Source organism: Telmatherina bonti (assembly GCF_933228915.1).
Source record: "Telmatherina bonti genome assembly, chromosome: 11".
NCBI classification, from domain to species: domain Eukaryota; kingdom Metazoa; phylum Chordata; class Actinopteri; order Atheriniformes; family Telmatherinidae; genus Telmatherina; species Telmatherina bonti.
Window position 1 is genome coordinate 13210153 of NC_136629.1, and position 144179 is coordinate 13354331.

At 42.4% G+C, this 144179-nt stretch overlaps 6 protein-coding genes across 6 annotated transcripts; 5 read left to right on the top strand and 1 right to left on the bottom strand.

The window, feature by feature from the left end:
- Positions 1-471: 471 nt before the first annotated feature.
- qkib (QKI, KH domain containing, RNA binding b) lies at positions 472-18280 on the bottom strand. Its single transcript, XM_079249242.1, has 6 exons — positions 18028-18280; positions 17300-17436; positions 10998-11114; positions 6813-6956; positions 2236-2323; positions 472-2114 (listed from the first exon to the last, which is right to left on the bottom strand). Exons 1-6 carry the CDS (start codon positions 18167-18169, stop codon positions 1717-1719), a joined length of 1026 nt encoding a protein of 341 aa, XP_079105368.1. The 5' UTR covers positions 18170-18280; the 3' UTR covers positions 472-1716.
- Positions 18281-21361: 3081 nt separating this feature from the next.
- On the top strand, positions 21362-25835 carry prkn (parkin RBR E3 ubiquitin protein ligase). Its single transcript, XM_079249214.1, has 11 exons — positions 21362-21413; positions 21755-21918; positions 21987-22218; positions 22387-22502; positions 22731-22814; positions 23054-23169; positions 23262-23398; positions 24240-24301; positions 24390-24620; positions 24692-24809; positions 24918-25835. Exons 1-11 carry the CDS (start codon positions 21407-21409, stop codon positions 25019-25021), a joined length of 1371 nt encoding a protein of 456 aa, XP_079105340.1. The 5' UTR covers positions 21362-21406; the 3' UTR covers positions 25022-25835.
- A 20623-nt stretch (positions 25836-46458) lies between these two features.
- On the top strand, positions 46459-82916 carry ubr2 (ubiquitin protein ligase E3 component n-recognin 2). Its single transcript, XM_079249069.1, has 45 exons — positions 46459-46549; positions 52881-53155; positions 53844-53922; positions 58452-58565; positions 58915-59045; positions 59859-59997; positions 60101-60163; positions 60260-60380; positions 60474-60581; positions 60652-60740; positions 63058-63156; positions 64357-64520; positions 64600-64699; positions 64776-64904; positions 65195-65378; positions 65454-65515; positions 65740-65850; positions 65929-65994; positions 69179-69295; positions 69388-69448; positions 69559-69683; positions 70511-70563; positions 71379-71481; positions 71563-71611; positions 71697-71851; positions 72830-72932; positions 73005-73114; positions 73300-73383; positions 73461-73639; positions 73757-73965; positions 74362-74455; positions 74592-74753; positions 74880-74968; positions 75060-75111; positions 75194-75342; positions 75421-75476; positions 75697-75793; positions 79204-79271; positions 79349-79578; positions 79740-79870; positions 80435-80543; positions 80772-80906; positions 81094-81264; positions 81633-81734; positions 81928-82916. The coding sequence occupies exons 1-45, from the start codon at positions 46466-46468 to the stop codon at positions 82067-82069; spliced, it is 5253 nt and encodes a 1750-aa protein (XP_079105195.1). The 5' UTR covers positions 46459-46465; the 3' UTR covers positions 82070-82916.
- Positions 82917-87980: 5064 nt separating this feature from the next.
- prph2b (peripherin 2b (retinal degeneration, slow)) lies at positions 87981-101444 on the top strand (the record flags this gene model as incomplete). The annotated part of the gene is made up of 3 exons (XM_079248718.1): positions 87981-88561; positions 92384-92630; positions 101241-101444. The coding sequence occupies 3 exons, from the start codon at positions 87981-87983 to the stop codon at positions 101442-101444; spliced, it is 1032 nt and encodes a 343-aa protein (XP_079104844.1).
- A 7787-nt stretch (positions 101445-109231) lies between these two features.
- On the top strand, positions 109232-119235 carry LOC306761992 (voltage-gated potassium channel regulatory subunit KCNG3-like; the record flags this gene model as incomplete). Its single annotated transcript, XM_079248336.1, has 2 exons — positions 109232-109806; positions 118590-119235. 2 exons carry the CDS (start codon positions 109232-109234, stop codon positions 119233-119235), a joined length of 1221 nt encoding a protein of 406 aa, XP_079104462.1.
- Positions 119236-123744: 4509 nt separating this feature from the next.
- LOC306762414 (cytochrome c oxidase subunit 7A2-like, mitochondrial) lies at positions 123745-129488 on the top strand. Its single transcript, XM_079248857.1, has 3 exons — positions 123745-123919; positions 128777-128911; positions 129020-129488. Exons 1-3 carry the CDS (start codon positions 123851-123853, stop codon positions 129158-129160), a joined length of 345 nt encoding a protein of 114 aa, XP_079104983.1. The 5' UTR covers positions 123745-123850; the 3' UTR covers positions 129161-129488.
- The last annotated feature ends 14691 nt before the right edge of the window (positions 129489-144179 follow it).

Genomic DNA, 144179 nt, shown 5'->3' on the forward strand with positions numbered 1-144179 from the left:
ATACTTCAACACCAGAAGAAACTGGTTTGACACAAAACAATAACACATGACATGAAACATGTGGAAAACAGCTACACACCAGCCAACACTACAGTTTATTGGTTACACCTGAAGGCATTGTGTGACCATGTTACATGTTGTATGAGTCAAGTTAACAGCAGGTGTGTGTTTCCAATGAAGTTACACTGTGGTTACTGGTTTCTTCTTCATTTTCATTGGGAATTCTGGTGCACATTCAGAGCACCGACATCTCCCCGCCTTGTATTTCCAGAGGCAGAAACGTCTGGGCCAAACAACCAACCACCATCAATACATGGGTCATTTTAGAACCAGTCAACTCCTTCCTTAGAGGAGACGGGAGCTCAGCATCACACCACACTGCAGCTCCCAGACCAGCTCCATGTTTACATGCAGAATGGAAAATGTTGACTTTATTCTGTCAGTAGCTTTACTCGCATCGTTAATGCGATTAGTTTTTCATTTTACTGATATGAATGTTTAAGTCTTTTGACCAGAAAGAGTCCTGTGTGTCAGAGAGATTAAAGGGTTTATTTTCAGTCTGTCTCCTTTTACTGCTCAATTTATCAAGAAAATAAAACTGTTAGTGGAGAAAAACCATGTTTAATGCTGATAAATATTAAAAACATTTTTAAAAGTTTAAAACTTCCAGTTTGCATCTCCTGATACGTCAGATCACGTCAGATTATTAACTATTTCATCTTTAGTATACAATAGTTAAATAGCAAAACTCCGGAAACTCTTTAGAATTAGCTTAGCTTAGCATTGAGCATAGAGATCAAATTTATTTAGCTGGATGGCTTTTTCAACTTCAAAACTGACTTAAAATAATTTTTTATACATAAACTGAAATATTTATTTGATAGAGAAAATATTTTTTTCTCTTTACTATAATAAAAATAAAGATTGAAATGAAAAAGCTTAGCTTCAGCTAGCCAGGTGCAACATGCTAAGCTAAGCTAACTCTTTAAAGCAGCGTTTCTCAATCCGGTCCTCAGGCCCCCCGGCCCTGCTCCAAAGCACCTGAGTCAGATTTTTTTAACTTCCTCATCAAGTTCTTCGCAGCCTGTTAACGATCCCTTGATTTCATTCAGGTGTGTTAAAGTAGGGTTGCCTATAAAACTTGCAGGACAGGGAGGGCTGAGGACCGGAAATGAGAAACACTACCTTAAAGAGACCTGGAGGATTAATTAATCTGAAGTATTAAAATGCTAATTTCCTTCTGGAGTCTAATATTTCCCATCAACATCTTGTTGGATCCAAAATAACACAGCAGGTAACACACCTGTTCTGTTACCTCACTGCAGGTGAAGTGATTCTGGTTCAGGTTTTCAGACTCATTGACTCAGACAACCGAGGGAAACAGATATCATGTTAAGTCTGAAGACCTGGAGTTCAGATGGACACTTGTCCACATGGCAGGTAAATTATGACATCACAGCCACACCTGTCCAACATCATTCGACGAGTACGTCATGACATCACAGCCACACAAAGATCATTAGAAACATGTTAAGGTGGGAAACCGGTTCTGGTTCAGGTGAGAAGTGATGCCACCATGCTGAGCTTCATTACCAGCAGCAAGATTGGCTTTAGCCAACCAGATGTGAACACCTGGGTCACATCTGACAGCAGGGCCCCCCTGTGGACAAGTTGTAAATTACCTCGATTTCTGTGTTTGTTTGTTAGCTTCCTGTTTCAGGAGGCGTGTCTGAGCAGCAGCGTGGGGGCTGGGCTCCACTGGCCATGTGGATGGTGGTGGGGAGTGGGGGAGCAGTCACAAGAGCAGGGTGGAACAGGCTTACCTAACGCCCCACCTGAATCCAGAGGGTATTCCAAGATGGACGCTGGCGCTGTCAAGGAATACTGGTAATCATATGGCGCTGCATAGATTAAACCAGTCTCAGGCCCTCCCACTGGCATCAGAGTTGGTGTTCCACTGGGCAGCACTGTCTGGACCTGACGAATCAGAGGCAAGAAGGCGGGGCCTGTAGGGGCAGGAGTTCGCAGGACAGTGGTGGGGGCTATGATGGGCGCAGAGCCAGAGACAACACAAGGCATCTGACTGGATGCTGCAAGAGAGAAAGAAAGGGAGTCTGGGGTAGAGGACACAAAATTTAATATGATTGTTTGGTGTCTGATTGATCAATATCTGATATTGGATTGATCAGTGTCTGCCTGAGAAGCATCTGATGGGCGGGATTGCTGGTCTCTTACAGGGTTTCATGTTGGAGTCTCTATAGGTCCCGTTCAGGATGGCTAATTCCATTAGCTGGATCTTCTTCAGACTGTCCTCTCCCTCTGCCTGGAAGACACCACAACTGTCACGATGTTGATTAAATTACCCCATCACCTCTTCAACCTCCATCACTTAAATTAACCCCATCATTTCCATCACCTCCACCACCATTATTACATAAATCACCTCACTTGTTTTCACCACCTCCATCACCTCCTGCATCACTTGAATTACCTTCATCACTACCAGCAGCTCCATCACCAAAAGCACCTCCACCATTTTCACTGTCATCCACACCCCAATCTCCCACCAACTCAACCTGGAATAAAACTGATCACCAAACAGACATCTCTGTCATGGAGGTTCACAGTCCTGCAGGCTTTCTATATAGACCACGCCTTTTCAGATCAGATAGTTTACACCTAAATCAAACAGGTTCCCATCTTCTAGCCTTGAACATTGATCTCACCCTCCACTCCTGTAAAGCTTTTTCATATTGACGGTCCAACCACTACACATCTGCTCAAGTCAAAACACCCTCTCTGACACATCATATACCAGCACATATTACCAGCAGAAATGACAAAGATTTCCATCCATATGTACATACCCTTGCTGTCAGATGTCTCAGATGCCCACACACATAACCCCTAGTACAAGACACATACCTTTAAACTCACGATCAAACATTCCTGCGAGACTGAACATGGCTCTTTTAAATGTCAGATCACTTTCAAACAAATCTTTTCTCATTAATGATCTGATTTTAGATAACATTGACTGTCTCTTTTTAACTGAAACCTGGCTTGGTGCAGATGCACAAATTGTTCCCACTGAAGCGTCACCCCCCAATTTAAATTTTTTATTTTCTACCAGAGGAGGTAAAAAAGGTGGTGGAACAGCCTCAATTATGCAACAGTCATAAGCAGCACAGATATTATCCCTGCAAAGCTATTCTTCATTTGAACAACACTCGTTTGTTGTCAATAATCCACCTGTTTTTATCTGCACTATTTATAGGCCACCAAATCCTCCTTCTTGTTTTATTAAAGAATTTTCTGATTTCATATCAACCATACATCTTAAATATAATATGATTTTAATAACTGGTGATTTTAACCTTCACATTGATAACAGTGGTGATCCTTATGCCAGAGAGTTTTTAAACATTTTAAACAGTATGGGTTTTAAACAGCATGTTACACAGCCTACCCACAACAGAGGACACACGTTGGACTTGGTCATAACTTATGGCCTGACCACTGGTGTGTCCTCTGTTGTTGACCTGGCTGTGTCAGACCACTACTGTGTGTTTTTTAACATCACCAGCTCTGTAAAACAGGACGCTTCAGTGAGGACTGTGAGGAAGCGATATATTACTTCTGAAGTGGCTGCAAATTTTATTAATATTTTATCTGGAACTCCTGTTCAGATTTTTCCTGCATCATGTGATTTTATCGTTGACCATTTTAACAACAAATTAAAGTCGGCAATTAACTCAGCAGCTCCAGTTAAAACAAAAATATTAAGAACTAAATTCAGAACACCACACTGGATCTTAGTGCCGCATTCGATACAGTAGATCATCAGATTTTATTAAACAGACTCAGAAGTCTGGTGGGCCTCTCAGGGATTGCTCTTAAGTGGTTTCATTCCTACCTCTCGGATCGACAATGTTTTGTAAGTATGGATACATGCTCCTCACGAACCTATGAAATAAAACGTGGGATTCCCCAAGGATCAATTTTAGGCCCGTTACTTTTTAATCTGTATATGTTACCACTTGGGGACATCATCAGGAGACACAGCGTTGATTTTCACAGCTATGCCGATGATACACAGCTTTACATCGCCGTGTCCCCTGATGACTTAGAGCCACTTAATGTTCTTTAAAATTGTATTTCAGATATAAAGTCATGGATGGCAGCAAACTTTTTACAGCTCAACCAGGACAAAACTGAAGTTTTAATTATCGGTCCTGTAGGCAAGAGAGAGATCCTTTTATCAAAATTACAACATTTTAATCCCTCCCAGTGTGTGAGAAATTTGGTTGTTCTTCTATTCCACACATTAAAAAAAATGTAACAAAAACAGGTTTTCATCATCTAAAAAATATTGCCAGAGTCCGCCCATTTCTCTCTCTTGCCAGCACAGAGGTGCTGATGCATGCTTTTATTTCCAGTAGATTAGATTACTGTAACGCCCTGCTCTCTGGTCTTCCTGAAAAGTCTCTTTCCAGCCTACAATTACTACAGAATTCAGCGGCACAAGTTCTGACGAAGACCAGAGGGCAGGAACACATTACACCAGTTTTAAAATCGCTGCATTGGCTTCCTGTGCGCTTCAGGATTGATTTTAAGATTCTTTTACTTTTTTATAAATGTCTTAATGGTCTTGGGCCTTCTTATTTACCAAACCTTCTTTTTAATTATGAGCCTTCGCGGACCCTGAGGTCCTCTGGTACTGGCCTTTTAGTGGTTCCTAAAGTCAGAACTAAGACATACGGTGAGACCTCTTTCCATTGTTATGGTCCTTGACTGTGGAACAGCCTGCCAGAGAGCCTCAGGGCCGCGGAGACTGTTGATGTTTTTAAGAAGAGGCTCAAGACACACCTTTTTAGCTTAGCATTTAACTGAATTTTATTTTACTTTATTTACTTATCTTAATTTACTTCATTTAATAATTTATTTATTTTTAAATTATTTTATTAGCTTTCTTATTTTTAATACATTGTTGTGAAGTCCTTCTATGTATATATGTATATTTTCTTTTATTGTTGCTCTTATTTCTTACTGCTTCTTAAGGTTATTCATCTTCTGGTTTTAACTCCAGTGTTTTCCTTATGGGGATCCAGCACGCTGGGTGCCCACTCTGTTTGGTCTGGGGGGTATTGTCATGATGACTGGCTCCTGGTGTGGATGGATCCCTAGGTATTGTTTCCTCACATCAGCACCAAGTCAGAATTTTTATCACTTACTTAATGTTTTTAGTTGTTTTATTAACCAGAATTCAGTTAAAGAGACAGTATTCAGGGAATGATGTTTTTCGGGGAATGTGGGTGGGTGTGTGTGGGTGGGTGTGGGGGGGTTCTTTGCTCTATGTCCTTGTGTGTGTGTGTATGAGTTTGTGGAAAGAGCTTGTGTCTATTATTTTTAAATGCCTTTTTATCCACTGTTTGTTTTAATCCTTATGACTTGATTTTATCCTGTAAAGCACTTTGTGTTCCCCGTGGCATGAAAAGTGCTCAAGAAATAAAGTTTGATTTGATTTGATTTGATATGTTTATCTGCATCCATCAACCAATGAAGTTCTGCACTAAAACTCATTAATGTGAGTTAGGTGTGTTGGAGCAGGGAAGCAATGAAAACTTTCAGGATTGTGGCCCTCATAGACCACAACTGGACACCCGTGTGGTGGTGGATCTCATCCACTCTGAAGCTACTAAACCAATCTGAAGCTGACTGGTTCAAATCACCAAACCATTATAGCAGTCTTGTCGATCATTTCTTAGTCTGGAGAGATTTTTCTCACCTTTGGTTTTCTGACACTTTTTAACAGTTGTTACAATCAAAGAGTTGCAGGTAAACTCAGACTGCATTCACATCAGGCTAGTCTGCAAAACTTGGTCTTACTGGGGACTGCATCATTATTCTTGAGTGAAACTGCGTGTGTGCTGTACTTCTTAAATTAATTGGTTAAAAAGGTGTTTCACTCTTAACCAGAAAACTGCATCAGATCCACCTGTCTGGGTTGATAGGATCTGATGCAGGTAAACCCAGGTAGGCTTAGGTAAACCCAGGTGCACTCAGGTAAACCCGGATGGGCTCAGGTAAACCTAGGTAAACTCAGGTAAACCCAAGTAGACTCAAGTAAACCCAGGCAGACTCAGGTAAACCCAGCTAGGCTCAGGTAAACCCAAATGGAGTCAGGTAAACCCAGGCAGGCTCAGGTAAACCCAGGTAGACTCAGGTAAACACAGGTAGACTTGAGTAAACCCAGACTCAGGTAAACCCAGCTAGGCTCAGGTAAACCAAAATGGAGTCAGGTAAACCCAAATAGAGTCAGGTAAACCCAAGTAAGCTGAGATAAACCCATGTAGACTCAGGTAAACCCAGGTAGACTTAGGTAAACCCAAATGGAGTCAGGTAAACCCAGGCAGGCTGAGGTAAACCCAGGTAGACTCAGGTAAACCCAGGTAGACTCAAGTAAACCCAGCTAGGCTCAGGTAAACCCAAATGGAGTCAGGTAAACCCAAATAGAGTCAGGTAAACCCAAGTAGGCTCAAGTAAACACAGGTAGAGTCAGGTAAACCCAAGTAGGCTCAAGTAAACACAGGTAGAGTCAGGTAAACCCAAATGGAGTCAGGTAAACCCAGGTAGACTCAGGTAAACCCAGGTAGACTCAAGTAAACCCAGCTAGGCTCAGGTAAACCCAAATGTTGTCAGGTAAACCCAACTAGGCTCAGGTAAACCAAAATGGAGTCAGGTAAACCCAAGCAGACTCAAGTAAACCCAGGTAGGTTCAGGTAAACTCATGTAAAATCAGGTAGACTCACGGCAGGAACTAGCAGTTTAGTGACTTCGTCCACGGCTCGTTTCAGTTTGACATCTGCACGGTTCTGCGCGTCCTCTACCGTGATGAGGACATGAAGGTCCTCACTGAGGTGCTCCCAGTTTGGCTTTCCCCGGTTTTGGTCCTCCTGTTCAAATGGATGGAGACAGACAGGTGGACACACGTGCACATTGGTCATAGAAAAAAAAAACTGAAAACTACCAGATGGTGTCTCTTCTAGTTTCTGTCATCTACAGGGTCTGGACCTGGAGCACAATCCAGCCCATAAAAACCAACCATCCTGTCAAACTTCACCTCAGTCCACCGTCCTGATGCTGCAGGCCACAGTTCAGATCCAGTTTCTAAAACCAGTTCTCGGTACAGACATAGAACTGGTTCTAGATTAGGACCAATGTGGTCTATGTGCAGAACCATAGACTTATGGTCTACATATAGAGTCATAGATAGACTCGTAGTCTACATGTAAAACTACAGACTAGTGGTCCACATGTAAAACTGTAGACTCATGGTCTGCATGTAGAGCCTTAGACTTGTGGTTTAAATGTAGAACTACAGACTTGTGGTCTACTTATAGAACCACAAGTCTACATGTAAAACTATAGACTCATGATCTACATATTAAACTATAGACTTGTGGTCTACATTTTAAACTATAGACTCGTGGACTACATGTAGAGTCATAGATAGGCTCGTGATTTAAATGTAGAACTATAGACTTGTGGTCTACATGTAAACCATAGACTTGTGGTCTATGTCTAGAACCGATTCCATCTGGGAGAGGAGTTTAGCAGACCACCATATTAATACCAGATGAGTGAAAAATGAGAAGTGAACTTAAACGTGTGTGTGAAGTCAGAGCTGCAACACACAGATGATCTACAATATTAAGTCAGTGATGTTCCAGCAGGATGTCGGCACAGAAACAACAAACCCAGCAGAACCTCCTATTCCTCTTTGTAGGTTGTGTTGGAGTCCTGCTGTCTTTTGTCTCATGTGTGTCTGTTAGTGTAGCAGTTGGCTAACCACATTAGCATGGCCCTCAGAAACAAAAACACTCGAGTGTTTTTGCAGCAGTTTGACCTGAAATGTCTAAAATTCTTCCTCTTCAGCTTCTTCCCTGGTTTCATTTTTACACATGACAACAGCAGAGTCAGTTGATTAAATCCATTTTCATCCACTGAATTAATCTTTACAGACATATGTCCTTGACTCATAGACTCATTTACCGGATCATCTCTGATTGATTTTTTAAAATTTTTTTATTATTAATATATATTTTTTATGGCTGCACGGTGGCATGGTGGTTAGCACCGTGGCCTCCCACCAAGAAAGTCGCAGGTTCAGTCCTTGGCTGGGGTGGGGTTTGGACAGTGGCCTTTCTGTGTGGAGTTTGCATATTCTCCCCGTGTATGCGTAGCCTCTCTCTGGGTACTCTGGCCTCCTCCCACTGTCCAAAGACATGCATGTTAGGTTAACTGGTTAAATTAGCTAAATTGCCCATAGGAGTGAGTGTGAGTGGTTGTGTGGCCCTGTCCAGGGTGTATCCTGCCTTTTGCCCAAAGACTGCTGGGATAGGCTCCAGCTTCCCCGTGACCCTGAATTGGATGAAGTGGTTAGGAGAATGAATGATATATTTTTTATTGAAGCATTTTTGTTTAACAAACAACAAAATAAAAAGAAAAGAAACAAAAACAGAATGCACCACCGACAAAAGAACCAAAGAAAACAAAATAAAAAAACAATCATCTCTGATTTATAAACAAATTTTATTTGACTTTGTCTGAAGGAAGGGGTCCATTTTTTCCAAAGGATTTCACATTTTTCTTATTGTGTCTTAGTGTCTGAGGGAGTAAGTTATTCGCTCCATAACATTGATTCTGTGTATTATATCCTTCCATTCCGAGATTGTTGGAGGTTCTTCTTGTAACCATTTCCATGTGATGGCCTTCTTACAGGGTGCTTGTAGTATTTGAAGTAGATATCGGTCTTGTTTCTTCAGTGCAGTTGGTATATTACCCAAGTAAAAATACGCTAAAACTTTTTTCCAGTTGTCCCATAATCAGTTGAATAGTCTTAACAACATCTGACCAATAAGAGGGATTTTAGGGCATTCCCAGAAGATATGAAGATAATCTGCAGAGGTATACCCACATTTCCTCCAGCATTTACCATGTTCAATGTTTTTGCTTTGACGTGCTGAAGTAGTAATAAGTAAAGTAATAAAGAAACACATTGTTTTCTTCCAGCTGAACTCCACCAATCAAAGCTAGAAGTAGTTGCCATGATTTTACAAATATTTACCCCATCTTCTTCAGTTAATTCTATTTTAGCATCTTTCTCCCATCTGAGTTTAATTGTAGACTTTTTCTTCTCCATCTGCAGTGTCATATAGGTCCTAGAGATTTGTTTTCTGTTTAGTTTCTCTTTGCATGCATCTTTAAAAATATTGACTAAGGAGGGTTTGTCATTGTTTTTATTAATAATATTTGCATTAAAATAATGTCTTAACTGGAGATACCTGAAGAAGTCATTTTTTCAAGGTTTTTACAATCTGACAGCTGTTGGAAAGTATCTATTCCCTTTTCAGATGATATCTGCCAATATGCAGTCATACCCCTATTACACCAGAATTTAAACCGGTTATTAATTTTTGCTGGAATAAGTTCTGAATCGTATGCTGGTCAGCACAAGATTTTAGCCTCATATTCGGTTATGTTATTTTTATGTTGTTTAAGCCATATGCTGAGTGGTACCTTCAGCCAATTAAACACCTTATTAAAAAGCATTTTTACAAGTGGTCTATCCCCTAGAATAGAGGGAAGAGCTGTGGGGGTTTCAGCGTGGTTTATTTATTTCCACCTGGCATCACATGCTGAGTCACACCATGCTATCAGAACTCTGAGTTGAGCTGCCTTATAGTAAAGATTCTAAACATGGGACGGCCATTCCTCCTTTGCTTCTAGGTAATTGCAGTATTTCATACTTTAGTCTTGGTCTCTGTTTTCCACAGATAAAATTTGAAAACATTGTTCCATTCTATAAATTGTTTAGCAGGTACTTCCACCGGAAGCGCTAGAAATAAGTAGAGTAGTTTGGGCAATACAATCATTTTTATCAATTTGATTCTGTTCAATTCTCAAATGAATGTTTTGAGATTGATTAGAGCAACTAAAAGAAAATTGTATTCATTTTGTTTCTTTTAAGTAGCAAATAACTGTCCTTGCTAAGGATCTCCGGACCAGGATCAGGACTAGGACCAGGGCACTACATAAATGATCTGCAGAAATGTTAGCTTCAACCCTTACTTAATGTTGGTGGAACACTTATAAAACTTTCATAATACACATCCAGATGATGTACACTGAACTTTGCAGCTAATGTTGTTACTATTGCCATTGCTATAGCTGATGTTTCTACAGCTAAAAAAGCTAAAAGCTAAAGCCAACCCAGCTAACATCACCCCTGCTGACGTTTATGGAACATTTGGAGAATATTTCTTGAAGGTTGGGTGAGATCGTTGATATATATTTATAAATCTTTCCCAGCTGACATCCAGAAACAACACTTACTGAGCATTACAGCTAATGTTATTATTGCAACCACTGATTGAAAGTTGCAGGAATCTTCTGTGAAAGCAAAGTGTAACCTTTAGTGTATGTTCACGGAAGGTTTAACATTCAGTGTCAAGGCGGCATTGCTACAGCTAATGTTGCTATAGCTAACGCTGCTCCAGCTAACATTGCTACAGCTAAACCTTCAGTCAACAGTTTTTTTGCTGGAAATGTTGTTTATTCTCCATCTTTGTGTCAGTCTACATTTTTTCTTTGTTCTTTCCATTACTTTGATCTGTGAATAAACAGTTGCCATGATTTCTGAACACTGGATGCAAAAGACCAGAAACCGCTCTGGTTAGAGTGTGAAGTTTATCAGTTGATTACTTCCTGTTGTGTGTATGAGGAGTTGGACAGCTATGATAAATACGTAAAAATGTATTTCAGAGAGTAAAGAAGACTTTCTATGAACAGCTGAGAAATAGGCTTAGAAAGGCTCTCTGGTTCTGTCTGGTTCTGTGTGTGTGTGTGTGTGTGTGTGTGTGTGTGTGTGTGTGTGTGTGTGTGTGTGTGTGTGTGTGTGTGTGTGTGTGTGTGTTTTTCTGTGTGAGTGTTACCTTCTTCCTGTCTCTCATGGAGCCCCGCCCCCTCACCATGATCTTACATCCAGTTTCAGCCTCCAGCTGTTTGGCTGTCAGACCGCGAGGACCCAGAATCCTCCCCACAAAGTTAAACTGAGACACAGAGAAACCTGTTACCATGGCAACCAGACACCAATTGGTAGTGCAGGTGACATTTAAGGTTAGAACAGATGGGAAGATGTAGAATGAGGTTGATTGGTTGATTGTAGAGACATCTTAGCAGCTAAACAACTAGACTATATGGATCTTTAGAACTAGAACCTTGTTGCATATGAACCAGGAAATGGAGGTCCAGCTGATTTTGTTCAAGCTTTTACAATAACATATTGGTAAATCAGACCCAATAAGAAAAGATAAAGAGCTCATCCTGGTTTCCATGGTTTACTGCGGCTCGAAGCTTCAACAGATGTTATAATTTAATGTGTTAAGTATTTAATCCAGCATAAATTACGTCAGATGGATGATTGGATGTTAAAAGTTTGTTTGTTTTTTGCTTTCTGTTTGTTTCAGGCCCTGTGATGGACTGGTGGCCCATAATTGGACTAAGAGGTATAAAAGAATGAATATTTCATTTCCAGACGTCTGATAACATTTAAATGTGGTTTCACTCCAGTGATTCTCTCATCAGAATCAGAACCAGACAAATGATGGAGAATGTTTACTCTGAAAATCTAAACACAAACTACTATAGAGCAAGTAAGGAGTTCAACATCAGTTACTATGGTGACAAATACATTGTCAGTTACCATAGTCATCAATTCAGCATTAGGTACCATGCGATAAGTTAACATCATTTACCATGGTGATGATTTGTCAATCTCTCTGATGATGTTCCGCACCAGTTACCATGGTAATAGGTTTATCAACAGTTACATTTGTGACAAGGTGATCACTAGTTACCAGGTTAACAGCTTCATCAACCATTACTATGTTGATGAGGTCATCGACTGTTCATAATGGTAATAACTTAATAAGCACCGACCACTGTGGCAAATTGATTTCCAGTTACCATGGTAATCTAACAGGTTAAATCAAACTCCTTTTGTATGCAGACCTGCAGGTGTTCACACACATTTGGTCACTCAGTCTCCCAGATGTGTGATTCTATCCTTGATAAGACGCCAACAGTAATAACACATACACTGGTTGTAATTTGAAAAGTAACACACTGAGACATACATAATGATGTAACACACTGAGACGTACGTCAGGACGTAACACACTGAGACGTACATCAGGACGTAACACACTGAGACGTACGTCAGGACGTAACACACTGAGAGGTACATCAGGACGTAACACACTGAGACATACATAATGATGTAACACACTGGGACGTACATCACGAGGCAACGCACTGAGACGTACATCAGGACGTAACACACTGAGACGTACATCAGGACGTAACACACTGAGACGTACGTCAGGACGTAACACACTGAGACGTACATCAGGACGTAACACACTGAGATGTAGATCAGGACGTAACACACTGAGACATACATAATGATGTAACACACTGGGACGTACATCAGGAGGCAACGCACTGAGATGTAGATCAGGACGTAACACACTGAGACATACATAATGATGTAACACACTGGGACGTACATCAGGAGGCAACACACTGAGATGTACATCAGGACGTTACGCACTGAGATGTAGATCAGGACGTAAAACACTGAGACGTACGTCAGGACGTAACACACTGAGACGTACATCAGGACGTTACACACTGAGATGTAGATCAGGACATAACACACTGAGACGTACATCAGGACGTAACACACTGAGACGTACATCAGGATGTAACACACTGAGACGTACACCAGGACGTAACACACTGAGACGTACACCAGGACGTAACACACTGAGACGTACACCAGGACGTAACACACTGGGACGTACATCAGGACGTAACACACTGAGACATACATAATGATGTAACACACTGGGACGTACATCAGGAGGCAACACACTGAGATGTAGATCAGGACGTAACACACTGAGACGTACATCAGGACGTAACACACTGAGACGTACATCAGGACGTAACACACAGAGATGTAGATCAGGACGTAACACACTGAGACGTACATCAGGACGTAACACACTGAGACATACATAATGATGTAACACACTGGGACGTACATCAGGAGGCAACACACTGAGATGTAGATCAGGACGTAACACACTGAGACGTACATCAGGACGTAACACACTGAGACGTACATCAGGACGTAACACACAGAGATGTAGATCAGGACGTAACACACTGAGACGTACATCAGGACGTAACACACAGAGATGTAGATCAGGACGTAACACACTGAGACGTACGTCAGGACGTAACACACTGAGACGTACATCAGGACGTAACACACTGAGACGTACATCAGGACGTAACACACTGAGACGTACATCAGGACGTAACACACTGAGACATACATAATGATGTAACACACTGAGACGTACATCAGGACGTAACACACTGAGACGTACATCAGGACGTAACACACTGAGATGTACATCAGGACGTAACACACTGAGACATACATCAGGACGTAACACACTGAGACGTACATCAGGACGTAACACACTGAGATGTACATCAGGACGTAACACACTGAGACGTACATCAGGACGTAACACACTGAGACGTACATCAGGATGTAACACACTGAGACGTACATCAGGACGTTACACACTGAGATGTACATCAGGACGTAACACACTGAGACGTACATCAGGATGTAACACACTGAGACGTACATCAGGACGTTACACACTGAGACGTACATCAGGACGTAACACACAGACGTACATCAGGACGTTACACACTGAGACGTACGTCAGGACGTAACACACTGAGACGTACATCAGGACGTAACACACTGACACGTACATCAGGATGTTACACACTGTGACGTACGTCAAGACGTAACACACTGAGACGTACGTCAGGACGTAACACACTGAGACGTACATCAGGACGTAACACACTGAGACGTACATCAGGACGTAACACACTGTGACGTACATCAGGACGTAACACACTGTGACGTACGTCAGGACGTAACACACTGAGACGTACGTCAGGACGTAACACACTGAGATGTACATCAGGACGTAACACACTGAGACGTACATCAGGACGTAACACACTGAGACGTACATCAGGACGTAACACACTGAGATGTACATCAGGACGTAACACACTGAGACGTACATCAGGACGTAACGCACTGAGACGTACATCAGGATGTAACACACTGAGACGTACATCAGGACGTTACACACTGAGACGTACATCAGGATGTAACACACTGAGACGTACATCAGGACGTTACACACTGAGACGTACATCAGGACGTAACACACTGAGACGTACATCAGGACGTTACACACTGAGACGTACGTCAGGACGTAACACACTGAGACGTACATCAGGACGTGACACACTGACACGTACATCAGGACGTAACACACTGAGACGTACATCAGGACATAACACACTGTGACGTACGTCAAGACGTAATACACTGAGACGTACGTCAGGACGTAACACACTGAGACGTACATCAGGACGTAACACACTGAGACGTACATCAGGACGTAACACACTGAGATGTACGTCAGGACGTAACACACTGAGACGTACATCAGGGTGTAACACACTGAGATGTACGTCAGGATGTAACACACAGAGATGTAGATCAGGACGTAACACACTGGGACGTACATCAAGACGTAACACACTGAGACGTACGTCAGGACGTAACACACTGAGACGTACATCAGGACGTAACACACTGAGATGTAGATCAGGACGTAACACACTGAGACATACATAATGATGTAACACACTGGGACGTACATCAGGAGGCAACGCACTGAGATGTAGATCAGGACGTAACACACTGAGACATACATAATGATGTAACACACTGGGACGTACATCAGGAGGCAACACACTGAGATGTACATCAGGACGTTACGCACTGAGATGTAGATCAGGACGTAAAACACTGAGACGTACGTCAGGACGTAACACACTGAGACGTACATCAGGACGTTACACACTGAGATGTAGATCAGGACATAACACACTGAGACGTACATCAGGACGTAACACACTGAGACGTACATCAGGATGTAACACACTGAGACGTACACCAGGACGTAACACACTGAGACGTACACCAGGACGTAACACACTGAGACGTACACCAGGACGTAACACACTGGGACGTACATCAGGACGTAACACACTGAGACATACATAATGATGTAACACACTGGGACGTACATCAGGAGGCAACACACTGAGATGTAGATCAGGACGTAACACACTGAGACGTACATCAGGACGTAACACACTGAGACGTACATCAGGACGTAACACACAGAGATGTAGATCAGGACGTAACACACTGAGACGTACATCAGGACGTAACACACTGAGACATACATAATGATGTAACACACTGGGACGTACATCAGGAGGCAACACACTGAGATGTAGATCAGGACGTAACACACTGAGACGTACATCAGGACGTAACACACTGAGACGTACATCAGGACGTAACACACAGAGATGTAGATCAGGACGTAACACACTGAGACGTACATCAGGACGTAACACACAGAGATGTAGATCAGGACGTAACACACTGAGACGTACGTCAGGACGTAACACACTGAGACGTACATCAGGACGTAACACACTGAGACGTACATCAGGACGTAACACACTGAGACGTACATCAGGACGTAACACACTGAGACATACATAATGATGTAACACACTGAGACGTACATCAGGACGTAACACACTGAGACGTACATCAGGACGTAACACACTGAGATGTACATCAGGACGTAACACACTGAGACATACATCAGGACGTAACACACTGAGACGTACATCAGGACGTAACACACTGAGATGTACATCAGGACGTAACACACTGAGACGTACATCAGGACGTAACACACTGAGACGTACATCAGGATGTAACACACTGAGACGTACATCAGGACGTTACACACTGAGATGTACATCAGGACGTAACACACTGAGACGTACATCAGGATGTAACACACTGAGACGTACATCAGGACGTTACACACTGAGACGTACATCAGGACGTAACACACAGACGTACATCAGGACGTTACACACTGAGACGTACGTCAGGACGTAACACACTGAGACGTACATCAGGACGTAACACACTGACACGTACATCAGGATGTTACACACTGTGACGTACGTCAAGACGTAACACACTGAGACGTACGTCAGGACGTAACACACTGAGACGTACATCAGGACGTAACACACTGAGACGTACATCAGGACGTAACACACTGTGACGTACATCAGGACGTAACACACTGTGACGTACGTCAGGACGTAACACACTGAGACGTACGTCAGGACGTAACACACTGAGATGTACATCAGGACGTAACACACTGAGACGTACATCAGGACGTAACACACTGAGACGTACATCAGGACGTAACACACTGAGATGTACATCAGGACGTAACACACTGAGACGTACATCAGGACGTAACGCACTGAGACGTACATCAGGATGTAACACACTGAGACGTACATCAGGACGTTACACACTGAGACGTACATCAGGATGTAACACACTGAGACGTACATCAGGACGTTACACACTGAGACGTACATCAGGACGTAACACACTGAGACGTACATCAGGACGTTACACACTGAGACGTACGTCAGGACGTAACACACTGAGACGTACATCAGGACGTGACACACTGACACGTACATCAGGACGTAACACACTGAGACGTACATCAGGACATAACACACTGTGACGTACGTCAAGACGTAATACACTGAGACGTACGTCAGGACGTAACACACTGAGACGTACATCAGGACGTAACACACTGAGACGTACATCAGGACGTAACACACTGAGATGTACGTCAGGACGTAACACACTGAGACGTACATCAGGGTGTAACACACTGAGATGTACGTCAGGATGTAACACACAGAGATGTAGATCAGGACGTAACACACTGGGACGTACATCAAGACGTAACACACTGAGACGTACGTCAGGACGTAACACACAGAGACGTACATCAGGACGTAACACACTGAGACGTATGTCAGGACGTAACACACTGAGATGTACATCAGGATGTAACACACAGAGATGTAGATCAGGAAGTAGCACACAGAGATGTAGATCAGGACGTAGCACACTGAGACGTACATCAGGATGTTCCTTCACAGGAACGTAGAGTTTCTCCTGCAGCTGAATAATTGGACCGACGGCATCCGGCAGCTTGCTGCTCCTCTCTGACACGTTTAGTGTATCAAAGTACATGTCCTTTCTCACCCGGCTGATCTCTGAAACACACACAAATATGTTTATGAAATGGTCCATCATGATGTGATCTCATATCAGAACCACATTTGCCTTCAAAAGCAGATGCACCGTCAGAAGCTACTCCACCATCAGAACCAGCTGCTGTCAGTATGTCTCAGAGCAGAAAGTGTCTCAGTCTGTGTTGGTTTAGTAGATCTCCCAGTGACTGTCCAGTTTGGGTTCCCGGAGTTTTCTTGTTGTCTGTGTGCTCCTTCAGTCTTTCTGTTTTCCTTGGCTGTCAGGGTTCCACCTGGTCCAAGCTAACTGTGTTCAGACTGTGATGCAATTATGTGAACCACTACATAATCAACAGACCACCAAGAACCACAAGTTCTGGTTCTGATCTGATCTCCAACTCCTCCTCTTCCTCCTACAGATTCTTAAACAGTTATTTATTAATAAATAGATTATTATTGTTATTAAAAAATCTTCAGCGTGATTGATAACTGATCATATTAGTTCAGTACATTTGAATAGCCTTTTTTAAAAAAAAAAAAAAAAAATCCGATCCGGGATCCAGAACTTTCTGTTAAGTCAACAGAAAAGGACCTTGAGGTGGTCCGAAGACTCACCCTGGTCGAGAAGTCTTTCCAGATGCTGGAAGATCCCGCACAAGTTCGGCAGGCTGCTCATCAGCTTCTTCTCATTGACGAGCTGGATCAGATAGTCCGGACCGGGTCTGGGTTTGTCTTTCCCGTCCATGTCAACCACCATCACCTACCAAACACCACCAACAGTGACGACAAAGATGACCTGAACGCAAATCCAGACCCGGCCCCGCAGCTTCGAGCGATCCGGATCAGAGGAAGAACGGATTTCTGCTCCCAAACCTCCCGACACCTCAGTGCGCTGCTCCGTCTCTCCGCGTTCACACATTCTCGTGCACGCCCCTGCGCAAATAAGACACGAACCTTCAAAACTAATACAGCAGAATCTTTCCAGAACCAGAACACAGATTCCGGTCTCAGTCTGCAACATAATGTCTTGTTGGACTGATGGAACTGAGACTTTATGTCTACAGGTATCCTAGGACACGCGCGCGCGCACACATACGGCTTGCGTGGTATATTGGTTTTCTGCTGCTCTTTGACGAGCAGGGCATGACTGTGGTTCTGATGAGTCAGCAAAACCCGTCCATAAAGCCCACATGCGGTCCAACTAGCCAACACAGTCTGTTTAGTACATTCTATTCTATTCTATTCTTATAGTCATTTAGCGGACGCTTCTCTTCAAAGTGACTTACTGAGAGTGGAACAACACAAAAAGGGGACATCATGTGGTAGTCAAACTGATGTGAGTCCAGTTGGACCGAGGTGCTGGTGAGTGCTAGAGTCAGTGCTACTGGACCACATACAGTCCAACTAACCCATACACAGTCTGACTTGTCCACATACAGTCTGACAAGTCCACATACAGTCCGACCAGTCCACATACAGTCCAACAAGTCCACATACAGTCCGACCAGTCCACATACAGTCAGGCGAGTCAACATACAGTCAAACTAGTCCACATACAGTCAGATCAGTCCTCATACAGTCTGACTAGTCCACATACAGTCCAACAAGTCCAAATACAGTCTGACAAGTCCAGTCAGATCAGTCCTCATACATTACAAAGAGTCAGAATAATCTGAAATAGTCCAGAAACACAAGCCCAGTCCAGCTGGAAGCAGCTAAAGACAAAAACATGGAAAAGGGACAGATTAGACACCATAGTAACTGTTGACAACAGGCAGTTGGACAGCTATTTTATTTTAATCTGACGTTGCAGTATGTAAACATCCAATCCCTGCAGAACTGGAATCAGAGATTCCTGGACTACAGTCAGTCTCTGGACAAGGCCAGGACCCAGAGTCCAGAATCTGGTGGTTCCGTCGGTGGTTTCTGAATGAGCTCAAACCAAAGAAAAACCTGAAACAGGTGCAGTGGACAGGTGTGTTTTACCTGACAGACAAGACTGAGGACAAAAGAACACAATTCTGTCAGTGGACAGGATCATGTGACCAGAGACCAGACTGACTGTTACCAGGAAAACAATGAGTTCTGTGTGTGTGGGTGTGTGTGTGTGTGTGTGTCTTTTCCTAACTAATCAATCAACATGAACGCATCCACACATCCAAAGCTGGAAGAGAACCAGACCATCAGGAGGTTTACCAGGACCAGGAGGGTCCTTAGTGGTCCTGGAGGTCCGTTTGTGTTAGTGAAGGAATTTCTGGAACTATCACAATCTGTGGATCTCTTCCTACTCTGCCTTCTGATTGGTGGGAACAAATGGCAGAACTGTTCCCCGGGTCATGTGATTCAGGCTCAGAAGGTCACATTAACATTCAGCAGCAGCTGATCTCAGATCAGGAGTCTCTTTTATAAAGCTTCCGCACGCACAAAATCTGGCATAAGCCAAATATAGTCAACTTATTTGGGTTTATAAAAAACATGACTTGGTGCTACAATGTCCCTACCTCCATGCCAACTCTGACCCTGGTGGGAAACGGCAACATCAACTGCAGAAAAATAAAAACCAAAGAAATGGTGTGAAATTTGAGACATTTCTGCAAAATCAAACATAAATGTTCACACAAAATGTTGTACATTAACATTAGGAAAAATTAAGAAAATGCATATTTGATATTGATCCTCTGCCTTAATAAAAAAAAAAAAATCTGAATCAGAAATGTTAATAAGAACGTCAACCACTAAAATATGTTCTAAAAGGAAGCAGTTCTACGTGTTAGGAAAGCTAGTTCACACAGCTAATGAGCCGTACAGAAGCTGCCATACTAATAAAATTCCAAACGAATAATTACAATTACAATTACAAGTTTGCCGTGCAAAATCGTCCATCAATTGGCTGATCAGGGTGTTTCCTCCACGTGCAGATTTACAGAACTTGAAGTAATGGTTGGATATAAAATGCACCCGTAAATGCGCACAGTGGCTTATTGTATATATTGTGTCTCAATGTGGTCTGACGTGGTTTTATTAAACCATTTTTATTAAACCAGTTTTATGAAAGGACCATCCTACTAAAAGTGTCCCGTTTGAGGGAGCCCATGTCGTCCTGAATCAGGATTCTGTCTATTGAAGTGTCAGACTTTCTCCCACAGTCCCATCTTTCAGGGGTTCTGGATCAGCTCTGGGTGTTTTGGGTCGAGTCCAGCGGGCATGTTTTGTGAAAGAGTAGGTCAGTCTGCTCCCCCGCCTCCTTGAGGTGTCTTTGTCTCTGTCCTCAGAGCGTCTTTCAGGAGGAAGAATGGGAGATTGTCTTCATTAAGGAGGACAGCTTGTCTCAGGAAGTCCAGTGAGGGGAAGCCAGCAGAATGTCAAAGCAAGGGAAGCTTTCATGCGGATGTTTTTCACCCACCAGCGACTGATTCATATTCAAATGGAGCTACTGGATCGAAACAAACACTGAAACCACAAGTTAACCCTCACAGTTGGTAACATCATCGATCACGTGACGGACATCATGTAAACATGACAAGAAGTGTTTTCCATCTAAATCCCAGATGTCTTTCTATCTGCCTGCCTGTCTCTGCCTGTTGGTCAGTTTGTCTGTCTCTCTGTGCGCTCATCTTCCAGTCTGTCTGATTTTCCCTACCTGTGTGTCTATTTTTGTCTGTCTGTGTGAGTGGTGTTTGTTTTGTTTTGTTTGTTTTTTTTTAAAATCATTTATCTATTTAATTGATCAATGAAATAGATAAATTTATATATGTATTTATTGTTTAGTTTTTGTTTTCCGTTGTTTTGACAGTTGAAGTAAAAAAGAAAAGAAAAAAAACCCCAAACAACTAACCGGCTGCATGTACGTTTTCGGGATTTCTCTGTGACGTCATTACGCACTGTAGTTCGGCCGGCCAATGACTGAAACGTACGGAGCGCGTAGCGGGACTACAGCTCCCAGAGTGCATCGCGGCCGGCAGATTGTAAACACACATGAAGGACGAGGAGACCGATGAAAGGTGAGTTCTGGGCCGGATTATTTCTGTCCGAACTGTGAGCTGAGATACAAAATGATCAATAAATCTGTGATTATTTGTTCTGGTCGGTCACGTTGGTTATGTGTAATCCGGTCCAAATCAAACGTCTTTTAAATCCAGAAAAGTTGTCAGGACCCTATGGTCAGGACGCTGTATGCTAATAAAGCTAATTATTCCATCTTTGAGTCCAACTAAATCCAGAAGTCCTGTCTGTGTGTTTAAGGTTTCAGAGTTCTGATTTATGTCGTCATTATGTTGTAATCATACTTATCGATTAGATCATGACAAATCAATAAAACTGTAGCAACTCTGTGCGTCCTCAGTGTTTGTACGGTACAACCTGGGTCCCGGTGTGGCCGTGGACCTGCGGGATGAGGCCAGCGTGGCTGAGCTGAAGGAGATGGTGGGGAGTCAGCAGGGGGTCCGTCCAGAGCAGCTGCGCGTTCTGTTTGCTGGGAGGGAGCTGCAGAACTCCTCCTCTCTGCAGGTCAGCTCTTCACAGGTAACACTCACCTGGTGTTGGTGTCGTCCTCTCACGCCTCCTCCTCCTCTTAGGGATGTGACCTCCCGGAGCAGAGCACCGTCCACGTAGTCCTCCCTCCTCCAGGGTCTGCCTCCTCCCAGCTCCTTCTCCTGCAGGAGCGTCTGATTTTGGGCAGAGACGAGGAGCAGGACAGTCTGACCAGGTTGGACCTCAGCTCCTCCCGCCTGCTCAGCACCTCCTCTGGACTGGCTGTGATCCTGGATGGAGGAGGAGGAGTAGAGCAGGATGCTGCGCCTGGCAATGGTCAGTATTTCTCCTCATTTCTTCATTATGTTCAGGTTCCTGGTTTCTGTCTGGTCTGATTTGAACCAGTTTAGAGACAAAGACGTGTGAACAGGATCATGACATTAAATTGAAGTACTGTGTGTATTATGTAGTGTACCTTCAGTGTATCAGTACTGTGTATTGCAGGTGTGCGTACCTGCAGTACTTTCTTTGTGTACTGTAAGAGCTGCAGGTCCATCCAACATGGAAAACTACGCGTTCGCTGTCGAAGCTGCAAACAGACGACACTGACGCTCAGCAGGGTGAGAGTACTACTTCATGTGTTCTTTATATGAACTTTTTATATGCTCTACATGTACTTTATATTTACTTCATCTATACTCCATGTGTACTCCATCTATACTCCATACTTCATGTGCATTACAGTGTATACTACAGTGCTGCAGTGTACTACAGGGTATTTGATGATGTCATGACTGTGTCCTGCCATTGGCTCATGACGCTGGAGTGAAGTCTTCTCTGTCTTTCAGGGTCCGTCCTGCTGGGACGACGTCCTTCGGCCTGGGCGTATCCATGGAATCTGTCAATCTGACGGTTGCCACGGCAACGAAGCGGTAAGTAGATGGCCCTTTCAGGCAGGTGCTTATTAACCAATCAGAGGAAAGAGTGATATGACATCGCAGTAAACTCCAAGGGCTTCTTGTTTCCTGTTGTTTTGGTTTTTATTGATCAAGTCATTTCGCCAATAATCATAGTAATAACTGATTACCAGAACAATCCTGATGAATTGTGAGGCCTGATGTGTGTGTGTGTGTGTGTGTGTGTGTGCGTGCATGCGTGTGTGTGTGTGCAGGAGTTCTATATGAAGTGTGCGTCTCATCTGACATCAGATGATGATGTCTCTGTGGCTCTCGACCTTATCATGACCAACAGCAGAGACGTGCCCTGCATCGCCTGCACCGACATCATGTAACACACACACACACACACACACACACACACACATAAAGAAGGTGATGTCACAGCCAAGTGTAGCAAGGTATTCTGTCTCCCATCTTCAGGGATGTCGTCCTGGTCTTCCAGTGTTCGGAGCGTCATGTGATCTGTCTGGACTGTTTCCGTCGTTACTGCCAAACTCGCCTGAACGAGCGGCAGTTTGTTCATCATCCCGTGTTTGGCTACACGCTACCGTGTGCAGGTGAGAGGTCAGACACACGCACGCTGCCTTACGGACTGACTTTCATTTTCTGATGATGTCATAGTATCAGTGACCAGTGACAAGGTCTAAACGTGATGAGACGTCTCATCATGTCCAGCAGTTTGATGATGCCATCATGTTTTGTCATGTCACAGTAATCTATGACATCATCTGAATTTAAAATGACATCAGATTGGTCGAACATCATGAACTTCATATACGGTGTTTGAGTGTCAAAAGTTTAAACTCGACAACATTTAAAGATGACGACATTTGGACTTGATGACATTTGACCTTCATGATGTTTGAACTTCGCAGCATTTGAACTCAGCAATATTTGAACTCCACGACATTTGAACACGACATTTGAACTCCAAAATGTTTGAACTCTACAGTGTACATTTTTTGGTGACAAAAGACAATTTTTTTGCACATAATTGACTTACAAAAGCAGTTAAAGAATAAGAGATTGCAGAAGGGGAAACTTTTCATAGAAACTTTACTTTTGGACTCCATTTGAACTTTATGACATTTTAAATTCACATCAAGACGTCACAATATGTGAACGTTGTATTGTGTAAACGATGCAGAGTTCAAGCTTCGTGTTGTTTTCATATCAAGTTACTGAATGTTAAAATATTTGAATTTCATGTCTGAACTGGATGAAGTCTGAACGTCAGCGTTTAAGCATCACGTTTGAACGTCATGATGTTGGAATATAACGACGTTTGAACGTAACAATGTCCTGATAATTTAAACATCGGGATCTTTGAACGTATTATAACGAGTGTGTTTGTGTAATTGTATGTGTGTATAATGATGTGTTTCTGTGTGTCTGCAGCCGGCTGTGAAGACTCTTTGATCCACGAGTTGCATCACTTCAGGATTCTGGGAGACGATCAGGTGACTTCACTTCATAGTTTTTATATTTCTGTTCAAGACTACACAGATTACCCATAATGCCCCTGTGTTTCCTGTCTTCCTGTCCCAGTATGGGCGGTACCAGCAATACGGGGCAGAGGAGTGTCTGATGACCATTGGAGGACTAATATGTCCGTCACCTGACTGTGGGGCGGGGCTTGTCCCGGTGGACGACAGCAGGAAGGTGGAGTGTGACCGCCAGCTGGGCTGTGGTTTTGTTTTCTGTAGGGACTGCCGGAGCGCCTACCACCAGGGTGCATGTGAGGCAGTGCAGGCTCCACCCCCTGAAGACGCCTCGCAGGTGAGTGTTTGCAGTGTGTGTGTGTGTGGCGTTTTATCACAGGTTTTTACCGGTTAAACTCTCCTCCTCAGGGTTTTGTGGTGGGGCAGGAGGCATCTCTGCGGGGGAGGTGGGATCAGGCGTCTCTGCAACTCATCCAGGAGTCGACCAAACGCTGCCCTCAGTGTTCGGTTCCGGTGGAGAGAAACGGTAAGCATCACATGCACGCACGCACGCACGCACGCACACACACACACACACACACACACACACACACACACGCATTCATGCAAACTGCGCTGCTTTCGCCCCCTGCAGGTGGATGCATGCACATGCAGTGTTCCTTGTGCAAAGCAGAGTGGTGCTGGCTCTGCAGAGTCCCCTGGAACAGAGACTGTATGGGAAACCACTGGTTCGGATAAACAGACCTGGAAGACATGATCACGTGACCCACACCTGGAAGACATGATCACATGACCCACACCTGGAAGACATGACCACATGACCCACAACTGGAAGAGTCACATGACCCACACCTGGAAGACATGATCACATGACCCACACCTGGAAGACATGACCACATGACCCACAACTGGAAGAGTCACATGACCCACACCTGGAAGACATGATCACATGACCCACACCTGGAAGACATGATCACATGACCCACACCTGGAAGAGGCACATGACCCACACCTGGAAGAATCACATGACCCACACCTGGAAGAGGCACATGACCCACACCTGGAAGAGGCACATGACCCACACCTGGAAGAATCACATGACCCACACCTGGAAGAGGCACATGACCCACACCTGGAAGAGGCACATGACCCACACCTGGAAGAATCACATGACCCACACCTGGAAGAGGCACATGACCCACACCTGGAAGACATGATCACATGACCCACACCTGGAAGACATGATCACATGACCCACACCTGGAAGACATGATGACATGAGGCCACATGGGATGCGAGTAGCATCATGTGACCAGACAAGACGATAACAACATGCAATCAAAACTGAAATTTGACTATTTGCACATGTAAATATTATTTATGATTGAAGCATGTAAAATGTGGACCTGAACTCAAGGCTTCTGTCTGTCTGGAGGTGTGGTGGGACGAGCAGAAGCTCCAGCTGATGTCTGATGATTGTAGAAGTTTTAGATTTACAGTTTCTGATGCTTCATGGTCTTTGAGAGTCCTGACAATAAAGAAGTCCCTCATTCAGATTCCTCCTGTTTGGTTGTTTCTGTCATAAACTGGAGCCAGACCCTGGACCTGAACCTGGAGCTGGACTGTCCCACCTCCACCCACTGATAAGACACATCGTAAACCTTTGAGCAGTCATCAGGCAGATAAACGTTGGGTTTGTTTTTACTAAAGTTGCACAGATCTGGATCAACACGGTCCTGAACGGGACTCAGATCGTCCTTCAGGTTGGACAGTCCGACGGGTAATGAGACCTTGTACAGATGTCATGTGATGTTCATGGGATCTGCAGTTTGTTTAGAGTTCTAGCAGAGTTCTACAGGTTCCAGCAGGTCCAGAAGTCCAACAGTGTTCAGTTCTGTTCCGGTGGACAGAGACCCAGTAGGACAAGGATGAACAAGGAGATTCAGGTAAACCGGACTGGTTTCCTGAACCCTGGACTAGACCTGGAGATGACAGAAAGAAGCAGCAGGATACAGGTGAGTCTGGCAGTTTGTTGATGAGGGTGGACACCTTTGTAAAGTCAGCTCTGTATGAAAACCGGTTTCTGTCCATGTTGGACAAGTTCAGTCCTCAGATGGACAGGCTACTCTTATAGTGGCACTGACTGCTAAAATAGGCTCTGCCTACTTAAACCCATAACAGGATGAAAATATGGTTGAATCCATGAACAGATGATGGACATTAATGAACTTTACTGGTCCGTAGACAGGAGGACAGAAACTCCGCCCCCTGCTGTTTCAGCAGGTTAAAAAAAACAAACAAATCAATTTTATAAACTCATCAAAGGACCTAAAACATTTGTTACGAGGCTTTCATCAGGTCTCAGTGTGTCCTCAGGATTCTGTTTGTCCTCAGGTCTCAGTGTGTCCTCAGGTCTCTGTGTGTCTTCAGGTCTCAATGTGTCCCCAGGTCTCAGCAAGTCCTAAGGTCTCCTTGAGTCCTAAAAAGTCCAAGTCTTCTGCATCTGCAGCTCGGTGGACTTCGTACTCCAGAAGCCGCTGGAAGCGAAGACGTAGAAAACTGGTCGGTAAGTTCAGGTGGTTTTTGACAGTTGTCTCTGAGAATCTGGATATGTCCTTCCTTTAAGTTGTTTACTCCTCTTTAGGAGTTCAGCTGGACCAGGAGTACAAAGGTCTGGCTGAGGACGAAGACGGGGACGAAACTGACACCAAAAACCAGAATCTGAATAAAAAACTTCTCAACCACTTCAGACAGTTGGCTGCAACTAACCAGGACACTGACCAGGTAAGACAGACAGGACAGAGACCAGGTTATAGACCAGGTAGGACAGACCAGGACAGAGACCAGGTTATAGACCAGGTAGGACAGACCAGGACAGAGACCAGGTTATAGACCAGGAAAGAGACCAGGATATAGACCAGGTAGGACAGACCAGGACAGAGACCAAGGTTTAGACCATGTAGGACAGACCAGGACAGAGACCAGGTAAGACAGACCAGGACTGAGACTAGGATATAGACCAGGTGGGACAAACCAGGACAGGATATAGACCAAGTAAGACAGACCAAGACTGTGACCAGGATATGTACCAGTTAGGACAGACCAGCAAAGAGACCAGGTAAGACAGACCAGGACATAGACCAGGATATAGACCAGGTAGGACAGAACAGGACAAAGACCAGGATAGAGACCAGGTAAGACAGACCAGGACAGAGAACAAGACATAGACCATGTAGGACATATAGGACATAGACCAGGACGTGAATCTAGTAAGACAGACCAGGACACAGAGAAGGTAGGAGAAACCAGGACACAGACCAGGTGAGACAGACCAGGGTTTCTTATAAACCCAGGCCATAAAAACGTTATACAGGTTAGTTTCCATATTGAAAAGACAAGACAAGACTTCCCAGGAAGGACAGAGGTAGGTTACGATTCCTGAACTCAGGATCTGATGAGGACCTGATGAGGATCTGGTCTGCATGTTTTTCAGGGTTAGACCTGTAACCATGTTCATGTAAACATGCGTGTGTGTTCAGGTGGACCTTGAATTCCTGGACAAGGTGATGTCAGATGGAGCTGATCCAAACAGCTCAGACAGATATGGACAAACCGTCCTGCACGAGGTCACATGATTTCACTTCTGTTCTGCTGGTTTTCCTGCAATCATTCTGTTCTTCAGTGTATGTTCTAACAAGTCACATGACTAACAGGTCACATGACGTACAAGTCACATGACTAACAGGTCACATTACTTACAGGTCACATGACGTACAACTCACATGACTAACAGGTCACGTGACCTACAAGTCACATGACTAACAGGTCACATGACTAACAGGTCACATGACTTACAGATCACATGACTAACAGGTCACATGACTTACAGGTCACATGATGTACAAGTCACATGACTAATAGGTCACGTGACCTACAAGTCACATGACTAACAGGTCACATGACTTACAGGTCACATGATGTACAAGTCACATGACTAATAGGTCACGTGACCTACAAGTCACATGACTAACAGGTCACATGACTTACAGGTCACATGACGTACAAGTCACATGACTAACAGGTCACTTGACCTACAAGTCACATGACTAACAGGTCATATGACTTACAAGTCATATGACTAACAGGTCATATGACTTACAAGTCACATGACTAACAGATCACATGACTAACGGGTCACATGACTAACAAGTCACATGACTTACAGATCACATGACTAACAGGTCACATGACTTACAGGTCACATGATGTACAAGTCACATGACTAATAGGTCACGTGACCTACAAGTCACATGACTTACAAGTCACATGACTAACGGGTCACGTTATTTACAGGTCACATGACTAACAGGTTATAGCAGGGTAATGGCAGATTTTCCTCCATATTTAGAGACAAGCTGAATGAAAACACAGAAGTTTTGTGTGTAAGTAAAGTCTGACAGAACCAGCTGTTTATAGGTGTGTGTCTGCGTGTCCAGATTTCCCGGTCATGGAGTGTGGATGTTATGCGGTTCTTTCTGGACCGGGGCTCGGACCTCCTGCGCTCAGATGATTTTGGAGTCACTGCGCTGCATGTGGCCTCGGCACTGGACTACCAGGACATGGTCCAGTTCTTGCTGGAGCGCAATGGTGTGTATAGTTGGCCACAGATAAAACAGATAAAACACAGAACAGATGCTGGGTGTGTGATGTCAGAAGCTCCAGGCTCAGGTGTTTTTGTGTCTGTCAGCTGATCCAGGTGCTTGCACTCATCAGGACCAGCAGACTCCTCTTCACTATGCTGCCAAGAACGATGCTGTGGGCTCCATCAGGCTGCTGCTGCAGGCTGGAGCCGCCATCAGCTGCACCGACTACAAACAGCGGACACCACTGCAGCTCGCTGCAAACATGGGTACTGATGACATCATCACCAGTCAGACCACAACTCTTGTTTTTGTCGATTTGTCATAAAGTTCAAACAAACATGACAGACATGTTTATTTTCACACTTATTTAATTAAAAACCAACTTCTAACTTTTGAACGTAAATGCGGCTTCTTGCTAATGTCATCGGTGACATAATCAGTGACATCATCAGTGACATTATTAATGACATCACTTGTTTCAGAACGGAGTGAAGCAGCTCGCCTCCTCTTGGAGTATGGGGCAGAAGCAGGAGTGAAAGACTCTGACGGACAGCTCTGTATAACTGCGCTGATTGGTCGGATGAGTCCTGTGGTAACAAAGCCCCGCCTACTGACAGATAACAGTGCTGTAATTGGTTCAGACATGTTGTTATGGTAGCATGTGGTTGTGTGTTGTTCTCAGGCCCAGATAGCTCTGAGTCAGTTCCAAGTGACAGACAGGATGACCAGGCAGCAGTATTTCTACCTGAACCTGCTGGAACCAGATCCACACTCACCTGAGGGCAACCTGCAAGGTAACTCGGCTAGTTCAGGTACAGGTTTACTGCTGCTGGGCTCTGATTGGACAACCTATCAGGATACCACATCATCTGTCTGCCCTTGTGTTGCAGGAACAGTGGAGCCCACATCTCCAGTAAGTGGAAACTATAATGTCCTACACATTACAGAAAAGAGATTACAGATTACAGAGAGAATGTTACAGATAACATAGGAGATACAGATTATAGATTCCAGATAATAAATGGAAGATTTCAAAATATAGATTATAGATTTAAGATATGAGAGGGCAGATTCCAGATTATATATGACAGATAACAGAGGCTAGAATATAGATTTCAGATAACATGGAGCAGATTACAGATCATAGGTGACAGATAACAGAGGGAAGATTACAGATTATAGATTATAGATAACATGGGCCAAATTACAGATTATAGATTACAGATATCAGAAGGCAGGTTCAAGATTAAATATGATGGATAATGGAGGACAGATTATATTTTAAAGATAACATAGGCATATTACATATTATAATTTACAGATAACAGATGGTAAATTCTAGATTATATATTATAGATAACAGAGACTAGATCATAGATTACAGGCAACATGGGACATTTTACAGATTAGATATTACAGATATCAGATTACAGATTACATATCAGATAACACAGACTAGATTATATTACAGGCAACATGGGACAGATTACAGATTATAAATTAGAGAGCTAGATTACAGACGACATTGGCCAACCACGGGTTCTGTTCATCAGCTGCAGGTTGTTGTTCAGAAGGGGAAATTGGACCTCATAATGAATCCAGTCTTTCTCAAACTGATTCAAGTGAAATGGAAACTCTATGGAAGGTAAATTTTCTCTGATTGGCTGGTTTGTTTGACATAATCATTGTTGTACTTTACCGACTGTCTGTCCTTCGCTGCCTCTCACAGGTTGGGGGCGTGGCTCCTTCTGATCCTTAACTTGCTGTTCAACATTTCTTGGACAACCGTCGCCATCTCTGCTTCTGTTCACCGAGACTCACCTGATCGCTACGTCCTTCCACAGGTGTTGTTTTTTTATCTTCCTTGTATACGCCTTGCCTGTCTGTCTCTTCTGTCTTTGCATATACTGTATGTGACACCTGTCTCACCTGCCGGTATATTTTCTCTATGTATCTTTGTGTCACTTGTCTGTGTCTTACCTGTCCACCTCCTTCTGAACCTCTGTTTAAGGACTGGTGGCGTGTCCTTCTGGTGGTTCTGGCACTCCTCATTACACTGGAGGAGGTTTTGAGGGAGGTGCAGGACATCCTGCGTTCGCGGAAAAAGCTCCACCTGTGGCAGCAGTGGACAGAGCAACGTCTCCAAGATGACCTGCGCTACTCTCATCCCATGTGGCCTCAAGTAAGAAATATAGTGACATCATCAATGTACAACAGGTACAGAATATCAGTGATTGTACAAGGTAGTGTTTATTAAGAGACTCTACATGGTAAATCCACAATAATCCATGATAACACCATTATTTATCACATTTTTACCAAGAGACCTCTATTTCCTCCTGGAGATGATGATAAAGTCACTTCCTGTCAAACTTTCCACCAATCAGAGAGCTTAAGCTGACAGTAATGTCTAGTCAGGAGCAGTCAGAGATCAACAAGTGATCAGAAAAGCAGAAAATAATGGTTCTCTATGGCTGGAATAAAGCCAAGATGACATTTCTGATGCTGCTGAGGTGGAGGAGGTTTAGTGATGATAACAGGTAAATAGTAGCAGAAATAAGTGGAAATGAGGGAAAAGTGTAAAACTGTAAATAGTTCCTGTTTTGTTTTGGTTTCAGCACCAAAAGGATTCATGTTTGGGTTTTAGAGGCGTCCCACAGGGATCTGTACTCGGCCCACATATCTTTCTTTAATATAAATAAATCCCTGGTTTTATGATGCTGCAGTGTGTATTAACATAAACCTGTCTGCAGAATCAAGTCTCACATTTAGCAGAAACTGTCAACCTTCTGGCAAACCCCAACCTGGCAAGCCAAGATGTGAGAGGATAATGTGCAGATGAGAAAAGGCTTGATCTCTGTTGATCTGTGTGTTTCTTTGACAAAGTTCTGTCAGTAGTAAACTGTTTTCTTCTTCTGGTTGCTCTGTATCAGTAGATATGTTGGTATGTATCTACTGAAACGTTCATTTTACATTATTTTAGCCTCATAATCTGACAGTTGAGGCTGAAAACATCATGTCTGCATGGAAACATCACATCTACGTGGAAACATCATGTCTGCATGCTGACTGAGATTTTCAGACTGGTTTAGATTTTAAAATGCACATAAACAAAAATATCAGTAAAAGTCTTGGGGTTTTAAGGGTTAATATGTTTGTTTCTGTACAGGAGAGACGCTTCCTTCTGGATCAGATCACACAGATCCACAGGATCAGAGGAAGCTACACCCAGGACCTGTGGTACGAACACATATAAGTAGCAGCCAGACTTATAAACCAGCTGCATTTCCATTAGTTTTTTTCAAAATAAAAGTGACATTTCCTCAAATCACAATTGTGATTTGCAGGGGTTTCCATTGGAGAGTGTTAGCTTATAAGCCGTAATTCTGGTTAAATCTCATCCTGAAACAGATACGAAGGAGATATAAAACATTTTGCATTTTGGAGCAGATATTTTGGTTCAACTATTGCTGTTGTCCTCATCAGAGGAGGAAAGATGTCACCAAGAAGCATTGTCACTTGAAATGAAATGCAAATGCAAAAAAAAAGTGTTTTGATTCCACTTTCACAATAAGGCAAACAGGTATTTGAACACCTTGTGAATTTGCAATTTTGTCCCACTGAGAAATCATGGAGGGGTCTGAAATTTTTATCTTAGCTGCATGTCCACTGTGAGAGACATAATCTACTAAATAAATCTGGAAATCACATTATATTATTTTTTAAATGATTTATTTGTATGTTACTGGTGTAAAAAAGCATCTGAACACCTGTCTATCAGCTATAATTATGATGCTCAAAGACCTGCCAGTCTGCCTTTAAAAAGTCCACCTCCACTCTACTTATTATCCTAAATTAGAAGCACCTGTTTGAGGATAAAATGCACACTTTTTCAGAATATTTGTGATGCTATATTAAATGGATGTCTAATATTGGTCTGCAAATTAAATCCTGGTTGAATAAATAAATATGTATGTGATGCATTTTGATATTACCCTTGTGGCTGTAGACACAGCCATCACAGGCTCCCTGCAAGATTTCACCTTGCGGGGTCTCAATGATCCTAACAAAGGTGAGGAATAGCCCAGAACCACACGGGCGGAGCTGGTCAATGACCTGAAAAGAGCTGGGACCACCATTTCCAGGGTTACTGTTGGTAATACACTCAGACGTCGTGGTTTAAAATCATGCATGGCATGGAAGATTCCCCTGCTTAAACCAGCTTATGTCCAGACCCGTCTTAAGTTTGCCAGTGACCATAATCCAGAGTCATAGGAGAAAGTCATGTGGTCAGATGAGACCAATATAGAACTGTATGGTCTTAATTCCACTCGACGTGTTTGGAGGAAGAAGAATGATGAGTATCATCAAAGAAACCTATCCCTACTGTGAAGCAGGGGCTTGGTAGCATCATGCTTTGGGGGTGTTTTTCTGCACATGGGACAGGATGACTGCACAATATTAAGAAGAGGATGACCGGGGTCATGTATTGCAAGATTTTGGGGAACAACCTCCTTCCTTCAGTTCGAGCATTGACGATGGGTCGTGGCTGGGTCTTCCAACATGAGAATGACCCGAAGCGCACAGCCAGGATAACCAAGGAGTGGCTCCCTGAGAAGCATATCAAGGTTCTGGAGTGGCCTAGCTAGTCTCCAGACCTAAACCCAAAAGAAAATCTTTGGAGGGAGCTCAAACTCAGCCTATCTCAGCAACAACCCAGAAACCTGACTGATCTAGAGATGATTGTGTGGAAGAGTGGGCCAAAGTCCCTCCTGCAGTGTGCAAACCTGGTGAAAAACTACAAGAACTTTTGACCTCTGTAACTGCAAACAAAGGCTACTGTACCGAATATTAACACTGATTTTCTCAGGTTTTCAAATACTTGTTTGCAGCAGTAACATACAAATAAATGATAAAAAAAAACTCATGCAATGTCATTTCCAGTTTTTTCTTTTTTTTAGATTATGTGTCTCACAGTGGACGTGCACATAAAATGAAAATTTCAGACCCCTCCATGATTTCTAAGTGGGAGGAATTGCAAAATCACAGGGGGTTCAAATACTTATTTGCCTCACTGTATAAAGACACATCTGAAAAACCACCTCATGAGAGCATAAGAGCTTTTTACTGATATTTGAGAGTTTTTATTTATTTAGACTGTTCCATTACCAGTTTGAGTATTGCTATACTTGCGTCTGGTCTTACATTAGGTTGGTTATTTAGTGAAACCCAGTAATCTTATTATAAGAAGTCTCATCCAGGACTCCAACATTAGACCTGACATTTACTTAAGTCATACTTTTTCAATTCCAGATATGAGCATAGATAACCCTACATATTTCTGTCACACTCCAGTTTGTGTCAGTCATTTTCCTTTCTCCAAATATTTCAGAAGTTTTAAAATGACCTCCCCACCTTTCTTTGTCAAAAACAAAGACAAAGAAAAGAGTAAATACAAAATAACTCCACAACATTTGAATGTATCCCTTTAAAGCTTCACTCATAAAAATTCTGAAAAAATGATGTCTTTATTTGATTTGATGTTTTTATTTGGCCCTTTAAACAAATGTAAAAAAAAATAGGCGATTTAAAAATAATTGTAGTGCAAAAACTGCCCACCAGGGTGCAGAAAACAAGCAGACTGTGTAAAACAGGCTTTCTTTTTACCAACAAATAATGCAAAATTTCTCAGAAACAGTGATGAAATCTGTCCTGGCTCAACTGCTCTTTTTCAAGCTTTTAAAATGTGCATTTTATTTTATACCTATTTAACTTGTACACTTTTTTTTTTTTTAACTTTGTTTCCATAATTTTACTCTGATATGCAGCCTCACAGCAAAAAGGTTGCTGGTTCGAGTCTTGGCTGGAGGAGGCTCGAATGGTGGCCTTTCTCTGTGCAGTTTGCATGTTCTCACCGTCCAAAGATATGCATGTTAGGTTACTGGTTACTCTAAATTGTCATCAGGACTGAGTGGTTGTTTATCTCTCTTTGTGGCCCTGTGATGGACTGGTGACCTGTCCAGGGTGTACCTGGCTCTCACCCAGTGATTGCTGGGATATCTCCAACTTCCTGCAACCCTGAATTGGATTAAGCAGTTCAGAAAATGACTGACTGACTACTCGATATTAAAAGTTTTAAAGTTTCTGTACTTATATAAGAAATTTCTCTCTGAAATCACTTAAATCACCCCCCCGCTTCTATTTCTTTATTTTATTGGTAGTGAATTATTTCTTTCTGAATATTATTTGTACCCATTTCAGTTGAACCATATCTGGAAGATTTTGTACCTCTCTTCACAGTAACCCATGTATAGTAAAATTAATGTGAAATATACACTATACTGCATTAATTTAATCTATTTTTTATATAAATTTTTTTATCAGTGATTAATTTTTTACATTTGTTTCAGTTATTTATCTCTGCATTTGCTGTTAACACTCTTCCATGACAGCTGCGTGTTTAGTGCCTGATGTTTACAAACTACCAGCTGATCAGCTGGTAGTTGGATCACAGTAGTTGGATCACAAGCAAACTGCACCTATAAATCTGGGATCAATTCCAGACCAGTCTCATTGATCCAGATCCTAGCTGGTCTACGTGCCCCAGCATCTCTTGTCATCCTGTTTCTGGTGTCTCCATGTATCATCAGGAACGTCTTTGATTGGCTGGCTTACTGTCTGCTGACGGCGTCCTTCAGCGTTCACATGGCTGACGTCTTCCTACCATCTTCCTCTCTTCAAACCATCAGTCTGCGACTCTTCTCCATCACCGTCATCTTCCTGTGGCTGCGCCTCATGAAACATGTCAGAGCCTTCAGGTACAAAACACGTGATTATAAGTTACAGCAGATTCCAGATTTTTTACTTCTGGTTGACAAACAAATAAAAAAGTTTGTTGTGGCCCTGAAGTGCAAATTCCGACTACAAATTAAAAGACAATGACACTAACCTACTGGTTCCAGTGAGCAGAATGAGAAATGGCAAACTGAACGACATCCTGTTGTGTTTGTTTAATTTGTAGCTGCGGTTTGAACTTCAGGGCCACCATAAATAAATAAGAGTATCCTGATTGGCTGCTTATCAGGTAATCACTTTTTTTTTTTTAACATTAATTTTAATTTTATTTTATTGATAACTTCAATTCTTTTACAGAATTTACAACAATCTACAAAAAGAAAAAAAAAGACAATTGTAGGTAATGGGAGATAAGACATTAATGGAAAGAGAAAATTACTTAATAAAAGAAATAAATAAAAACTTTAAAATAAAAATTTTAAATTAAATAAAATAAAGAGTAAATGCGAGTTACAGAAATAAGATGCATTTTACAAATATCCTTTGTTTTTGTTTTTTTGCCTTTTTGTTGTTTCAGTTTGAGATTGCATCCAGATACATTTTTACATCCACTATAAAGGGATTAAAAAGTGGTTTTCTATGCATCACTTTACCTTTGTGAAAGTGGAACTTTGCGAGAAACAGGATCAGGTTGATAGGAAATATGGCAGGGGAATATTTCTTCTTAAAGTCCGTGATACCAAACAAAACATTTTCAAAAAGGAAACCTGGTTTGATGTTATTGGAGATCAGCGCAACAACGTCCTTCCAAAAGTTCAGTGAGCGCATACATTTCCAAAAAGGTGAGTTGAAGTCTCTGGTTGAAGTTTACAAAAGGAACAAGAAACATCACTGGTTTGTGTTTCAGGTTAATGGGGCCGTTTATCGTCATGCTTGGCAGCATCATTGGAGATGTGATGCGTTTCCTGTTCCTGTACGCAGAGATCTTCTTCCCCTATGCCTGCAGCTTCTGGATCATGTTTGGAGGTCGAAATGAACATATTCGTTGTTTGGCTGTTATTGTGACATCACTGATGATGTCACTGATGACATTATTTATATCTTCCCAGGTTCATCTTCTGTTCCCAGCATGCAGTCTGTTTCTGGGCTTCTCTACAGCCTGTACAGGATCACATTGGTGGACGAGTATGAGTACGCTGCCATGGTAACGGTGGACGACGTCATGGCGCCTCTGCTGTGTGGGACGTTTCTTGCTGCGTCCTCCGTCCTCTGTGTCAACCTGCTGATCGCCCTGCTTACAGACACCTTCCAGAGGTCAGAGGTGGACCCGGACCCCGACCTGGACCTGGAATTGGACGTGGACCTAGACCAAGACCCGGATTCGGATCTGGACCTGGACCTGGAACTAGACTCGGACATAGACCCTGACCTAGTCCCTGACCTGGAAATGGAGCTGGAGTTGTATCAAGACCCAGATCCTGACCCAGACCTGAACCCAAACCTGGACTGACTTGGACCTAGATCCACATGAAGAGGTAGACCTAGACACAGACCTAGACTAAGACTAGATCCAGACTAGATCCAAACCCAGACCTAGGATAATCCAAATTCCAGAGCTATATCAAGGCCAAGTCCTTAATTAACCTGCACCCAGATACAGACCTGGACCAACACCTTGACCCAGATTTGAACCCAGACTAGACCCAGACCCACATTCAGACTCAGTCCTTGACTAACATCTGTACCCAAAGCTACATCCAGACCCAAGTCCAAACCCAGATCTGCAACAATCCTAGAACCAGAATCATATTAAGATCAAGTCTTGGACTAACCTGGACCCAGACCTAGATCCAGACTCACATCCAGATATAGAACTGGACGCACATCTGGACTCAGAACTGGGCTCAGGCCTAGATCCAGACACAGACCTGGACTGACCTGTTCATTTAAGTATCCAAACATTTTACTGATTCTGTTATATTCAGTAAATAATTATATATGTGTGTGTGTGTGTGCGTGCGTGTGTGTGTGTGTGTTAGGGTGCATGATAACTCACAGGCTAACGCTGTGATGCAGCAGGCAGCCGTCATCCTGCAGGTGGAGGAGTCCATGCCCCTGCTTCGCCGGTTCTATGACAACCAGTACCTGTCCAAACACTGCTCCCCTCTCGCAGACCCCTGCAGTGACATCACACCAAACTCCGCCTTCCATCAGCAGAGTGGACGATTCACAGAGCAAATCAGAGTGCGTGTCATCAGAACGGACCATTTTCCCCTGAAGTCTCATTGATCAGAACGTATTGTTGTCCTTGTGTCCCTCAGGAGACCCTGGACCAGTTCCTGGACCTACAGAAGGACATGGAGACCTTCAGAGGTTCCAGGTGAGACTCCTGAGACACAAAGAACAGGTTTGTCCCAAAGCTGGTCTAACATTGACCCTCTCCACCAGAGTACAGGAACCACAGAAACAGAGGGCTCAGAACCAAAACCAGGAGAACCCGGAGCATCAGATCCAGGACCAGCAGAACCAGAGGACTCAGAACCAAGACCAAGGGAACCAAAAGATTCAGAACCAAGACCAACAGAACCAGGAGCTCCAGGCCATACGAGCAGAGCTGAAGGAACTTCGTGTTCTGGTCCAGCAGCTAGTTCAGAACAGGACTGATGTTTTTTGACAGGATTCAGAACTTGGTTCAGGTATAAACGTGAATATGGATGATGACCTGCTGTGAACAGCAGCGCCGCCTGCTGGTGGTTTTTATTATGTAGGCCACTAAATGTGCCAATATGTAATCAATATTACATTGCACACAGAGCGACTCAGACACAACTTTGCTGTGGCACACTTCTTCTGTGCTACCTTTTATTTTTATATAACAGAACCTTCACTGATACCCTCTAGTGGTATAACATGGTACAACATGTCTATGCAAATATATAACATCTCCTTCCCGCCAAGATATGTTGTCATTAACATTTCCTTTAACTTAACTGAAAAATTACCATTATGTCTATCATCGTTATTTTAGGTTTAGAACAAACATTGGCTTAATAGCAACTACCAAGTATTTTACTCATCACGGTAGCGTACTGGTGGTTTAGTAATCCTAACTGGATAACGTCTCACAGTCTCTGCTACCTCTGTAGGTTCTTTGCGTGGCGTTTCCGGAGGTGGTGTTTTAGTTGGCACAGTGGTCTCAGGAACTTGATTAGTGTCCTCTTTGTGGTAGGATGTATTAGTTGTAACAGAAGTGGAACTATCACTCTGAGGAACCCATGGAGGACTCACAGGAATGTTCACAATGGTCTCTTGGGGCACTGACTCGGGGCGGGTCAGCATCTGGTCCACATGGCGTTTCCACAGTCCTTGAGTTCCAACATTTACTTTGTATGACACTGGTCCAGTCTTCTCCATAACAACACCTTGTGTCCACTTATCCTCCCCCTTCCTATGATCACGCACAAGGACCGGCTCTCCAACATCAAACTGTCTGTCCTTGGAGTGTTGTTGACGTCGTCGCTGTTGAGCATTTTGGGACTGATGTACTGCTCCAGCAACACTGGGTTTTAGAAAATCCAACCGAGAGCGCAGCTTGCGTCCCATGAACAGCATAGCTGGTGGTTCTTTTGTTGTTGCGTGGGGAGTATTGCGGTATGATAACAGAAACGTATCAAGTCGCTGCTGCACTGGCGATGTTCCTCTTGAAGACTTTAAGGCGTGCTTGAACGTCTGCACGAAACGCTCCGCCAGGCCATTAGTGGCAGGATGGTACGGCGCGGAGCGGATGTGTTTGACACCATTGGACTTCAGGAATGTGTTAAACTCTTCAGAACAAAACTGTGGTCCATTGTCGCTAACAAGAATGTGTGGGATACCATAGCGACTAAAGAGTCCCCTTAGCACTTGAATGGTTTTACTGGCTGTGGTGCTGTCCATGACGTGCACCTCAGGCCATTTGGAATGTGCATCTACAACAACCAGATACATATGTCCTTCAAATGGACCTGCAAAGTCCACATGTATCCTTTCCCACGGACTGGATGGCCACATCCATGGATGTAATGGTGCGAGAGCAGGGTCTTTTTGTACACGTTGACATGAGTGGCAGGACTTTGCTTTGAGTTCAACTTGAGAGTCTATGCCGGGCCACCACACATAACTGCGAGCTAAGCTCTTCATCCTCACCACACCTGGATGTGCAGAGTGTAGCTCTTCCAGAACATGTGGGCGTAGCTTGGGTGGCACAATAACTCTCACACCCCACATGAGGCATCCTTGTTGAACTGTGAGCTCAAGGCGACGCAGAATATAGGGTGACAGCTCTTCCTCTGCGTCCTTAGCAGCTGGAAAACGACCAGTAGTGACCATTTCCATGACACGTGACAAAGTGGGGTCAGCCAAGGTGTCACGTCTGATCTTGGTGTGACTGAATGGCAAAGTGTCCAACTGCGATGTGTAAAATACTTCCACTGCTCCTGGTTTCTCAATAGAAGCATGCGGAAGCGGTAACCTCGAAAGTCCATCCGCATTGGCGTGTAATGCACCCTTCCTGTATTGAATGGTGTAGTTGTGTGCTGATAGGAGGAGCGCCCAACGCTGCATCCGAGCTGCAGCCATGGATGGTGTGCTTTTCACTGGACTCAGGATCGTGGTTAGCGGGCGATGGTCAGTGAGTAGAGTGAACTTGTTACCATACAGGTACTGATGAAACTTATGAACTCCAAATACTATCGCCAATGCCTCCTTCTCAATCTGGGCGTAGTTTCTTTCTGCCTTACTGAGAGTTCGGGATGCATAGGCGATCGGCTTTTCTTCACCATCAGGCATCACATGGGAGAGCACAGCGCCTACCCCATATGGTGAAGCATCACACGCCAGTCGGAGAGGCAGATCAGGATTGTAGTGGGTGAGTACCTCCTGAGATACTAGGAGTGCTTTAGCTTTCTGAAATGCTGACTCACAGGATGTTGTCCACTGCCATTTCTTCTCTTTATTAAGCAGTTCATTCAGTGGTTTTAAGACAGTGGCTAGATCAGGAATGAAACGTCCATAATAGTTCAGCATCCCTAGGAAGGAACGTAGTTGATTGACATCACACGGCGCAGGTGCTTCCACAATAGCACGTACCTTCTCCGGTGACTTGTGGAGCCCAGCTGCGTCAATAATATGGCCCAAGTATTCCACAGACTCCTGGAAAAATGAGCATTTCTCCTTCTTGAGGTGCAGGCCGTATTCCTCTAGCCTGCCCAGGACAGCATCCAGGGTTTTGAGGTGCGTCTGTTTGTTAGGACCGCTCACTAGAATGTCATCCAGATAGCAATGAGTGTGTGGCAGTCCGACAAGCACTTGGTCCATAGCCTTTTGGAATAAAGCGGGAGATGACGCTACGCCGAAAGGTAAGCGATTGAACAGGAATAGTCCTTTTTGTGTAGATATTGTCAGCAGCTTTTTAGAGCTCTCTTCAACTTCCATTTGTAGATAAGCATTTGACAAATCTAGCTTGCTGAAGTGTTGCCCTCCTGCGAGAGAAGCAAATAAATCTTCAATGCGTGGGATTGGGTATTTATCCACGCAAAGTGCAGGGTTGAGGGTGACTTTGAAATCGCCGCAAAGTCTCACTGTGTCATCCTTTTTGCTGACAGGCACCACAGGCGTAGCCCAGTCACTATGCGCCACAGGTGAGATTACCCCAAGCTCTGTCAGACGTTCCAGCTCAGCCTCCACTCGTGGTCGAAGAGCATAGGGCACGTTACGTGGTGGGCAAAACTTGGGAACACTGTTAGGTTTTAGGGTCAATCTGGCTTTAATACCTTTCATGGTGCCTAACCTTTTAGAGAAAACAGCTGAGTGTCGCTTTAACACAGTCTCTAGATTGTCAGCTTGTCCATGCTCAATGGCATATACAGTTTTTAAATCTCTCCAGTTCAGTTTAATAACTCTCAGCCACTCTCTACCAAACAATGGAGGAGCATCAACTTTCACCACGTACCAGGGCAAAACAGCACGCTGCTGATTTAACTCTACTTGGACTTTAATGACTCCTTCTGGTGCCAGTGGCTCACCAGTGTATGTCTTTAACATGATATCCGTGGGTTGCAGTGGAATCTGGCTCCAGTCTCTTTTATACTGTTCATAAGGAACCAAAGACACAGCAGCGCCTGTGTCTAATTCCATCTCTGTTTTCTTTCCATTGACTACAGGCATTACAGATATGCGTGAATATTTCCCTTTTTGAGACAACACATATAGTCCCAAATCACCATCTGTGTCTGATTTAGTGTCTTCACTTTCATATTCATTTGCCTCAACTTGATGAATCTTTTTCATTTTGTATTTGACATTGTGTTTTGTTTTGACATTACCTTTCAGTTCAGTTTTTCCCTCTTTAGGTTTCCTGTCTTGGCCGCTTTTGCCTTTATTTCTGCACATTTGTTTTGTGTGGCCTTTCCTCCCACACAGGTAACAATCTCGGTCTTTGTACCAGCACTCATCAGCAGTATGATTAGTTATACCGCAACGGCGGCATCTCTCTCCTCTTTGCGCCAGCACCGCGTTCACTTTTAGCGAGCTGCTTAACTGCTGTACATCGCGTGCTGCCGTCTCTGCCGATACAGCAATATCAGTTGCTTTCTGAAAGGTGAGGTCTTTCTCTGTCAAGAGGCGCTTCTGCACCGTTTCGCATTTTAATCCACACACAAAACGATCTCGTAGTGCGTCTTCCAAGTAAGCACCAAAGTCACAATGCTCCGAAAGTCTTTTTAGCACCGCAACATACTGTGCCACCGTTTCTCCCTCTCCTTGATTTCGCTTGTGAAACCGGAATCTTTAAGCTATAACAAGCGGCTTTGGGGCGAAATGGGCTTGCAGCGCAGCAACAATAGCATCATAGTTCATCGTCCCAGGCTTGGTGGGAGCCACCAAATTTCGGAGTAGACCGTACGTTTTAGGACCCATAACACTGAACAGCACGGGCACCTTCTTAGCAGCCTGTATGTCATTGGCGGACACGTCGTGCTCAAAACGTTCAATGTACGTTGCCCACTGTTCACCAGCCTCTTCAAATGGATCCATATGACCGATCACTCCAGCCATGATGCGCCTGCCTTCGTTTACATTTACAGCAGCATCAGCGTTGTCAGCGGCAGGGTTGCTCATAGTTGTTAGCTCATTAGCTTAACTTCCCTCTGCAACGCGGGTGTTCGTCTTTGTCCAAACTTGACTCACAGCGGCATTCCTTGCACCACCGATGACTTTGGACCACACACCTCGTCGCCAATTTATATTATGTAGGCCACTAAATGTGCCAATATGTAATCAATATTACATTGCACACAGAGCGACTCAGACACAACTTTGCTGTGGCACACTTCTTCTGTGCTACCTTTTATTTTTATATAACAGAACCTTCACTGATACCCTCTAGTGGTATAACATGGTACAACATGTCTATGCAAATATATAACAGTTTTGTCCCATGTGAGGCGATTAGGTCTTTAACAGCAGCCTAAACCAAGACGCCAAGATCCACAAACAGCATTGGATGATCCTGTAGCTGCCGTATTTCCAGACGGATTCCCCCGTTTTGTCACTGGCAAGCAGCTGCTGTAAAACAGTCAGCGCCCCTGTCCAACAACAACCTCCACCCCAAACTGGTTTACCATGGTTGACTGGTCACATCAGAGCCACCACCCCCTGTTGGCACTAACAATTTTGTTTACAGCAAAGAAACAGTAGTTTTAAAAGGATTTATCCACATTGTCAAGTGTGAAAATGAACAATGTATTTGGTAAAAAGAATACTGGTGACCTTTTGCAACAGTCTGTTAATTCTGTGGCAACATGGTAATATAACAAAGCTTGCCGTTGCAAAAGTTTTTTTTAGCTCTAGCATCTTAGCCTACACAGAGTGATAATCAATTTGCAAATGAATGATAGATGAAAATGGAATTTAGCTCTGGAGAAACGGCAGCTACCACAACAGCATCGGCCAATGCCATTTGTTGTTATTGGATCTCAGCGCCGCTGCCAAAACCTTCATCACTTTCCTGGATTGGAGAGCATGTTATTGACTAAAATGTTTTATTTACCAGTAAATTTTATTAAAGGTTCATTTATTAATTTCTTTTTATTCTTTAAAAAAATAAAAACATTTTCGTCAGTCTGATTTATTCAAAAGGGCTTTTACTTTTCTGTTTGATGTGAAACCATCTTAAAGCTGCATTTCACAAACCAGGCAGCAGGAGGCGACAGCAGCGACAAGACATCAGCAGTGGTGTAGTCAAGGGTATACGCGGGTATAGGAGTAGCTATATCCACTTCTTTTTTAGTCAGCATTGGGTATATCCACTTTTAAACACCCTGTGATGCTGCTTTTACAGGTGCAAACATCCCTCCAAATGTACCTACGTCACCCAGCAGCTCAACTAAGGTTATCTATGCTACAGCTGTATTAACTTTAGCCTGAACAGAGACATAATAAAGATATATTTATACATTCTATGGTATGAGCTTGTTTCTCACTGGTCTGTGTGCCAGTTGTTTAGTCATTTCATAACTCTTCCTCCCAGAAACCGAAGAGCAGAAATTATGTGACAATAAGCAAATATAGTAATGGATTTTTAGGGTAAACTAAACAGAGTGGCAGCTGGGATAGGCTCCAGCTTCCCCATGACCCTGAATTGGACTGAGCGGTTTAGACAATGAATGAATGAATGATAAACAGTGGTCTTACATGTAACTTTTTCTGAAACAGCATTTTTCTGGGCGGCTACTTTTTTTTTTTTTTTTAAGGACGGAAAATTGAGAGTATACCCACTTCTTAGGACCACCACACCCTTGCTTATCAGAATAAATCCTGCTTTTCATCATTTGTTCACTTTTCATTTGTTTGTTTTAAAAATTCAAACCAAACCTCACTAATACCCATTGAAATGTGTGTATTTGATGCTCAGTTTTTAAGTTTCCTTTTCCCTTAATAATGCTGTTTTAACTCAAAACTTCCCAATTTTTTTTCCCAAATGTTCTTTTAATCCAAAATGTTTTTAAATAATTTCAGCTATAATGTAGTTTTTTCCTTAAAGAATTAAAAAATAATCTTGTGTTTATTTGAAAACATTACAAACATTCTCAGTTTTACTGTTGTGTATACATAAAAACATTAAAAAAAAATCTATATATATATGTATATATATATATATATATATATATATATATATATATATATATATATATATGTATATTTATATATATATATATATATATATATATACATTTTTTTTTTATTTATTGATGTTGTACCTTAAAACTACTATAATGTCCTTTAATGTTTCCATGAAACATTATGTGTGACTTGAAAATCTGAAAACGGTCATTTAAAAGTTCCATTTTGAAAGTTGTGTTTATGTAGCTTAAAAAAATTTTCTTGAGGTGCTTTTACTTGAAAATATTTTTAATAATTAATATTTTAATGTTGTTTTTTTTTCTTTATAACTCCTAAAAGTCACATTTTTATTGTTGTGCTTGCTGAAAACATTAAAAGAACTAATCTTTTATGGTTGTTTTTTCTCTCAAAACTTCCAGGTTTTTAAAAAAAATTTTAATCTTGTGTAAAACCCTGAGAACATTTTTAAAGAATGTATGTATATAGCCTGAAAACTTTCTTATAAAATTATATATTTCATTTTGGTTGTATTTACCTGTTAATATTTAAAAATGTCCTTTTTCATGTTGTATTTTGCTTCAAAATTTAAAAAAATGCCCTGTGCACACGTTATTTCACATGAAAATATGGGAACCAAGCATATTAATGTACATTGTCAAGTAAATATGCAAGATTATACCCAATGACATGTTTCCATTTCTGGACCCATGACAGGTGGACCCAGGTCGACTTCAGACTATAAAAAAATGACATAACACAGAGACAATAAGACAACAGATTTACTTCAAAACATTGCATACCTGACATCTAGTCAGGAATTTATCTTACAATTTTAAATATTTGTAAAAACAACCATCAGTGTTATACGTGGATGGCACATTGTTGTGTTTAAGATTGATTTTAAATTATATATTGTTTTAAATATCTCTGACAATTACAGGTAGTTTGTTGTAGAAATGTGTAGCACTAAAGGAAGTGACCATTTCACAAAATAATTTTTTTGAAGCGTATGTGAAAATAATTTAAAAAATGTCACAGTGTTTTGTTTAATCTTAAACCATGTTTAGATGTATTGTCGTGTTTAGTTTATCAAAAATAATATTTAAATATTTTTCTTTTTTTAAATTATTGATTGAAGTCAAATACAAACAATCTGACAACACTTTTTTTTTTTTTTTTTTTTTAAAGAAAACCATTTTCAGGAGCAGGAGCATGTACTGAAGCAAAGAAAAAGAAAATCATTAGAGAATGCTGAACTAGTACATATCGACATACTTACATGTACAAAAATTTAAAATAATTTAAAAAAAAAACAAAAAAAACCCCAAAACAATTTGTTAGGGCTTAAATTGCAAATCTTACATTGTAAATAACTTTACAAGTTGTATAGCGTATTTACTTTTCAATAAGTTCAAGGCTTTGATATGGGAAAGGAGCTCATTTTGAAATATGTTTTTTATCAGAAATAATTAAGAGTTCCTATTTAATCACCACGCCCCCTTTTCCACAGGCCCCGCCCACATGATAATCATTTCCGGTTCCGGGATCTTTTTGTTCCAGCAGCTCGAGCGCAGAGGGAGGAAAGATGGCGGCGGCCCAGTCTGACAGAGATCCACCGTCCGCTATTTGTTCTGAATTCCTGAATTTTTCCGCCAAAGACACCGCGTCGGTAAGCATCTCTCCGATTCGCGGTCCTCCCTGGACTTGTTGTCCGGAGTCCGGCCTCGGTTGGAGCTCTCCCCGCTGTTTGGGGAGCCTAATCTGTTCGCGGCTCGGCTTGTTGTTGTTTTTTTATTTATTTATTAAAGCTAATGCTAAAGCTCACCTCGCTGCTACTGTTGAACAGGTGTGAAACACCTGGACGATAAAACCCCCCTGCTGTTAGGTTGTCAGCGCCAGGTGTGAACAAACACACCACCTGTAGCTTTAAGTAAACACCTTCAGCCGCTGAAACGGTGATTTACCGTCTTTTTGGGTCAGTAAAGCCTCAGTGGGGTCACCTGAAGTCCTGCGCGAGGATGTTCTCCCACTGGTCTCAGGTCAGGTGTCACACCTATAATAACACGTGACTAGTGATGGAATATGTATTCATGACCCAGGAGAGCTGACACATGACCCCGACAGGTGACCGTTACCATGACAACGCGGTTAAACAGGTCAGGATCTTGGAACACTTGTCAGGTTCATTCAGGTGAGTTCTTGATTAAATTAAAACCTCTTGAATTGGAGACTTGATATAAATGGTTTCATCTGGATCTGTTGACACCAACACCTTGATGGCCAGGTGAAACATCTGGACCTACACCTGGGTGTTCAGGTGTACATTTGTGCTCATATTTAATTGAACCCTTTCATTAAAGAAGGAAAAAAACAGCTGCCTGTAAAATAAGCTGAAATTTACTAAAGTAATAAGAATTTTATGAAAATGACATTTTCTAATTCTGGTTCAATGGAAATATTTTTTTAAAAAAGCAAACAAATAAGATAATTTATTACATATTACATCAGTCATAAAGTAGTATTTAGTTGAACAATCCTTTAATGTTTCCGATACAGTCAGGTGTTTTCTGTTCCTCTCAGTCAGACTTCTGCACCTGTTGACAGGTATTTTGTCCCACTGTTCAACAGAAAAGTGCTCTAATTTGTCCAGGACCAATTTATTTGTTCTTTTTTTTTTTTTTTTTTTTCCTTTCTTCAACTCAATTAAATGGAAAAAACGGTGTATTATATTACTAAATTATATTTTTGCAAATTTTTAGTTATTGTTCCTTTTTAAAGTCTCCAGTTATGAGTGACTTGTAAATTCAGCCTTTTCTTTAATGAAAGGGGATGAATACATATGAGCACAACTGTAGCTCTGCATGCATGTGTTGTAAGCAGCTGGAGGACGTGGAGCTGCTGGATATCAGGTGTCAGCTTTGGACCTGTGATGGACAGCAGGAAGATGTAGAGGTGAGACACCTGGCTGGTGACAGGAAGCTGTGATGTAATAAGTCTGGCAGAGACCGGTTTGGGGAACAGAACTGTCCCCAATAACTAGGACCTGGATGACGTAACTTGCGTGGACGGTTACCTGTGTGGACAGTTTGTCGGCTGTATCCAGGTCAGTGTGTCACTGTGTGAGCAGGTTATGGTGCCGGTCTGAGCTGATTATTGACGACCTGCTCTACTGATCGCCGGCCGGTTTCTATGGCAACCACTTGCATTTGTGTCACCGGTTCATCTAGTTTTATAATGTGGATCCACCTGCAAAACAAATGGAGCCGAACCCAAATATTTCAGTGGTCCAGATTGTAATTAACTCCGTTTAGATCCCAAAACACGTATGATGATGATGGTGTCGTGAGGAAGAAGGAGGGTTCAGGGAGATGTTGATTAGGAGGAGTAAAAACAAGCAAATGAAACTAAACCTGCAGCTTTTGTTTCCTGTTCACCTCCATGGCACCTTTATTCACCTTTATTCTCTGCTTAAAGCTGCACATTGCACTAATGCCGCTTCTTCATAATTGCTGAAATTGTTGGACATACTAGACATTCTGTTGGCGTTTTAGTCTCTGTTGAATGTCTGGACGAGACTTTGAAGACGTATTGATTTGTAGGGATTTGACGAAATGCATTTGTCCCGATTTGATTCCGATTTTTTGGATGCCGATTTGTTTTAAATTGCGATTCTCACAATTCTTCGATATTACTTATTACTTATTTTACATATTATTTATATGTATTATTATTATTTATATATATATATGATTTATTTTTCATTAATTTGTGTATAGATAGATGGATATAAATAAATTTATTACATACTAATAGGGTTGGAATGATATGCTGTCCCGATTCGATTCTGATTTATTTGGTTGCCGATTTAATTTAAATTGCGATTCTCACGATTCTTTGATATGGATCACAAGATTGATTACGATGTGATATAACGATTTTAATGGGTAGGGATGTGATGTCATATCTCAAATTCAGTCATATTTCGATTTGACTCGATATAATATTACCGATCCGTTCAACATGAACTGTTGTTATTCCTGAGCTCAGGCATGTCAGTAATAAATTGAAATGAAAAATTTGTTCATAACGAAGACAAGCTGGTAATAAATTGAAAGCAATATGAAAACTAAAAATGCAGCCGTTTTCCAAGTAAAATTGTGTTTTATAAATGGCTATTGTGGTGATTTTTTTTTTTTTTTTAACAATTTTTGTGTTTTAAATCAATGTCATTGGTTCATTGACTGCATGATGACGTATCAACTGTTGGTACACCCCGACTAATCGCCAGTGTCTAGCTTGACAATTTCACAGCTGTAGCTTCACTGCAGCCTCCTACTCGGATTGCTGTCCTTCAACTCTACCGTCACATTGACAGATGGACAATAGTTGTCTTCAGAAACATCAGACGGCTAAACAGAGATAAAATGAGCTGCATACCAGGACATTGGCTTCTGGTTCTTAGGAATCCAAGTTAGGGCTGCTTGAGTATGACAAAAATGATAATTACGATTATTTTGACTGAAATTCAGATCTCGATTATTTAACACAATTATCCAGTATTTTTTAACAACGCTGCGCGTCGTGGTGTTCTAGACTCCGTTTCACGCATTATAACCATCTAATGCACGGTTCAAAGTTGTTTAATCCGCTTTTACCGCTTATATAGGAACTATTTTATGTTGGCCTCGAGGTTTTGTGCCAAACAACCGCTGTCAGGCTACTGCACGTTTTTCTCATTCACCTGTTAAGACAGCTGCTCTGAACCAGCTGATTAATGCGTTGCTATGGTAACGCCCCGTAACAGAGGGATATTACAGTGTTTAACTCGCCTAACTATGTATAGGAAAATAATGCAGCCAGTTGTCACTGACAATGGTATAAACTATGTTTTGGTGAACTTCCACAACCTACTGCAGTTCTTCTACATTGACCTGCAGCCGGAGCCGACTGAGACTGGCCGCCTTGGAGTGCTTTAGGATGGGAGAGGCTCCCGCTTCTCCTTCGTTACAGTAACTGTAGAACAATATGTGCCTTCAAGTCAGTCGCCAAAACACCAGAAAAGTCTCTAATCCCTCCAGTAAAAACTGCTAGATTTGTCGCTAGTCACTTATAACAATAAAAGTCACCAGATTTAGCGAGACACTCGCCAAATTGGCAACAGTGTCTGAATGAAACCAAAGCGGATGTGGGAGGAGTTTACAGCACAGCGCTCCAATGGCAGAGATGCTCGATTAGCAGCTGAAGACAGCAGGAGAGGAAACTGCAAAGAGAAAAATAATCGCACCCTTTTATTTTCTTGATGTTAAAAACCCAGATCGTAATTGAGATTAAAATCCAATTAATCGCCCAGCCCTACTCCTATTTGCTCACTGGTGCCTTCGCTCCTCTTTGACTTAACAGTCAAACATGCAACAATGCTAAGGACAACTCTCTATGGACATTTAAATTAGAAAATCATCTGTTATCATATTTTAGCAGAGTAGCTGCTGTTCGATGAATAAATTTGGAACAGTGGAAATAAAGAAACAACCTTTATTTAGGAGCCAGATCTGTTTTACACTGTCGCCGGAGTGTTTAATTTATTTCATTCCAGCACATCGGTGTGAAAACATCCACATGAACAAACGCAACTGAGTACTGAACGTACTCTGTTCTTTATCGTTGAAATGAAATCTGCGGCGAGTTGTTTTGTTTGTGGCTAAACTAGCATGAAGCGATACTTTGCGTACAAGGATCATGTCTGTTAAGAGGGTTGAAGCAGCATCTGGTGTGCTGACGGCAACATTTCTGTTGCTAGTTTCTGTAATTTTATACACGATGTGTTGTTTTTCAGGACGCACTCATCATGGCTTTACTGCTTCCTTCAGATTTTGATGTGTCGTGGACGCAGGACGCGTATCTAGCTACATCACTGATAAATCGCTTTTTATTGGATTCTCCTATGGGAACCTTTATTGGATTATTTATTCCTCTTCTCCTTCTGAGATGCTGCCAGATTCAGATATTTGACGCAAGGACAAATTTTGTGTTAATTTTATTTTGTGTGTGTGATGCATGAACATAATGCCACAGATTCATCTCTTTGTATGAGCTAGTTGTGTAAGCAAATATTAATATAACTAAATATCGCAATATTTTGTGTGACAATATTGATGTTCAACAGGACTGTATTGATTTTATCAAACTATCTTTACTGATGAGGCAGATTTTAATTTCTTTGTCTTGTACACAAAGATCAGTGTTTTATTTTATTCTGCATTTAAATGTAGATCCTCTTATTCAGTAGGTTGATGTAAAACATACAACAGCGTTCAGTGTTTACTGCTAGTAAAGAAAAATATGTTGTCTTGCTTATAGTATCCTGATAGATTGCAGTATATCATATCGGTGGCCCGTATTGTGATACATATTGCTAGATTCTTGCCAATATATATGAAAATGTTCATTTTAATATCCCTCGGTGTCACCGACGTGTGTAAATGTTGTGTAACTTTGTTGTCAGTGTGTGGATGCGTTGCCTTCATTGGTTTCTTCTTTGTTGGTGGCTGCGGCGGTGGATGTCCAGCAGCTGAAATCATGAACAGTGGGCCGATTCACTTTTTAATTCATTTATCATGATTCAGCGCGCCTTTCCCTTAAATTGACTCGGTCATGTCGGTTTTATTTTTAGCGTCATGCTAAAATGCTGAGAATTGAACCATTTCATTTGGACGACATCAATATTTTTTTAACTGAACCTGCAGCGGTGCCTCCAGAAGCTCAGGTGTGGCTGTCCAGCTTCTGCTCTGCACCTGAACGCAGCGTGCAGGGGAGAGGGCGGGGCCTAATTAAAGTTTTATTTAAACTAAGCCCATAAACTTCCAGAACACCCAACAAGCTTCTGTGTGGAGAGGAAATGTTTCTGCTGATCAGCTGCTTTAGATTTTACATGATCAGACATTCCAATAAAGAGATTGGTGATGAACTTTAAGTAAGGTTACCGTATGCTAATGACCATTACACTGGTTACCTTAAAACCGCAGTACCAGCTGTATTTGTTATTGGTATGTGACTGCACCACCCACTGCCCATGTCGTTGTTTGGCGTCCATGTTATGGATCGGACATCAGCCGTCCACATTTGAAGGATGGTTCGTCCCTGTAAAGTGTCCGGGTTGCAAACGGAAAAGAGATAGCAGGAGCCTAGCAGCTAGCCTTACAGCTACAGTTAATTAGATATTCTCATTGGGTTTGAAGGCTCACGTTTATTAACATTTTGTTTTTATGGACATGAGGACAGGCAAGACCTGGACAAGACTTAGTCCATATGTAAGTGTTTTACTATTATAAAATAGTAATTCTACAAACATGTGTTCCCAATTCAGGTTCAAGGTCATTGTTTCTAATTACTGATAACACATTATTCCTGCAGATTAAAATGTTTCAAGACTGTTGGATTTATTTGTGGCACAACATAAATATAAGATAGTGGAGATAAATGTGTTGTAATGGAGCCTGAATGGGGAATAAATTATTATGGAGGAGCCTCAGAGAGAGGAAAAAATACTCAATGGTGAAAAAAGATGAATGAAAAATCTTGATAATCGTCTAATTATCAAATAGTAGCACCTGAATGTTATCCTAATCAAATCGTGATGTCCTTGTCTTATAACAGACCATCTACAACTCAGCTTCTGTTTGAATCTTTTTGTCTTACTGTTGCAGTTTCCTCCTTGACTTTGCATAGCTGGATTTTCTTTCTGAACTTTATTTAAACATGAGTAATAGAACATTTTGCATCCAGCCTCTGCCTGCTGAAGACGTCGTGATTGATGATGTTTTTGGAGAGAAACTGATGAGAATTGACTTGTCTTTTCTTTTAACATCCTGACCGGTTAGAAATTTGTTTCACAGGGAAGGTGGTTCAGCTTTACAGTTCATAAAGTTGAATGATAAGCATCGATACACCATAGCACCTGTAAATCAATTAACATGATCTTCCTCCTCCCTCATCTTCCTCAGCGGTGGATGGCGGCAGTTGATCTCCAGCAGGAGATATACCATCACCTCTCCGTGTACGTACCCAGAATCTTCTGCCTTGGGCCGAGCGGGGGTGGTGGGAGCAGGGAGGAGCAGAGGGAGGAGTTGGCCACTCAGCTGCTTCTCCTCGCTCCTCTGGAGTGGCTCCTGCTGGGGGAGGAGCCGGCTGCTGGCCTGGCCCTCCTGCAGGAGAACAACCAGCCGTCTCCACTGTGCGGTCACGTCTTCAAGGTTGGAGAGCCCACCTACTCCTGCAGGTAACTGAGACGCACCTGTCCACGTAATGCACTTACACACCTGTCCACATATCGCACAAACACACCTGTCCACGTATCGCACAAACACACCTGTCCACGTAACGCACCTACGCACCTGTCCGCCTATCGCACCTGTCCACCTATCGCACCTGTCCGCCTATCGCACCTACGCACCTGTCCACGTATCGCACAAACACACCTGTCCATGTAACGCACCTACGCACCTGTCCGCCTATCGCACCTGTCCGCCTATCGCACCTGTCCGCCTATCGCACCTACGCACCTGTCCGCCTATCGCACCTGCGCACCTGTCCGCGTATCGCACTTGCGCACCTGTCCGCGTATCGCACTTGCGCACCTGTCCGCGTATCGCACTTGCGCACCTGTCCGCGTATCGCACTTGCGCACCTGTCCGCGTATCGCACCTGCGCACCTGTCCGCGTATCGCACCTGCGCACCTGTCCGCGTATCGCACCTGCGCACCTGTCCGCCTATCGCACCTGCGCACCTGTCCGCCTATCGCACCTGCGCACCTGTCCGCCTATCGCACCTGCGCGCCTGTTCGCGTATCGCACCTACGCAACTGCCCGCGTATCGCACCTGCCCACTTATCGAAACTGCCCAGGTGACAAAACCCCGTTCCTGTGCAGGACGTTTCTCTGATGGATACTCTTTATCGTGTGTTCAGGGAGTGTGCAGCTGATGCCACCTGTGTTCTGTGCATGCAGTGTTTCCTGGGAAGTGTTCACAAAGATCATCGATACAGAGTGAGTACAAACACACACACACACACACACACAGAGTAATGTCACATTCACATCAGCCTTTTTGATCCGAATCCGTTTCCTCAGAAAGTTGCTTCTTTTGGGGAAATGTAAAAGTGCCAATCAAATTCTACTTCGGATCAAAGAAGCAGACTCGGTCCGCCTACAAACGCCGGTCTCGGTCCGTTTCAAGCGGATCAAATACAGGAAGCGGACTACAATAAAGTCACTTCCTGCCTCTTGCGTAGCATTGTGGGTAAATAGAAAGCAGCAGAAAGCTCTGGCTCCACAGTTGTTCACACTGCACCCATTGTTGCAGTCTATTTCTGCAGTATACTTACATCCCCCAATGCGATCTCAATCTCCATGGATACACCCCCCTACAACTGAGCCGGGACCTAAATCGACCAGAGTGTAGTGGACTATGTTGATGTGAATGCACCCTAAAACAACAGAACTGGTAATCAGCAGCAGAACCTGACAGAACTGAGTGTGTGGATGTTTATATTTAGACAAAGAAAATCTTACCGTAGCTGCGTTTAAGTGGACTAATATTTTATTTTTCTTGCAGAAATTGGTCAGATCAGAGATTCAAGGGGTTGTGTTTATATGGATGCTGGATAAACTAACCTGATCAGACGTGTGTAGGGCTGGGACAATGAAAATTGTGGTTTCTCAGTATTGCCGATATTTAGTTATCTTTTTTTAAACACCAGACCAGGTGAAAAAGTTGCATGATGACCAAGTTTACAGACTGTATCATGAGCCAGATTTTCCAAATTAAAAGAAATCTTGTCAATTTTAAAGCTTTATTCAGCAGCAATATATCTGAACCAGCTTCAAAAGAATGAACTGCATATAAACGTGTTGGTTTGAGTGTCTGTTGGCTTGCTGCTGCTGTGCTACGTTTGGCTATTAGCTCTGCATTTACCTCAGGATGGCGTCTTGCTAGGTGAGCAGTAATGTTAGTGTTGTTATTCTGATCCTGTGACCAGAAGCAGAAGAAAAGGGGAAAGACACCAACAGAGGAGGAATAAAACCAAAGAAATGGTGTGAAATTTGATACATTTGTGCAAAATCAAAGAAAATTTCACATAAAATGAAAATATTTGCAAAATTCACGAAAAATATATATTATTTATTTATTTATTTTTTTTAACCTGTCCTGTCCAGCATCTCAGCATACAGAACAGCAATCTCAAGCCATTGTTTGCCAGACAGATTTGCTCTGTCAAGGGAGACGTCTCATGTATATAGCTGCCTTTGATAATCTGAATATTTTTATTATTATAATTATTTAATTTAATTTATTTATTTTCCTTTTATCATTTTGCAATCATCGTCAGTCTTGATATGGCCGAGCTGGACCTGGCAGGGAAAGAGGAAAAAAAAGAGGAAATGAAAGGAGGAAAAAGAGAGACAGAAAAGAAAGGCGTGTCTAAGCTGCTAAAGTTACAGTATTTGCAAAACAATATAAAGTACTGAAAAAATACAACAAGACATAAGTAGGATTGTGACAATATTCAAAAACAGACACAAAAAAAGAAAAATAAAAGTAAAAAAAGTAAATGAATTAATAAAATAACAATTACAATACCAACCGTTATTAAACATACCAGAGAGTCATCAGCAACATTTAGGAAGCAGATGGGAAGATGAGCACTTTGTGGGCGTGCACTTGTGAGTGTTCAACCTGTGATCATGCAACCGAAGATCAGCTGAGTGCTTGTAGGGGAGCACGACCATGACCCGAGGTGTAGGGGAGGAAGCCAAGGCCCCCAGGGCCCGGCAAGCCCACCGCGCACAGAGCCCGGGCAGGCAAAGCAGAGAGAGCCTCCGTCCCCTGAGCCCAGAGCAGTGGAAGCCTCCAAGCAGGCGCCACCCGGCGCCACGAGGCAGGAGCACCGGGTAGCACAGGGCAACGGCAAGCCGGCCCAGCAGGCGCCGGGTGCTGAAGCGCGGGCCGCACAGAGAGCCAGCAGCCCACAGGCCCCAGGACCATCCGCGGGCCCCGCCCACCCAGAGCAAAACCATCGCAGGCCGGCGCCACCACGATACCAGGGGCGGGATCCCCAAGGACAAGGACACGTCCATAGACCATCCCCACAACCCTCCCGCTGCTTCCTATCCCCCCTCACCAGCACCCTCCCCATCCCTCTCCCTCCCAAGCCCTACTGTCCCCAACACTCCCACCCTCAATTTTTTGAGATGAGGAAATCAGTAGAGCATTCTTCTACTTAAATGTCTTACTTTTATATTATATCACTGTAGCATGAACATATTGCATTTTCCATAAATTTCACCTGAAAGCCAAATATCCCTAACTTTTTGTGAGTAGTGTATGTGTTCAAACAGGAGATTTTTGTGGTGATTAATACTTAGACTTCTTTTGGACTTCCAGTTTAATAGGATAGTTTTTTTTGCTATACATAGGGCCACAAGGATAGTGTGTGTGTGTGTTGTTGGGGTCCATGTTGATGTCACTAAGGTCTCCCAGTAAGCAAAGCTTGGGGCATGCAGGAATGCTGCATCTGAGCCATGTTGATAATTCCCCACAAACCTTATTCCAAAAATTTTGAACAGGTGCACAGAGCCATAGAGCATGTAAATAATTATCTACTGCTTTACATGTGCACTGTGTGCAGATCTCTGAGTGATTTAGACCCATCTTGAACATTCTTTGTCCTGTGTAATGTGTTCTATGAAGAATTTTGTATTGGATGAGTTGTAGATTTGAACTGTCTGTCATATTAAAAGCATTTAGACATATTTGCAGCCAAGAAGGTTGACTGAGACTGATAGATAGGTCTGCCTCCCATTTGGAAGTTGGCAAGGAATTTGAATCATCTATTTTTGACATCGACCTGTATATTTTTGAAAGTAACTTTGGGCTACGAAGTTCCATAAATTCTGCTACTGTGGGAGGAAGTTCCAAGTCCATTTGATGAAGGGGGAATTTCGTAAGTATAATGGATTTGAGTTGCTGATATTCTAGAAATCTGCTACTATTAATTCCATATTGTGATGATAGTGTCAAAAGATAAAATTCTTCTGTTATGGATAATATGCTCTAAATAATTAATTCCTTTATTAATCCATTGTTTAAAGTTGATCATATTTTTGTTTAAAAGAATGTCAGGGTTGTTCCAGATAGGTGTGAGTTTACATGGGATTATTGATGAATTGTTTTTTTAAGAAATTCCCACCAAGCTGTCAGAGAGGTGCTAATGTTGACGCTTTTGAAGCACTTTAACTTTTTTACACTGAAGTTGAGGAATGGAAGATTAGAGATTTCCACATTGTCACAGAATGTTTGTTCTAAGTCTATCCATGGTTCATCTAATGGACTCGGTTTAAGCCATTTTAAGATGTATTGCAGCCTATTTGCTAAGAAATAATGTTGAAAGTTAGGCAAGTCTAAGCCTCCCCGATCTTTAGGTTTTTGTAATGTTTTTAAACTAATCCGGGGTGGTTTATTCTTCCAGAGAAATTGGGAAGTGTATGATTCTAGTGATTTGAACCAGGTGGAGGGAGGTTTCATAGGAATCATGGAGAACAGGTAGTTGATTTTGGGTAGAACCATCATTTTTATCGTAGCAACTCTCCCCATAAGTGAAATGGGGAGTGACTTCCAGCGAGTGAGATCATCTTCTATTGTCTTAAGAAGGTTAGTGTAATTACATTTTATCAGTTCTGAGAGCCTGGGGGGAATATTTATGCCTAAGTATCTAATGTGACCTGATTGTAAATTAGTGTTGGATGGATTTCGAAACCTACAGTTAATTGGTAGGACTGTGCTCTTAGACCAATTAATAGTCAGATAGTGATGAGAATTTATTAATTAGTGAGATTGTTTCAGATAATGATGTTTGTGAGTTTTGGAGGAATAGTAAAATATCATCGGCATAAAGGCTTATTTTATGAATTATATTTTTGGACTGGATGCCCTTTATAATTTGATTCTGTCGAATTGCAGCAGCTAGTGGTTCAATAAATACAGCAAAAAGTGAGGGAGAGAGTGGACTGGTGCCCCTTTGAAGATTAAAACTTGGAGAGGTTTGATCATTCGTCCTGACTCTCGCATTAGGGGAGCTGCATAAGATTTTGATCCAGTCAAGAAAGGAAGGTCCAAAGCCAAATCTATTTAAAGTAGCTAATAAGAATTTCCAATTCACTCTATCAAAAGCCTTCTCTGCATCCAGAGAAACTATAGTTGTTTCCAGGTTATTGATGGTAGAGTAATCTATTATATTGATTAGCCTGCGCATGTTAACAGAGGAATATCTGCCTTTTATAAAGCCTGTTTGAAAAATGTATATTTGACACCACCCTCCCAACCTGACCTGTAGTAGCAGCAAAAAAATGGGTGAATGATTTTAACAATTGCTGGCTTTGTGTTTTTGTAGCATGAAAATGTGTTGCTGCTTGGGTTCATGCAAGCATTTTGTTTTTAACACGTGAAGCACTTTGTGATGCATCGACTGTATAAAAAGGCGTGTATAAATAAAGTTTGGTTGATCGTTTACTTGCAGATGACCACATCGGGAGGTGGAGGTTTCTGTGACTGTGGAGATGCTGAAGCCTGGAAGGAAGGTCCGTACTGTGAGAAACACACTCCTGCAGACAGCAGTAGGGACTCTGAGGAGGTGAGGCGCCCGTCTGTCTGTCATGTGATGGTTTGAGGAAATGTGACCTGGATCTGAGGTTTTCACAGATCTGGTCCTGGAGGAGTCACGGTGTGTCAGTGTGTGTTGGGACTGATGCGTGTGTGATGCGACTCTGCTCCAGATGTTTTGGTGTGGGATTATTTTGTGTTGTTGAGGCAATCTTCATTCAGGTGTTCATCAGGTAAATCTGAGGCGCCCCCTGCTGGCTGATGAGAAATACTGCAGCGTTCAGACTGCAGATGAAAACTGTGTTGACTCCACTGATTCTGCTGCTGCGGTGTCGGATGCACACGTGTTTCCTTACATGTGTGAAAACTCTGTTTTCCAGGATCCTGTAGCTCAGCTGCCAGCTGACATGGTTGCCAGGGGTTACAGCATCTTCTCCATCGTCCTGAAGTACGCCGTCGACATGTTGACCTGGGAACAGGAAGACCAGCTGCCTGCAGGACTGGAGCCACAGTATGATGTCACACACACACACACACACACACACACACACACACACACACACACACACACACACACACACACACACACACACACAATCACTCTACTAACAGTACTGAATTATTAATTGATTATAAATTGAAATCATGATTTAAAAAGTTGCTTTTAGGAAAACCAAATGTGTTAAACCTGCATAACCTTCTGATACGATGCATGTGACTGAGTCGTCTGACAGCTGAACATCAGACCTCATCATGAAATTATTCATCATAAATAAATGAAACGCTTTTAAACAAAAACAGGAAATATGAAGTCAAAAGTTTTATTTAAACAGACATAATCGATTCAAGACTATTTAATCTGATCCAGCTGAAATAAGTCCACATTCGTCCAGAATGTATAGATTGATAGTTCATTTCCTCCTTCGTCAGCTTGCACCGGTCTGGAAGTGACAGTTAATTTCTCTCATTCTATTGATCTGCATCAGTCCTGATCGCATATGTATATCAATACATTTGAAAGGTTTTTACTCCTTAGATTACTACTTGTCATGATGCAACACTCCTTTCATGCAGGCTGGATTATTTTTGTTCTCATTATTGCAGCCTGTAAACAATCAATGACACTGATTGATCAGTCCAGATTTTCTATTCTATTGTATTCTGCAGTCATTTAGCAGATGCTTTCATCCAAAGCGATTTACATATGAGAGTGAGAACACAAGCATGAACTTCTGACAGAATTTCAAACTGTTTATACATGGATGGAAATGTATTTGATTAGTTTCTGAATCCAATCGTTCCTTCACTTTATGTGTGTGTTCAGGGAAAAAGGAGACACATACTACTGCATGTTGTTTAACGATGAAGTCCACACGTATGAACAGGTGATCTACACGCTGCAGAAAGCTGTGAACTGCAGCCAGAAGGAAGCCGTCAGCTTCGCCACTACCGTGGACAGAGATGTGTGTACCCCTTCAGAACCAAATCAGAATCCTGATCAGGATCCATCAGTTCATGTTACCAGCTGCTGTGTGTGTGTGTGTGTGTGTGTTTGGTGTCATGCAGGGGAGAAAATCCGTCCGATACGGAGACTTTCAGTTCTGTGATCAGGCAAAGTCTGTCATCGTGGTGAGTCCATCCTCCTGACCAGACTGTAGACCAGGTTCAGGATTCATTCATGTGTGTTTTCATGTATATAAGCTCCGCCCCCTCACTTCCCCACAGCGGAACACCAGCCGCCAGTCCAAACCTCTTCGGGTCCAGGTGATGCACTCTTCCGTTGTGGCTCATCAATGTTTCGCTCTAAAGGCTCTTAGCTGGTTGGGACAGATCATTCAGTACTCAGGTACATTTAGACTTCCTTACCCACAATCCCCTCTGTCTGTGTGTAAGTGTGTGTGTGTGTGTTCCTGTAATATTGACCATTTGACTGTTTCAGATGGTCTGAGGAGAATCCTGTGTCAGGTGGGTCTGCAGAAAGGTCCAGAAGGAGAAAACTCCTCACTGGTGGACTGCCTGATGCTCAACGACTCCAAGATGTGGAAAGGTGAGTGCTTTGGACCACCTGACCCCGTAGATGTCGCCTGACATCTGACCTCACCTGTCTATGCCTGCAGGAGCGAGGAACATCTACCATCAGCTGCTCATGAACAGCCTCCTCATGGACCTCAAGTACAAGAAGATCTTTGCCATCCAGTTCGCCAAGGTAACTCACCTGTTATTAATCAGTACACCTGATGAGTCGTCAGCTGATATGGTCATCACATCGGATCAATACATATGTCACCATCTGGACAGTTTTCATATAACAAGTCCAGTCATGTGTCTCGATGAAAAACAGTATAGTCAGGTCTCCTTGCTACCATGGTAACCTGTGAAGGTCAGATTTCTCTGCAGTGATGTCGGTGGACATGGTTTGAACTGAGCCTTCACCAGAACCTCAGGTTGGGCTGAGACTCTCTGACCCGGTCAGACCAAACTCAGACCAGGCACCCAAAACAGTTTCCACATGCAGTTTACTGATTCAGTCTGTCTAAATTCCTCGTAACCGAGAGTCAGCAAGCTGTCGTTCTGGCAGATCTGATCCAGGATGCTTCTGGTTCAGTGTGGAACCCAGATTGACTGTAAACCAGCTGCAGGTAGTCTCAGGTGTGCTGTTGGCTGAGGCCAGACGGCTGCAGGCTGTTCTGGAGGTCTCGGGTCTTGTCACACAAGTCAAAACAACGGCACCTGATCTTCTGATTGGAGGGTGGATGTGATCAGGACCGGCGAGTTCAGATGGTGTTAGTCTGTGGTAGCTTACGTCTTCACGATAGTTTCCTCATCTTCCCGGTGGACGTTAGTTGCTTCATCCAGCTAAAAACCTTTACACACCACCTGTCAAGGCAACATCAGGGATGAAATTTAGCAATTTTGCGACTTAATTTTTCTCAAACTGAGTTTGATCCAACAGAAACACCATGGACCAATCGGAGAAAACATGTTGACAGCATCACCAGAACAGTTGCAAGATTTACATGTCTCCCTTTGTCACTGCTACTTGATTCAAACTGAATCGCAGTGGCCGAGCACCTTGTCCTTTTTTTCTCTGCTTCTTCAAGCTAGCAGCTAGCTGCTGAAGCAGGTCCCCAGATTGTCACACGGATGTCCTAAAGTCCAACCTGAAGTGGATCCAGCTTCTTTTGCAGCTGCAGCACAGTATTGTTTCCACTTGATGTGGAGTCCATCTTTGTTTTTGCATCTTTGTTAGTTTTAGAATATTTATCATTTAGTCACAATTTTGCATCGCGCTTGCACACAAAGACAAAAACATTGATATTTTTTTTACTTTTGAATTATTTGCAATTTGGTGTTGCAATTCTGCATCGGTCCTATTTTATAAAGGATTTTACCCCAGGGTTCCACTGAACACTGAAGCGATGCGGAAGTGCTGTGGAGCAGGTGCACCGAGCTTTCCACCTGGCATCCTACTCCACCCGGAGAGTTTCAAAGTGGACCGTCTGTCACGGTTGGATTCTCTGTAGATTCGATTAAACCAGAGAGTGGTTGTACTTGTAGGCTTTAAAAAGTAAAATGAACCAGCTAAGGAGTTATTTGCCAGTCTGAGCAAGTCCCGCGTGCCTGCTCTTTATTTCTTCACAGTAGGGATGTGTGGTGTCAAAAGCAAGAAAAAACGGTGAAGCATTCCACCTCCAGGATAAACGCCTCGTTTTCCACGACGTAAAGTATCGACTGAGACCCTCTCTCACTTGAAGGCTTCATGCTGGTGCCACAGATAATGAGGAAATGTTGATGTTTTGCAGTAAATTGCGTTCCCAGATGTGGACATGTAGTATTTCATGTCCCTCGGATTGCTTTGTTTTTCAACTGACTTCCTGCCTGAGCGAACCGCTTTGCTCTAGATTGATGTGGTTTTGAAGCAGCAAGCAGCAGAAATACAACACAGGTGTATTTTAAAGAGCAACGGGGATTCTGGGATGCTTCAGAAATGAACAGCGACACACTTGGTAGAAACAGTCCTATTGGAGCAGTGTACGGTACGGTGCAGCCACACGGTGGGACTTTCACCAAGGGGTTGTTGGTGTGGGTGGGACTTTACTGTCCAGCTGAGTAAAATACAACCGTGTTTTATTACTAAAATCTGATTTGACTTAAGAATTGAACTTTGGCATAAATGTAGTTACACATGTTCATTCAGTGTGTCTGCGTAGTGAAACAGCTGCTTTACATTCAGCTTCTTGCTCAAAAGTATGTCCGCAGTGAGTTAGGTTGACTGTACATGGGTGGGGGGTTGGGTCGGGTGTCAGCCGGGCAGCAGGGACCTCTGACCCAGAGGTGAAATGTCGTCCCTCCTTTAGAACTACAGACGCCTCCAGACAGATTTTATGGAGGACAACCACGAGCGAGTGGTGTCCGTGACATCACTGTCTGTCCAGCTCTTCCCCGTCCCCACCATGGTGAGTAGTTCCCGTCCTCTCTGCACCTCCACACACCTCTGTCTCTCTGTCTCCCCCTGCTGGTAGAACTATGAACGCTTGCAGAGCGACTACGTGAAAGACGACCACGACCGTGAGTTCTCCATCACTGACCTGTCAGTGCAAATGTTCACCGTCCCGTCACTGGTGAGTTCCCGCTGGATGAGACAACGCTGCAGAGACACTAACATGATGACCTCATCGCTATGACCTCATACCTGACATTATACTTGAGTCATCAACATGGCATTGTAGCTGACATCATCAATACAATGTCATACGGTCATGATTGCTGACATCATGGGTATGACATTTTACCTGACAACATTATGACAATATTGGTGTGGCATCAGATATGACTGCTCAGGACATCTTCCTAAAGCATAGCGATGTCATACATGACATTATCATGACTTCATAGCTGATAAGTATTACATCAGTATGACATGTTACATGACATCATGGATATAGCACAATTTCTATGACATCATAAGATCTCACCTGAAAATCAGTAAATCTCACATGACATAAAAATGTCAGACATGAAGTAATCAGCAGAACATCTTGCTTAGCATCATCATTACGACATCATTAGTGACATTTTGCCCTTATAATATGCCACACCAACTTATGTAATGTGTATGAAAGGGTGACATCATTTTTCCTGACATCATTATGACTTCATAGCTCACATAATCGTTATGACATCATCAGTATGATGTCCTAAATAATCAAACTTCCCACGTTCACCTTGTTTTCTCTGAAGTGAGATCTGATTAATAAACATTTTTTTACCGTTTCATCATCATCGATCCGTCGGTGAGATCTTACCATCGGTAACGACGACATCTGATTTCCAGAACTGACTCCTGTGGGTGGGACCCAGATGACATCAGAATTCTGGTTCTGAATGTAAATAAACACACAGGACTGTGAACTAGAACCGATCCAAAGACCTCTGTTGGTCTAACATTAATCCTCAACACGCAGCAGAACCTGTTCTGGACCTAGACCTGGACCTGGACTGGGTCAGAACCTGCTGCAGACAGTATCTGATGATCGCAGTTAAATTCTCTGCTACTGTGTGATGATCAAGTCAGAGTTTAGACAGAATCCAGACTTTCTTCCAAAGACATTCCTGTTTGGATCTAACAGTTTTATGAGGACGTCTTGTCTTCCTGGGAGATTTTTCTAAACGAGAGTCACAGAAACCCAACTCTCTGTGTGTGTGTGTGTGTGTGTGTGTGTCTGTGTGTGTGTGTGTGTGTCTGTGTGTCTGTGTCTGTCTGTGTGTGTCTGTGTCTGTCTGTGTGTGTGTGTGTGTGTGTGTGTGCGCGCACGCTGCAGGGTCGAATGCTTATGGTGGAGGAGAATCTGATGACCACCATCGTCAGGACCTTTGTGGATCACCTGCGTCACAGAGACCTTCAGGGACGCTTCCAGTTTGACCGTTACACAGCACAGCAGGCCTTCAAGTTCGGTCGGGTCCAGAGTCTCATCGGAGACCTCAAGTAAGGACTGGTCTGCCACCCATCATGGTTGGAACCCATCTAGGAGTCCTCCTAGTATGACCAGTTGTTCTGTCTGCAGGTATATCCTCATCAGCCCACCTTCTGACTGGACACATCAGCTCAGGACCAAATTCCTGGAAGGGTTTGATGCTTTTCTGGAGCTGCTTAAGTGTATGCAGGTAACTCTGAGTCCCAGCAGGAAGTCCACCTGCTCAGGTGAGCCAGTCTCTGTCTCAACCTGTTTGTCTGTCTCAGGGAATGGACCCCGTGGTGAGACAGGTGGGACAGCACATCGAGATGGAGCCGGAGTGGGAGGCGGCGTTCACGCTGCAGATGAAGCTGACGCACATCATCTCCATGATCCAGGAGTGGTGTTCGACCGACGTAAGCTGAAACCATGTACCCCAAAACCTCATTTTTGGTCCCAAAACCCTCCCTTCTGCTCCCCAAAACCTCCTTTCTGCTCCCCAAAACCCTCCCGTGTGCTCCACAAAACCTCCTTTTCAGCCCAAAACCTCCTTTCTGGCCCCCAAACTATCACATTCCAAATCCTTCTTTTTGGCCTCAGACCCCCCCGTCTCGTTCCAGACTCCCCTTTTGTCTCGTCCCAGTCCCTCTTTCTTTGTTCCAGAACTGGTCTCCCACTGGTCTCTGATTCTTCCTCTGTGCTTTAGGAACATATCCTGATTGAAGCCTATAAGATGTGTTTGAGCGCGCTCAGTCAGTGTCATAGCGGCCTCCCTGACGGCGAGCAGCCAATCAGCTTAAGTCTGGCAGGTCACTGTGTGGACACGTTCAGGTACCAGGTGTCTCAGGACAAAGTGTCCATCCACCTGCCGGTCTGCCGCCTCCTCGCAGGTAAACACACACCTGCTGCATATAAGGAGTCAGCAAATGCTCATCCTCCTCATGCCATCTTTGCTTCCTCCTCAGGCCTCCATGTTCTCCTCAGCAGGACAGAGGTGGCGTCTCGTTTCCCAGAGCAGCTCCCGCTGGTGAGTAACATCACCAGAAGTCCTGATAGTTGGAGACTGGTCATCAGTGTGTAACTACTGATCAGAGAGCTCATGTGGGTTGTAGTCAACTCAGTCTGCAGAGATCAAACACTGATTAACTGATCAGATTCAAACCAATCAGTACATCAGATCCACCTATTTCACATCTGCTATGTCGATTGATCAACGGGTCCTCATGGTGTGATCTCATCTTGTGTCTTCAGGGGGAACTCAGTCCTCATCTTCTGATTGAGCTGCCCCTTCGTTGCTTGGTGCTCTGTGCCCAGGTGCATGCTGGGATGTGGAAGAGGAACGGATTTTCTCTGATCAACCAGGTGAACCTTTAGCTGCTGATCAATACTTTAGTTTCAGCTCTTGTTGTTGTTGTTTATGGTTTGTTTCCTTTTTTTTAGATCTATTATTACCACAACGTCAAGTGCAGAGTGGAAATGTTCAACAAAGACATCATCATGCTGCAGGTACAGCAGCCCTCTACTGGTATCTACTGGGTTTTACTGGTCTCAATGGTATTTTATTGACTCTGCTGAACTTTTACTGATTTTTCTACTGACATTAGCTTATCTCAGCTGGGTTTTACTGAGTTCTGTGATCTTAGAAGACCTGTACTGGGCTCCACTTGTATCTACTGATCCAACTAGACCCTTAAAGCCCAGTGTGTGAGAATAACTCCAATCTATTGGTTCACAAATCGAGTAAAACAACCGAGTAGTGCAGTCTGGTGGGTCGCCGTTTAATCACATTATTATCACTACAGAAGCAGCAGAGTCACAAATGTGAACATGTCGACATGTTGCACAAGTTGGAGTCTCGTCAGGTGATGAGGAACAGAACAATACATTACTTTGTGTTATTTATTCTGATGCGTTACAAGCTGGTCCTCAGCTACAGCTAATGGCTGTCATAGTGTCACTAGATGAAGGACATCAACCTCCTTCCCATTGACAAATCAGCTGAAATAAATGATGAAACAGGAGGAAAAACTGGAAAAGCAGCACACGGTTTGACTTCTGTGAAGAGTAACAGCAACTGAAAACTTTTGCAACAAAGTTTTTCCACTGTAGGCTAACAGATTAGCATCTCTGCCGTTTTATACATCAAATAACAGTAAATGATCCAACTCAAACGGAGTAAAGTAGCTGCTGGACCACCTGCCTTGTTTCTAACATATTGTCAAATATTGGAATTGGAACTGTAGCGTTTCTTATTTTCATTTGGACAAAAGAACAGCTTTTTTAGGGGCCTGAACATGCTCAAAAAGTCACCAAAATTTGTGTTCCCTCTGAAGGGAATGTGGAAAATTTGATATTTTTTGGTGCTTGTAGCTGTTTGGGTGAAATTGAATATGAGCGCCGCCTGTTTTTGGTGCCCCGTCACTGCATGTCATCAATCTTAAAGGGGTCCTATGATGGTATTTGGAGTTTTCTGAGCTTTCTACAGTGTTACAGTGTTGAATCCTCATCAGACATGTGAACGGCACTGTTTTTTATCACCTAAACGCATGTTTGACTTTGAGTTCCAGCACTCTCTCTGTTCGGTTTCCATGGCGACGAAAAACGCGTCGTTTTAGAGAGTTTTTTTCTACTTGGAAATCCTTGAGAAGTCCCGGGGCATAAGGTTCGGTGATTGGTTACCTTCTACTGGTTAACAAGGGCATGTACAAATACATCAGGCGGGTGGAAAACGTGGGATAAAGTTATTTCCAACGATGGCTGGTGAGTTTACCAAAGAGAGACATCCTGCTGCATTCGTTGCTGTGGGTTGCTGTTTTCCACTTCGTTTTCAGGGTCTGATTCAGGTTCCAACACGTAGGGCTGTATGCTATGTGTTGACATTGTATTTTTTTTTATTGAGTTCATATTAGCCTAATCCTTCTGTTTATGAGATGTTACAATGATGGTGAAAGCAGGTGCGGTGCGCGCTCCCGATGTAGCGCAGTGGGGGGAGGCGGGGCTTAATGCGGAAGAGTCTCAATCCACTCGTTTTGCCCACAGGCTGATCTGACAGCCTACGGAGAGGGTCGGTCTGAAGTAAATGAAGCGATTTGTGACAATAACTCGATCAATCCCAGCCCTTCTGGTCTCAGAAATAAAAATAAATTAGCCTGAAATGCCCATAATAGTTCCACTTTAATGAAAATTGATCAGCATGGTCTACATGACAGGGCGAATAAAAAAAAATCCTCCTAACTTCATGGTGAAAAGTTGACAGGAAGGCAGTCATTTTCGGTCAAAGTCGCTGTGAAATAGCCACGCCCCCTGGAGGTCAAAAGTATTTTTTACTCACAGACCCACAACTCTGGCTTGGTGGACACCACCCGGTCCAAATTGGGTCCGACATCACAAAACATGTTGGTGAGGAGATCCGGTGAAAAGCGTTGCTCTACGCTGCACGACGTGCCCGTGATGCTATGGCGATATGACGTCGTTACATCATTAATCACTATAAAACTATAAATCACTATAATCACTATAAAATTCTTAATTTTGATCTGATCACCCTAAAACTTATAGGGATTAATGAGGGCCCAGTCTTGAAGAGATTGATGTGACCATTGCCGGTCAAGACCTAAGCCCGGCCCTCTTACAACCGGAAGTGGTTATTTCCACGTTTGAGGGTCATCCTCCTCGGCAAATAGTCCCAAACACATTAAACTGATTCAAAACATGTCAAACACTTTCATGATGCTATACAAAACAAAAAAATGACCAGTTTTTTCTACAGAGCTACAATTTGTTGGATAAATCGCCAAACTTTTGCCTCCAGTAAGTTGTAGTGGACAGAAGTATGGAAAAGAGCTCAACACGTTGTAATAGATTGCTCGGTTGGCACCAAACTTGCCACCGTTATTCTCTGGATGGTGTGTCATCAAAGCAACATAGTGCTGGAGTTTTTTTTTTGTTTGTTTTTTTTTTGTTTTTTTTTTTTTAAATTTAGTCATAAAACACGCAATTTACTCAGATTTTTTTTCAACAAAAAGTCCGGTGCATCCTAGATGTGCATTAAGTCCCGCCTCCTAGCTTGATTGACATGAATGTAACTCAAATCAGCAGGCGGTGTGATGTGACAGCCGTCAAATCTTTTGCCACACACAATTAGTAAAAGCCTTTTTTTTTTTTTTTCCTTTTTTTTTCTCCTTCACAAAAGTGAAGACTGGCCATAACAATGCGGGACAGCGCCAAGTTTTGTGGGACGTGTGAAAAGTAATAGAAATGTGGGACTATCCCACACAAAGCGTGACATCTGGCCACCCAACATGTCAGCCTTCTGCTGGCGCCACCAGTGTTTTTATCTCACTCTAAACTACGAGAAACTTCATTTTTCATGCGATTGTGATCAGACTTCAGTAAAATACGTATTTATGAAACCAGTCATTTTTGCGGATAAAGAGTCAAATGAGTTGCACGCTGAATCCGTAATGTTTTCTTTTGATTCTCCTGGACTCTACTGGTTTCTACTGAGTCTACAAGATAACACATCTTTACTGGTTTTACTGAACTAAACCTTTCTGTACAGGTTCTGATGGAGCATAGATGTGTGTATTGGTTTTTACTGGACTATGTGTGTACTGGTTCTACTGGACTATAGATGTGAGTACTGGTTCTATTGGACTCTGCTTACTGGTGTGTTTTTGCTGTGGTGCAGGCTGGGGCATCCATGATGGATCCGAACCACTTCCTGATGATCGTCCTGAGTCGGTTTGAACTGTTTCACATTTTCAGCTCTTCAGACATCAGGAAGAGATACAGAGAGGCCAACAAGGTCAGTACTGGTTCTAATGGTCCTCAGATGACTCTGTAGCTGGTGTCAGGAAGAGGCGGTGAGGACATGAAGTTAAACGTCTTGTTTGACAGGACCTGGTCCAGCAGAACACTCTGATTGAGGAGATGCTTCACCTCATCATCATGGTCGTTGGTCAGTCCGTCTCTGTTGCAGCTTAATGAAAAGTAACGGTCAGGTACTGGTTGGGCAGGTAAGATGATCTAAATGGTGTGTGTGTGTGTGTGTGTGTGTGTGTGTTACAGGTGAGCGGTATGTGGCTGGAGTTGGATTGGTGGAGCCGTTTGATGAGGTCAGAAGAGAAATCATCCATCAGCTGTCAATCAGACCGATGGCTCACAGCGAACTGGTGAAGGCTCTGCCTGAGAATGTAAGTCTGTCTGTCTTTCTACCTCTGTTTATCTTTCTACCTGTTAGTTTACCTGTTTTTTTTCTGTCTACCTGTTTATCTATCTGTTAATCATCTCATGGTCTACGGGATGGGAATCTTTTCATCATGATTTCATTATGATTAGGCCGTGATCTGATTATAAAACGGTTATTGGTGCATCTTTTCCCATATCTGACTACCACTGCGTTGTGAAAACCAGCAAAGAAGAAGAAGAAGAGAACTGGCTCATCTGTTGGGTAATGCAGGTCTTCTGTTTCCATCAGAGTGAAACACTGAGCTGTGTCAGATCAAGCGGTGTAGCGTTGAGCTGGTTTTGAGCCACAGCCAGTGGTTTATGGTCCTGCACGTATCTGTGTTTAGGTTGTTCACTTACAGTTCCCCTTTGCTTTGTTGTCCGCTTCCTGGGTTCACAGGTGGATCAGAGTTCATGTCTTTGATTCGCATCAGAGTTTTTGTGCATTCACTCTGGCATCTCATGCTGAGGATGCTGCTTGGATTTAATATTTAAAAGTAGGATAGAAGTTTTCCAGGAGCAGTTTTGACTTAAATCCTCCTCACACCCCGATTGCAGTCAGTTGTATAAATGCTCCAACACAAATAAAATAAAAATATTTAGTCATCTGTGGAACATGGAGGACTGAGAAAGCACCATCCAATTTTTACAGATATCCTCAAGACGTGTCTGTCAAACTCAACTGCCTTTTGTTGTCACATGTTCTTACATGTTGTCCTGTTTACCTGTCTGCCTGTTTGTTTACATGTCTGTCTCTGGTGTAAACAGCTGATCAGACTATTTGTCTCTTCAGGGGAACAAGGAGACTGGTCTGGAGAGAGTCATCGACTGCGTCGCTTCATTCAAGTCAGTTTGTTTCCTCAAACTTTCCCTCCATCACTTGTCTTCTAACAGTTTCATTACTTTCCTGAGATCTGCTCTCTGTCATGGTTCTGTTGACTTATGTTTTACTGAAACTCTGCTGATGTGACTTAATGAGTTTTCTGTGGTTTTAAAAAAAAAAACAACAACACCTAATTAAGTAAACTTTAACAAATATAATTTTTAATTGTTCTTTTTACAATTTACAAAGTGAACATTTCTGCACCACTGCTTTGTTTCCCCACTTAGTTCTGTTGCTTTGGCTTTGCTTCCATGGGGTTTGGCTTTTTTAGGCCGTGTTCATGAAGACGAGTTCCAGCCAGACATTTTTAGGCTACAGCAGAGTCTTTAATTTTATATAATATAAACTTCTTCCATAACTACATGAATGGAAGGTTTTTGAAATTCTGGGATCATTTTAATGTTTCTTGTAATAGTTTGGGGTTTTATTTTTTTGGTCTAAAATTTCAGGTTTAAAATGTGCTGTGATCTCACATTCAGCCCATATTGTTGTGCAGATATATTTAATTTATTTTGGTTAAATTTCCGACTGAAAACGGAAAACTTGGTGTCATGACGAGGTTAAAACAGCTACTCACTGTTCTGGTTCTGTTGCTTCCTACCTACACATGAGAATTGTCATCATGATGACGTGTTTGGTTCGTGTGATTTGTTGTCTAGGTGTAGCTTGTAGAAATGGTTTGAGCTTATATTTTTAGAAATGGATTAGAGTGAATAAATAAAATAGCTGTCTGTGAGACACAGCTGGCTTGCCAACATTTTCTGGTTCTGTGTTGCAGGAAACCTGGTGTGACGGGTCGAGGTCTGTACGAGCTGCGCCCTGAGTGGAACAAACATTTCAACCTGTACTTCCATCACTACAGCCGAGCAGACCAGTCCAAGGTGCAGCCATACAGCCGATCAGATGCTGTTGTCATGGTAACTGTGTGCTTCTTGTCACGATAATGTGTGTGTGATGTTCAGGCGGAGGAGGCTCAGAGGAAGTTGAGGAGGCAGAACGGAGAGGACACAGGTAATCTCACTCTTTATTCTAGGTAACATTGGTAAAAGACTTGTTACCATGGTAACCTGGATGTGTGTGTGTGTGTGTGTTGCAGCCCTGCCTCCACCTGTCCCCCCCCAGCTCTGTCCCCTGTTCGGCAGCCTGGTGAACCTGCTACAGTGTGACGTCCTGCTGGCTGTAGAGGGAGCTGTGCTGCAGTGGGCCGTGGAGCCTGGTGGAGGCGGCTGGAGCGAGTCCATGCTGCAGAGGGTGAGAAGATCATCAGCTGGGTTTATTTCCGCAGTTTTTAAGCAACACAACCGAACTTTGGCAGGTTTTTGTCAACGAGGCATCTCCTAATGATGACTTCCATCTTGGTCCTTTCTCTTTTCTGAGCGCTCTCCTTCCAGTAAAAGTCAGCTGGATGTTGACTGGTGTTCCTTCCTATTAGTCAGTGTGTTTTACTGGTGTTTAAAGTAATACTGGTCTGCAACGTGATGCTCTGAGCAGCAAATAAAAGTTGTAAGGTGGTTTTTGAGCTTCAGAACGCTGCAGAGCCACAAGTTTACCAGAAATGTAAATAATCAATGCCATATATTTGTTTCCATTATCCCTAGAAAAAAACTGATTACTGCTTTTTAAACACGGGTAAAAACATCTACTTTTCTGAAAAAAGAAAAAAAAAAAAAAACCCTCAAATATTTTTAAAAAGTTTTTAAACACTCATGAGGTGGTTTCTTAGAGGTGTCCATATGGAGGTATGTTGCAAAAGTGAAATGGAAATTTTGCCTTTACACAGAGGAGGACACGGAAATCTTTTAACAAATAAAGAGACCTTCATCTTAAATGGCAAATCACAGCAAAGGTTTTACAAGTAATTAGGGAAATGAAGGAGAAAAGCAGCAAGTGGAAAACCCTGAAAAGCTCCATGGATACGAGGCTACCTGGTATCAGTCAAGAATTACGGCTTATTTCGCTAAATACCATTCAAACTGAAACGCCTAAAAATCGCAATTTTATAAATGTCGCTATCAAGTTGTGGAAAAGTGCTACAGTTTCTTCCTGATGAGTCAGAAACGTAGTTTTAATGTCAGAAAGTGACGTTTTGTTACTTTAAACTGGAGCTGATGCTTAACTTTCAACGCCACTAAACCAACCTGAAAACCGGGTTGCTGTGACATCACTGGAAGGACGTCGTTCTCACTGCAGGCTGAAATGGAATCAGCGTTATGTGCTGCCTGTCTGCAGGTTCTCCACCTGGTGGGCATGGCTCTGCTGGAGGAGCAGCAGCAGCTGGACAGCAGCAGCGGAGATGACGACATCACCTTTAACTACACCTACAAGATCACACGTCAGTAAACCCACACGCATGTAGCATATCCCATAAACACACAGTCTTTTGATGGTCACGCTGTTTGTTCAGGCCCAGGTGAAGCTCCCAGTACTTCAGGAAGTGTACTGGCCTTGCTGGAGAGTCTGCAGAACGCTCCTCACCTGGAAGTTCATAAAGATATGATCACATGGATTCTCAAGGTAAAGTAAGATGTCACAGGGATTTTTCTGCAGGTGAGAAGTTTCTGAAAGCCCGAAGATCCAGAAAGCTTCATCTGAATTAAATTCACATTTTTACTGATGGAGTTTCTTTTTTCCCAGCTCTGTTTCTGGAAATGATTTAGTAAAGTCAGACGTCATGGTGTGATGTTTATGTGTCGGTGCAGATGGTGGGAAACATCAAAACCATGAGAGAACGAACGTCTTCCACCTCCACCGTCGCCATCAACCAGGGCCGCGGACTGGAGGAGGTGAGACGTTCTCCTGGTTCCCGCAGGTGAGAAACGCTGCATGCAGCTTGGACTTACCGTCTTGTCTCGTCCTCCAGACGGTTAGAGACAAGGACAAGGCAGAGAGGAAAAGGAAGGCGGAGATGGCTCGGCTCCGCAGGGAGAAGATCATGGCTCAGATGTCCGAGATGCAGAAACACTTCATCAACGAGAACAAAGAACTGTTCCAGCAAAGTATGGAGGAGCTGGAGGCGTCCACGTCTGCTGCTGAGCACAGGTACACCTGCATTCACCTGTATACATCCCATCCTGTGTACACAGCCTGTACATGATGTTTGTCCACCTATAAGACCTCCACAATGACTACTAACAAGTTTTCACCTCTTCCCTCCAGCCCATCTAGCTCAGAGCTCACCTACACCTCTCAGGTGTGTGTTGGTCCCAGGAGGGTGGGCGGAGCTGAGCGCCGCCAGCTGGTGACCTGTATCTTGTGTCAGGAGGAGCAGGAGGTCAGAGGTCAAGGCAGAGCCATGGTGTTAGCAGCGTTTGTCCAGAGGTCCACTGTTTTGTCCAAAAACCGCCATCGCAGCCTACCTGACCCAGGTGGGTGGAGCCACACTCTCACCTCATCAGGACCCCCACCTGTCTGTTTAGATTAATGAAAAAAAGCTTTATTAGCAAACTGTGATAACGAAGGTGAGACAGAAGGTAAAAAAAACTTGTTTGTTTCATAATCATAGTTTTTTTTTTTCTCCCAGACTGGTAGAAATCAAACAAAATAAGATTTTGTCTGCTTTTACACCCAAATGTCTCCAACATTCTCCTAAAGCTTCTTTTTCCACAATGCGGTGGTCATTTACGCCATGTTTAGTACCGTTTGAAAGCTACTGACTTGACATTTCTTACCGTGTTACTAACTAAACGAGATTGTGAAAAATTCTTTGAATAATCACAAACTCATTGGTCTACATTTCTTGAAATTTCTCACCTTCATTTCAGAACGTCATGACCCCCTGTTCATGCACCCCGACCTCTCTCTGGGGATCCACACAGCCAGTTGTGGACATATCATGCACGCCACCTGCTGGCAGAGGTGAGTCGCTGCCGTGCTGACCAATCAGCAGCCAGGACAGGATACACCTAACCCCTTGGTGTGTGTGTGTGTGTGTGTGTGTGTGTGTGTGTGTGTGTGTGTGTGTGTGTGTGTGTGTGTGTGTGTGTGTGTTCAGGTACTTTGAGGCTGTCCAGCTGAAGGAGCAGAGACGTCAGCAGCGTCTGAGAGGACACACCAGCTACGATGTGGAGAATGGAGAGTTCCTGTGTCCTCTCTGCGAGTGTCTGAGCAATACAGTGATTCCTCTGCTGCCACACACACACACACCTGACCACAGGTATACACACACACACACACACCTGACTGACTACAGGTACATACACACACCTAACAAGGTGTGTTAGCAGCCATCTCATCTGGTCAGGTGACGTGTTGCCTGACAGGTTCTCTGTTGTTTTCTCAGTGTTGACCATCCCAGCCTGGAGGCGTGGCTAAAGACCACCAGACAACAGATAGAAACAGTAAACTCCGCCCACAGGAAGCAGTCTGAGGGTCAGTTACCTGTCGGAAGGCGGGGTCACATCTGTGTGTGTGTGTGTGTGTGTGTGTGATGATGTAGTAAAGGGTGTTTTTTGTGTTGAAGGTACATCAGAGGGGGCGGACCCTGAAGGATTCAGAGCCGCTTTCCCTCCACAGTGAGTTATCTGTCGCTTGAACTGCCTCATAGGTGTTGATGGTGTGTCAGTGATGTCAGCAGTGATGTTGCTGTGTCCTCAGGAAGCTGTTTTCCAGCAGCATCAATGAGATGGTCACCACCTTCAGCATGTCTGCCTACAAGGTGGGACTCAAAGTAAACCCCAACGAGCAGGACCAGAGGGTCCCAGTCCTGAGCTGGTCCACCTGCGCCTACACCATCCAGAGTATAGGTACACACACTTGACACACCTCGCAGGACCGGTACACACCGGCAGCTCTGTTGTTCTTAACTGGGTTTGGTTTTGCAGAGCGCCTCCTGATGGACGAGGGCAAACCATTGTTTGGGAGTTTACCTTGCAGACAGGTAAGTTTTATTAATGGATCAATCACGGCGATCAGATCACATCCACGTGGATGGATGGATCTGACGACATCTTACTGAATTATTTATCATTAATCACATGTTTTACGCTGGTTTCTGTTGTCATACTCAGAATCTTGAGTTATTGTCCTGAAATGCTCAGACCAACCTGCTCAGTTGTCTTGCATCTGTTACCATGGTGATGGCAACATCTCTGTTACAGGACGACTGTCTGAGCTCCCTGACACGGTTCAGTTCTGCTTGTTGGACTTCAGCTCCACTGAAAACTGTTCAAACTCACTTCATCCGGCTGTTTTCAGGTAACGCCAAACACCTCACACACAGTTATGAAGCTTCACACCACAGTTCCTGTCAGAAATAATCATTTAACTGTCGTAAAGATTATTCTGCATGAATTCCACAACATTAGAAATCTGTTAAAGCACATGGAGGCTCCTACACCTGACATGCCCAGCTCTGTTCCTCAAGGGCCACAATCCTGCAGGTTTCCCATGTAACCCTGTTCCAAAACACCTGACTCAAACTAATCACTCAATGTGCAGAACGTCATTGGCTGTTGGATCCATTTAATGGAAACCAGGTGTGTTAGAGCAGGGATACATCACAAACCTGTAGGACAACTGCAAACAAAACTCACCAATTTAACCAAATAAAAGCCTAATAGTTTTCATGATGATTGATAATTTTTGATTTTGAGGTAATTTATTTTGCTTAAGTTTTAGAAAGTTTTGGTTTTAATTGTTTTTTTGCTTGAGTTTTAAAAAGTTTTGCTTGGAGATTCTGAACCAAATCTGATTCCATACGACTCATGTGAATGAACGACACGAAATTGCAAATATTTTAAAGGTGAAACTTTGACATTTGTGTGTACACACACCGAGCTCAATACGAGTTTATTAACAAATGATAAAGATTAACACATCATTACACATCAAACGACGATGACATTGTGCTGATGCTGCACAAGTTAAGAGGCTTTGGGTTCATCGTATTCTGGAAAAGAAAGACCTGGTTTAGTCCAGGAGCTGAAACTGGACCAGACTTTAGGACATCCGTAGGACAGTCTGAGGATCTGCTTTAGCTGCTAGCTGCTAGCTGTTAGCTGCTAGCTACTAGCTGCTAGCTACTAGCGTGATGAAGCAGAGAAAATAAGACAAAATGCTCAACCATAGTGATACAAAGTCTACATGAAGCAGCAGCAACAAAGTGACACGCCTTCTCTCCTTTGTCCGTTGTGTATCTGTCAGATGCCAGTATAAAAAAAAAATCAACCTCTGTTCAATAAATAAAACTGGATGGATTTTCGTCACTGATGTGAATGTTCTGTCAACTTGACATTGATTCCATAAAAATCTCAAACATACAAATTCTCTTTACATAGTAGGGATTGGAGATATGGTCTAAAAAATGTACCCCAATAATTCCTGGCATTTATTACGATGACAATAAAAATCTCTATAAATAAACACCAATTTAGTCTTTTTTTTAAAACATGAATCTATCACCAAAATAACACTAAATATTACTAAACATTCTATTTGTTAGGTCAAATTCCACCTTAAAATATATAGTTGTGGATGTAAGCAAGTAATTGGCCCAAAAATTGTACTGCAGCCATGTAAATTAAAATAGTTCCTTTATTAAGTAATATATGAGCTCTAATCCCTTTTTGGAAGGTAAAAACTCTATTTCTGAGATCAAATTCCACCTTAAGAAGGCATGAGGGTGGATGTCAGCAACCGCTGACTCTTTGATAAAATTAGGCCATTTTAGGATTTATGATTATTCCCCGTTTTATTGACAAAAAATGCCGCATCATCGTTTCTTTAAGTAATAATAATTCATTGACATCATTAGAAATTATGCTGTAACGTTCTCCACACAAATGTTTCCGTAATAAATGAATGAATAAATCACATTAATTGGCTTTTACATCCTAAACTCAAACAAGCATAAGGCAAACGCATCACCAGAAGAGTGAAGCAGCAACATGCATGACTGTTGTTTCTGTTCAGCACATCTCTTCGTGTGCTCTTGTTAATTAGTTAAAGCACTAACGTGCATCAAAAACTTACTTTCTCTGTTAATATGGGCCTGATGCCACATCGGTTTTGTGGTGAGAGCAGCAGATTGGAGACTCTGTTCAACATGGCTTTAACAGGCTGTGCACGCTCCTGCCGCCGTTTAATCAGTGTTTGGCAGAAATTTACTTTATAGCAAAACACTGGTTTGTGTTTGTGCTTGAAGTGGTGGAATAAATTTGTGTTGTTGTACTTTGTTTGCAATGTTTGTCTGCAAACCTTGCAAATTACAAATTCCTGCTCCCTGTCCGACTTTCTGAACCCAAACCAGTTCCAGATAGCGGAGATGGCAGCGCGTGATCTAATGGGAATTTTTTATTGTGGGATGACATATTCTTACCGGGGCGGGGGTTTGTAACAATAAATTACAAACTATATGTTATCGCACATTCCTAGCACAAACTCCAGGTAGCGTGTAAAGATCTTTAACTTGAGTAAATGGAGGCGGCTGTTTCAAACGGTTTCCTACGTCTCTGTCATCGCGCTTCCATGCACTTTTTACTTTGCTGTGGTTAAGTCAGTTCATCCACCAGTGGGTCGTGATTTCTGAAGGTATTGCTCTGTTTTCTTAGCAACGGATAGCTAAACTACTTAAACAGGCCAAATTACATACCAAACCGATGCAGGAGACGGACAAAATGGTCTGTTGGTCTGCGTATTAGTCATCTACGTTCAGCATAAATGGAATCATCACATTTTGGTTGATGTCCAACCCGAGTTGTCCGGAGTTATAAAATGACACAATGCCATTTTATTTAAAAGTTACATTAATTACGTAAAGCTTGAAATGATGTGTGTGTAAAGTTCCCTGAGACAACATTGTTGTGAAGTGGCGCTATACAAATAAAGCTGAATTGAATTGAATTACACGTTAACGTCATTAACATTATTATTACTTTGGTGTACAAAGCTGCTGGTTGTTTTGGGTTTAATATAATCAGTTTGATCACTCTATAATATATTGATTAAAGGGATAACCATTTGATGTTTGCCGTTTTCTCAGATTCGGGCACAATCTGATTTCTATTCAATTTGGGAACCAACGATTGATTATAAACAATTTCAGAAGTAATTAAACACAGTAATTTCTATTCATATCAGATTCACAAAAAAACAACTAGAATATTAATTTACATATTTATTCCTGAGCTCAGATATTTAAATTTTAATCAAAAACAAAACTTGTTCTCATATTAATAATGGAAAACAGTGTCCCAGTAGAACTCAAAATAATTCTATTTTCAAAGTAAAAGTGCGTTTGATTGATTATTGTATTAATTCCTGAACGCTGTTTGCATTTTGGATCAATGTCATTAGCTCATTGATCACATGATCGATATATCGATGTAGATCGATGTCTTGTTACGCTCCTAGTGGTTGTTCTACAGGTGGTGAAACATCCATCCATTATCTGTGACTGGGATGGTAGAGCCCATCCCAGTGGCTGCTAGGTGAGGAGGGAACACACGTAGCGTGTTCCACGTCCTTTATGGAAAGTACCAATATTGAAGGAGATTAATTAATCATTACGTTTAATTACTGGAAGTACTGGTGATATCTCCACACAAACACCCACCAGAACTGGTTTTAGTGGTGTGTAAACCCTGAACTGGTGTGTTGTGCTTCAGCTTTGCTTCCAGATTCTCAGGTAGAAGACACTCCGTGTATCCTCCACATCGACATGTTCCACCTGCTGGTGAGTTTCATTGCTTTCCATCCAGTTTAAACCAGTGAAACCAGTTTGACTTCAGGTAACTTACCTGGTGTCTGCAGGTGTACAGCGTGTTGTCCTACAGCGCACTTCACAGTTCGGACCAATCAGGACGCAGCTTGGTGGACTCAGGCCATCTCCACCTTGTTCACCTGATCACGGTGGCTCACCTGGTCCAGATCCTGCTCACCTCCGTCACACAGGAGGTGTGTATGGATCAGGACGGTGGGGGGTCAGAGGAGGAGGAGCTCACATGTCAGCTCTACAGCACTCTGAGGAAACACCTGGGCAGGTGAGTGGACATGTTGGGAATCACATGATTGATCAGAGAATAAACAATCAAGCATTCAATAAAATCACGTTGAACTAATTGATTTTCCATCGTTTACTAATCAGTAAATTGGATCATTACCCTTTGAGCTGTTTGAAAATGTATTGATTTTTCTTGATCAGTTTGCTCCCCGAAGTATCGTCTGGTTGGCAGCTCTGGAGTTGTGTTAAAGCTGGCGTCCTGCCGTTCCTTCGATCTGCTGCTCTCTTTTTCCACTACCTAAACTCCTCAGTGCCCCCTGCTGACCTGATGGGTAACAACACACCAACAACACACAAACATCACAAACACCCTTAACATTTACACACCCCAACACACAAGTGTCTGAAAATGCAAACATTTTAGCCGCCAGACATCTGAGAATCTAAATACTTAACCTACTTAACCATGAACCCCAAAACGTTTTAAACATTAAACATTTAAATGTTTGGATTAATAAACATCTGTGTGTTCGAGCTAAGAAACATCTGAGTGTTAAACTCATAAACATCCAAATGTTTGAATATATAAACATCAAAATGTTCAAACTCATAATCATCCGAAAGTTCAGACATATAAACATCCGAGTGTCCGGACTCATGAACATCTGGGTGTCTGAACTAATAATCATCTGAATGTTCGGAGATATAAACATCCTGGTGTCCAAACTAATAAACATCCGGGTGTTCGAACTCACAATCATCTAAATTTTCAAACTTAGAAACATCCAAATGTTTAAACTCCCCAACTTTTTTGACCCTCAAACTCCCTAAATGCTTGAACCCCCAAATATCTGAACCTCCAACATGAGCTGACTTTGTGGTGTTCACTGTTGTAGTTGCAGGTCCTGGTCAGTGGGAGGCGCTGTGCAGCTACCTCAGTCTGCCCTGCAACCTGCTGCTGCTTCACCAGAGCCAACACACACTGCTGGAGCCACTTATACACAGGTGCAACACCCATGCACGCACACACACAAACACACACCCCTTCACAGGTGATAAAATGACTCATTTTTCTGCTGTAATGAGAATGTTTTACCCAATGTGGAAACATGGCAGAGTTTACACAACTCTGTGTGTGTGTGTGTGTGTGTGTGTGTGTGTGTGTGTGTGTGTGTGTGTGTGTGTGTGTGTGTGTGTGTGTGTGTGTGTGTGTGTGTGTGTGTGTTCGTTCAGGTGGTGCTGTCATCCAGGTGTGAGACAGACGCTGCAGGGGGGCGGAGTCTTGGTCAGATTCCCCAGAGAGTCCAACAGATTAATTGATCTGCCAGAAGATTACAGTGTCCTGATCAATCAGGCGTCTAGCTTCACGTGAGTACACACACACACACTCACACACACACACTTGCATTGTCCGTTTTGTTGTTTATGAGCTGGTTACCTGCTGTTTGTTTGTTTTAATGCCCATTAATCACGTTGAACATGAATCTGTAACATCTGAACATGTTTGTTGTGAGCGGCAGGATGATCGCGTGTCCCGACTGTGTTACCTGTGCAGGTGTCCCCGCTCAGGTGGCGACAAGTCTCGAGCTCCAACGCTCTGCCTGGTCTGCGGCACCATGTTGTGCTCTCAGAGTTACTGCTGTCAGACGGATGTGGACGGGGAGGACGTCGGAGCCTGCACCGCCCACACCTTCACCTGCGGTGCAGGTGTCGGCCTCTTCCTCAGGTAACTCACCTGTAACTCACCATCTCCTCGCCACATAGAGCCCAGAACACGGCACCGCATGGATACACAAAGTACAGGAAATAATAACCTGCTGCTAGGATTACTCGACTCATTCAACTCCCACCTGTTCAGGTTGTTGGTCGGATGGTTTCAGGTTCTGCTGAAGTCATTCAGTTCTGATCCAGATCATTTTTCATCCGGATGCAGACGAGCCGTTTTATTCTGGGTCATGTGACCGACTGATGTCAAAGCTGGTAAATGCTGAAAGTCTGAAACTGATGCTGTTACTGACTGTCTACTGTGTGTGTGTGTGTGTGTGTGTGTGTGTGTGTGTGTGTGTGTGTGTGTGTGTGCGTGTGCGCGCGCAGGGTCAGAGAGAGTCAGGTGTTGTTCGTTGCAGGTAAAACAAAGGGCTGCTTCTATCCTCCACCGTACCTGGACGACTATGGAGAAACTGATCAAGGCCTCAAGTAAGTATTTGTTTTGTTCAGGCATTGATGTTGCCATGGAAACGTAGTCAGTGGCTGCTAACACCTACATTTAAACCCGTTCGAAGTAATCCGGTTTGGACGATAAATACGACCCGAAAAGTCAAGTCCGAAACGTACCCCTTTTGCCCTGAGTTCATTCACACATTTGTTTGTTTACCTGTTTGTTTTGTAGGCGGGGCAATCCCCTGCACCTGTGCTCAGAGCGTTACAAGAAGATCGAGCGCCTCTGGCGGCAGCACGGCATCGCTGAAGTCATCGGTCACGCTCAAGAGGCCAATCAGACGCTGGTCGCCATCGACTGGCAGCACCTGTGATCAGTCGCCGATGCCCAAAGAGGCCGCTCCTGATTGGCTCTCAGATTATTCTTCGTTTGTCCCACCTCTTTCTTTTTTTTCACAGAACCAATCAGCTTTCAGGGATTATTTCTAATGGTGTTTGGATCCCGACTTTTGACCTGTGACCACCCTCCACATGTCCAGCGGTCAGAGGCAACATCTGTGACATCATCAGTGTATGAACAGAAAGCTGACTGAAGCCCACCCTCCCAGCTGAATCCTCCTTTCTGATAGGCTGAGAGATGCAGATAGACTTGTTACTGCAGTTCTCAGGTGAATCCTCCCACAGTACAGTTCACCAGAAAAACAGCCAATCACAGGGCTTCTTTCTGCGGGTCGGGTAACAGTCTGACAGGCGGAGTTTCCATGACAACACACGTGTTTGATGATGCGAAGACTGGTTCCAGCATGATGCTGCTTTAATCTGAGTCTCATCAGTCTGTTAGATTAACATGTTTTACCATCTCCATGGCAACAAATTTACCGTCTCGTGAGACTGAACCAGCCTGACCAATAGGAGTGGCTCATTTTAGGGGCGGAGCTTCAGCTGAGTAATGAACAGGAAACATATCTGAGTTGCATATTGATCAGGAACAGCTGACTAGTTTTACTTTAGTTTTTTTTTGTGTTTTATTTAAAGAGGTGATTGGTGGTGTGCTGTGATGTCACTTCCTGTTTGAATGTTTTGAGTTTGGAACAAAGAACGAGTGAAAATGCGATTGGTTGTTTTTATTTGTGTTTTTAACGGAGGGTCAGCTGATCGCCAGCACATTGTTTATCACATGACTGTTAATATGTGAATTCCTGTAAAAATGACAATGTACAATATTGTATAAGAACAACAATAAAAATTAACTTTAAAAATTTCTGTTTTATCTTTCTGAGACGATTTTACATTTAAATTTAGTTTGATTTTAAGAAAAGGTTCACATTTCAATTGTTGTAAGACTTATGATAAATGGATGGACTGAAGCAAGTGCCACAAAAAATAATAAATCTGGTAAAAAAAAAAATTATCTAACTATGGACATAAGTAAGAAAATATATAAACTAAGGAATCAATAAGAAAAGTTTCAAATTGGTGTAAAGGAAAACTGCAGTATAAACTCGGAAACACCTTTAATTATATCCAGCGTCATTCCAGCTTTAGACCAACAGAGATCCGTTGTATGCGATTGATCAGTAAAAACTCTTCATTAGTTTATTTCCTCATTTTTAATCAAAGACTTAAGAGCAGATGCTAAAGTCAGTCAAAGCTTAAAATAAAGGTTAGTTGACTTAGTCCTACTTATTTAACTTTAGTGTTTTATTTCTGTTGGTTATTAAAAAATTCTGAAAAATAAGAATTGATTCATTCAGAGGAAAGATTTTTGGTTTAGACATTGATTCAGTAGTTAGAAATTCTGATTGGGCAGTGAAAACATGTCACAACCTGGTAGCAGTGTTGTATTAGTTATTAAGTAGTTGGATACTAGTTACTTAATTTAAAACAACTTGGTTACTTTGTTAATTACTTATACTTAAGTGATGTTACTGTTTAAAACAGTAAAGTTATTTTTAAGGAACATTATTGAAAATCCTCCCATTATTTTCCTCGTAACTAAAATATGCTGTATGAAATATATTTAATCTAAAAACTAAGTAATTTTTCAACATTTTAAGTTTTAATAGAAAATAATATAAAAGCTGTTAAAAAAAAATATTATCAGTTTATCAAGCACAATGTTAGAAGCCAGACTTAAGAAAGAAATGGCCCAAAAACCTGCTACTGATGCATAAACACGCGACGTGTTCACGCCACCCTGCAGTCATATGTGACCGTGATTGGCGGTGAAAACAGATCCGCATCACCAGTGTCCAGTTAAAGTGTGACAATTTATACTCAGACCAGTTTAATATGTTCTTGGATTATCTAGAAATATGTTCAAGCACGTTCAAAATGATCAAGAATTTGTAATCAAATTTTTAATGTTTAATGAGTTGCTTAATCCAGGTTTCCAGGCCTGTAACGAAGCTTTGATCATGCAGTTGTGCAAATTTATTCAGCCTTTCTCGTCTGCTGAATCTTGGCAGATGGGAAATATTGATTTTTATAAAGCAGACATTTAGGCAAGTTTTTTTTACAAGAAAAAAAAAGCCAAAATGCTTCACATAAAACATTACAAGAGTTCCAATTAGGGTTACCACCCGTCCCGTAAAATACGGAATCGTCCTTTAATTGACAGACAACTATTGCGTCCCGGATTGAACAAATACAGAACGCGCTTTGTTCCTTATTTTCATGACTTTCCAGCAGTCTACACATGTCGGTCACACATATCAACACTCAATCTGAGAACAATTAACTAAATAAAACACAGAAAACACAGCAGCCATCAAAAATGTTCTTTTCGTGTAGAATCTGCGCAGGTGCAGCCTCCTCCCCTCTCCGCCTGGTGTTGGACAGTCACTGTTGCCTGGAGACAGACATGAAGACCCGCGCCTTTTAATAATGTCTACTGTAGCCTACCTGGTACTCTACCTGCTCAAAATAAAAAGCGCGTGTAAAACAGACGTGGCGAGGCTGCAGCGTCAGTGAAGATGTTCATAATTAAGATTGTACAACAGTGACTGTTCAGTCACCGTGGACTGTCTGACATCTAAGCATCAGGAGAGCATGATACTGTATTAGCCAATATAAATACCATATATACCCATCAAAAAGACATTTTCAATGGATGAAACGTTAATAATTACACGCAATATATATACATATGAAAATGTTTAGAGCTTTATGTTCTTAAGTAAATTTTTAAGTAATCTGTAGTAAGCTATTAGATAAATTAGCCTTTTTATTGGTGTTAAATTGTTATGACATGACTTCCCTTCAAGTCATGAGACAGGCAGCAAAAAACAAAAAAAAAGAAAGAAAGAAAAAGTCCAATAAAGGATTAAACAGAGGAGCCGTTTTTCACGGCACGATGTGGAACCTTGGCGTCGTCATCACCGTGATCCCACACAGTAAACATTTTATAACAAACGTTTATTTATGTTTTCTTTCCTTTTTTCTTAGAAAACTCGCTAAATATGCTAAAATAGCCCATAGGAACCATTTTATGTTGGCCTCCCAAGTTTTTATGCTCAACAACTGTTGTCAAGTAGCACGTTTCTCCTATTCACCTGTGAAAAATCAGCTGATCTGAACCAGCCGATTAACGTGTTGCTATAGTAACGCCCGCAACGGAATGAGAAGACAGTAATTTAACTTGCCCATCTATTAGTGACCACGGTATAGATTATATGAATGTGTCCTCCCACTCTGCCCCTCTTACTGCATGCAGGTGAAGTGACACAGGTGTTATTTTTGTGAAGTTCAATGTTGCACACTCTACACACAGAAATCTTTTTTAAGGTTAATGAATTATAAATAGCTAAATATTGTGAATACGGCACTTTATTATATACAGTATTCTCCTCATGTTAGTAGAGATCCATGTAATCACAGCTCTATCTTGCCTAATTAGCAAAACTTTATATGCAACAATGTTGTACAACAAAGAATGTTTCTTTGCTAACATGCCATTCGTTGCTGTGGTCTGCATCCCTTATTTTAATTTATGAAAGGTGGCAACCCTAGTTACAATTGGAAATGAGCTGATAGTTTAATTCTTCCAGAAGTTTCGTGCTCTTTGTGGCATCAGTACGAGAACATAACTGTAAAAAGTTATCTCAACAAGCTGGAATATTTACTTCAGGTTCACTTGCTAGCCGCTGGGTGGCTTCCAGATATTTTTAGCTTTTGTGTCTTTTCGGAAGAACAATTTCTTCTTGTTTGTAGAAGAGCTAGGTTGCATTTACATGGAGGAATATTTCACATATCTCACTGAAACCAACCAAATGAGATTTCTGCTGATATGTTTATTGGAGGCTGCACAGTGGCGCAGTGGTTAGCACTGTGGCCTCACAGCAAGAAGGTCGCTGGTTCAATCCTTGGCTGGTTTGGTCAGTGGCCTGTCTGTGTGGAGTTTGCATGTTCTCCCTGTGTATGCGTGGGTTCTCTCCGGGTACTCCAGCTTCCTCCCACCATCCAAAGACATGCATGATAGGTTAATTGGTCACTCTAAATTGCCCCTAGGAATGAGTGTGAGCGTGAGTGTGGTTGTTCATCTCTCTGTGTGTGGCCCTGCGATGGACTGGCGAGCTGTCCAGGGTGTACCCTGCCTGTCGCCCAAAGCCGGCTGGGATAGGCTCCAGCTTCCCCGCGACCCTGAATTGGAATAAGCGGTTTGGAAAATGAATGGAAACTTGAAAGTTGTATTTACAAGATGGACATATCTAATAACATTGTTATGCACAGTGTAATGTTCCAACATACCTGACCGAAATGAATAAACAGATTGATCTGTTGGTTCCATTTGATCTGAATCAGGTGTGTCGATAGAGGGAAGCAAATAAAACCCTAGGACCATGGTCTGGAGTTGACACCCCTATTGTAATGTTTTGACATGCGCACTGCCTATAGTATGGAAAAGTGTAGATTTTTTAAACCTTTTGAACATTAAAATCCTAAATAATCCTGAACTCCTTCAGTTTCCAATAAAATGTATCTGCCACAGTCCATTTCTGTTTTTAAGTCTTTTCTGAGAACTAATGATGTCACATGGTTTAAGCTTGCTGGGAAACATCCACCACAAACCACCAGAACAGCTGGTAAAATGCTTATTTTTCCTCAGGTTTAAACCTCAACAACCCTCGCTGTCAGCTGTGGTGTTTACACGGTAACAGGAGTGAATTATGCAGGAAACACTCAAATAAATGATCGAAGCATAAATGACGTCTAATCATTTGTGTATGCCACCAATCTCTCCATTTTATTCTCTAAAACCATCTCACACAGCATTAGTTTGCCCCTCCAAAAAAAAAACCAAAAACAAACAAACAAACAAACAAACAAACAAAAAAAAAAAGCCGCACACCCAGTGGCAACTTCCATTTTATAGAGGCCAGCGACATGTCGCCATTTGCTTTAACATGATGCATTTTTATTCCATTTGGATGTTCAATCTGGTTAGAAGTGCTTCAGCAAAACACAGCTATGGAGCCAATCACGTAGCAAGAAACAGAAGCACAGAACCAGAACCACTGCAGAACCAGTTTATGAGGCAGCAGGTGGATCTCCCAGCTCCTCTATGTGAAGGACATCGGTAGAGACGTGAACTACGTCCTCATTGTCTAAAATTAAAAACTGAAAAAGTTGAAAATAATAATTTATGGTTGGACTTCTTGGAAAAACATTTCAGAAGAATCTAAAATAATCATTTGCTGGAAAAAATAAAAGTAAATGTAAAAAAGAAAACATATGAAATCTGAAACAGAAACATGATGGAGGCTGAGGAACGGGTGGGGGTCTGCTGGTGGGGGACACCCCTGCAGCAGAAGTTTACCTTGTTTTCTGTCTGCTGATTGGACGGGTGAGAGTCTCACCTGTGCACAGGTGACCATGCAATGAACTGTGTGACAGAGAAGAGAAAGAAGCTGCTGATTAAGCTCAAACCAATTACCAGTAAGCAGATGGATTAGAGGCAGCAGATCATCTGCTGGTAATGGGATCAGAAGCGCTGCAGGGTTTAGGCTGACGTGTCACAGCTCGCTCACATTCACACCTTCACGCTTTCAGTAGGAAGGTCTGACAGGCACCGGTCCATCGGGTCTATGGACCACCCTGGCCTCCAGCTCCACATCATGGCCCTGGCCCCCGGAGTTCTGGCTGAGTTGCATTTAGCTGCACCCTTCTGGACCGGATCAGACTTTTGAAACTGCTCGCCAAGTCGTCGACGCGGGAAGGACCTTCTCATCCATACGTAACCTTTAATGACTTTTAGTTTCTCTGGAAGTTTTCTGAGACGTAAAAATGCCGTTCATGTTGGTGAAGTTCAACCTGCAGAAGCGGGTGAAGCTGGCGCAGGGACTATGGATGCTGTACTGGGTCTCTGTCATCGCCGGCATCGTCCTCTTCAGCCTCGGTATCTTCTTCAAGATCGAGCTGCGTAAGCGGAGCGAGATCATGGACAACAGTGAGAGCCACTTAGTGCCCAACCTGCTGATCCTGGTGGGCATGGTGGCCTGTGGGGCCAACGCCTTCGGAGGAAAGATGTGTCACGACTCTCTGGACCCCATTAAGTTCACCAAGATGAAGCCGATGCTGAAGCCGTACATGCTGTTCTGCTGTGGCTTCAACGTGCTGCTGCTTGCCGTGGCTCTGCTCTGCTTCCTCATGCAGTTCTCCGTCTACCTGACGCTGGCCGAAGGCCTGAAGAACGCCATCCGCTTCTACAAAGACACGGACACGCCGGGACGCTGCTTCATGAAGAGGACGCTGGACATGACCCAGATCGAGTTCCGCTGCTGTGGCAACAACAACTTCAGGGACTGGTTCGAGGTCCAGTGGATCAGCAACCGCTACCTGGACATGAGCAACGATGTAGTCAAAGAGTGAGTATCTCTCACCGATGTGCGATCAATCGGTTTTTATTGAGATATTGTCTTATCAGAAATAAACTTCATGACCAATCTTTATTTGATTTATTTGATCAGACTTCCTGCAGTCAGTTTTCCTGCAGCCTCACTGCTGGAGGTCTGGGGTTTAACTGGTTTTGTAAGGGAACTGGGATTTATCTGGGTTTATGAGGGAAAGTGGGATTTAACTGGTTGTGGGGCTTGATGGGGTCCAGAGTTCCCTCTGAGGCTCAGAAGAGGATCAGTTAGGAATTAAGGAGGTAAAAGTTGCCGTGCAGGAGGTCCATGTCCCAGATTCTCCACTAAGAGGATCTGATGTGATTTCCAGATTTCAACACCACAAGGCTTAAGTCTGAGCAGAACCAGATGAAACCAGTTCCACAGGACAAGGATGTTTGACTGTGGAAATGAAACCAACAGAACTTCTCCAGTTTGGTTTCCAGTTAATCATCTCAGAGTTTATCATCTATTTAACTCATTATCTCCCAGCAACTGCAGGCCACGCCCACCGACTGGCTGACCAATCAGTCACCTTTTATAAGCACATTTAACCATCAGAACAAGTCCTGAAGCCACGCCCACTCCCCCTCTCAAAGTCACTGCTGATTTCACAACGTATTTTTGATCATTTTTACATCAGATTGGTTCAAAACAGGAGTTTATGTCCAAAACACAGCTGGACTTATAGAGTCCGAGCCCAAAGAACTGCAGAACCACCAACCTGAACAGAGTCCAAGCCCGAAGAACTGCAGAACCACCAACCTGAACAGAGTCAAAGCCCGAAGAACTGCAGAACCACCAACCTGAACAGAGTCCAAGCCCGAAGAACTGCAGAACCACCAACCTGAACAGAGTCCAAGCCCGAAGAACTGCAGAACCACCAACCTGAACAGAGTCCATGTCTGAAGAACTGCAGAACCACCAACCGGAACAGAGTCCATGTCTGAAGAACTGCAGAACCACCAACCGGATCAGAGTCTGAGTCTGAAGACTTGCAGAACCACCAACCGGATCAGAGTCAGAGTCTGAAGAACTGCAGAACTATAAAGCAACTACTACTAACACCGCCAGTGAATATCTGGACATCTATTTGTTGTGGATTCCTGGTAGTTCCATCAGTAACATCGCTGCTGATAATCTTCCTGGATCAGAGTCGTTAGCTTTTACAAAAATACACTAATAATGTGAAATATGTGCAAAATCCATTAATACAAACACACAGAAATTCATTCAGAGCAGCAAACTGAGATGAAAAATGACTGAAAGAAGCGACAACTTAGAGTGAAGATGGTGACGAAAGTTGGGTTTGTCGCTGGAACTGTTGGTTAGAGAGTAAAGATAAAAAAGTTTTTAATCAGCGATGATTTCCTACACTCATTAATGCCAAGCAGCGACCAATAGGAATGAAGTGAGGACTAGTTAACCAGTAACTAACAGATTCCTGCAAAGAAAGACCATAAATACAAATATATCAAGCCGAGCTGCATTTCTGCAGTTATTTAAAAGTAAAACTGATCCGGTTACATAAAAATGTTCACATAAATTTTTATTTATTATTACACACTAGACTGAGGTTATACATAAATAAAAATTACCAAAATATTCAACTTTAAAGCTAAAATTTACATCCGACATCAGTTTCAGGTTTGTTGTCTGTGCTGTCTAATGTTAAATATTCAGAGGCCCCGCCCAATTAATTCTTAAAACTGAACTGTTTTTTTATGTAAACATGTAGAATCCCAATCTTTTAATCCCAATCAGTATTCAGACAATGCAGACAATGCAGTTTCCATGCAGACATAATGTTTCCAGGCAGACATGATATTTCCATTCAGACATGATGTTTTCAGCCTCAGCTGTCAGATTAATTCATTCATTCATTCATTTTCCTAACCGCTTAATCTGATGAAGGGTCGTGGGGAAATTCAAGCCTATCCCAGCAGTCTTTAGGCAAAAGGCAGGGTAAACACCCATGACAGCTTGCCAGTCCATCGCAGGGCCAGCTGTCAGATTAAGAGGCTAAAATAATGTAAAATGAATGTATCAGTAGATATAACAACATAAAGACCAATAATAAGAAGAAAACAGAATTTATTACTAACAGAACTTTGTAATAGTAACACACAGATCAGCAGAGATCAAGCCTTTTTTCATCTGCACATCATCCTGTCGCATCTTGGTTTGCCAGGTTGGGGTTTGCCAGAAGTTTTCTGACAGTTTTTGCAAAATTTGAGACTTGAGCCTGCAGACAGGTTTATGTTAATACACACTGCTGCGTCATAAAACCAGGAATTTATTCATATTAAACAAAAAAATATGTGAGCCGAGTACAGATCCCTGTGGGACGCCTCTAAAACCCTAACTTGAATCCCTTTGGTGCTGAAACAAACACACAACAGAAACTATTTACATGTTTACACTTTTCCCTCACTTCCACTTATTTCTGCTAGTATTTACCTGTTATCCTCCCTAAACCTCCTCCAGCTCAGCAGCATCAGAAAATCAGCCTTGGCTTTATTCCAGTCGATGAGGACCATTATTTTCTGCTTTTCTGATCACTTGTTGATATTTGGCTGTTCCTAATTGGACAGTTTAAGCTCTCCGATTGGTGGAAAGTTTTACAGGAAGTGACTTCATCATCATGTGAAATAGTCAATGTGAAAATAGTGGTCTCTTAGCAAGAAAGTAGTGATAGTGATGAAAATGTGATAAATTATCATGGCTCATTGTGGATTTACCACATGGAGTTGCTGATTAAACACTACATGTTGTGTCTGGATTGTAAACCTCCGGTATGGGATAGAAATGCTGGAAAACTTCCATAGATCACCTGAAAGGTCAGAAATCCATCAGAGTTAAACACTGGTGTTCTTGATAGTAGAATCAATAGACCTTGGCATCATCGGACCGGACACTGTTACACTGAGGATATACTTCATGTTTAACCTCATGTTCATGTAAGGAACCTTCATCGTGAGCATAGTTATTCACATACTTGGTATCAGAAAATTTCACAAGAGACCGATGAATTTGTATAAACATGATACAAGATAAACATAGTGATAAACATGGTGAAAATAGAGTAGTTTATTGTTTGGTGGATGTGCGTTAAGACTCCATAAACTAAACATGTATCTCATATTCAAAACTTTGTGTAATTTTCCAGCTTTTGATCCAGTGAGCTCACATCCAGCCAGTTCTGTTTGCTGGTTACTCACATTACAGCTTACAGCTATGCAACATTAACTATGGAGACTTTGCATACGCAGACAAGAAGACGCCATGATAAATACATATCCACATTATTAAAAGCAAGCAAAGTCACACCGTGACCCTTTAAGTCTCAAAGAACTGAGACTTCTATCTGTCTTCTGCATTCGTTACATACGTGTCCTGGTGATTGTTCACAGGTTCAGAGTAGAATCTCCAGTCAGTTTTTGATAGTGATTATATCAATGCTGGACAGGTTCAGTTAACCAGCAGGCGTGAGGAGGGTCTTGGGAACCCAAAGGTTTTGAGTGGGGTCTGAGGAACCCGAAAGGCTTGAGGAAGTCTGAGGAACCCGAAAGGCTTGAGGGGGGTCTGAGGAACCAGAAGGGCTTGAGGAGGTCTGAGGAACCCAAAGGGCTTGAGAGGGGTCTGAAGAACCCAAAGGGCTTGAGAGGGGTCTGAAGAACCCAAAGGGCCTGAGAGGGGTCTGAAGAACCCAAAGGGCCTGAGAGGGTCTGAAGAACCCAAAGGGGTCAGTATTACAAGGGGGTCTTTCGGAGGGTCTGACTTCTCATGTTCTTTCTGCAGTCGTGTCCTCAGTAATGTGGAGGGGAAGTACCTGATGGACAGCGTCCCGTTCAGCTGTTGCAACCCCGGTTCTCCGCGGCCCTGCATCCAGCACCACCTGACAAATAACTCCGCCCACTACGACTATGACCACCGCACTGAGGAGCTGAACATCTGGAACCAGGGCTGCCGCGAATCCGTCTTTTACTACTACAGCAGCATTATGACCAGCATTGGGGTGATGGTTATCATCACAATAGTCCTGGAGGTAAGACCCCACCCACATCCCACATCAGCCAATCAGCTTAAAGGAGCCACATGTAGCCATGTATAGGTTAAAAAAAAGGATCATTCCACCAAAAACACCAAAAAACATAAAACTGATGATTTCAAAAGTAAACAATGATCCATTTAGCTTCCTGACTGTACTAAGTAAAACTATGGAATGTGTAACAAATCCCAAACTGATTGTCTCTGAATGATTGTTTTAACATGTATTATATAAGAGTGTCCACAACATCAGCTCTAACTCATGTGACAGATGATTGGCTCACAGAAATTAATAAAAAGACAGTAGTTGGTGCTTTTATGCTGGATTTTTCTGCAGTGTATGATTTACTGACCACAATTTATTGTTGAAAAACATGAATGTTATGGGTGTGAGGAGTCTGCAGTGTTCTTTCTTTAGAGTCATCTAACTGATAGAAGACAAATAGTTTGGTAATGGTTGTTTTTCTTATGAGTGCTGTGTCTTATGGCTTTCCACAGTGGGAGTTGTTCGCTATTAATACAAACACAGATACTTATGACTTAACCCTACATGCCTCTGTATTCACTACAGAGGAGTTAAATTAGTTTTAAATAGGATTTAAAAGCATTCAAAACTTGTTTTGAATGTATCTAAAAGCAAATGTATGGTAGTCGGAGGGAAGTGGCATCTCTGCCAGTAAAAGTTGCAGGACATGACTAAAATCAGCTCAATAATAATACAAGCTTTAATATTCATGAATCTTGACTACCTGCCAACAGTCTGGTGCAGCAGACACTGATCAATAAACAGAGCAACTTCCTTGGTTGTGATTTCACAACAAATGTGTTTAAAATGCACGGAAATGTCAACTGGTTAGTGATAAGAGAAAGATGACTGTTAATATTTACCAGAAAAATCGCTGCAGGTTCTATTAAAAAAAAAAAAAACAAAAAAAAACATCACTTAAACAGATAAATATACTTTTATTTAATTATTATTAAATATTTCTAAAATTAGATACATAAAATAAATACTTATCATGATAACTGGATAAAGTTATAACTATACATTGCTTGAATGAGTTGATGTTAGTAATAGTGTGTGAATATTGTTTTAATTTATCTTTAAATGTTTAATGGGAAGCGTTTTTATTTTCTGTTTTTGTTTTCTTTGCTACATTTTTATGTTTGTGTTTATTATTTGTTGTAATCTACGTATTGTGTGCCGGATTGCAGGAAGAAAAGCTCCAGTTTTGCTGCAGCTTATATTAATTCAAACAAAGCAACTTGTGATGAGCACAGCTGGCTCCTCATTGGTCAGATCATCAGCTGCAGTTCTTCTGTTTTGGTTCTGTAGAACAAACAGCTACCAGGGACATAAATATATTTTGGTTTTTTTTTTTTTTCCATCTCAAAAGTGAAAAAAACCCGAACAAATGTGGTGTCTAATGTGTTGGCGCCCAGCAGAGACTGTGTTTATGGAGTTGTCTATACACACTCTTATTGGCTCACCACATGTGAGGGCGGGACTTAGCCACTTGTTTTTGTTTTTGTAAATAAAATAACTCAGGATCTCGTACCTGCCCCTCAAGGAAGAAAACAAAAGAGGGAAAGAAAGAAATAATGAAGCTAAAATGACCCAAATTTGACAAAATTTGTTACTCAAAGCCAGGCAACAAGGCTAAAGCCAGCGTCCCACTAGAGCAAGAGTAGGCAACTCCAGTCCTCGGAAGCCACAGTCCTGCAAAAGTCAGGAGTTTCCCTGCTGCAACACACCTGACACAAATCAGACTTATGCAGAGCTGGAAGTCAAACTCTGCACTAGTCTGCTAATGATTCATTGATTTGAGTAAGGTGTGTTGCAGCAGGGAAACTCCTAACATTTACAAGACTGTGGCCCGGACCAGAGTTGCCCACTCCTGCTTTAGAGGCTCAGCTACAAACGACGCAGAATCTGGAACTGAGCAGCGTCGTGAGAGACTTTGCAGTGGATAAGACCCATAAAACCAGCTTTGATGTGTGAGCACTGCTTCTCTTTGTCATGAAGTGAAATTAGTGGATTTAAATCTAAAGAAATCTACTCTAAGATGAAAAAATGTGCTGCTACTGTCTGTGATCCTTGTCTGGGTTCCTAGTTTTGTCTGCCTTTAAATGAAATATGCTCTTCAGAAAGTAAATGCGTCTTGGTCCGTTCTGATTTATCACATACAATCCTGTAGTTTGGTAACGTTCTCATTTATTTTGGATTATTCAACAAAATCTCAGTATAAAACTCGGTTTTGAGACTTTTAATGAAGTAAAAAGTAAAGAGATAAAATGGCTGTAAGAATTAGTCTAGTGAGAATAAGAACGTTTCGGAGTGTTGATCTGGATCTTCATCCGCTGTCCAAGCTGCTGGAAGTTTGTCAGGAAGAGTTTGTTTAGTCACTTGTAACCATGGTGATGACAGATGTTATTTTGAATGGCTGTTTGTGCTTGCGCAGTGTTTAGCGGAGGGCGGTATACAACTCCACCGGGACCTGTCACTATGATGTTAGCTACTTGCAGGGAGCTGCAACAACCACCCAGATTGTTCCTTTCTCAATCCTGTTTTCTGGTTTCGCTTTGACGGTTTGTTTTGAGCTCAATCTGGAAGGGAAAACCGAGTAATCACAGCAGTAGATTCAGTCATGTCACTTGAACGGCGGCAGGATAAAACTGCAGACATTTAGCTTCGATGGTGTTGCCGTGTCACCTCATCAAACGGACCTTTCTGCAACTCTGAAGATCAGCTCCTGCTGATTATTGACAGATAATTGATGAGCTCTGATGTTTGGCGTGGGGCGTACGATTCCTCTGCAGCGCTTTAATCTGCTGGCCGGTGGGCAGGCTCACCAGGGATCAGGAACTATTCTAGGGGGGTTAATCTCCCTGAAGCAGCAGGATGCATTCTGGGAAGAGCAGGATAGGAACTTTTCTCAGGAGGCAGAACGGATCTGTAATCTGGGTTGAAACAACAGGTTTGACCTGAAGAGCTTTTAAACCAACATCCTGGACTCAATCACTCTCCAACACCTACAGAACTCACCTGAGGAGGGATGTGACCCGCCCCAGGGTTCTGGTTGGCTGCTGGATGAGTGGGACGATGATGATGCTTAAATTAGAATGAGTAGATTTTACCAACTGGTTAAGTTAGTTTTCCCAATTTCAATATTATCCAGATAACAGATTATCTAATGCAGCTTCATCATCATAGTCGTTATTATGATCATCATCATCATCATCTTCATAAGTTGTTGCATTCATGTGTGTGAGTTCAGATTAATGCACGTGGTTTCTGTTGGAGGTGAGAAAACTGTTTTGTATTTGTGAAAACGACAAGCATCAACCTCCGGTGGTTAAAAGTGAAACCTATGCAGAAGTGCCAAAAATTTCAATTTTTTTTTCTAACTTTCCCGTTTAAAAGTAATTTAATCTTGAAAATTCGGCCTATTTAGGAGCATGTCCTTTTGATTGACGGGTACCCGATCTCCCGCTATAGTCAATTTATTTTGAAATGTTAAACCATAAGAACTGCATCCAGCCATTCATTCCTCCATGTATTTACCAAGAGCCTGACCAGTACCTCGGTTTCAAGGTGGCAGTGTAACATAAATCTGTGTAGTTACAGGAACTCATGTTGTTCTGTATGACCTGTGCAGTGGCAGCATGTAGATGTGAACAGAAGAGGTCCCAGGATGGAACCGTGGGGAACTCCATATGTAATTATTGTCAACTCCCACAAAAAGTAGCCTTTTAACAAAAACTACTTCCTGTTTTACAACTAGGTTTTAAACCAATTTAGTACAACACCAGAGACATCCACCATCAGTTCCACAGATAAAGGTCTACAGGTAAACATCATGTCTACGGGTAAACTTCAGATCTACAGGTACATATAAGGTTACAGGTAAATATAATGTCTATAGGTAAATATCAGGTCCACAGGTATTGAATATTAGGTCTACAGGTTGTAAACATTAGGTCTACAGGTATTAAATAATAGGTCTACAGGTAGTAAACGTCATGTCTACAGGTAGACATTTGGTCTACAGGTAGTAAATAATAGGTCAATAGGTTATAAACATGTTCTGAATCAGAGATCAGTGACTACAAAAGCACCACCTGCTGGCCAATCAGGTCTCTCTTGGAAAATATTCCACCCACTCTTACAATAACCCTGCAGCCTGGAGAATGGGGTGGGGCTGGATCTTGGGTGGGGTTGGGTGTCCAATGAGTGTGGTTGGATGTTAAATGGACATGGGGTTAGGGTTAGAGTTGGGGTTAATCCAAACAAAATGTTGAGGGGTCCCTATATCCAGCCCCGTCTCATCCTCCAAGCTGCGGCCAAGACCCTCTCTACTCTTATGACATTGTTGTGCAGCTGTTGAGAGGAGCACTTAGGATAGAGGGAGTTATTATGGATAGACACAATCACTTTGATTGTGCATGGTGGTGTAGCTGGTTCAATCCTTGGCTGGGGGCGGGGCACAAACAGTGGCCTTTCTGTGTGGAGTTTGCATGTTCTCCGTGTGTATGTGTGGGTTCTCTCTGGCTTCCTTACGGCTTAATTGATTACTCTAAATTGCCCCTAGAAATAAGTGTGAGTTTGAATGGTTGCTAGTCTCTCTTTGTTGGTCCTGCAAGTGACTGGTAACCTATCCAGGGTGTACCTGCCACTCGCCCAAAGATTGCAGGGATAGATTCCAGCATCCTGCAGCACTGAATCAGACAAAGTAGTATAGAAAATGGATGGACAGAAATCATGACAAATACAATTTAATATTAAATAAACTGATAACAATAGATAAAAACAGATAATACTGATATAAGAAATAATAACAGAATAACTAAATAAAATTAAGAAATAAAATTAAATATAGGCCCGAAAGAGTAAAAAACAGTTTGTTTAATAGAAATGATCCAGAAGGAGACTATTTCAGTTTTTCTGCTTTCACATTTTATGAAAAAGTTGAGAAAATGTTTCTGTTGACTGTTTGGGTGACGAGATGGGTGACGCGTCACCTGGTCAGGTGATTTACCAGAAACTTCCAAAATGAAAAAAGTTTTCGCATTGAATTTCTAATTAGACCTTTAACAGAACCTGGTTCTGGTTTATCAGTGGAAACCCGTTTATCCTTGAAAAGACCTTAAAGTGGAACTATTATGTGCATTTCAGGCTAATTTATTTTTATTTCTGAGACCAGAAAGGCTGGGATTGATCGAGTTATTATCACAAAGCGCTTTATTTACTTCAGACCGACCCTCTCCGTAGGCTGTCAGATCAGCCTGTGGGCAAAACGAGTGGATTGAGACTCTTCCGCATTAAGCCCCGCCTCCCGCCACTGCACTACATCAGGAGCGCGCACCGCACCTGCTTTCGCTGTCATTGTAACATCTCATAAACAGAAGGATTAGGCTAATATGAACTGAATAATAATAAAAAAACTAAATACAATGTCAACACATAGCATACAGCCCTACATGTTGGAACCTGAATCAGACCCGGAAAACAATGTGGAAAACAGCAACCCACAGCAACGAATGCAGCAGGATGTCTCTCTTTGGTAAACTCACCAGCCATCGTTGGAAATAACTTTTTCCACCCGCCTGATGTATTTGTACATGCCCTTGTTAACCTGTAGAAGGTAACCAATCACCGAACCTTATCCCCCGGGACGTCACAAGGATTTCCAAGTAGAAAAAACTCTCTAAAACGATGCGTTTTTCGTCACCATGGAAACCGAAAGGAGAGAGTGCTGGAACTCAAACTCAAACTCAAACACGTGTTTAGGTGATAAAAACCAGTGTCGTTCACATGTCTGATGAGGATTCAACACTGTAACACTGTAGAAAGCTCAGAAAACTCCAAATACCATAATAACACCCCTTTAAATCAGATTCTGTATCCACACAGAGACAAGTTCAGGTGTTGCCACAAAAGTATTTTTTATTTGTTCCGGTCTTCCACTACTTGGAAATATTCTGGTAGCCTGAGATCGAAAACCTGCATCAATTCTGTCTGTTTGGATCAGATGTTCTGGAACCTGCCTCAGTGTTTGCACACCGTCCCAACTTGGACTTCTTGGTGGAAACAGGGCTTCAGATCTGGTTTATCTGAAAAAGCTGTCCCGTTTGTTGCTGAGCAGAAATAACAGACTTCATTCATAAAAAGGGAATAAATCTGAAAACGGTGTCATTTCATTATGCCGTTTACATCCCATACGTGTCCTTCCTCAGTTGATGGTGTCCTTGCTAAACACCTCCATTAATATGCATGCACAAACCGTACCAATATCTACAACAGAGATTTAGTGTCACTTTCATGCTGTGGAAGCTACTGAGCATCATTTTAATCATTTATGAAAAATCGCAAATCCACAAATTTCTTATTAGCTTGATTCTCTATTTTCTTTTTTTTAATATATTTGTTTGCATCATGAATTTATGCATATCCGTCCTTAAAGTCCATTTCTGCTCCCTTACATATGTAAATATGGACATTGTCAAATGTCCTTGTCCTTATACTATCTTTTATGTTGCCATGGTTGTTATGTCAGTCTGTCCACTAGCTGGCAGTGTTGAGTTCAGAGTTCTCCTCTACATTTTTGCGGTTCTCTTCAGCTTCTCAACTTTTTCAGATGCTTTTTTTTATTGCTGATTACAGCCATAGACTGTATAAAGAGATGGACGTAGCCTCCGTGACGTCACCCATCGGTTTCTGAAAAGCTGAATTGAAGCTCGGTGGCTATGTTTATTACAATAAACAATATAAAATAAAAAAAATAAAAAAAACTGAATCTCGGTGGGCGGTTCCTACTGTCGCCATCTTGGCAGGGGCATGCACTTCGTCTCACCCGGAAAATGCATATATGGACAAAGAGGTGGAGCTGAGAGGGGGGCTGTGAGCGTCATGGTGGATGATTGACATCTAGCGAACTCCTAGCTTTCTAAGAGCTAACCGAGCTAACCCGAAGATAACAGAAGCTAACCAGCTAACAGAGATAAGCGTGCTAAAGCTAAGTCACGTTGTTAACCAGCTAACACCCGCGGTTGTTCTAAGTTCGTCTTACTTGAAGCGGGAGATCGGTACCTGTCAATCAAAAGGACACGCCCCTAAATGTGCCATACTTCAAGATTAAATTACTTTTAAATGGGCGAGTTAGAAAAAAATTCCCTCCCTCCACAGTTGTCATGAAGTTAAACCTGACCTATTAAACCGACAATGAATTTTTGTACCAGGCTGTAAACATGTTTATTTCTGCTGTGAAGTTGGTCTTTTTAACATGGTAGTCTATGGGGATTTGATCTGTTTTGGAGCCCCTAGTGGATGAAGGGGGAACTGCAGTTTTATGCACTTCCGCATAGACTTCACTTTATACCGCCGAAGGCTCCATCCATATTTCTTATACAGTCTATGGTTACAGCATTATTTTTTTTCCCCCATATTCTCTTCTTCTCTGGTTTGTGCCTTTTGCCATTTACATGTCAATACAACTGAACACTGCCCCCGCAGGTTTCTGCTGGTATTGCTCCATTTTCTGCGGAGGCGGACAAACCTAACCATCTGTCAGTGTCTTTTACGTCCAGCATAAATGGACCTTTAGGCTACATCTACAATTATTTAGTGTTACTATCCATGCAGAAAAATTATTTAGTGCTTTAATGTTTAATTTGTGTCCAAATTAAACAGTGCGTCTGTTTAATTTGCAGTACGTCTGCCAGGCTTACAGGCAGCGGTGCTACGCTGTCATAGAAATACCAGCAGAGAAGAAGTGGAGCATGCTCAGAAACTCGAGTTGATCGGGTTTGTGCATGCGACGAAGTGATGGGATACTGGGCAAGAATGCTTATTGTAACGGTTACATTTTCAGCTTTTTCACTTTGTGCTCTAAAAACACAGACTTAACACAGGAAACATCGAAAAGATAAAAAATAAATTCTGGAAACCGCTAATTTTGTCTCCATGTCTACTTGGCCTGATCCAGGGCTGTTAGTTTATTTCTGTGGCAGTGTTACAGCACCACCTGGAATTTTATCTATATTATCTCGTGTTCGTCCTAAAGCCCCATTTCCACCAAGAGGCCCAAGTCATGATGCTTCACATCTCCATCAGTGAAAACTGGGATGAGTTCCAGAATACTCAGGTTGTTGGGGTCATGATCATATCTATCCGACCCTAAAGGGTGGAGATTGACACACCGCAATCTGCTAATTAGTTGGAAGAATCATAAGTTCTTGTGCAACCCACCAATAGGAAGAAAGCAGGAATAAACAGTGGATGTTTTTATTGATAAAAACTGCCAGAACACAAACTGAACGTTCCTTTCCTTCCTACTATGTTTCTGGGTCATGCTTTTGGTTTTAATTCAAGAAATGCAAAGCTATGCTTTTACATAGCCGGCAAATCCACCACTCATCACCATGACTTATTGGTGGAAACTGGGCTGAAAAGGTTCCGTCTGATTGGCTGAATTAAAAACAAAGCTCAGTTCATTTTATCCTTCAAAGATCTCTGTAGTACAGACCTCTCACTCACACACAAACACAGAGCAGTGAAATGAGTTTAAATATGTATTGTTTTTTGTGTGTGTGTGTGTTTCTGCGACAGTCGTTGGACGTGGCTGGCCTGAAGTTCCTGACCACGACTCTGGAGACAATGGCCGACCCAGAAAACCCGGAATGTGAGAGCGAAGGCTGGCTGCTGGAGAAGGGTGTGAAGGAGACGTTCGCTGACATGTTAACCAAGCTGAAGACTCTGGGGAGGGCCAATCAGGTGGAGGAGGCGGAAGGCGCAGCTGAAGCAGCCACCTGAAAGCTCCGCCCCCAAACAGAGGACTGAGGTCTCCCCTTCCCCCTCACCCCACAGCCGTCAATCACAACCTCACCCCCAAAACCAGGGACAGTAAGGGGAGTGGTCGTCTCCATGTCTCCTGAACACACACCCCCATATAGATGCTACAACACACACATCCACACACATACAGCTAATGTTAATATTGTTGCTTTTGTAAATATGTTGAACAGATTTTATTTTTGAGAAACTGGAACAGAAATGTTAAATTTCCCTAAAACATTCTGGTTCCTGTCAGACGGCGCTCCGAGCCCGGCCGAGCCCGTCCGATACAACCTACCACAGATCAGCTCGAATGAACACGTCCGACCCAGTCGCAGTTCCAGTTTGTCCAGCAGACGGCGCAGATTTCCTTGCCAAACGTGTTTGTTTACATCCAGATGTTTGTGTGTCGTAGACATCTGGCATCGGTCGGGCTCTGGTCTCCTCCGTCATGGTCTGACCTCAGCTGTGGTCAGTTGGCATGGAAACAGACGGCCAAACCCAAAAAAATGAATCAAACAAACAGCTCCAGCTCTGAGCTGTGCAGATCCTTTCACACCTGCTACATGTTCAGGTGAGGTCACAGGCTGAGTCTCACCTGCTGGACAACGTTTACCGCCATCATCTTTAAACTGATTCCACTTTCCATGTTGAGCGTCTGAGCCTGGCAGACAGAGCTCAGGGTGAAGCGTCCCTCTGTGGCCGTCTGGTTCCGTGTCAGAATTGCGCCGGTTCTGACTAAAACAGGAGCAACACACACCGATGTGCGGTTTAACGGTGTGTGTGTGTGTTCTTCAGTAGTTTTCCAGCTTGTGATGTTTGTTTGTTTTTCTTCTCATTGTGTTTGTTTGTTTTGGTCAGGTGTTGTGGGTTGGTTGGAGCTAGTAGTCGCTCTGCTGTGTACAGTATCACTTATAAAAAGTTCTGACTCCAAACTGTCTGACTTGTCTTTCATGACCTGCCTTTGGTTGGACGTGGGGGTGGGTGGGGGGTATATCTGAGTAGGTGATCAGACAGGTGAAACCCCTTCTGAAGAAAAATCATCCTTCCTCACTAGAACATGACTGGCCAGTATCTAATTCACTGGTTTAAGGTTGACATTTAGAACTTGTTTTTAAACAACTACATGATTTTTTTTTTTTAAATGCTGACATCTAAATGGTAAATATCAGTCTGGGTGTAAAAGTTATGAAATTTATTTTGGTGTCCCTCAGGGTTCAGCTTTAGGAGCTTTACTTTTTACCGTAATCTGTTTGTTATCCTGAAGGATTGTCAAAGTGGACCATTAATCTAAAAGGTCAAATTCAGTTCTGGTGTCCATCAGGGTTTGAATTTAGGTCCAACATGGTTTTTGTCTTTATGTTACCTCATAGGAAGTGTCTTGTAGGATTGTTACTCTAAAAGTTATCGAACAAGTTGTGGCATCCATCAAGTTTCAACTTTCGGTCCCATACTTGTTACATGTTATATTGTAGGAACAGTCACAGTGGTCCGTTTGTTTAAAGGTGATAAATAAAATTTTGGTGTAAGTCAAGGTTTGATCTTAGGTCCTATTTTCTTTTTTAATTTAATTACATTTAACTTTTTATCGTAACCCTACCCCTTAAGAAGTATCATGGAAAATCCTTCATAAAAAAACAAAAAAACAAAAACATTTTAGCATCCTGCAATGTTTGATTTAGATCCTTTACTTTTTTTTTTTTTTTTTTAAAATCTTTGTATGGTGTGTTACCCCAAGGAATTGTAATATAGGACTATAAATCTAAAAGACCCTAATTCTAAATGAATTAATTTTGTGTGTCCATCAATATTTTTATTTTTATGTTTTATCATAATGCTATCTCAAGCAAGTATTATGGAAGATCATTTATCTAAAAGTTAAAAAATATTCAAATTTATATTTATTGCTTTTAAAACTTTATGTTGTCAAGACAAAATCATCCATTTAAAATGTTATAAGATTAATTCTGACAACCCTCGGTTTGATTTTAAGTCCCATACTTTTTATTCTTTATATTTCACTCCTAGGAATTGTCATAGTGGACCATTTGTTTGAAAGTGATAAATGTCATTTTTGTGTCCATCAAGTTTGCATTTTAGCTCGTCTTTTTTTTTTATTTCTTTTTTTTTTTTTAACAAGTCTAGTTTCTCTCAGGTTTGTTGTTAGGTCTTACACTTTTTAAACTTTACATGTTACATGTAGGGCGTGCCATTAGGAATCACAGTTATGCTGATGACACACTGCTTTACATGGCTGTTTCTATTGATGATCTGAGCCTGTTGAGCCCCTTAGCAGTTGACTATCTGATATTAAAGCTTGGATGACAAACATTTGACAGCTGAACCACAACAAAATATGGTTTTCTTGTTTGTGATGAAAGTTATTGCTAATGTACAAGTTTCTGCCTTGACTTCCTGTCCGTTCCAGAATAGGTTTGACTGGTTTTAAAGACTCTTAATGGTCTTAGACCTGAGTATTTATCTGAGCAGCTGAATCCTCAGGTCTTCAGAACAGGGCCTTTAAATAATTCCTAAAACAGAAAAGAAACTTTCAAATCACGTTTATATTTGTGGAACAACATTCCTCAAGACCAGCAAAAACAACAAATGTTTTAAAACCAAACAAACAAGCTTTTTTGTTTTCATTTATATTTATTAATGAAGTTAGCATTCATTTTAGTTTGTACTTTATGCTACATTGAATTAAATATAGGTTTAATTTATTTATCACCTTTTACTATTTTTGTTTTTGTTTACATGTTGTTTACCTCGGAAAACACTTGTGCTTTTCTGGCTTCTGGATGGGTTTCCAGGATGTTGCTGGTGTTGCTTTACTGGGCACGGGTCATTACCTCAGATCAGCAGAGTTAATCAGATCACAGGACAGATTAACTGATGATGTTGCCATGACGCAGGAAACAACCCCAGCGCTCCGGGGGGGGGGGGTCAGATCTTCCTGACTCAGGTTGATGAACAAAATTGGGCCAATTTGGGAATTTTTCCATCCAGGCTGTAAAACTGGATTCCTAGCTGATCTGAATCTGTTTCACCTTAATAAGCGTTGGTCCCTGGTCACCTGAACATCTACTCTCTTCAGGTGGACGCCTGAGACCGAAGCAGGAGAGGTGACTATGGGTGAGAAAGATGAAGAGATTAAAACGAAGCTGAGGATTTCCTGCCTGATCCTTTTTAACACATCACGCAATGCTCTGACTTTCACTGTGAACTGGTCCAGGTCTGAGGGAGGAACCAGAACAGCGGCACCAGTAGAAAACATCTAAAACATGACCTGAGGTCCATGCAGCCAAATGAATGAGAAAAGTCCTCAGACATTTATCTGAAATAGAAGCAGATGCTGGAATGAAACATTTAAAAAACAAAAAAAAACAAAACATGCTCTTTATCCAGGAATGTTTGATAAACCAAGCTTCCTGCAGGGTGGATAAAGTTCATATGAACTTTTACCCTTTTGAGCCAAAACCATGTAGATCTCATCACAGACCTGACATGGTAAAGGTTACCAGTGATCTTCTTATGGCCTCGGATACAGGACTCAAGTCTGGGATGATATTATGAGATGTTAGTGCTGCATTCAACACCACTGAGCAGCCTCGGCCTGGAGCAGCAGGACTAATGGCATGGATCAGGGTCACCATAGCAAGACCCGACTAGAAGATTTATCAGGAAGGAACGTTTGAAGAAGATCTAAAGGTCTGGAGGGGTCTGCTTCCTGAAGCCAGACTGGAATCTGGTTCTGCAGAAAAGGGTTTGATACTTGAAGGTTTTACTTCAGGAACCTCCAGGAACCAGAAGTAAACCTGCAGTCCAAAAGGTCATTTAGATATTTTATTCGGGCTCTGGTTCGGGACCCAGTTGATCTCTTGTCCAACAACCCTGTTTCCAAAAAAGTAGTTAAACAAGTAAATTTAAAGAAAAAACAAACAAACAAAAAGAACAATTATTTCTAAATGTCATCAAGTCATAATTTATTTCCAGTAGAAAATTAACACGTCTGGTGGTGAAACTAAGACATTTTACCATCTGATGGAAATCCATGTATTGCTGATCTTCTGCTGATTCATGACTGATGATGTGCTGATCTATAGCTGACATGTCCAAAAGGGTTCTGAATGTTGCTTATATTTATAGTTCAAACAGAGAAAAATTTGTTCAACTAGATTAACTTATACATAATAATAATAATAATAATAACTAAAAAAGTGCTCTTCTTGCAGAAGAGCAAATGTGAATGCCCTTTCATGCTGAATGATTAATATGCAATTGAACAATAAATGCAACTTAATTTATTGTGGTAATGCATTGGTATTCAAACCCACAAACATCTGAACAAGAGTCCATTTCATTAACCACTGCACCAGCACTGCTCTGCGCTGGGATATGGCAGAATCATCTAAAATTTTTATCATTGGAATGGGAATTTTTTTTGTACACTTCCTGCAGTGTGGAATTGGCAAAAGAGGTTAAGATTTAAATGTGTAAAGTAGCACACTAGAGCTATTATATATAGATCAGCATGAGAAGTTCAACCATCTAATATGATTTATGAAAAAATTCAGCACCTGGATTTGAACTCACAACCCTCTGAATGAAAGGCAATTCATTTTACCACTATGCCACTACAGTTCTTCATACCCTGGTAGGAGCGCTAATATTTTTTGCCATTGGTATGGGATTGCCTTTGCCACCAGTGTGTAATCAGCAGAATTGCAAAAAGATGTGAAAGGTTGAACTGCTGTCAATAAGCCAAAGATTATTTTAAATAGTTTGTAAATAGAACTTAAATTCTGAAGTCAGTAGTTAAACTACATTAATCATTGCAGAAAACCATTTAGAACTGTTTGCGTAATCAGTTAAAGACTTAATTGTTCAACATGATGCAATGTTGTTTCATTTGAAGCATTTTAACAACAAAACTGTCATTTCTGCAGTTTTGTGTTTTTTTTTTTTTTTTTGTTTTTTTTTTTACCTTGAACTAACCCCTCGTGTTAATTGCACAACTTTTGAGCACAGACATTGGACAGGATCTATCTTATCTGTGCAGACAGCCCACACTTAATTGCACAGTTTGCAGCCAAAGTCAACTCAGTCCACAGCACTCTGTGTACATAACTGACATACCATTACAGTGTACAATGATCAAGACTGGATTTGAACCCTTGCCTTGTAAACCAATGCATACCTGTGTACCAGTGCACAAAATGGACTGAGTTGCCGAGCTGCATTTTCTGTTTTGTACAATCACAGGAATCGATTTTAAAAATTTACAAAAACTTGAATAACTTGAAAAGTTTCAATGTTCCAAAGACCAAAAGTCTTAGCACATATCTCTTGAATGGGCTGAACAGTTTGACATTTGAATGATTAAAGTGAGACAAAAGGTGTAGGAGGAGTAGCGTCTCAAACATTTTACAGGAAAGACAATAGGGACGGGAACTTGATGAACCGGACACTGCAACCTGATGCAGGGCTTTAAAACCCTGTTGAAGCCGTTTTCAGCTCATTATGCAAAAACTGACCAATCGCAGTGCTGACTTTTTGCAACGTCCAATGCACAGTGGGTTTGAAAGACTTTTATCCAATCACAAGGCTGAAATTAATGTTTGCAAAATGTTAAATATCTTAAAAACTACAACAATTTGAAATGACAAAAGTCATGGCACACTTCTCCTGAAGGAGCTGCAGGGTTTAAGATGTGAATGGTTGAAGTGACTTGAACAGTGTAGGAGGAGTAGCATAGCAAAATTTGGCAGAATAATAAAAATGGCCGAACAGGATCTCAATAATGTGAATGCCCCCATTGGCATTTACATTTATAATAATAATGGCCGTGAGATGGACTGGCAACCTTTCCAGGGTGTGCCTGCCTCTCACCCATTGACTGCTAGGACAAACTCTAACTTCCCAGCGACCCTTAATAGGACTAAGCGGCTCAGAAACTGAATGAATGAATGAATGACAGGTATCACAAGTAAAGTCGATATAAATGTCTAAGAAAATTAGGAACACAACAAGAAATAATAAATATATAAATAATAATAAATTTGTCTGAATGTCCTCCAGTCCTACATGTCAGTTTTTCCATCAGCACCAGCAAGACGTCATTTCACTCATCTAAATGTTAATTGATGATGGTTGTATTTTCCTCCATGGCAGCGCTGTCTTCCTCCTGACCTGCACAAGTCCAAAGTCTACTACAACAGACTGTTTTGAATTGAAAACAAAGATAAATACCTAATATACACAGTTTAAGGTGACAGGGCACAATGCTAGATATAATTTCAACAATTCTCCTTCATTATTTTTTCCATTTGAGACAATCCCATTCACAACATGCCTTTTTCTTCTTAACTTGTAGTACAAGAATCTGGGATGTTAGAGGACTGGAGTGATGAAGGTCTTCATCAGCCATTGAGATTAACATCATTCTTGTGTTAATTGTTTTGTAATGAGCTGTGAGAGAGAGACATTATTTTAAATAGCCTTATATATCTCCTCATTAATATCTGACTTCCATGCCTCCAATATGGAGCTGGTTCATCATCATCGTCATCAGCTTTTATATACACACACACACACACACAACTCTTTAAATCTTTTTTTGTACCTGACAGCGAGAAAAGAAGACAATCCACTACCACAGTAGAAAGAGCAGGTGTTGACTTTGTTCAGCAGGGGGAGCTGTGTATGAAGAATTCACTGCTGAATCATTTCTCATGTCTGCTGTTTGATGTTGGCTGAAACATGAAATAATGAGGAAAAAAATGAAATATTGAATGTATGAATGATGAAGATCAGATCTGAGGAGGAACAAAGAGGAGGAGTGGATGGTGGCAAGTCAGAGGACAGTGAGGGGTTTTTTAGAGATTCTGATCCAGTTTTTAAATCTAAGTGTTCTCAAGCTCAGACAGACAGTTTGAATCATCGCTTGATCCTCCTCCTCTCAGACAGGAGGAGGAAGAGGAGGAGGAGGTCGGCACTGCTCTTCACTCTCAGATTCTACACAGCAAAGAAGCAAAGCAGAAGTCAAACAGGATCCAGGATTTGTCCTGGTCCAGCTGATGCTGAGTCCGTTCAGGAGCTTGGCAGTGAAACCTGAACTCAGTCCTTTGTTTTCTACTTTCTTCTAGTTGAAGTGAAATCTGATGAATGTAGGTCACGGCTCCTCAGAGCCGACACATCTGCTGTTTCATTTCAACTGCAAGAAACGACCTCTGGAAGCAGCTGATGTCTTCCTGTGGTGACGGAAATGTGACTTTCTAGACATTAACCTAAAGTCTGAGCTGTCTGGACACAGGATGTTAACCTGAAGATGAAGACCTGAAGAAGGACACCTTTAGATGCAGGACGTACAGGTCTGGACACAGGGCATCAACCTGAAGATGGGGAAGTCTGGATGTAGGATGCTAACCTGAAGAGAGAGATCTTTGGAAGAAGGACGCAGAGGTCTGGACACAGGACAAAAACCTGAAGACGGAGACATCTGGACGCAGGGCATTAACCTGAGAACAAAGACCTCTAGATGCAGGACTGAGACGTCTGGACATAGGATATCAACTTGAAGATGGAGAAGTCTGGACGCAGGATGGAGACCTGAAGACAGAGACATCAGGACGCAGGACGTTAACCTGAAGACAGAGACATCAGGACGCAGGACGTTAACCTGAAGACAGAGACATCAGGACGCAGGACGTTAACCTGAAGACAGAGACATCAGGACGCAGGACGTTAACCTGAGGACAGACAAGATGAAGTTGGGAAGCAGCCTCTGCATCCTGAACGTTGGCGGTCGCAGGTTCTCCTTCCCTGCTGACCTGATGAAGCGCCTCCCTCTCAGCAGACTCAGCCGGCTGCATGGCTGCGTGTCGGAGAGCGAGCTGCTGGAGCTCTGCGATGACTACGACCGTGACAGAAATGAGTTCTTCTTTGACCGCCACTCAGATGCCTTCAGCTTCATCATGCTGTACGTGCAGCACGGGAAACTGCGCTTCGTACCGCACATGTGTGAGCTGTCCTTCTACAACGAGATGCTATACTGGGGTCTGGAGAGCTCTGACCTGCAGCCCTGCTGCCAACGGCGCCTTGATGACCGCATGTCAGACTGCTTCGTCCACTTCTTCCCAGAGGAAGAGCCCCGTGGCCCCGAGGAACCCCAGAGTCGATGGCTGGAGAGGATGAGGAGGACATTCGAGGAGCCCACATCCTCACTGGTGGCACAGATCCTGGCCTCAGTTTCTGTGCTGTTTGTGGTCATCTCCATCGTGATGCTGTGTGCCAGCACCTTACCAGACTGGAAAGCCACAGAGACCCTGGTCCAGCACAGGTAGGACTCATCCAGAACCACACACAGCATAAACAGTCTGCTACTTACAGGAAGCCTCAGTCTTTCTGAACAGTTCTGAGTCATCAGGACTTGGACAGAAGACCTACAGGGGATCGGAGTGGAGCTGGAACCAGGATCACCTAGGCTGTATGGATGGATGGATGGGTGGGTGGGTGGGAGGATGAATGGATGGATGGATGGGTGGAAGGGTGGGTGGATGGATGGGTGGAAGTGTGGGTGGATGGATGGATTGATGGGTGGGAGGATCGATGGATGGGTGGGCGGATAGACGGATAGGTGGGCGGATGGACTTTTGATCACACTTGGTAAATTAACTTCCTATCCAGACAAATGGACTGATCATCAGAGATGGAGCACTTTTCACAACTAAGCTGTTAAGTTTACCCAAACCTCATTTTTATGTCACTCCTAAACACCACAGTCGAGTTTTGAGAAAGGCAACAAGTTCTTTGTGGAGGAAAACATTCACAACTATCAAGGTAGGTTGTGCTCCAGCTCATTCGTTATGCTAGTGCAGCATAAAATTTATTACGCCAGCTAGCTAGCCTAGCTTTTACCTCAGTCTGATCATGGCTTGTAATGAATTGTAAGGTGATGTAAAAATAAAGTTGCTCTCACAATGTTGAGAATTAGAAAAAGTGTAATAAAAAGTAAAGGAAGTGTAGCTTCAGATTCCTTGGTTGTTTGTAAATGCACATCTTTCGAGGTGCTTGTGGTGGAGGGAGATGTTTTAATTTAGAAAAAAAAGGTGTCATGGCACACTTAGATTTTTGACATTATTTGTTGTTTTTATTCAAAAAGACCCTGATGAAATAATGAGCTGAAACATAAACACACATAAACATTGAAGCTAGGAGTTCTGAGTGTGCCACGACACCTTTTTTCTCTTCATTTAAAGCATATCCTACCTTTGTGAGCGCATAAAAAGTGTGTATTTAAAGTATTGTAGCCATTGTCGGCTGCTTGTCAGAAAGCAGTGGAAATATTATATTATAATTTTTGCTAGCTACCCATATGATCCTACAACATTTGTGTCAGGTTCCAGTCAGAGATATCTGCTGTTTATTACTAAATACATGTGCAGAAAATGTCATTAAATCCAACAGATTTCTCCATAACTAAATGATACAAAAAATGTGTTAAATGTATAAAGAGTGAAGAATAGCGAGAAAACTGCTGTAACAGCAGAGACGTAATAGCAGCCAATGACGATGGGACCTTTCTGCTGTTGCAGATTTCTTGTAGTTTCAAACAATCTCATTTCTCTCTCATACAATACTATTTGTTTCAAATATAAGTTCTCTAATGTTGATTGTCCATATGTACGTTCTAATGGTTTTATAGATGAGCCTCAGAGCTGAACCTGCTCTGTTGACGTCATAGACTGTATTTAAAAATGGGCAGAGCCTCGGTGACGTCACCCATCGGTTTCTAAAAAGCTGAATTGAAGCTAATATGAGCAAAGACGTGGAGCTGAGAGGGGGCTGTGAGGGTAGGGTGGATGATTGACATCTAACTTCAACCTGCCTGTAGCTAAGAGCTAACCGTGCTAACTCAGCGCTAACAGCAGCTTACCAGATAACAAAGGTAGGCGGGCTAAAGCTATGTCATGCTGTTAGCCAGCTTAAAACCACTATTGTGCTACACTTATGGTGAATTTCAAGATTAAATAGCTTCATAATTATAAAAAGAAACTCATTCCCCCCAAAGTTGTCACAAAAGTAAACCTGACCTATTAAACCTAAAAGGTTTTGTGTACCAGGCTGTAAACATGTTTATTTCTGCTGTGAAGTTGGGAGTCTGTGAGAACTGGCTCAGTATTGCAGCCCCTAGTGGATCCAATCCAATCCAATTTTATGTATAGAAGACTTTTAAAAGAACACATTTAACCAAAGTGCTGTACAAAATCCTGGGCACAACAACCAATGGATGAAGGGGGGGACTGCCATTTGCGCATAGGCTTCACTTCTGCCAGTGGGCTCTTGCCGCTTGGTTGATGCTCAGCTGTAGCTACACAACAGTCAAAGGTCTCTGCAACTGCCTCCCAGCTTTGTTTTACCAGGCAGCACATCATTTGCACCTTGGCTTCAGGCAGTTTCACTCTCTAGCCTGCAGAAGTCATGGCACAGACTAGCAGCAACCTAGAACCCAGATTTGTTCTCCATACCTTCTACTTAAATGATGACACTGTTAGCCTGTAATACATGGCCTAGAGCTGGTTACCTTGTAAAAACATATCTTGGCTTGTTGGTCTTAGGGTCCCCACCCAGAGGCCGTTACCAAACTTGTGGTAAAAAAAAAAGCCAGTAGGGGAGACTGGAGTTAAATCTAGCTTGTACAGCACGTATGCTGGTCGGCGTGTCATGTACTAAGCACGTCCTCATCAGTTCAAAGTGAAAGAAAATGTCTTCATTCCATTTTCTACTGTTCTCCTTGTAGGGCCCTTGTCAGCCTTACATCTTCTTGCATCAGGAACAAAGCTGAGCCAGATCCACCCTTGCCCTTTGCTATCCCATATTCTGAAAGGGATCTCTGGAAACCTGGAAATGTTACCTTCTCATTTCAGACCTGTGTCTCGTGATAGCCCTTTCTCCCATCCGACACCAGATAACTGTACTAGAGACACTCCTAAACTACCTGTTCCTGCATTTTCATTGTAATTTAGCCTGACATCAATGATGATGTGTATCTAAGAATGGCTTCAATCCCCAAATGAAAGCTATTGGTAATGTTGCTCAGAGACATTTTTTCACTCTGGGTGAAGTGGTTCCTCGTCCTGATAGTAGTCTGAACATTTTGTAATCATTAACAATTAGAAATATAGTTAGACCCCTCAGTTAGACCCCTATAAAAACTCTGATCAATCCAAACATTCAGGCCAAAATGGAATTTTTCATTTCTTATATTTTGTAAGCTTCTTCTCCCGGCTCCCCTCTTCCCCCTCCCGCAGCACATACCTGATGGCCATACCCTGCATATAAATAGCGTGTTAGGATGAAAATACAAAGTCATGAAGAAGAAACTCGGAAGAGAAACATGGCTGAGAAAATGCAGGAAGGATTTCCCGACCCGGCTCGGTTTATGCACCTCCTCCCGCTAATCAGCCGAGAAAGAGAAAATTGTTGGTGGAAAAAGCCTTGGATCACGCAAAGAGCAAATTCAGAGGAGAGGAGCTGAGACAGGGTGCCACGTTCAGATCTTACTAGCTCTCCAACATTACCTATCCCAGCTTTAAATCACCACTGCACATTGAATACCTCAAAGCAGTGTTTCCTTATCCAAGTCCTCAGGCCCCCCTGCCCTGCATGTTTTATAGGTAACCCTACTTTAACACTCCTGAATGAAATAAAGAGCTTGTTAACAGGCTACAAAGAACCTGGTGAGAAAGTACAGTAATCTGACTCAGGTGTTTTGAAAGAGGAACATGTCTGAAACGAGCAGGGCGGTGGGGCCCTGAGAACCTGCAATTGTTAGGAGTTTCCTTGCTGTAGCACACCTGACTCAGATCAATGAGTAATTAGCAAACTGGTGCAGAGTTTGATGTGAAGCTATGCACAAGTCTGCCAGTTGTTCTCTCCACTTTCACGCAGGTGTGAGCTCATTCTGGTTAACTACTACTAGCTTGCTATACAATTATAAAGGACAGGATTTACATGCGATTACAATCATTCTCTGTTAATCAAACTCTTAGTGCCGTGTTCAATAAGCAGAACTACAGATAGTTATCTGAATATAAAAGTGAAATATTGACTAATTTTGACGGCAGTGTCAAAGCATCAGTCTTAATTCTTAATGACTGTTTTTGCTGGCAAACCTGCATGAAATGCAGATACATCCAGATCAGGTACCATCTGTACGGTTGGACCATGGGGAAATGAAGGCATCATCTCTAAAACAGACAACCATGCAGGCAAAAAGAAGAAAGTGAAGGCTGTAGCATTCATGGATTCATAACACACTTCATCGTCACATCAGACCACGTCATCAGTACAGGGAGTGTTTCCCACAGGCAGAATAAGGTGGGAGTGCATGAGGAGATGATGAAGATCATGCTGGAGAGCAAGAAGAGTGTGATTTTTGTCAGTCTAGCAAAGCTTTAACCAAAGGTCTGCTTGAAGAGAACAGATGACGAAGAACTGAATGAAGATTTCCTGCTAAATTATACCAGAGTGTAATATGACAGGCTTACCGTGTGTGCAGTTATTAATGAGTTTATTTACCAATGTCATGACTTTTCTTCCTCATGCAAAGAAACCAACTCAGTTCCAAATGACACTTCCACATGCAGAATAAAACATCAGTTTCCATTAAAGAAGTGACTGTTTGCTGTGATCAAAGTGTCCTGGTTGTTTTGCTTTATATAACTCTTTACTCTTGCCAGAGGTTTTTCAGTTAATGCCATCAAATAATTTAATTTCTTTTCTTTTATTCATCTTTTAGCAAATAAAACTACCTATTAAAGTTGCTTTTGTTTTTAATTTTTTCTTTGTTTAAGCTAGATGTATTAAGCAGGGCTCAAATTATCCCAGCAATGTGTCGGATTTCCCACATGCAGAGTTGTTGGGCCAATGTGGACCACCAACAGGTTAAGTTCATCTGCCAGTGGTCTGATAGGAACGCAGCATTGTCCTCAAACACATGAATAAGCAATCAGACGTTGAGCTGGACCTGGAAGATGTGTGGTTGGTTGTGGGATCCAGCTGCAGGTTAAATCCAGACCAGACTGATATGATGCAGCAGACACGTTGATGATGAGTTGCTGTAAACGTTAAATACGTCAACTTTATTGGCGGGACGAAGGGAAATTTGGAAAGTCTGTTTATGATGTTTATACATGTCACATGCTCTCTACCTGTGGGGTGGGGGTGTGCTCACCTGCATGTGTCTTTACACATTGGGGCGGTGGACAATTGAGAACGTGCGACCATGTTGAACAGATTTTCAGGGGTTTCATATGACCTGAGACCAGACTGGGAAAGAATACCAGGAACCCTCCCAGAATACCTCCTTTAGATTACGTCCAGATAATCATGGTATTACTATGTTATCTGTATATTTTGACACCAGTTTCACGTCTGTCAAATACCCCGTTTTAGCCAGGAAACCTGTTTGGGTTTTTTTTCTTTTTAATCGTGTTTAATATTTTCCCCTAAATCTCCCATGCTATGCATGATAAGGGGAGGAAATATGTGTAAACATTTTCTGACACCCACCCTTTTGGCAGGTGTCTGAAAGTTTCCCTTATTTTCACATCCTGAACTCGACAGGCATGATCAAAAAATGAAAGAGAAAATAAATGAACATCCAATCGCTACTTTTATAGTTTGTTTGGTTGGGGTTTTTTTTTTCGCATAGCAAACTACTTATAAATAACCATTTAGCTGGACAAAAAGAGCGCAAACATAACTTTTCCTCACAGTTTTAATTACCCATAAAGCTGGTAAAAAGTGAAAGACCCTGAGCAGGTCTGAAACCGGATTCAGAGCTGCTGTCTGGGACAAAACATACCTTTCCTGTGATGAAGCAAAGATTTTTGTCCAACAGGTGATGAAGTTTGACCTCAGTTACCATACCAAGGGTCAGAACTGGCCTGCTGCTTATCTTCTCATAATTAGTGAGTTGCTGATTTAATAGCGGTCACTAAACTGTATAAACCACCACTGAGCGACATTTTGTTCGCTGCTCAGCCATTTATGCTGCTGATGGGAGACTAAGAAACCACAACTGTGAAAGTTTCACTGTCAAACTAGACGTTAACAGCTGAAAACTGAACATGATGCACAGGATTGATGGTCTAATCAGGTGGTTCGGCACATGATTCCTGCTAGACCACATAACTCTTAGCTCAGTGTGCCAGAGATGTGCATAAATAAATGAAGTTAGTAAGAAATAACGTGACTACGCTTTGATCTAAGAACTTATCTGACTAGAGTAAATATTCTGTAATGATATGAAATCCATCCGGAAAATCAATTCTTCCATTTTATATAATTAAAGTGGCAGGATAGGTAGGATCTACTTCTTCTTCCGCCTGCCGTAGACGTGAGAAACGAGATGCAGCGTTGCAGTAGGTTCACAGCTGGGTGATCAGGTCACCACTCAGGGATGATGGAGATATTTCAGCTCCACAAATGACAACAATGTGCAGTTTGATGTGTGTGGTGACCAGAGTCATCCTTAAACAACTAAAAACTAATCATAACACAGCAGCAGAGGTGATGAGGAGACATAAAGAGGAGAGGAGGAGGACAGGTGTTGCAGGGTGGAGGCAGACATGACTCCGAGGCTTCCTGTTTTCCTGTAATGTGCAATAATAAATATGGTTGAGGGCAGAATTCAGAACTAGTATTTAGGGAAAAAATAACACTGACTATTACACTAACTGAAAATTACACTAACTAAAACCACCTGTTGGCAGGATGAGTAAAAACTTTACTTTTTAAATATTTATTTTCACACTAGTTGTCCGTGTGCCTACAAGAGATATTTAGAAGCAAAGAGTGACAATGTGCTTCCACATCATCTGCTGATCTGATCTGTTTCTGAACAGCTGACTGAACATGAGGCCGGACCAAACGTTATATCTGCATCAGATTCCTGAATTGATGTATTTAGTTCTACAAAAACCCAGCAACGTGTGGACATGGTTAGTCTCCTCAGGGCAGGGTGGTTTGAGGTCTCATGGACATCGCCTGCAGTCTTGCCTCCAGCTCTGCTTTGTAATCAAGGGCATCATCAAGTACACCTACAAAACAAATTAATTAAAACTGGTTATATGTACCTCACATTTCATGCAGGACAATTTAAAGTGCTTTACATAAAACATTAAAAGCATTACAGACAATAAAAACAAGTAAAATACATTTAAAATGGAATATATAGATAACAATGAAGTTAAATCAGTTAAAAATAAGCAGTGGTTCAGATAACATTATATACAGTTCAGATGTCATAAAAGAAATGTTTTTTAATATGGATTTAAAAGTATCTACTTCTGGTGTAAGCTGATTGTGTCACACATGGATTCTGGAACTATCCCCGTCTGGGATCTGTAGACTATCAGCAGGATTTTAGTATCTATTCAATGACTGACTGGAAACCAGTTTAAAGATGTTAAAGCTGGTGAGATGTGTTCAGCTCTCTTAGTCCAAGTTAATGCTCCAGCAGCATCTGGATGAGCTGTAGATGTTGGAAAGAAATACTGTTAAATAATCCAGTCTACTGGAGACAAACGCATGCAGAAGCATAATACAAGTAAATGCACACTATTTACTTGCAAATAAAAGGGCTGGACATTATGTCTGTTTGGCAGCACTTTTGATTACCAGTAGAGTACCAAGCAGGTACAGTAGACATTTTTAAAAGGCGTGGGTCTTCTGTGGAGTGTGCATAAGTCATGTAGGCAACCATGTCTGCCCAACAAACAGGCGCAGAGGTGAGGGGTCTGGGACCTGCTGCCTGAAAAGACCTTTTTGTTGGCTGTTGTATTTTCTGTGTTTTATTTTGTTAATTATTCATATATTGAGTGTTGATGTGACCGAAATGTTCAGGCTGTTGGAAAGTTATGTAAATATGGAACAAAGTGCGTCCCTTATTGGTTTAATCCCGGACCCGACACTTGTTCGTCAATTAAAGGACAATTCCGTATTTTACTGGACGGGTTGCAACCTTACCCTGTATTGTGGAACATATTGCATCGCCAGATACTTGCCAGTACACATCCCTACTTTTAAAACTTGTTTAATGCTTATAGTCAGCCAGGTTGGCCAGATGTTATGGCCTGCACATGAGAAGACCATCGTCCGTGGTTCCGACATTTCGCCTGGGATAGCTCAGCCTTGTTTGTAAGTGCAGTCAGTCAGAAAGTTACCAAATGTGGGCAAATACTTTTTTATAATGTGATAGAAAAAAAAGAAAAAAAACCATCCTGTATTGTTAGATTGGGGGTGTACGGTGGCTTAGTGGTTAGCACTGGTGCCTCACAGCAAGGTCACTTGTTTGTTCAAGTCTCGGCTGTGGGGAGGTTTGAACGGTGGCCTTTCTGTATGGAGTTTGCATGTTCTCCCTGTGTATGCATGGGTTCCCTCCGAGTACTCCAGCTTCCTTCCACCGTCCAAACACATGCATGTTAGGTTAATTGGAGTGACAGTGAGTGTAAATGGTTTGTTTGTCTCTCTCTGTGTGGCCCTATGATGGACTGGCAACCTCTCTAGGGTGTAACTGCCTCTTGCCCAACGATTGCTGGGATAGACTCCAGCTCCCCCCGACCCTGAAGTGGAACAAGCAGTTAAGAAAGAGAATGAATGAATGCTTGAGTGCATGTCTCATTTATGATCCAATAACATGGATGTTAAAGTCTCATTACTTGCTAGCAACACATCCACTTTTTTTTTTTTACCTACTGAGAGGGCTCGTGTTGCATGGTCCTGTTTTCTGGTGTTTCTCTAGTCTGTTTGGTTTGTGTACTGAACTGGTCCTATCACTCGCTTGCAGACAGAAGGTTTTCTTACGATAGTCTGAAATTCATTCCAGATGGTGCGACTGGGAACCCCCCCCTTGTCTTAATCCATTTTCCCCTTAGTACTTCATTTTTTGAAAACTTGTGAAAGTGTAAGGACTGTTTTGTTTCAAGTTGGCCTATTGGTTCATTTTGTTACTTTACAACTTAATGTCTGTTTTCTATCTTCCACTGATTGATGATTCTTCTTCTGTCTCTGATTGGTCCTCTCTCTTCTCCTTCTGATTGGCTGTCTCCTCTGCAGGATCATCGAGGGGGTGTGCATCGGTTGGTTCACGACTGAGTGTTTGATCCGTTTCCTGGTATCCCGGGATAAATGCGAGTTTGTCCGTCGCCCTCTGAACATCATTGACCTGCTGGCCATCATGCCGTACTATGTCTCAGTTACCGTGACGATTCTGACGGGGGAAAACTCGCAGCTGCAGCGAGCCGGCGTCACTCTACGTGTCCTGCGCATGATGCGGATCTTCTGGGTGATCAAGTTGGCGCGGCACTTCCTGGGCCTGCAAACTCTTGGGCTGACACTGCGTCGCTGCTACCGTGAGATGGTGATGCTCCTCGTCTTCATCTGCGTTGCCATGGCAATCTTCAGTGCATTGGCACAACTGCTGGAGCACGGCTTGGACCTGGAGTCGGGAAACCAGGACTATGCCAGCATCCCCGCCGCCTGCTGGTGGGTCATCATCTCCATGACGACGGTGGGATATGGGGACATGTATCCGGTGACAGTGGCGGGCCGGGTGTTGGGTGGTGTCTGTGTAGTGAGCGGCATCGTCCTTCTGGCACTGCCCATCACCTTCATCTACCACAGCTTTGTCCAGTGTTACCACGAGCTAAAGGTTCGCTCGGCCCGCTGCAGCCACAGCCTGTCAGCAGAACCGCTCAACTGATCTGGCTAATGGAGGAGCAGAACCTCCTCCTTCATCAACCTCCACCAATTAGCCTCCTCCCTCAGCCTCTGTCAGCCTCCGTCTGCCTACTCTCTCAGCCTCCCTAGTAAAGTTTATTTAGCAGTCCTGGAGAAGAGAAAGGTCTATCAGATAGTCTACGTGGGGTTTTCGTCCAAGCGGCAACCTCTGGCGGTTAAAAGTGAAGGCCCATGCAGAAATGCATAAAACTGCAGATCCCCCTTCATCCGCTACGGGCTCCAAAACAGAGCAAATCCCCATAGATTCATTCATCTATTTATTCGCCGAATTGCTTCATCCGATTAAGGGTTGCAAGGAAGCTGGAGCCTATCCCAGCAGTCTTTGGGTGAAAGGCAGGGTACACCCTGGACAAGTTGCCAGTGTATCGCAGGGCCAACACAAAGAGACAAACAAACACACACACACCTATAGGGACCCGAAGAGAACATGCACACTCCACATAGAAAGGCCACTGTTCGAGCCTACCCTCCAGCCAAAGAACTGAACCAGAGACCTTCTTGTTGTGAGGCCACAGCACTAACCACTATTCCACCGTGCAGCCCATTCCCCATAGACTCCCATTTTAAAAAGGCCAACTTTACATCAGAAATAAACATATTTACAGTCTGGTACTAAAATCCATTTTCGGTTCAATAGGTCATGTTTACCTTCACAGCCCCCCTCTCAGCTCTATCTCTTTGCCCATATTTGTATTTTCTGGGTGGGACAACACGCATGCCCCTACCAAAGATGGAGATGGTAGGAACCGCCCACCAAGCATCAATTCAGGTCTTCAGAAACCTGTGGGTGACATTACGGAGGCTCTGTCCATCTTTTATATACAGTCTATGTTTTCGTCCCCATCATAGACCAGTGAACCCTCTTCAGGGTCCTGGTGGGGGCCATGGCAGATCACCCAAACAGTCTATATGTGTTTTGTGGACTTGAGAAGGCATTCTACCATGTCCTCCAGGGACTTCTGTGGGGGACCAGTCTGTGGAAGTATGGAGTACTGGAACCCCATGTACGAGCTGTCCGTTCCCTGTACGACCGGTACCAGAACTTGGTTCGCATTGCCGGCAGTAAGTCAGATACATTTCGAATGAGGGTTGGACTCCACTAAGGCTGATCTTCATCGCAGACTCTGTTCAGAATTTTTATTGACAGAATTCCTAGGATCATCTGAGGTGTGCAGGGGATCTGGTTTGGTGGTCTCAGGACTGGGTCTCTGCTTTTTGCAGATGATGTGGTTCTGTTGGTGTCATCTGGTCTTGATCTCCGGCTCCAGTGATTCACAGCTGAGTGGGAAGCTGTTGGGATGAGAATCAGCACTTCCAAATCTGAGATCAGCCAGAAAAGGGTGGAGTGTCCTCTCCTGGTCAGGAATATGGAGGAGTTCCTGTATGTCAGGGTCTTGCTCAACAGTGAAGGAAGGATGAAGCGCGAGATCTACAGGAGGATGAGTGCAGGTCTGCAGTGATGTGGATTCTGCATCGGTTTGGAGCTGAAAGGAGATCTAGATTAGCCGGTTATCTTCATTCCTATCCTCACGTATGATCACCAGCTGTAGGAACCCAAAGAACTATATTATGGACACAATACAGGATGTCTGATCTCTCCCTTAGAGGTAGGAGCTTTATATTTCAGGAGGAGATTAGAGTGGAGCCGCTGCTCCTCCATGTCCAGAGAAACCAGATCAGATATCTGGTTAGGATGCCTCCTGGACATCCTCCTGGTGAGGTGTCCTGGACACGTCTCACCAGGAGGAGACCCCCAGGGAATACCCCAGGGAACACCCCAGGGAACACCCCAGGGAAGAACCTGAGGAACTTGAAAAAGTGGCCATGGAGGGGTAGTTGGGTTCAGCGCGACTTGATAAGCAGCAGAGAAATGATGGACCATTAAAGCTTCTGGTTCTCATCCAGTCAAAACTGATACTGGTTTGTAACAGGGATGTTAAAGAATTAAAGGATTATAAATTGATGTCTGTTAAATTTAAAGTACTGAGACAATTGCTGAAAACCACTGAAATTCTATAAATTAATTCTATAAATTCTGTAATTTAATTCTATATACAGGTTACAATGACAACAAAGATTTCTGAAACAATTGAGACATTGACTTTTCCAAGAACTTTCCAACCAGAGTTTTAACCTTCTGAAAACCTTCTTGTTCTTCTGGGTCTGGTGGTTTGGTGCTCAGATGATCCAGCATTGCTGTTGTCCTCAAAAGTCAGAACTCATAGAAATATTTGCCCAACAAGACAAAGTAATTTCGGAATACGGGAACTCATTAGCTTCAGAGAACCCCAAGCTTCTAGATTTAAAGAAAGCTATGCCCAATACCACTTCGAGTCCACTGTTGTATTTATTATAATTCTTTATAATATATTTTATGTCTGTTAAGTTTTCAGTGTAAACAGCAGTGACTTGCTTTTATCGATCATTACGTTGTTGCGTAAAAAATTGTGTCAACGTGTTTGTTTTATAAATCATATCCACATGAATTTGCTTGTGTTTATACAGTGCACATTTTTACGAAAGGTTTGTGATATTATTTTACACAACATTTGTAGATGCTCACAAATTGGCTGTTTTTAAGGCGTCCATTTAACCTGATAATACAGCAGCTTCTGGACTGAGAAGATGATGCTGCATGTCCTTACTGGACAATGGTATGGACAATAAATCGACAGATAGATAGATAGATAGATAGATAGATAGATAGATAGATAGATAGATAGATAGATAGATAGATAGATAGATAGATAGATAGATAGATAGATAGATAGATAGATAGAGAAGCAGGTGAAATGATCTGAAAGGTCTTGCTCAGATTTCCTGAACTAAGCTGTAAATGCAGATCATTAGTTGGACTCAGAGGAAGTGATCGAGACATTTGGTCTGAATGTCAGGACAGACGAGTGTGAAATGTCTCGCTTCTTCTTCTGTGTGAATTACTGCGGGGTTTAAACCAAGACATGTTTACACGGATTTTCCCTTTAAATCCAATGAGCTGCACTGTTTCTGAATGTTTCTGTCAACACTGAGTTGTCTGTGTTGAATCAGAGAACATCTGACTGTGTTGTCTGATTCACGCTGTTTTTATGGCGTTATTTAACATGATGGGTGGTGGCGAACTCCCGAAATGTTTGTGGATTAGTAGTTTATTCACATTTATTACCTTCCATCACTTTTATTGTGGTAAATTCAATGATCTGATATGGAAATGATATTGATTAGAAAACATGTTTTAAGAGGAGTTCAGTTAAAAACTAATGAGATATAAACATAACATAAAGATACCAGTTTCGACACTGACAACAATGAGGAAGACCATATTCATTCATCTGTTTATTATCTATTGCGCCTTGAGGGTTGCAGAAAGTCTATCCCAGCAGTCAACAGGCGAGAAGTAGGGTACACTCTTGTCAGGTCACCACGCCATTAGGGCAAACACAGAGAGACAAACAACTGTTCCCGCTTACGTTCAGGAACACACACATGCATCAGAAAAAACTTAAATCAAGAAGGTAAAAGGACAGAAAATCATGCAGATATGGGTCTTTCGTGAGTTATTGTAATTTTACAAAATTAAGTGATTGTACGCCATTCTTGTTCTTCGTGTTTTAAGTCTTTCAAAATAAAAAGACACTTCAGATAACGGTTTGCTTCATTTATTTCTATGAATGAAGAACTGGTCTAGGATTGCTAAAGCCCAAATAAAGGGACATTTATTGAAAGCTGTCAGCTGTAAATATGCCCCATAATAGATTATTTAATTTACAAATGAAGCTGGGATACATATTGAAATAAACATAATTTTATCTTTATCATTTTATTCACAAATTTATAATTTCTGGAGAGAAATTACAAAAATATGTCAACGCCAAAAGAACTTTAGAATGAGCTATATACTAATAAAGGTTATCTTCTATGAAGCATTCAACAATCAGAGGTAATTGAAGGAGTTAAAAAAAAAAAAAAAAAAAAAAAAAAAAAAAAAATATATATATATATATATATATATATATATATATATATATATATATATGTTTTATTGCTATTATTAATTATTTTAATGCAATTTTATCATGTGTGATGTAAGGTGACCTTTAGTGTATGCGTATATATACATATATATATATATATATATATATATATATATATATATATATATATATATATATATATATATATATATATATATATATATATATATATATAGTGACTTTTGTAACAGAACATGTATTATTTCCTTAGTGGAGCTGTTTAAATTATTTTTAAGTTTACAAAACGGACATAAAAAGCATTTAAATGAATAATATAAAGAAATTTCTTGGTTGAGATGTTTCAGTTTCGGGTAAATATTCTTTAACTAGATATTTTACAGTGACTATTTTTACTTTTGATTGTTTACTACTTCGACGCAGGCGCGTCACGGACAGCGCTCTGCCCTGCCGCACGTCCTTCTACGCTGATGTGACGGCATCACGCAGAACAGCGTCGCCTCGCCACACTGGGTCAGCGTAGGCTCGCTTCGAGGTGAAGTAACCCGCCGCGTGTTCCGGTGTTGTTTCGGAGTTTTGCCGGTGAACATGTACTACAAATTGAACGGAGTGACACAGCGGCTCGCCGGAGCTCCTGCCACCGCCTATACCCCGCAGGTGAGGCTCAGAGGCCGTGTGACCTTCACTGGATCGCAGCTAATGCTAATGCTAACCAGAAATTAAATGAAGACGGTTTGTTTATATCTCGATTATTTACTGACGATATGCATCTTGTTTAGTATATGATGTCTGTATGGACTGGTATTTACACAGGAAATTTGTAGAAAATAACCACATCCGTTGTGTGTGTTAAGCTAGCATGAACCATAACACACCTAATTGTACCTGTGTCCCATTGAGGTAAAACTGGTTTTAACAAAACCACAATCTGTAGTTTTAGGTGCTATTTTCAACATAATATAATGAAAATTTTATTAATTTTCCCAACACTATGTGCTTAAATAGCCATTGTAACCCTGTAGATGTGCCATGAAGGATGTAGTGTAGCCCAGGTAAAAGTCCAGACCGGCATCTTATTATCTCTCAGTTCACACTGAACTCTTGATTTATTTAACTCCTTTTTAGTTAGCTATCCAGTGATAAATTCAGGCTGTAAAACTGGGACCTGCACATGTTTGGCCTGTGTTCCTCACAATATGTGATCTACTGGTGCTGATGAGGTCAAGCTTAATTCAATTCAATTCAACTTTATTTATATAGCGTCAAATCATGGCAATACCATCTCAAGACTCTTTACAGACAGGAAAAAAAAAATATATATATATATAATGGCTTTGAAGTGGCTCTATCATGCACATTTTGGGTTAATTTATTTTAATATGAAAGGAAATAACAAAGCATTTTTCACAAATGCCTTTATTAATTTTATATTGATCCTGTCAGATCTGCCTCTGCCCAAACCCCGCCTTCTCCTGCTGCAGGCTGTGTCAGATTGGTCAACTGCTAGGAGTATTTTGTTGGAGCGTGCACATCAGCTGTTTTGTTTGTAGAAACCATAGACCGTATATGAAAGATGGACGGAGCCTCCAGCGGAAAAAGTGAAGCCTATGTGGAGGTGCATAAAACTGCAGTTCCCCCTTCATCCAGTAGGGGCTGCAAAACAGAGCAGATCCCCATAGACTTTCATGTTAAAAAGAACAACTTCACAGCAGAAATAAACATGTTTACAGCCTGGTACATAAATCCGTTTTAGGTTTAATAGGTCTGGTTTAACTTCATGACAACTGTGGGGGGAGTGAATGTTTTTTCTAACTCGCCCGTTTAATGTAATTTAATCTTGGAAGTTCTGCATATTTAGGGGCATGTCCTTTTGATTGACAGGTACCCGATGACCCGCTTCAAGTAAGCAGAACGCAGAACAACCGCGGTTTTTAGCCGGTTAACAGCGTGACTCAGCTTTAGCCCGCTTACCTCCGTTAGCTGGTTAGTTCCAGCTGGGAGTTCACTCGATGTCAATCATCCACCATGATGCTCATAGCTCTTCAGAAACCTATGGGTGACGTCACGGAGGCTACGTCCATCTTTTTATATACAGTCTATGGTAGAAACACAAAACTGGTAAATAACACAAAGTAGTTACTCTGTAAATAATGTCCATACCAAACATACAGCCGTTCATGGTCGAGCCCCAATCAGACCCCAAAAACGAGAGTGAAAAACTCTTCTTGGTGGCTCAACAATCTTAGAGAAAATACACTTAAATAAAGTGTTAACTACCTTTATTTATCCCAGTAGAAAATTGTAACATAGGACATAATAAAAATATTTATAAGTAACATAAGATCATGGAAATACATTTTAATATAAATGTGTAGACGCCTCGGGCCTGTGGACGTGTCTCAGAGCTATGGAATTGTTCGTATGGCTGTAGTCCTCTCAGTCTCAGTCCTCTTTCCTGGAAGAACCAGTGGGTCCTTCTGGGCTGACTTCCAGCTCAGGCCTCTGGTGTTGCTTTTCACTGAGAGCACTTTATGATACGAGATCTGTGATAGCGGAATGATTTTACTCAGCAGCTGATTGATCAGTGTGATGATCTGATACGACAGAGTTTCTTAATCATTCCAGTCGGAGCTGTGTACCAGGTCTCTACCTGATTCTTGCTGGTTGGGACTTATAAATAGATATTTTAGCTTCACTGTGCAGATTGTCATGACAGTATAAATATTGCCTTCCTTCTACACGCATGTGCTGCTTTGTGCATGATAGCAGCGCCCATCATGTTAGTGCGACATTTCCTTCACAAACTCCACTGGATGTTCTTCTGCAGAAACTGTTTGGGTTTTAGTGGACTTATTGATGTAGACATTTATTCTAACCAGGTCCAGGATTGTGTAAAATCCACCTCTGCGGACCACCTTTTACACAGTATGTCCACATAATCTGACCCAGAACAGCTGGAATCTAAAAGGAAAACAGCGTAAAATCCTGTCGTCTTGAAAATAGATAGAAATTATCATATTTCCTCGGATGAGTGTCTGATTTGATCGATCATAGATCATTTAGTGAGGTTGTTAAGTGTAGTAGAGGAGGGCGGATTCCAGGAGAAGCTGAAAATCCCAGTAATTAACACACTTTCTTCTACAGACGATGACAACTTCATACTGGCGACTGAAAGCCACAGAGATCATGTCAGCTAGATCATTATTTTTTAATCCTGGTCCTCAGGGCCCACTGCCCTGCATGTTTTAGTCTCTACCAACTCCAGAACACCTGATGCAGATTAATTTAACTGCTTGATAAGTTGTATGAAAAACTGACAATGAGCCATTGATTTGAGTCAGGTGTGTTTAAGTCGGGTAACCTAAAACACGTACAGGCCAGTGGACCCCGAGGACCAGGATTAAGAAACACTGAGCTAGATTATAACAACAAAACTATCAGTCTCAAGAGACACTAGGTGTGGGAAATCAAATAAAAAAAATCAAATATCAGAATTTTTTGCTTCACAATTTAAATTTTTTTTTTTAATTTGTTTAAAAAAAAATCAACCTTTTTTTTATTTCTTTTTTTTGTTTTTAGTCAACAAAAATCAGCAATATTGAAGAATCATAAAAATTGAAATTTAAATCAAATCGGTACCAAAAAAAATCTGAATCGAATCAGGACAAAAGTGTACCGTCACAGCCCCAAGAGACACATTTACTTTTATTCACTCACCTATACAATGTAGCATTCACTGCGTATGGTAGGACCGCCGTCTCCATGGGGTAGATATTAGCAGCTAAACTCCAGGGTTCTTTCTATGGTTCTCCTCAGTTCCTGCAGGCATCTCTGTGTCTTCACAAGATGGTGACAACATGAGCACACAAATAAATAAATATATTTAGCTATTTTTTAAAATGATTACTGCACAAATTTGGCTAGAAGATCCACAACCATAGTCACAAACTGACCAACCACAAGAGAAAATGTCTGCGTAACTGTGCTGTGTGGTGGGGGCACACGTAAGTCTGGAAGGTCCTCGTCGAGCCTACAGCAGTGTCACCGTAACCACCCTTACGCTGTGCGAGTATAAATCCATCGTAACTTTGGTATCTTGTCTTCATGGTAACAGCCGGTACTTTATTTGACATGTAATTAACGTAGTTTCGAACAGAAGAGGTCCTGAGACGGATCCCTGTGGAACTCCACGTATAACAGTTTTACATTGGGATTGCTGGATGTGACAGATGATGCTGTCAGTTCTGATTGGTGATCATCAGTCAGCATTCATTTTTTTTTTTTTATTTATTTAACCTTTATTTCACCAGGAAAGTCTCATTGAGGTTGAGAACCCCTTTCTCAAGGGAGTCCTGGCCATGTTACCACTTGAGCAGAACAAATAATAAAAGCAATAACAACTAAAGGAGGACGTCTCACAATCTCTGTCTGGACTTAAAACCGTTCAAAGAAATAAGTTGGGACACTTTCCAGTCTTTCTGCAAAGAGTTCCACGTAGACGGAGTGGACTAGACAAAGGCTCTTTTTCCCCAGTTCTGTGTGGGCAAATGGAACAGAAAGCATAAAATGATCATTCAATCGCAAAAAATAAGAATCAACACATCACTGTGTGATTAAATCACAGATATAGGATGGCAGCAGCCCAAGCATGGCCTTATAAATAAAAATATACCAATGCCCCATTCTCCTGATGGACAACTAAGGCCATCCTACCCTACATTTCAATTCACAATGATGTGAATTGAAATCTTTTACAAATTGTAATAAACCTCAGAGATGAATGGTAAACAGTGTCAATTTTATGTAGCCATTGAGCTGAAGCAGTCCTATACACCAGATCACCATAATCTAAAACAGATAAAAATGTAGCACCGACTAGCTGTTTTTTAGCTGTAAAAGAAAAACAACATTTATTTCAAAAGAAAAAAAGACAATCTGAGTTTTAGTTTCTTCACAAGATATTCTATATGGGGCTTAAAAGTAAAAGCATCATCAAGCCAGATACCAAGGTATTTATACGCATGAACCACCTCTATGACACTTCCCATGAGAGGGAGCACAGGAGGTACTTGAGACACCTTCTTGGAACTAGTAAACAACATCAGTTTGGTCTTATCAGCATTTAGAACCAGTTTAAGCTGCAGAAGAGTACGTTGAACAACATCAAAAGCTCTCTGCAAAGTCTCAACGGCTTTAGCTGGAGATGATCCAAAACAATAAATAATTGTGTCATCAACATAAAAACCAGGAAACGCCTGTCATTAAATGAGGATAACAAATTATACAATGCAAGAAAATTCTGCAGATCAGGTTAACTGATGGATTTACAGGTGAGATGATTTGTGTGTGTCTTTATGTTCCTTGAAACACACCCTGCAGCCTGTGACGGCTCAGTCCTCAGATCATGTGATCAGGTCACCTGTTCTCAGGATAAGTCACATGACCAAGTCAGAATTAGTCTTAAATCATGAATTTTCTTTTAGCTAATCACATGACCTCTGCTCACCTGTCCAGGGTCTACGTCCAGCCGCCAGTCCTCAAACTCCCCAAGTCATCTTCGCCACTCCCACCAAAGTGGTGAGTGAAGCAGGAAGTCATGTGGAGTACATGGGATCCAACAAAGTTCCCACCCTGCAGAAGCTCTTCCAGGTAACTGATGCCAGCAACAGGTGTGCTGAGTCCCTGAAAGGGGAGGAGCTAATGTGGCAGGTGGAATAAGCCCCGCCCCTAACATGCAACTTGTGTTCTCTGTGCCAGTCCCCGAACGGGGTCCCAGTCCACCTGAAGGGAGGTCCGATGGACAAGCTGCTGTACCGGACCACCATGGGTTTGACCATCGGGGGTGTGGTCTACTGCCTCGTGGCCCTCTATGTTGCCGCACAGCCCGCCAACAAGTGACATCAGCTGCTGCTGCGCTGTGATTGGACCAGAGGTTTCTGTGAACTCTGATGAAACCAAACAATTTGTACAGAAATGTTATTTAGAGTGAAGAATAATAAAGATTATTTTCTTGTTAAAGGGGGTCTGTGTTTGTCTGGAGGGGGGTTATGAGAAACAAAGAAATGAAAACTAAGCTGGTCTCTGGATAGTTTTTGTCTCAGGGGATTCCTGAGTTGAGCCGGTCTTATTGAGTTCTGATCCTCCTCTTATTGTCTGTTTCATCCCCGTTCCTCTGAGGGATTATGGAGGATTATCCGTTCCCAGCTCCACCGGCGTGTTGCATATCGATTGCTGGAACAACAACCCAGACTTGTAGAAAGTTTTTATAGTTCAGATTTAAAAACCAGGACAAATGAAGGCAGAATTTACACATTTTATCCTCCTAAAATCACAAAGTCCAGGTTGTTTCAACATTTAATGGCACCTTACCGCTGTGCTTTTTTTAATGAATGGATTTGCTAAATTTTAAAGCAAAAACTTCCCACTGCGATCATATGTGATGCATTTTACGACCAATCTGTCCTAAGGTGGAGCTAGACATAATTTCTGCTCATTAAATTCTTTATCCTGAGGACTTTCAGGTCAGCTTTCAGCCTGAGGAATCCTCTTCCTCTGAGGATTCATCAGGAGAAAGTATGATTGGTTGATTTCTGGAAGCTTGGTGAGCAGTGAAGCAGAATGATGAAGGCCTTTTCTTCAGATCTTAGCAAACTGGGAAAACTTTTAAGTCTCATGGCATCAGCACAGATCTGGTCTTTTGTGTTTGATCCAGACCTAGAATCTGAAGATGAAAATATCAGTTGATGCAGAAAACGTCTGCTGAAGGATGGAGAAGCATAATGATGTCAACTAAAGGTTAATTTCTGAACCCTTGCATATGTAAATGTAATTTATGGTTGATGTGTGAATAATGGTGTGTTCCAGTTGTTGGGGAACTCCAAATGATTGAGAGTATGTGATGTAATTATTAAGAAATACCAATACACTCCTACAAAACAGCCAATCTCTGAGCATCTTTTAATGCCATAAAAATCTCAGACCCGTTGCACCAGCCAGTTAAGGTGATTTATTATTAATAAACCACATAGTAGTGAAATTTTTTTTTTACTAACAAGCCCGCCGCAACAATAATAAGTCACTGCTGTTTACAGTAAAAACTAAACGGACAACATTTCTGAAAAGAATTTTAATGAAGACAACAATAGTCTTTAGGTAGTCCTTTCAGCCATATTTCTATGGCCGTCCCAGGCCAGCCGAGAGTCCTGGGTCTTCCCCGGGGTCTCCTTCCAGAGGGACGTGCCTGGAACACCTCACCAGGGAGGCGTCCAGGAGGCATCCTAACCAGATGCCCGAGCCATCTCAACTGGTTCCTCTCGATGCGGAGGAGCAGCGGCTCTACTCTGAGCCCCTCCCGGATGACCAAGCTCCTCACCCTATCTCTAAGGGAGAGCCCGGCCACCCTGTGGAGGAAACATATTTCAGCCCCCTGAGAGCTTGTTCTTTCTGTCACAACCCACAGCTCATGGCCATCGGTGAGGGTAGGAACGTAGATCAACTGGTAAATCGAGAGCTTCGCCTTCTGGCTCAGCTCCTTCTTCGCCATGACAGACCGGCGCAGAGTCCGCATTACTGCAGGCGTCGCACCGATCCGTCTGTCGATCTCGCGCTCCATCCTTCCCTCACTCATGAACAAGACCCCGAGTTATTTAAACTCTTCCACTTGAGGCAGGACCTGACTCCCGACCCGAAGAGGGCAATCCACCCTATTCCGGCTGAGGACCATGGTCTCAGATTTGCAGGTAAGTGACGTAATGCTGTAGGCAAGTAGTGAGGTTGAGACGGCGGAGTCCCACTAGGCAAACGTAAACTATTCATTCATTCATTTATTAATGTGTGCGTTTTGCCAAATTAATCTGAAATTAATTTGAACATTCTCCTAAGTAGGTAAATAGTGTCCCTTTAAGGTGCATTCTGGAGCACAACGAGGAGGATTTGGCCAGCCTGACGGACTTCATAGATCAGTGTTTCGACAGAGTTGTCATGGGGAAGCCAAAGCAAACATTGACCCCAGCCGCATCATCTCAGGCTAAAAGACAGCGGAACGAGGATTCATCTGGAGCCATTTCGTCGCCGGGGAACGACACGACCGATGTTCTTATTTCTATCGATAAAAAGCTCAGTAGTTTCGATGCGCGCTTGAGCCTGGTGGAGATTCTCCACAAAGAGTTTCAGGCCTTGCGGGAATCACTGGAATTCAGCCAGAAGCAAGTGGAAACACTGGCCATAGAAAACGCGGTCCTCAGAGAGTCGGTTAAATCCCTCACCGAGGGATTGATCAGAGTCTCCGAGGAGAACAAGAAGATGAAGGAAGCGGTGCTGGATCTGCAAGCCAGAAGCATGAGGGACAACTTGGTGTTTGCAGGGATTCCAGAACAAGCAGATGAGGACCCCAGGACCACAGTTAAAAACTTCATCCAGACTCATCTAAAGCTCCCGGAAGAAACGGTGGGGAACATCGCCTTTCACCGAGTTCACCGTCTGGGCGGAAGGAAACCCGGAGCCGGCCGGCCACGGCCCATCGTAGCCAAGTTTGTTAACTACAAACAAAAGGAGCAGGTGAAGAGTCAGGGTCGTGAACTTCGGGGCCTTCATTATGCAGTTAATGACCAGTTTCCAAGAGAGATCCTGGATCGGCGGAGAGTTTTGTTCCCTATCAGGAGAAAATCCATCGCCGAAGGAGCTCGCGCTGTCATCGCCGTGGATAAATTATTTATCAATGGACAGTTGCACCGCGACCCAAACATCACTACGTGGCTCTACTGACTTGTTGGTATGTTCCTTAATAATCTTAAATCTTAAATAAGTTATGCCATATTTGTAATACTGTGGTTTCAAAATAATTATCAGTATTTTCTCCACCCGTCTCTGCTACACCGTTCTCGTCACTGATGTTTCTTTTACATTATTTTCTTCCTTTGGCACGGTCACTTTTTTCTCTTTTCACTTTTCTTTGTTTGAACCCTTTCACTTTTATCAGTAATGTCACCTACTTCTCTATTTATATGTTTCATGGCGCACGCACAAGATTAAACATCGGACACAACGTTATGCATGATTCACACATACACTCACAGTTCAGTATGAGGAAAACACACATAGAGACACTTAACGCGCAGATCCAGGTACCGCACACAGCTGACAGGCGCACAAGCAGCGGGTTACACACAGACACACGCTGTGGTAATATGCACATAACCTCCATCTCTGCTGGTTTATGGATACACTGAGGTTTGTAATATGCAGATAGTCTTCGTTTTTGTTGGTTTATGGATGCACTGAGGTTTGTCTCTTGGAATGTGCGTGGAGCTGGTACAAGAGAGAAGAGGTTAAAAATTCTTAATCAGATGCGTGAAATGAAGGCAGACATCGTTCTCCTGCAGGAGACTCATTTATCTAATTCAACAATAAATCTTTCAACGGACCAGTTTCTACATGTTTACTCAGCTTGCTATAATTCCAGACAAAGAGGAGTAGCCACTCTTATTAATAAAAGTTTAAAATTTGACATTGATCAAACAATCACAGATCCAGAAGGCAGATTTTTAATAGTTACATTATCTATTCAAAATGTTAAGTTAACTATTGCAAATGTTTATGGCCCAAATGTTGATGACTCCTCCTTTTTTCACTCCCTCTTTACTTCGCTCTATGATCACTTAGATAACACAATCATTGTAGCAGGGGACTTAAATGTTATTCTTGACAAATACAGTTCATCAGGGAAGTATCGAGGTTGGAAATCAGCTGAAACGGTTAAACAGTACATGAAGGATTTTGGTCTTTGCGATGCATGGCGTTCTCATCACCCGACACTGAGAGAATACACTTTCTTCTCTTCAGTTCACCATACCTATTCTAGACTAGACTACTTCCTAATCAGCAGTTCACTCATGAGTGACATATCAGAGATAAAGATCCATCCCATAATCATCAGTGATCATGCACCTGTATCATTAACCCTTAGAAGTAAAAACTGTAAGCCAGCCACTAGAAACTGGAGATTTAATACATCATTACTTACAGATTCTGAGTTTATCAGTTACTTTAAAAGAGAATGGTCCTCATATCTAGAAAACAATAACAGACCAGAAACTTCAGCGTGTGTTCTGTGGGAAGCAGGAAAAGCAGTAATGAGAGGGAAAATAATATCCTTCCCTTCTTTTCATAAGAAAAAGAAGGAAACTTTGAGAACATCAGAATTAGAACTCAGAATTAAATCACTAGAGGAAGCTTACCATGTCTCCCCAGAAGAACACACACTGAATGATATTAGAAAAGCCAAATTAGAACTTAATGAAATAATAGATAAAAGAACACAATTCATGGTGCAAAGACTTCGATTGGACAATTTTGAACATGGTAACAAATCTGGAAAGTTCCTGGCTAACCAACTAAAGGCAAATAAGGAGAAAACAACAATTTCCTCTATAAAAGATTCAGAAGGAAATATCAGCCATGATCCTGACATGATAAACAATACTTTCAAAGAATTTTACAAAGCATTATATTCATCACAAATAAATCCAACAGATGAGAATATTAACCAATTTCTTAGCAGCATCAATCTTCCTAAAATAAATCAGGAAAATAAAATGGCTCTAGATTCACCTATTTCAGTTCATGAGCTCCATGAAGCTCTCCACCGTATGCCAAATAATAAAGCACCAGGTCCAGATGGTTATCCAGCTGAATTCTACAAAGAATTCTGGACCACACTGGCTCCAACCTTTTACAGCATGGTATTAGAAATAAAGGAAAAGCAAAAAATACCCTCCAATATGAACTTGGCGAATATTTCAGTCCTATTAAAACCAGGAAAGGACCCTACACTCCCATCCAGTTATCGTCCAATTTCATTAATAAACGTAGATCTCAAAATAATCAGCAAAGCTCTAGCCAGAAGGATAGAGAAAATAACCCCTTCCATTATTCACCCTGATCAAACAGGCTTTATAAAAGGTAGACATTCCTACACTAACATGCGCAGATTAATTAACATAATAGATTATTCAACTCTACACAATCTGAAGTCCACAGTTATATCTTTAGATGCAGAAAAAGCATTTGACCGTGTAAACTGGAAACTTTTATTTGCAACTTTAAAAGAATTTGGGTTTGGGTCATCATTTATTGACTGGATAAAAATATTATACAACAACCCAAATGCATGTGTGAAGACTAATGACAAAACTTCTCCAAACTTCTGCTTACAGAGAGGCACCAGACAGGGCTGCCCACTTTCTCCATCACTCTTTGCCATTTTTATTGAACCTCTGGCAGCTGCCATAAGACAAAACCCAGAAATCAAAGGAATTCAAGCTAAAAATATTGAACATAAAATTAGTCTTTACGCAGATGACATTTTACTTTTCCTTAACAACTCACAAACAACACTTTCTCAAACAATCACACTAATTAATACATTCTCTTCAATATCAGACTATTCTATTAACTAGTTAAAGACTACAGCAATGCCCATTAACTGTGACTTTAAAAACATATCTAACACCACTATACAGTCAGGAAATATTAGTTATTTAGGTATAATAATCTCTCCCAGACTAACCGAACTAATAAAGTTAAATCATGATCAGCTAATAAAAACAGTAGAGGATGACCTCTCAAGGTGGAACCGCTTGCCCATATCACTTATGGGGAGGGTTTCCACTGTTAAAATGATGGTTTTACCAAATGTTAATTACCTTTTCTCAATGGTTCCCATCAGACCATCCTCCACTTGGTTTAAATCACAAGACTCCCACATATCCAGATTTCTCTGGAAAAACAAGCCATCCCGCATTAGTCTAAAAACTTTACAACAGACCAAAGACAGAGGTGGGTTGGACCTGCCAAATTTTAATCAATATTTCTTATGTAATAGGCTGCAATGCATCTCCAAGTGGCTTAATCCAAGTTCTTTGGATGAGCCATGGCTGGATGTTGAGCAAGCATTGTGTGAGGATTTAGTCATCTCTGATTTACCATTCATCAGCTCAACTGTCAAGTCATATAAGTGTTTTAAAAGCATTAACATCAGCTCCAGTTTAACGGCTTGGTGGGAATTCCTGAAAGTAACCAAGTCTGCGCTTATTCCATGTAAGCTCACACCCATCTGGAACAATCCTGACTTCCTGCAAAACAAAAAGATGATAAACTTCCCTCGGTGGAAGAATAAAGGAGTAAAGCAGTTAGAACATATAGTAGAAAATGGAAACTTTCTGCCATTTGATGCAATTTCTTCACGGTATGAATTCAGCAACACCAAATTCTTAGAATACCACCAACTTAAATCTATCATAAGTAAGAAATACACCACTGATCAACTAAACTTACAGTTACCTATAAGGGTTGCAGAATTCCTAAATCTTAAGGCCCCGAAGCTACTATCCAAAATATACAGATTACTATTGAAGCTAGAAGATTCCATCTCTCTCCCAACTTCTAAATGGGAAGCAGACTTATCCAGCAACTTCAATCAAAATGAATGGTCACAAATCTGCTCAAACACATTCAAAATGACTAAGAATTCAAGCATGCAATTAATACAATTCAAAATTTTACACAGAACTCATTATACGGGACACAGGATGTTCAAGATGGGTCTGTTACACTCACATATCTGTTCACACTGTACTGACAACATGATTGACAGCTACTACCATGCCTTATGGTCTTGTCCACCTGTCCAGAGATTCTGGCTCCAGGTATGTAAAGATCTGTCAGACTGGTTTAAATGTAATATCCCTGCAAACCCCAAATTGTGCCTATTGAGTCACTTAGGTGAAAATAACATAGGGTTTAATTTAGCAAAACCAATCCTCAGCAGCCTGTGCATTGCAAAGAAAACTATCCTTGTGAACTGGAAAAGCAAACAGAATCTGTGTATCCAGCAGTTTAGAAATCTGTTATTAGATTACATCAGCATGGAAATGATGTCTGCCTCCTCAAAGGATCAGTCAGTTGAATTTCACTCTCTCTGGTCTCCTGTGATCAGCTCCATCACTTAGTGTAGGGGGGAGAGTGTGACCTCATCCTGCTCGGGGCTGGGGACTGGCTGGGTGGCTCAGGTGGCTATGGGTCTGGGGTGGACCCCTGGACGGGGATCTTGGCTGCTTCATTACTGGGGGGGCTAGGTTTCCAGACCTGGCGGGAGGCCTTGGGTTGATCAATGGTTGGAGTTGCCTTTTGGCGGTGGGGCGAGGTCACTGGCGGGGGCTGGATCGGCGGGTATTGGGTCCGTGACGGGTGGCCGTGCCGCTGTGGGGTGGGCGGGGTGCGGGTCCTGGGCTCCGGTGCCCAGGGCTGTCCCCTGCTTCTCGGGGATGGGGGGTCGGCCCTGCCGTGGGGGGGTTGGGCTGACCTGGACCTGCCGCTGCAGTGGGGGCGGGTCCGTGCCCTGGTGCCCGGCAGAGGGACCCGGGCCCAAGATAGTTGAGGATGGGGGGGTGCCTGTGTATAGATGGGGTGTGTATGGAGGAGTGTAGTGGTACATGAATGTATGGGGGGTAGGGGTGCGTGTATGTGGGAGTGTGTTGAGGCATGTATGTGTGGGGGTGTATGTATGAGGGAGTGCGGTGGTGTATATGTGGGGTGTGTATAGAGGATTGTAGCGGTACATGAAGGTATAGGGGGTGAGGGGTGTGTGTATGCGGGAGTGTGTGAGGGGTGTTGGGGTGGAGGTTTAGGGGACTGTGATAGTACATGATTGTGTGGGGTGTAGGAATTGTGTGGTGGTTTATATGTGGGGGGTTTATGGGGAGTGTAGTGGAGCATGAGTTTGTGGGGGGTAGGGTTGTGTGTAAGGGGGAGTGTGTTAGGGCATGTAGGTGTGGGGGTGGAGGTTTTGGGGCGTGTGATAGTACATGCTTGTGTGGGGGGTTGAGGTTGTGAATGAGGGAGTGGGTGGTGTGTGTGTGTGTGTGTGTGTGTTTGTGTGTGTGTGGGAAGGGGTAAGGGCTTGTGTGTGGATAATCTGGTGTTAAATGCATGGGAGATATGGGTGTGTATATAGAGGAGTATTGAGATGCATGTGTATGGGGGGTAGTGGCCCGTGTGTAGGGGGGAGTGGGGGGGTGCATGTGTATGTAGGTGTATAGGGGGGTGAAGGGTCATGATTATGAAGGGGGTAGGACTTCAGTGAGAGAAGTGGGGAGTTGTGGTGGTTTGTTCTAGGGTAGGTAGAATGAGAAGGGGTGTTTTGTGATGGGCAGGGAGGTGAGTGGGATGTAGGGTTTTGGAGGTGGACTAATCTTTTGGCCGTGTATCTGTTAGAATGGGTGTGTATGTGTATAGATGTATGTGTGGGTCTGTAGGTGTGTGTGTGTGTGTAGATGTGTGTGTATACCAGGCTGATGGTGAGGGGGTGTGAATGTGTTGGTGTGTAAAGGAGAAGGGAATGCAACGTGTCTCTGGGTGGGGGCGTCTCCTAGGGGTGTGGGGGCGGTGGGCCCTTGGTCTGTCTCTCCTTCTCCCGCCCCTCCTCTTCTTTGCCCCCCCCCCACTTTTGCATGTGGTTTGTTGGTGCCTTCTGGGGCCGGTGGCGGCTCCTTTATTGGGGTTGCTGAGGGCCCTGGTTGTTGGGGCAGCTGCCCTTGGCCTGTCCTGGCCTTCGGGGGCCCCGGGAATGGGGGACGTGCCTCGTGCTGCAGGTGGCTCATCTTCTTGAGGGAGGCGCGCTTCCCTCGGGACCTAAATCCCCGGACCCCCCTCCTTCCCTTCTTCCACCACATACAGGCAGGGCGTTGGGAGGTGGACACGTTGATCTGGATGGTGAGAGAGGCCATCAAGGTGGTTTCGATCGCCGCACCCAGCATCGGTTCACCTCCCAGTTTTAATTACACTTAGTCAACATAACACAAAAAACACACACTGACAACACATGGACATATTTTTGGGGGACGGGCCATGCAGTGTGCGGTGGGCGGGGCTGCTTTGGTGGTCCCGCTCCCAACATGATGTGGTTACTTCTTCCCAATTTTAATTGCAAACAACACACACTTCACAATCATTCATAAGCTGGGAGGGAGGGGGTGACAATGGGGTCCTGCCACGCCCCTATTTCTGGGGCTGTGCCGGAGGAGTTTGGGCGGGGGAGTGGTGCTGTTCAGGGGGCCTGGGTCTGGGCTGGCCTGGCGGGGGTGGGACTGCTGCTGGCCCTGGGTGGTGCTGGATCGGCTGCATGTGTGGAGTGGTGGGGGGGCATTGACAGGGGTGGGGGGTAGTTGTGGGGCCCTGATCGGGGCCCTCCTATCCCCTGCTCCCCCGGGGGTATCTCACAGGGGACACGTTGGGAAAGAAAGGTGAGGGCGTGCATGAGCCAATGGATGAAGTGGTGACTGAATGTTAGGGTAGAGGGGGGGTGGGGGGATCAGGGTGAAAGAATTTAGGAAAGTGGATGGCCGCTGGGATAGGAGGAAGGGGGGGTGTATGCAGATGGGTGGGGGTGCGTATGTGGGGTTATGTTGGTGGTACAGGGAAGTGATGGGGTGGGTGTACAATGAGGACTGTGAATGTGGATAGAGGGGTGTAGGGAGGTATGTGTGTGTGTAGAGTGGGGTATGCGTGTATGGAAGAATGGGTGATTATAGAGGGAGCAGGGATGTGTGTGTGAGGGGGTGTGTGTGTATAAAGAACGGGGGTAGGAGAGTGTGAGTTTGAGCGTGTGTAAGAGAATGGGTGGATAGGGTGTGTTTAAGGAGGAAGTGTGGATGCGTGTGGGTGGGGGTAGGTAGGTGGGTGGGTGCATGTGTGCGTGTGTGTGTGTGTGTGTGCACATGTGTGTGCGTGTGTGTGTGCACATGTGTGTGCGTATGTGTGTGTGTTTGTGTGCGTGGGTGCGTGGAGGGTCTTGGTGCTCGGGGAGCGCTGCTGGTGTGCTGGGGTGCGGCCTGGCTGCCGCTCGGTGGCGGTCTTGGGATCCCGGCCCTCCGTCGGTGTGGGCTGGGCCCTCTGCCTGCGGGGGTGGGGGGTTGCTTCTGGGCTCTTGGGGCCGTGGGGCCCGCGCTCTGTCTGCCCTTGGTGGCCGGTGCCCGGCGGGGCCGGTCCTCGCTGGTCCGGGCCTGCTGGGGCCTGTTCCCCCTGACTGCGGGGGACTCTGGCTGGGACCCCCCTCTGCCTCCTCCTGGGTTGGTGCATGGCTGGCTCCGGGGTGGGGCGGTTGGGGTCTGCGCCTGGGGATGGCTGCCGATGGCCCTGGTCTCGGGGGTACTCCTGGCGTGCCTCTTGCCTTTGTGTGGGAAGGGTCACACTGGCATGATCACCTTTTCCGGAACACGTTCCACTCTGCATGTTCTGCATGTGACACAGTCACCGAGTCGTCACGCAGTTTTATTCACTAACAGCAGCTAGTTTTCTCATTTCTGTTTGTTTCTCATTTATATTTAACTTTTTAGATTCATAGTTTAGTTACTATGATCTAAAGTTGGCTTGTATGTGTATGTATATGTGTTAATACTGGCGAGTGCGTATATGTTTGTACGTATGTATGTGTGTGTATGTGTGTGCATAGAGGTGTGTGTGTATATGTATGTATGTGTATATGTATATGTGTACATATGTATATATATGTATATATATATATATATATATTATGTGTGTATACGTGTGTGTATATGTATGTGTATGTATGCGTGTGTATGTGTGTGTATATGTATGTGTGTGCCTGTATGTGTGTATGTATACATCTGTAGGTTGTTTTCTTTCTTTTTGTTTTTGGGTTATTTTTTAGTTGTTGTTTTTTTCTCTCCCTTTTCTCTCCCTTTATCTCTTTCCCTTTTCTTATGAGGTGCTTCTTCTCCTTTCTCTTTCTGTCTTTTGTCTGTCCTCTCTGGTCCAGCAGTACAAACTCTACAATTCAAACAACAATACAAAATAAACAGAAATAAAATAAAAATTCAGAAAGTCAAGGGGATCATTGTGTGAATGCTTTTAAGCATTCACACAATAGTTTTCCTGTTTCTCTTTATTCACGTTTATTATTGTGTGAATGCTTTTAAGCATTCACACAATAGTTTTCCTGTTTCTCTTTATTCACGTTTATTATTATTGTGTGAATGCTTTTAAGCATTCACACAATAGTTTTCCTGTTTCTCTTTATTCACGTTTATTATTATTATTGTGTGAATGCTTTTAAGCATTCACACAATAGTTTTCCTGTTTCTCTTTATTCACGTTTATTATTATTATTATTATTGTGTGAATGCTTTTAAGCATTCACACAATAGTTTTCCTGTTTCTCTTTATTCACGTTTATTATTATTATTATTATTATTCTTCCGCCGTTTTTCGGTCGTTCACTGCTTCCGCTAGGTTCTACCAATTTCAACTAGTTTGGTATCAAAACGTTCAGCTCGTTCAGCAGAAGGGTGCTCTGAAGTTTTTACTCTGTAACTGTTTTACTTTTTCAAATATTCTACTTTTTCTACTTTTTTTCTACCATTGAAATGAATGAAAACAGCTCAAAATTCCAAAAAAACTTTCGCCCTTTCAAAACGCTACTCCTTCCACAAATTTTCACCTAGAAACACCATTCCAACTTTAAACAAGTCACAAGAAATTCAGCTATTTAAAAATGACTTTTCTTGTCCATATGTTCTACCGTTTTTGAAATATCGCAGTTTTAAAATCATACAACTTTTTTCAAAATCAGATTTTTGCTGTCACTCTAGCTCCACTCTAAATTTTTAAAACTTTTTGCTCCTCGAACAAATTCTCATAACTCCTGAAGTTTTTGCCCTACAGACACATATTATACATCAAAACCTTGGAAATCTTCCTGGCTTTAACTCAGTCAAAGAATGAAAGAGCTGGGATCTACAGATTTTGAACTACGGCCCTCCAAGCGACCTAAAGTCTGCTTTTTCCCCATTGAAGCTGCCATAGACAACGGGAAAATGTCCTGTCAGCTCCACTTTTTTTTAACTCGCTGTCATTTAAATTCAGTTCGCTCTAGGATAAAATGAATTACATCCCTGTATTCCTGAAAGCCTTCTGCCGCTTACGGTGAAAGAATTATTTCGATATCTGTTATGGTTTTCGTGTAGCGTCGAGGAGTTCGGAAGGCTCACAGAGGGTCTGCGAAGCAAAAAGTCTCCCCCTCTCAGCCCCAGCGTGTCATTTTGGAACTGCAGTGAGTGTAGGGAGGGGCCGTTGTCATGACAACTAATAGGTCAAAGGTGTTCAGTGATGATTCAGCACTGTTAATACAGAGCTGTTTATGTCTCCTGTCCAGCTTAGGCCTCAACAAGGACATTTTAACCACGTTTAACTGTCTTTTACTCATTTTTCAACCGTCGTCAACTGTCTTGCACTCATTTCAGTTCAACTTTCAACCCTCTTCACCCCTTTTAAACACCATTTCAGGCTTCATCACTTGTACAATGGCTTCAGCTCTATATATACTTCAGCTGAAAGGCTTCAACCAGGACATTTCAGCCATGTTGAACTGTCTTCCACTGTTTTCAGTTCAACTTTCCACTCTCTTTACTCCTTTTAAACACCATTTCAGGCTACAACACTTGTACTAATGGTTTCAGCTTTATATATACTTCAGCTAAAGGCTTCAACCAGGACATTTCAGCCATGTTCAACTGTCTTCCACTGTTTTCAGTTCAACTTTCAACCCCTTTTTACTCCTTTTAAAGACCATTTCAGGCTTCAACACTTGTACTAATGGCTTCCACTTGAGAGTAACTTCAGCTAAAGGCTTCAACAAGGACATTTCAGCCATGTTGAACTGTCTTCCACTGTTGTCAGTTCAACTTTCAACCCCTTTTTACTCCTTTTAAACACCATTTCAGGCTTCAACACTTGTACTATTGGCTTCCACTTGAGAGTAACTTCAGCTAAAGGCTTCAACAAGGACATTTCAGCCATGTTGAACTGTCTTCCACTGTTTTCAGTTCAACTTTCCACTCTCTTTACTCCTTTTAAACACCATTTCAGGCTACAACACTTGTACTAATGGTTTCAGCTTTATATATACTTCAGCTAAAGGCTTCAACCAGGACATTTCAGCCATGTTCAACTGTCTTCCACTGTTTTCAGTTCAACTTTCAACCCCTTTATACTCCTTTTAAACACCATTTCAGACTTCAACACTTCTACTGCTTGCTTCATCTTCATAGATATTTCAGCTAAAGGCTTCAACCAGGATATTTCAGCCATTTTTAACTGTTTTTCACTTATTTTTTGCCATGTTCAACTGTGTTGCACTCATTTTACAACCTTCAAACAATTTCCACACCTATGCGCATTACAGTTTAGCATTACAGTTCAAGCTTTCAGCATGAAAGCATTCACACTGCTGTTCTGCAAGAACAGCAATTTTTCTAGTTATTATTATTGTGTGAATGCTTTTAAGCATTCACACAATAGTTTTCCTGTTTCTCTTTATTCACGTTTATTATTGTGTGAATGCTTTTAAGCATTCACACAATAGTTTTCCTGTTTCTCTTTATTCACGTTTATTGTGTGAATGCTTTTAAGCATTCACACAATAGTTTTCCTGTTTCTCTTTATTCACGTTTATTATTATTATTATTGTGTGAATGCTTTTAAGCATTCACACAATAGTTTTCCTGTTTCTCTTTATTCACGTTTATTATTATTATTATTATTATTATTCTTCCGCCGTTTTTCGGTCGTTCACTGCTTCCGCTAGGTTCTACCAATTTCAACAAGTTTGGTATCAAAACGTTCAGCTCGTTCAGCAGAAGGGTGCTGTGAAGTTTCTACTCTGTAACTGTTTTACTTTTTCAAATATTCTACTTTTTCTACTTTTTTTCTACCATTGAAATGAATGGAAACAGCTGAAAATTCCACAAAAACTTTCGCCTTTTCAAAACGCTACTCCTTCCACAAATTTTTAACTAGAAACACCATTCCAACTTTAAACAAGTCACAAGAAATTCAGCTATTTAAAAATGACTTTTCTTGTCCATATGTTCTACCGTTTTTGAAATATCGCAGTTTTAAAATCATACAACTTTTTTCAAAATCAGATTTTTGCTGTCACTCTAGCTCCACTCTAAATTTTTAAAACTTTTCGCTCCTCGAACAAATTCTCATAACTCCTGAAGTTTTTGCCCTACAGACACATATTATACATCAAAACCTTGGAAATCTTCCTGGCTTTAACTCAGTCAAAGAATGAAAGAGCTGGGATCTATGGATTTTGAACTACGGCCCTCCAAGCGACCTAAAGTCTGCTTTTTCCCCATTCAAGCTGTCATAGACAACAGGAAAAATGTCCTCTCAGCTCCACTTTTTTTTAACTCGCTGTCATTTAAATTCAGTTCGCTCTAGGATAAAATAAATTACATCCCTGTATTCCTGAAAGCCTTCTGCCGCTTACGGTGAAAGAATTATTTTGATATCTGTTATGGTTTTCGTGTAGCGTCGAGGAGTTCGGAAGGCTCACAGAGGGTCTGCGAAGCAAAAAGTCTCCCCCTCTCAGCCCCAGCGTGTCATTTTGGAACTGCAGTGAGTGAAGGGAGGGGCCGTTGTCATGACAACTAATAGGTCAAAGGTGTTCAGTGATGATTCAGCACTGTTAATACAGAGCTGTTTATGTCTCCTGTCCAGCTTAGGCCTCAACAAGGACATTTTAACCACGTTTAACTGTCTTTTACTCATTTTTCAACCGTCGTCAACTGTCTTGCACTCATTTCAGTTCAACTTTCAACCCTCTTCACCCCTTTTAAACACCATTTCAGGCTTCATCACTTGTACAATGGCTTCAGCTTTATATATACTTCAGCTGAAAGGCTTCAACCAGGACATTTCAGCCATGTTGAACTGTCTTCCACTGTTTTCAGTTCAACTTTCCACTCTCTTTACTCCTTTTAAACACCATTTCAGGCTTCAACACTTGTACTAATGGCTTCAGCTTTATATATACTTCAGCTGAAAGGCTTCA

Bases quoted from the DNA above. Each gene is read 5' to 3' on its own strand.
- qkib (XM_079249242.1), bottom strand. From the start codon at position 18,169: ATGGTGGTTGACATGGACGGGAAAGACAAACCCAGACCCGGTCCGGAC. The intron at 2,324-6,812 runs GTGAGTCTACCT...GGTGTCTTCCAG, and splicing joins CTAAACTGCTAGTTCCTGCC to GCAGAGGGAGAGGACAGTCT. The intron at 2,115-2,235 runs GTAAGAGACCAG...CCTCTACCCCAG, and splicing joins AGACTCCAACATGAAACCCT to ACTCCCTTTCTTTCTCTCTT.
- prkn (XM_079249214.1), top strand. The intron at 22,503-22,730 runs GTGAGAGTACTA...TCTGTCTTTCAG, and splicing joins CGACACTGACGCTCAGCAGG to GGTCCGTCCTGCTGGGACGA. The intron at 24,810-24,917 runs GTAAGCATCACA...CGCCCCCTGCAG, and splicing joins GGTTCCGGTGGAGAGAAACG to GTGGATGCATGCACATGCAG.
- ubr2 (XM_079249069.1), top strand. From the start codon at position 46,466: ATGGCGGCGGCCCAGTCTGACAGAGATCCACCGTCCGCTATTTGTTCT. The intron at 59,046-59,858 runs GTATGATGTCAC...GTGTGTGTTCAG, and splicing joins CCTGCAGGACTGGAGCCACA to GGAAAAAGGAGACACATACT. The intron at 75,477-75,696 runs GTAAGTTTTATT...TCTCTGTTACAG, and splicing joins GGAGTTTACCTTGCAGACAG to GACGACTGTCTGAGCTCCCT.
- LOC306762414 (XM_079248857.1), top strand. From the start codon at position 123,851: ATGTACTACAAATTGAACGGAGTGACACAGCGGCTCGCCGGAGCTCCT. The intron at 123,920-128,776 runs GTGAGGCTCAGA...TCACCTGTCCAG, and splicing joins CCACCGCCTATACCCCGCAG to GGTCTACGTCCAGCCGCCAG. The intron at 128,912-129,019 runs GTAACTGATGCC...TCTCTGTGCCAG, and splicing joins CCCTGCAGAAGCTCTTCCAG to TCCCCGAACGGGGTCCCAGT.